This window comes from Diabrotica virgifera, chromosome 1 (assembly GCF_917563875.1).
Source record: "Diabrotica virgifera virgifera chromosome 1, PGI_DIABVI_V3a".
Taxonomy (NCBI): Eukaryota; Metazoa; Arthropoda; class Insecta; order Coleoptera; family Chrysomelidae; genus Diabrotica; species Diabrotica virgifera.
The window spans coordinates 20,916,488-21,026,413 of NC_065443.1; the positions used below are offsets into that span (position 1 = coordinate 20,916,488).

The 109,926-nt window shown below is 32.8% G+C and overlaps 4 protein-coding genes and 1 long non-coding RNA gene across 7 annotated transcripts; 2 read left to right on the forward strand and 3 right to left on the reverse strand.

Moving 5' to 3' along the window:
* Positions 1 to 451: 451 nt before the first annotated feature.
* LOC114324612 (palmitoyltransferase app) lies at positions 452 to 47,881 on the reverse strand. 3 transcript variants are annotated; one of them, XM_050655198.1, is made up of 10 exons: positions 47,651 to 47,881; positions 31,623 to 31,799; positions 28,310 to 28,470; positions 28,064 to 28,248; positions 23,813 to 23,924; positions 19,732 to 19,886; positions 17,325 to 17,446; positions 17,160 to 17,256; positions 15,320 to 15,392; positions 452 to 1,101 (listed from the first exon to the last, which is right to left on the reverse strand). In XM_050655198.1, exons 2-10 carry the CDS (start codon positions 31,775 to 31,777, stop codon positions 578 to 580), a joined length of 1,584 nt encoding a protein of 527 aa, XP_050511155.1. In that variant the 5' UTR covers positions 31,778 to 31,799; positions 47,651 to 47,881; the 3' UTR covers positions 452 to 577. The 3 variants fall into 3 exon arrangements, with proteins under 3 accessions (XP_050511155.1, XP_028128281.1, XP_028128280.1); XM_028272480.2 differs by lacking the exon at positions 47,651 to 47,881 and adding an exon at positions 41,976 to 42,248 and having other exon boundaries at positions 17,160 to 17,253; XM_028272479.2 differs by lacking the exon at positions 47,651 to 47,881 and adding an exon at positions 41,976 to 42,248.
* Positions 42,264 to 47,904, forward strand: LOC126887625 (uncharacterized). Its single transcript, XR_007699118.1, has 2 exons — positions 42,264 to 42,314; positions 47,836 to 47,904. It is a non-coding gene; the product is annotated as an uncharacterized LOC126887625 (long non-coding RNA).
* Positions 47,905 to 49,843: 1,939 nt separating this feature from the next.
* On the reverse strand, positions 49,844 to 59,052 carry LOC114324614 (transmembrane protein 242). The gene is made up of 3 exons (XM_028272482.2): positions 58,681 to 59,052; positions 58,350 to 58,588; positions 49,844 to 50,003 (listed from the first exon to the last, which is right to left on the reverse strand). The coding sequence occupies exons 1-3, from the start codon at positions 58,751 to 58,753 to the stop codon at positions 49,863 to 49,865; spliced, it is 453 nt and encodes a 150-aa protein (XP_028128283.1). The 5' UTR covers positions 58,754 to 59,052; the 3' UTR covers positions 49,844 to 49,862.
* Positions 59,053 to 59,095: 43 nt separating this feature from the next.
* Positions 59,096 to 77,084, forward strand: LOC114324613 (synaptobrevin homolog YKT6). Its single transcript, XM_028272481.2, has 3 exons — positions 59,096 to 59,536; positions 60,531 to 60,802; positions 69,529 to 77,084. Exons 1-3 carry the CDS (start codon positions 59,347 to 59,349, stop codon positions 69,664 to 69,666), a joined length of 600 nt encoding a protein of 199 aa, XP_028128282.1. The 5' UTR covers positions 59,096 to 59,346; the 3' UTR covers positions 69,667 to 77,084.
* A 10,464-nt stretch (positions 77,085 to 87,548) lies between these two features.
* LOC114324616 (tRNA-dihydrouridine(47) synthase [NAD(P)(+)]-like) lies at positions 87,549 to 107,581 on the reverse strand. The gene is made up of 6 exons (XM_028272483.2): positions 107,414 to 107,581; positions 106,798 to 107,356; positions 102,246 to 102,474; positions 100,005 to 100,321; positions 94,049 to 94,341; positions 87,549 to 87,899 (listed from the first exon to the last, which is right to left on the reverse strand). The coding sequence occupies exons 1-6, from the start codon at positions 107,446 to 107,448 to the stop codon at positions 87,584 to 87,586; spliced, it is 1,749 nt and encodes a 582-aa protein (XP_028128284.1). The 5' UTR covers positions 107,449 to 107,581; the 3' UTR covers positions 87,549 to 87,583.
* Positions 107,582 to 109,926: the final 2,345 nt, after the last annotated feature.

The following is a 109,926-nucleotide window of genomic DNA, read 5'->3' on the forward strand; positions in this document are numbered from 1 at the left end:
CTTTTACACATTTCTAGAACTTAACCAAAAGTTTTGTTTTATATTTTGTAAAGATCTGTAATAAATATAAAAGTGACTAAAAAATTAGTAGAAAAGTATATAAAACAGTAGATTTGAGGTATAGTATGCTCCATTTAGGAAGAATCTCGAAGATTATAGCTGAATCTTAAATTTTTTAATAATTAAAGGGTTTTTACCTTCGTATTTAATGGTTTTTTAAAATAAATATATCTTTTATAAAGGTCTTTTTCATTTAAAATTTAATTCTGAAATACTAAGATGCACTGCGTAAGTTTTCCCTAGCTGGAGATTACTATAAAAGTGTCTTGCATTGCTACAGATAAATCTGCTGATGATTTTTATACATTTTAAAGTGCAAATCAATTATTTAATCATATTTATTCTGTTATAAAAATATAAACAAAACTTTTGACCAATAAAATAAGTCGAAAACAAAGAAATCCCATTTTATTGCACTATCATGAGTTATTTTACGTTCTTCTGTATTCAATACTACTATATGTTGGCTGTTGCCAAACAAATGACAAACATTCTCTTCTAAAAGTTCTCGAATGAACTACACGTCTACTTTCATCAATCCCGCCTGACTATTCGTACCTAAACTAGACCCATCTAACGAATCCAAGTCTAAAGCACTCTCGATCATCGTCGTGTCTTGCAACAGTCGCAACCTACTAACACTCAACAAACTGTTCTCCTTGTCTTGCACTGTCATATCGTTGTCTAGCCTCAAATCGGCGAGCCGTCCTTTGTCGTTGATGTTGACCAGTACGTGGTTCTCCCTCAATATCACAGGATCCAAATGGAGGTCTTCCATGTTCAATGTAATGTCTTTCGCGCCGTTTTCTTTCGATGAAGACGTGGAATTTATATTGTCGATACAGCTTTGTGATTTGCTGAGTTGCGCGGGAGCGGCGTGCGTTGGGGTGATGTTGTTGTAGACCGGGGAGTGGTTCAGACTGGTCTGCGACTGGTACTGTTGCAAGTCCCCGTGGGTTCTCTGTAGATGCACTGCGGCGGGAACGACGGCTAGGGGCTGTTCGCTAGACACTAAGTGGGTTACGCTACCCGTGTTGCTTTCTGAAATAGAAAAGGCACGTATTTATTTTTGTTTATTAACAAACATACCATAAATTCATGCTTAGATCACATTTACATGATCGAACAACTACTAATAGAAAAAAGAATGACCAAAAATAGATCCGTCCATCTAGCATTTGTAGATCTTAAGAAGGCATATCATATAAACCATCAATGGCAAACACTAAAAAACTGCCTACTTGTTCCATGCAAAGAGATATTAAAAGAACCGATAAGAAAGAGAGACAACTGGATGACTGACGAGATACTCGGCATGATGGACCAACGAAGACAAGCCAAGAACAAAGACAATCACAATTACAAAATAATTAACAATGAAATCAGAAAAAAGATAAGAGAGACAAAACAAACTTACTATGAGGAAAAATGTAAAGAGATCTTCAGAACAAATATGATCTATTCAACCTGCATAAAAAGGTTAAAGAAATGGCAGGGCTGCAAAAAAGAAACCACAACACATTTTAGACAAAAATGGAAACACTATTATAACGACTGACGAAAAGCTAAAACGATGGAAAGAATATATGGAAGAGCTTTTCGACGACGAAAGAGGAAACCTACAAGACATATCTTTCGAAAACAGGGAAACAAGTGTAGAAATTACAAAGGAAGAAATATTGTATGCACTAAAAAACACCAGTAACGGAAAAAGCTCGGGGCCAGATCAACTGCCTATTGATATTCTTAAAATAATAGAAAATGAGTACATAGATGCCCTCTTAAAGCTATTTAATGAAATTTATCAGTCGGGTAACATACCCAATGAATGGTTGACCGCAACAGTTATTTGTCTCCCAAAAAAGAAAAATGCTAGAGAATGCACCGACCACCGTACCATAAGCCTAATGTCTCACACACTTAAAATGTTTTTAAAGATAATTCATAAACGCATTTACCAAACACTTGATATGGATATTGAAGAAACGCAATTTGGATTCCGTAGAGGCGTAGGTACCCGTGAAGCTCTCTTTGCATTCAACGTACTAATCCAGAGATGCTTGGACGTGAACCAGGATATGTACGTCTGTTTCATAGATTACAAGGCTTTCGATAAAGTCCGCCACAAACAGCTAATGGACGTCCTCAAAGCAAAACAAATACAATACAATGACCTTCGAATTATAACAAATCTATATTATAAACAGCAAGCACACATACGCATTAACGAACACACATCAGAAGAGTTCGAAATTAAAAGAGGAGTGCGACAAGGGTGTGTATTGTCACCACTACTATTCAATGCATACTCTGAAGAAATTATGAAAAGAGCTCTTGAAGGAGAAACAGCAGGACTAAAGGTAAATGGAACGTCAATTAACAACATTAGATATGCGGACGATACTATCATAATAGCAGACAACCTTAAAGACCTCCAAAAGCTAATGAACAATATAGCTAATGAACAATAAAGTAGTAGAGTATGGAGAAGAATATGGATTATCAATAAACCTCAAGAAAACTAAATTTATGAGGATATCAAAAACCCAAAATTATGATGAAAGCCTGACAATTAAAGGTAAAACTTTAGAACAAGTAGAAGACTATAACTATCTTGGCACAATAATTAATCACACAAACGATTACTCCAAAGAAATCAAAGTTCGAATAGAGAAAGCAAGAACAAACTTCAATAAAATGAGAAAGGTACTTTGTGCAAGAGAACTGAAATTAGACTTGAGAGTTAGGCTGGCAAGGTGTTACATTTTTTCGACTCTGCTTTACGGGATAGAAGCATGGACTCTTAACGCATCGACTACTAAAAAGTTGGAAGCATTTGAACTGTGGGTGTATAGAAGAATCCTGAAGATATCATGGACCGAGCATATAACCAACAACGAAGTCATGAGAAGAGTCAACAAAAGACTGGAAATATTGGAAACCATCAAGACACGAAAGCTGCAGTACCTGGGGCATGTTATGCGTAATGAGAGATACAACATACTTCAGTTGATTATACAGGGGGAAATCCAGGGCAAGAGAAGTGTAGGAAGGAGACGAATTTCGTGGTTGCGTAACTTGAGGGAATGGTACGGATGCACATCAACCGAACTGTTTAGAGCAGCAGCATCTAAGATCAGAATAGCCATGATGATTGCCAACCTCCGTCGCGGAGATGGCACGTGAAGAAGAAGAAGAAAGCATATGACTCGATACCTAGAACGAAGCCATGGAAAGCAATGGAAGACATCAAAGTTCCACGAATATTAATAAAAGCAGTAAAATCACTCTACAAGAATAACAAAGTAGCTGTCAAATGGGCTATAGAATATGCAGTCCATTTAAGACGACAAAGGGCCTACTACAGGGCTGCTCCAGATCTCCTACCCTGTTAAAAATATTCCTGGAAAAACCCTGAAACCATGGAAAACAAAGTGCGACGGAATGGGTATACCAGTAAGGGACGATATATACCCTACATATAGTCGATTCGTTAATCTGAGACACAACTGTCGACACTACAATCACAATAAAGATGCACTAGAAATAAACAAGAACGAGGAGCACTCCAAAATCATGATTTGGGAGTGCTCCTCGAACATTCAACGTATCTTGGTTTGTTTTATTTCTATACAGTGCATCTTTATTGTGATTGTAGTGTAGACAGTTGTGTCTCAGATTAGCGAATCGACTATACCTAAGTTTTTCTGACAACCAAATAGTGATCGCAGGAGACGAAGATGACCTAAGTTTTATGACAAGAAAACTGGAACAGGAATATACAAAGAATGGGATGGAAATAAACCTAAAGAAAACTGAATATCTAACAACTGAATATCTGAAACTAGGGCAGTCAATGAGAGCAAGAACAGGATATTACCTCCGAATTCTATCCTACTGAATGGATTTTAAGGAAATTTTAGGAATAGCCTGAAAATATATCCTTATTCAAAGTCTACCCTATGCCGATGTATGCTTTTGTCTTGGGGGCGGTTCCCACCCCTTCTCGGGGGTGGAAAATTTTTTGGTTAAACAACTACGGAAGTTGCTAGAGAACCCAATTCTAAGCAAAAATTGTTCTATATTTTTTTTTTGAAAACTCAATACTTTTTGAGTTATTCGTGGTTGAAAATTAGCCATTTTCATTAAAATATAACACCTTTTCAAACGGTTTTTTGCGAATACCTTAAAAACAATGCATCTAACTAAAAAAATTATATAAAACATTTTTGTAGCTCATAAAAAAACAAAGTGATTCGTTCCTTCTTCCATCTTCTAGTTATAACACAAAAAGAGATATGGTAGGTAAAAAGAGTTTGTTTTTTTGGTGCATGCTCAAAGCAGTGTATTCAACTTGAAATAACAGAGAAACGGTCGATTTTATGTATGTAATGCTACCAATACCTTTTATTGTGCTTGAAAAGTCCTTTCAAATAAGCAATATTAAATGTCGATTAAATTCAAACTAAGCGAGCTATGCTGCAAAAATTGATGACTAACGAATTTTAAGAAAAAAATTGAAAAGTATATTTAACCCCTCACCCACAAGAATTTAAATGTATCGTTTTCCTTCTACAATACATTTTACTACAGTGTCATTTTTATGTTCAAAAAGTTGAGCGGGTTTAAAATTAATGGTTTTTGAAAAAAATAAGATCAAATTATAGAGCGCATATTTAAATTTTCTTAAAAATCTTCTTTTTCTCCATGTAACTTGAAAATGATAAGAGATACTGTTATAAAAAATAAAATCAAAATGTTTATCTAGAAGAAACCTTCATTTTTGTATGGCATCTTTTTTTTTGGCATCTCTTATCATTTTCGAGTTACATGGAGAGAAAGGAAGATTTTTAACAAAATTTAAAAATGCGCTCAATAATTTGATCTTATTTTTTTCAAAAACCATTCATTTTAAACCTGCCCAACTTTTTGGACATAAAAAGAACACTATAGTAAAATGTATTGTAGAAGGAAAACGATGCATTTAAATTCTTGTGGATGAGGTGTTAAATATACTTCTCATATTTTTCTTAAAATACGTTAGTCATCAAATTTTTTACAGTTTATCTCGCATAGTTTGAATGTAATCGACATTTAATATTGCTTATTTTAAAGGTCTTTTCAAGCACAACAAAAGTTATTGGTAGCATTATACACCTAAAATCGACCATCCCTCTGTTATTTCAAGTGAAATACACTGATTTGAGCATGCACCAAGAAAACAAATTTTTTTCACTTACTATATCTCTTTTTGTGTTATAACTAGAAGATTCATAAAGGAAAGAATCTCTTTGTTATTTTATAAGCTACAAAAATGTTTTATATAGTTTTTTTAGTTAGATGCATAGTTTTAAGGTATTCGCAAAAAACCGTTTGAAATGGTGTTATGTTTCAATGAAAATGGTCAATTTTCAACCAGGAATAACTCAAAAAGTATTGAGTATTCGAAAAAAAAAATTATAGAACAGTTTTTGCTTAGTATTAGGTTCTCTAGCAACTTCCGTAGTTATTTAAAGAAAAAATTTTCCACCCCCGAGAAGGGATGGGAACCGCCCACGAGACAAAAGCACACACCGGCATAGGGTAGACTTTGTTTCTTGGGCTATTCCCTACTTACTGTGTCACGTAAATCGATATAGTAGGATAGAATTCGGAGCCACATACCCTCATTGACTGTCCTAAACAGGTAAATTACGATTTAACATTCAACGTGTCTTGGTTTGTTTATTTCTAGCTAGAGCAATCTTTATTGTGATTGTAGTATAGATTTCATAATATCACACAAAGCAACAACGGAAGAAGATATAAAAATAGACTAAGACACACAAGAGACTGCATACGAAAATTGAATCTGGTACTGTGGGATAATATCAGCAAAAAAAAACAAAAAGAAGAATATATAATACCATGACAACGAGTATTCTCACTTATGGGTGTGAAAATTGGACAATAAATAAGAAAACCAAAAACAAAGTAAGATCAACAGAGATGGAATTCCTAAGCAGAAGCTACAGAGTAACGAGAAGAGATAATAATACATAATATAGGAATTAAGGAAAAATGGGAGTGAACTCAGATATAATAGACTACAACGAACAGAAGAGATTAACCTGGTACGCACATGTCAGAAGAGTAGACTAAAATTGTTGGATAAATATAATAACAGAGTGGAGCCCGATAGGAAAAAGGAAGAGATGCAGACCCCGAACATTCTTCAGAGATGGAGTGGACGAAGCAATGGAGACAAGAAATCTACAGGAAGGGGACTAGCAAAACAGAAAAACTGGAGAAAACGGTTGAGTGAAGGAATGAAACAGTGAAATCTGTGGAAACCCTTATTGCCAAGGAGATAGTGTCAAATTTGACCGGAGCATTTTAGCATGGCTGCTTTCTTTTTATTTAGCTAGGTATTCCAAAGCTTATTAACAAATGATGTGTCAGCTGGCCCAAAACCGGGGATTTTAGACAAGAAAAGGTAAAATATGAAACTTGCTGGAAAAACGCTACAACTTATGTCAAATATTTATCTCCGTGACTTACAACTCTTAATAGCCTTGTTGACTTCTCTCCTAGCTTTCACTCAGGCAATCCGGGTTCAAATCCCGACGTTGAATTTTTTTTGTTTTTAAAATTGACATTTTATTTTGAAAAATAATTATTTTTATAATACCACGTTTGTATTATTTATACGAGACAATATAAAAAAATCTGTATCTCTTTTATAGAATTATGCATAGAACTTATGAAATAGAACGCATGCATTTGATCATAAATATTATGATTGACCTTAATAAGCAAAGTTGTTGTAAATGAACCCCTGAAGCTTCCTGAGTTAGTACGACCAATCTAAGTGAAAAAGGGGGTTGCCCTCCCCACCCCTCCCGACATTTTTTTATTTTTTGGACAAACTATTTTTTCTTAATGTAATATGATGTAGAACCAAAAGATACATACAACCCTAATTTTTCACGTTTCTATCAACAACCCCCATTTTTTAAAAGCAATCTAAATATTTCCCTGTTCTCTATAATAGGTATATAAAAATGGATGTTTGTCTGTAAATTAATACTAAATAGCTTTGTCATGAAATATATCCAGTGGTTACAGCCAATTCCTTCCAAAACGGAATATATTCAATAGAAAATAGCTATCGAAAGTGTGCAAATCAATCAAAACACAATAAATCCAGTATTCCGCTGAATAACGCCCTTATTATAAAAATAATAATTTTTCAAAATAAAATGTCAATTTTAAAAACAAAACAAAATTTCAACGCCAGGATTTGAACCCGGATTGCCTGAGTGAAAGCTAGGAGAGAAGTCAGCAAGGCTATTAAGAATTGTAAGTGACGTAGATAAATATTTGACATAAGTTGTAGCGTTTTTCCATCAAGTTTCATATTTTACCTTTTCTTGTCTAAAATCCCCGGTTTTGGGCCAACTGACACATCATTTGTTAATAAGCTTTGGAATACCTAACTAAATAAAAAGAAAGCAGCCATGCTAAAATGCTCCGGTCAAATTTGACACTACCTCCCTGGCTATTAGTACATAATATACCATAAATAAAAAAGGGAGTAAATAAGGAGTGTAGTGGTGCATGTTTAGAGTATATGCAACGTTTGAGGTACAATATTTACAGTATCTGCAGCGTTAGAGGTACATCCAAGCCAACAGAAGTTTTTTTAGACGTTAAAAATAGGATGATCAGTGATGTGGCAGGTATGTAAGATTATACGAAGAGCACTATTATTATATTTTGAGACTAACAATAAAAAACAGTAGTTTTTTTATTGAAAATGACTTTATAATTTAAAATATTTTCTCTTTCTCGTTCTGTTGAGGTGTCCCTACAAAATATAGTTTCGGAAAGCATGAACGGCTTTTTTTGCCGATTGAAAATTATTGTCCACGCAATATGTTCATTTTATCATGGTTTCACAGTAGAAAAAGATGAAAGGATGAGGAAAGGATGAGGAAAAGTCGAAGTATATTAATTGAACTAGAAAACTTTCATGAGTTAATTTTTGCTGAGATACAAAAAACGCGCTCAAATAATACAATGTTCTGAAGGATCAAAAATGTCATTTAGTAGTGTAAACGACAGATGACACAACACGAAGTGTTGCCAAAGCTCAAATAAGTAGTACTCGTCATATGTAACAATGTACAAATTATTTTTTCCCGATAAAAATGAGAAATTATAAAGAATAAATAAAAATCCATTGTTAAATCTATCGTTATCTTCCAGTAGCACTCTACTACTTCTTCTTTTCCACAACTTAGTCGGATGAGGAGTTTGATTCTTCTGTAGATGTTTCAGAAATATTTTTTTAGTTACTCATCTTTGAATTAGATTATGAAAGATGCGCTGAGAAGATCTTATATCTGCATATGATTCAATTTCCGGTTGGAGAGTCCACATATTCTTGGAAGCCGAAACTATCAATAAAACTACCTAAATGGTATATAAAATCAAAACTTACCGTTAACACGTGGTCAGAAAACTTCCGTCAAAGTAAGAAATGCACAAATAAAAAACCAAAACTTATTTTCAAAAATTATAGCATAAAAATAAATAGAATGAACCACACCGTAGAAGCGATGCATACTGGGATCAAACAAATAACTATATCAAGGCTTGTTTTGCACTAAGTTCATTTTTTGAAATCGATTGGCATATACAGTGTTACAAATTAGAGCAACGCATAAATTGTAAGTTTTTATTTAGAAAAATAAATAAACATTAAATAGGTATGTTTATAGACGGTTTTCTTCTTCTTCAGGTGCCCTTTTCTAGCAAAGGTTGGCGATGATATCTGCAAATTCTTCTCTAGGGCTCTTTTTCTTTATTAGTGGTTGGAGATCTAACTCATTTTATTCTTTGAGGCTTCTTAGCCATTTTTGTCGTCTACCAGTACCTCGCCTGCTCTCATTCTTGCCTTCTATTATCAGTAAGAAGAAGTTATATCTATTGTACCAAAGTACGTACCCAAATATGTATGTTGTTTTTCCCTTTTTCACTATGTCCAACAATTTTCGATCCTTGTTCTATGTATTAGAACTTCTTCGTTTGTGAAATGGTCTGTCCAATCAATCTTCAGCATGTGGCGAAATATCCACATCTCAAATTTCACTGATTTTCAATGTCCATGTTGTCATGCCATATACAGTAGAACCCCGATTATCCGTTCGCGGATTATTCGATCTAACCAGTGGTTGGTTACATTTATTTCAAAAACGGCATGGGATTCGTAAGCTTACCATTCAAGGCGAAAAGCTCAGTGCTGTCGGAGACACAGTGGTGGAATTTTGCTACATCCTGGAGACTATTACAGAAAATAATCTATAACTTTCCCAAATTTATAACGCTGACGAAACAGGGCTATACTGGCGAGCAATACCTACAAAAACCTTAGCTGCAGATGATGATATGAATGCACCGGGGTATAAAGAAAGAAAAGATCGAATGACAGTGCTTTTAAAAAAACATGCTGATTGGATAACTAGTGACATCTCCCAAAATCGGATCCACAAAAAGATCATTTGAAATTTAATAAACTCTTTTATATATTTGAGGAAAGAAAAGTTGCCACAAAATGCGTTTCTTCTTCTGCATAATGATGGTGTTCATCTTAATGAGGCAGCCCTAATATCTGACGATGGCAATTTCTGTTTTCCTTTCCAGCCAATCAATTGTTAAATTGTTTAATCAAACATACCGTTTAAGCAGTTCTTTCAAGGTCTCAAGTTCTTACAACGCCATCTCTTATTGAAGACTAATTTTTTTAACAACCATATATGATTATTTTATCTATATTAGTTGGTTTTTAAAGACTATTTAGTTGCAGTTTTCACTTATCTTGATATACCATGAGAAAAATCTCTAATATACTCATTTCTTTGTCCAGCATGCATTGTTTCGCTACATGTTGGTACACCCGGTACATAGTTTGTTCCATTAATAATTGTAGCTAAAGGAAATACTACTGCTCTAGACACAATTATTAGTGGACATTATACATTAAGTATATTGAAATTTCATGTGAGTAAATCCGGTAAAACACGAAAAATTTAAAGCACCCGAGATCACAAAACGTTTCATCATATTGCATGCGAAGTTACTCTGTACAGTTAGTAATTAACTCAATTAAGTAGATCTAATCCTAAAATAGACCTTACACTGGGCATAAACTAGCCCATACAAAAGAAATAATATTTAACAATGTTCCATTAACAAACCGATCAACCTACGTATAGAGTTAGTTTACTCGCCCTAAACAGATCTAATTTTATAAACTATTCTCCTCCCTTATTACAGAAAACCACACTCTTACCAAGGCTCACAAATTATTTATTTAAAATCTTCTAATGTTGAATGGATTGCATATGCTAGTTCATTTTGAATGAAATAAAAGAGAGACGTACTCGCAATAATTTATTGTATTACTCCGACGCGCGACGATCGGTTTCGCTGTCACTTGCACAGCATCATCAGGTCATGGTTACAAGTATACGGCATCATTTAGTATACTTGTAACCGTGACCTGATGATGATGTGCAAATTGTAGACAGTGAAACCGGTCATCGGAGTAATACAATAAATGATTGCGAGTAAGTTTCTCCTTTATTTCATTAAAATCTTCTCTTCGTATTGAAACTCTAAATGTAATCGATTCCCTAGAAGCCACAAACGACAATTTTGATCTCACTATAGATATTCTCGAAAAAAATGACAATCTCGCAATAATAAATTTTCACAAAACTCTATCAGATTTCCCAGCGCCCTCAAGGAGGAACTGCCACCCTCTAAATTAATTCATAAATGATTTAAAACGGCACATTGACGCCTTGATTCCCTTCATTCCACCTAGTTAATTTAATAACAAGAAAGCTCACCACCAAACGGTATTATGGGTGGTGATATTTTACTTTAATCTCTACTAACTGTTGACAAAAGGGTACTTGAATTCCTTTTCTCTGAGGGTACAGTACCAAATATTTAAGGACCATGGTACTGTGAAAAAGAGAGATTTTCTTTCGATATTAATACCGGACTTAAAACAGCGTGGTTCAGAATGTGTTTGGTTTTATAATGTTTTACTTAAGATGAGAATAAAAAATAATCGGTTAAGGGAGAACATTAAATAACAGAATAATTTAAAAACAAATAACTACAACGAAGATATTGCGATGATGTTCTTATTACAACCAACCAAGAAGAACTAGCCACAATGCTGACTCAAGTAGCACAAGCATCAGACTGAAATAAAAATCATGACAAATACAAATGAAAGAATAAATATAAATAACGTAAATATTGAGGTTGCTGACGAACATATATACCTGGGTCAAATAATCAAAGCAAATAAAGAGAACAAAACAATTGAAGTACAAAGAACAATCAGATTGGCGTGGACAGCGTTTGGAAAGTTGGATACTAAAAAGTACAAAGATACAACAGTATAGTATGTTCGCTAAACTCAGACACAACTGGCTAGTGATTTTAGTAGGTAATTTTTTTGTTTTTGGCCAATTTTGCCAAAATTGTCAAAATTACGAACTATTTAGTAATTGTTAACTATTTAGTAATTATTTTTTTTGGCAATTTTATCAAATTGGCAAAATTACTTAGTAAAATCACTAGCAAATTGTGTCTCGAGTTCAGCGAACCGACTATACCTAAAAACCCGTGTATTTGATCAGTGAATACCTCCTGTTCTGACGTATGGCTCAGAAACATGGACATTAACAAAGGCCAACATAAACAAAATAGAAATAACTTAAAGGAGAATGGAAAGATCCATGGTGGGAAAAAAGACAGAAAATCAAACAAATGGATAAGAGATAATACACAAGTAAAAAATGTAACAGAACACATAACAGGGTTAAAGTGGAGATTTGCGGGCCACAATGCGAGACAGGAAGTTAAAAGATGGAATGCATATTAGGGTGGTTCAAGATCTTATGTGAAAAACTCAAGTTGAATGTAAAAGCCAAGGGACCCCCCAATTCTTTTCGAATTGATTAAAGAAGTAAGGAGCAAAAATATGAAAGCCATAAGTCACTTGGAAGGCAGTGCTCAATACTGTTTAAATAATGAAAACGGGAATATTTTTATCGATTTTTGAAAAAATTACAAGACATGTTAGGAGACAAAAACTTAATAATTTATTTGTTTATTTTACATTGGAACCCATGTTTAAAATAAGTACATTTTATAGTCAAGACCATAATAAAAATGAACTCTTTAATTTTGTCTTTGAAAATGGATGGTTTCTGCAGGCTTTCTAGAACGACCTTCTTTGTTGGCTTAGTCGGGACTTGTTTTAGATTAGCCTCTACAATCTGCAGTAACAGCTGTTTTTCGTCCTCTTCATTTGTTATGAGTTTGTTAAAATCTTGAAATAGTTTTACATCTCTTTCTGCGATGACCACTTTGATTTTATTTACTGTATTTTTCTCTTTAATCTCTGGGTCATGTTCCCATTCACTTGGGTGCTTGTTTAAAAAGCTTTGCATAATGTTTAGCTTAGTAAACAACAACATTGTTATATTATTAGCAAAATATGCCAATTCACATTCATCACTTAGGAAATCAGCATTTCCTCTAATCATCCTTGGCGGTGCCAGGACAGACATCTTATTCACTATGCCCACTTTGTTTTCAAGGCTCACTTTATTGGAAAAAAGTGATAACCCGACAATTTCGTCAGATAGGTACCACAAATGTGGCTGCAAGGCTTTTTTGATAGTTTTAGCTATATCTTCATTAATGACGCTGTATTTCTCAGTCTCTTTCCAAAAAATTAGGTCGTTGAAAGCTGCATTGGCGCTGATTGGAGCCTCAACCCAGTTTTTCAGGTACAAAAGTGCACCGAAACGGATAAATCTGTCCAAGTCTTCTTGTTTGTGAGATGGTAAACTCCTTGACCTAGGAAAAGGTACAACTTATATGCATAAATAAGCTTAGCTATCCACCGAGCGTGGTGTATAGGCCCAGGTGCTCTCCAGTGAATTTTTTCTATTGGTTGTCCCAACACCAACAGCGTCAGTTCAATAAGTTCTAGGTAGTCATCTCGAGGCTGGTCTTTCTTACTAAGGTGATGTAGCAAGGACTCGATGGCATTGTTTTTTAACTCAGCTTCTCCAGGGGGAAAATTAATGGTGTGTAATCTGATCGATCAACTGCATTCTATGATTACTTCAACCTTTTAAATATGGGAATTTCAGGAGAGCTTGAAGTTTCCAAACACAATGCAAATACTTTGCACAAAATGATTTCCATTATGTGATGGCTACACGGCAACCATAGAAGTTCTTTATTCAGCTTATTTTCAAGGAAAGTGCATGCATCACTCTTAAGACCAGTATTGACGGCTGTTGTGTCAAAGCCCATACCAATGACTTTATCATTTATCATCGAGATCCCATGTTTTAAGAGTTTTAAGTACTGCATCTCCAGTGTTCAAACCTGTTCCACTAGCCAATTTTGGCACCCCCAGTAGTCTCTTATTTCCACCAGCATAGGAAACTAGCACTGGTAGTCTATCTAACTTTTGTGAACCTAAAATATCGGGCAGGATTTTGCTGTCCCAATAAACAACAATTGGTTCTTTGATGTCTAAGTTTGATTTAATCTCTGTTGAAAAATTCTGCCTTGCTGCTTATAGCTTCCTTTCTACAGAACTTCTTGAAAGCGGTAATTCCGCAGGATCATGTCCAAATATTATTCATGTCAAATACCCGAAAGTAACAAATATTTGATGTTTTATAACTCCTTTCCACTCCAGTACCCTTACGTTGAAACTGCTGAAAATGTTTAATATCAACTGTAATAAAGAGATCAGCAGCTTTGTCAACTTCTGAATCCTGAAAAACAAACAAACAAACATTTTCTAAACTTAAGTGTTTTACGGAAATTTATGAAAACTAAATGTTGTTGAGCACTGCCCTCCATATGTTCTGGAATGTTAAGATTTGGCATAGATTATTCTTTTATTAGATATAACAAAATGGGAGGGTGCCTAGGTTTCTTAAAAAAACTTCAGTTTTTTGGACCACCCTAATGCATATACACAAAACTTAATATCATGGACAAAAAGAAGAGGAAGAGCTCAGATGCGATGGAAGGACGATATTGTAAAAGCTGCAGGAACTCACTGGAAAAGCGCGGCCAAGGACAGACAGATATGGAAAGATTTGGGCAAGGCCTATGTCCAAAAATGGATAAAAATGGGCTAAAGAAGAAAAGAAGAATTAGAACGAAGGAAAAAGTGTCTATAAAAAGATTGTCAATTTTTCCGGGTTTAGATGGCGTGAAAGAGCCTTATCACCGTATCTTCGTTAGCGAGAGAGGAACATAGACTTGGTAGCGAACTTGAGGCGTACTGCCCTTAATTTTGTCTAGATGCATTTTTACACGCACCTATTATAATGAAATACATTTGTTTTTTATTTAACACAACACGTTCACACTTGAAATCGAAAATCCTCATCGTCAAAAGGTACAGTCTGTTCCAAAAGATTCGAAATACAATATTAATTTATTATATAATAATAAATTAAACTTGTTTTAACAACACTGGGGAAAAAGAAATAGAAATTGCACTCCCCACAAATACAGAAAAAATAAAAAGATTGGAACAGGGAAGCATTCTAATACTTAAAATAATCCTCTCCTGTTTCATTTTAAAGTTCTGTTTGTCAATGGAACATATTTTAACGTTACTCACAACACCAATACTACAATCGCTAGTTATATCTATCCTGTATATACATTTGATTAAACTCCGGCACGGGGAAGTTTTCTACTCTTAAATTATGAGTCAGGCTTCGCTCGCTGCTCATTCTAACCACGCAAAACTCGTCAGCCGCATGTACGCTCTCATAAACGCAGCTACTCTTAGGCCTAGGTCTTCGACCTGTCTTCTCAACCCTTCTCGCGAAATTCACGTTGTAGCCTCTATCGGGAGGAGTGTATTGACATTCTCTACCCACCATCGGTCCGTGATGAACCACCATACCGTACTTCATGAAATTATTATTGGACGAATAGGTATAATCAGGTCCTATGATGCTCTTGAGATGAGGTAAGGAGTAACTGTTTTTGAAAGATTCAACCTGCTCTTGGTGGTTGTTACTTTCGTAGTGTATAAAGTGATTTGCTTGCGAGGGTAGTATTTTTTGGTTGGCACAATTTTTGGACGGAATTATTTGTTGGGCACGATAGAGGTGCTTTTTCAATGGACTGTACATACCCGTGTTCTCGGTGGTTTGGCGGTAGATGCCTGGCATTTCCGCTGCGTCAGGTGTCACTTGTTGGGGACCATTCTGAAAAATAAATTCATAAATAGTAAAGTTGTATGTCACACCAACTATTGTAAATAATGATAATACAGCTAACAATGATAACGTTGTCATTCCGAAAGTAGTTTCATTCATCTATTTACCATTCATTAGAGAGATTACACCAAAGCTCACACGAATTGTAAAAAAACGAGTTAAACATCAAAATAGCTAGTAAACCAGTGTTTACTATTAACAGCCTATTTTCAAGGATGAAAGATAGATCTCCAAAGGAGCTATTGTCGGATGTAGTTCACAGTATACCATGTATTGATTGTGACAAACAATACATTGGCCGAACCACTAGACGAGTCAAACATCGCATTACCTCTCATAAAAGTGATTGTAGACTATATCCAGGCAGGTGCTCTGCACATGTTGTAAATGAAAGCAATAATATGGACTTTTGAGTCTGTAAAAATTTTAGCAAATGAAAAGAACTATCACAAAAGGACTTTTCTAGAAATGGTATTTATTTATCAGAATGAACAGACAATTAACTGAGAAATTCTGAAATTACTCTCTTGTGGCATTTCTATATTAATAGCCGAGGAAGTAAGTCATTACACCTCTAACTTTCTTAAAGTAAGACGGATCGTTATGAAAGCTTTTGTATTCGATTCAGGAAAGTTTCAGGAAAATTCCTGATCACTTTGACATGAGGAACAAATGAAAATTGTAGTTTTGTAGACGGAAAAAGCATTTTCCAAAGTGCATCTCAAAGTGTTCAAAAAATAAAAATTCCCAAATCGGAAAATAATTAGGGAAACTATTTCAATTTTTATACTCGGGGGTTTTTGAAGTTGCTGAACAGGAATATCGGGTCGGCGAAGCTGTAAGAGTTACCTGGCTTCCGGTTTCACGGTATCCACGTCATGTTCTGGAGTTTTATGAAAATTCATTATGAAAATAGTTGAAACTTGTTATCCCGAGCTTTTTGAGGTCGCTTAATACGAATATTGCTTCGGCGATGCTGTATGAAGTACCTGGTGCCGGGTATCTACGCCATCTCCTGGAGTTTTATGAACATTCGTTATGAAAATAGTTGAAATTTATTATCTCGGGGTTTTTGAGGTCGCTAAACACGAACATTGCATCGAAGATGCTGTACTCGAAGATGCTGACTATCTCCTGGAGTTTTATGAAAGTTCGTTATGAAAATAGTTTAAATTTATTATCTCGGGGTTTTTGAGATCGCTGAACACGAATATTCCATCTATGATGCTGTACGAGGTACCTAGTGTCCGGTATCTACATCGTCTCGTGGAGTTTTATGTAAATTCATAGAAGATACATAGAACTAAATAAAAAAAAATAGGAAAATAACTAAAATGTGACATAAAAACGGAATGAGAACTTAATAGAGTATGTCATAAAAAACAACAGAGACTCAAAATGTCCAATACAAAAAGGTGTTCAAAAATTCATCAAATTTAGAATTTTTCAAAATTCTCCTGTCACGGTGGCAGTTGCCAAACTCCTCCGATACGTCTAAAGGTGGGAAACTATCAATATAATGTAAATTTATAGGTTTCTATTGATAATTTTACACCTCTACTAGTTTCATCTCTTTTTATTCCACAACGTATTATATTTTCCGTCTTTTGCATTATTTTGCCGGTTATCAGCGCACTGATGACTGTATATCAGAACTATTAAATTTGTAAACGTTTATATAAATTATCTGGGTAAATAATTTGAACTGTGTATTTTAGTCACTGTTACAATATTTAATCAATATATAAATCATACCTGCAAGGGCAATCCATATTTCTTCAAAGGCAAAGTTGGTGCATTGGTAACAGGTCTACTGTTTTCGTATTGGTAGCTTTCTGTGACAACACCTCTTCTAGAATAAAGTTGATCAAGATCAATTAATATTAAATACGTACGTTAAAAGCAAATCTAAAAGAGTACCTGTCGATTAACGAAGGAGTAACCGGTCCACAGAGAATGTGAAAACAATTTAAGCAGACGTTGCCCTCCGAATAAGGGTTGACGTTTTCTTGGCCTCTTTTGCTTGTAAAAGATCCTTTTATCTAAAAAGAAAAGGTATTTTTTAACGAGGTAACAACATACACTTGAGTCCACGATTCTTTACCCGTGCGTCATTAATACCTGGCGAGATAAACACACACTTTTTATCTAGCATCATTCTCTTCCATGAAACTAAAGACAAACCAGCTACCGCATGTTATTAAGTAAAAACACATGTTATTTTTATGAACGCTCTAAACTCAATACATCGAAAAGAGATAGGTACAAAAAAGACGGTTGGAAATGTTTTCAGGATTTTAAGTACAATTCGTGATGTTTCTGGTTTGTTTACTTTTGTGGCTGTCAGTCAGTTGAATTTTTTGCTGTTTTTATGTCGAATTTTTGCATTTTGAAGTTTTTTATATTACACAAACAGTTGTTTCACAACTAATTTTAAATTGGAATTTGAAATTTTATGGTAAGTGTATGTTATATTACCCTTAATTTTTACAACATACAAAGCTAACCTCATTCACATAGTTAAGGAATGGTTGTTTAAGTTTCCGTCAAAGTGAATAAAATTACAAGAAAATATTTTATTATATTGGTTATAAACTGCTAATTAATCACTAATGATATTAAATTATATATTAAGCTACTTCAAATGTAGCTGTAATTTTGCACCAAAATTTTAAAGCAAAATTCACATTTGACATACTACATTTGATAACGTCAAATTTTATAATATAACCCGTGATCGGAAAAGTGGCCATTTCCTGGCCATGACGCACGGGTAAATAGCCCTGGACTGAACTGTACACAAAAACATCGTTTAAGAACATAGACAAAACAAGAGCGTGGCACAGTGCCGACAGAAGTGAATACTTCTTTGGATCCTATTCGAATGACTCAATTCGATTCGATTCGACTGGATTCGTTCGACTTTATTTAAATTAAGCGATAAGAAGTATTCTTACATACAGTACAGAAGTAAATGATTATTACCACCAATATGTTGCAAACTAATAGAAGAAATTTTCTATATTATAACTGTTCAGTTTTAATTTGTTTAAAATTTATTTATTTATTTATAGTAAATACAAATGACCTGTCCTCTTGAGACAAATCCAGGTCATTTCCTGATGGGATTACAGTAGTTGATACATATAATTTTTATTTTAACAATTTTCTAATTTAATTTAACTAATTAATAATGGCCCTAATCTATTACTAATTCTGAAAATTATAAATTATAAATAATTCTAATATAAAATTTTAATAAACAATTCTAAACAATTTTAATAAACAAAATATAATTTTTAATTTAATTTTTTTTATTTTAAATTTTATTTATTTTTTTTTGTGAAAATAATTTTTATAGTGCTTCCAGGTCTCAAGAAATGCCAGCACTATTAATCTAAAAATAGTCAGAAATAATTGTAAGTGTAGATCTATTTGACTTGTATAATATTCCCAATGGTATTTCGGTAAGCCTCAGACCCTTAGCCGAAAATATCCATTGAGTTTTAAAATTTCAAGTTTTTAGCTAACTTTTTTTTGTTTGATTAATAAATTTTTTATTTTTTATTTTATATTTAATATTAATTTTTAATTTTTTATTATATAAATATTTATTTAGTTAGGTTAAATATTTATTTTAATCCATATTTTTATGTATAATTTAAATGTTTTATTTTCTAATTTCTTATTCAATTTCAAATAGGTTAGATATTTACTTGATTTCTTCTTCGTCTGATATTATATAATTCTTCATTTTGTATTATGTTTTCTATATTTATGCCAACAAGGTCTCTTCTCATTCTTTGTAATTCATGTGTATTTGTTTGGCTTTCGCAATTAAATAATATATGTTCTGGTGTGCCTATTTCTCCCCATTCGCAGTATTCATCATCTTTTTAATTAAATCTATGCAGGTATGTAGGGACAGACCGAGCCCTGTAAGGAAATGTATTAATCCTTTTTTTTTTGGTTAAAATAATTTGGTATATTATTTAAATTTGGAATAAAATGATAGAGACGTCTTGCTTTAGGGGAATTATCCCATTCGTTTTGCCATTTTATATATAATATTTCTTCTAATTCTCTTTTTGTTCTTATTTCTATTCCCATTAATTGTATTATTTTTTCATAATTTTCTTTTCTTTGTCAATATCTACATGCACGTTATTGTGCTTCCAAGTACATGGGCATTACACCAGTCAAGACTGTTAAAGCTGTTGTTGCTGTAGTACTGAAGGTTCCTGTCATTCTAGCAAGGAAATAAATATAAATTTTTAAATTTGTTTACAATGTAATAAATACTAAAAATGTAAAAAAATATCCTTACATCTTCATTAGTGGTTTGGTTGCTAGCCGTAAGGTACGTATGGAATCCGGCCAAGCCCAAAATACTCCAAACACTAAAAAAACAAATGACTGCAACTAGCACGCTGGGAGGGGATTCCTTCACGGCATCTAGGAATTCTCGATCTTCCTTCGTCACTAAAACACAAAATTTAATTTAGCCTTTGTTGTTACCTAAAACTTAAATCGGTGAAACTAATGCCTGGTTGCTAGTGATGTTGATTATAGTTACTTTCGAGTATTCGTTACAAACCGTTACTTTTTTATAAAGTAATCATTTATAGTATTCGTTACTTTGATTACTTTTGTATTTGAGTACCGGTAATCATATATCGAGAATCGTATTTCTCAGTAGGTAGGTATTTTGTATACGTATTCCGATATGACAACGACCTTCACCGATCTATTTAAAGGATAAAAATGATTTGATTACTATGATTACTTTTGTATTTGAGTACCGGTAATCATATCGAGATTCGTATTTCTCAGTAGGTCCTCACACCCTTAAAACGCTTCATACTGATAACGATATTCGCTAACACTCGAAAAATACCGGTCCCGTTCATTACTCGCTGAGATACGATTGGTAGAAAGTAATCAAATGTACTGGTTGTAGATACAATAGTCGTTACTCGCTCTGCTACGATTGGTACGAGGTAATCAGAGTAATTAAAGTAGATATAATAGTCGTTACTCGCTCTGATACGATTGGTACGAAGTAATCAGAGTAATCAAAGTAATCAAAGTAGATACAATAGTCGTTACTCGCTCTGATACGATTGGTACGAATTAATCAGAGTAATCAAAGTAACGATTTGCCTCTCTGTACAGTAATCGTTACTTTCGGTATTCGTAAGTAACGAGTACTTTGTAACGAATATATACTCTTTCAACATATCTACTGGTTGCACCGACAGATTTTAAGCTTAATACGTGCCTTAAGCTCAGCTTACGAAACATACGTGTTGCATCATTTAGTCTTAGATCAATTTTCAGCCACGGGGTTTGCACAGATGAAAATCGAAAATTATGGTGCAACGCAGGTGAGACTTAAAGCCGCCCTAACTAGGTATAGGCTGAGCTGGGCTAAGCTGGAGATTAAGATTTGTTAGTGCAACCAGGCATAAGTTTGTTCAAATGTATTTTACTTAAAGGGAGTATCGATTTCCTTCATTATAATTATACTACAATTTCACTTTTATTGTGAATACCAATACATACGAGGCTTGCCTTTTTAAGCTTTTACAATAGAAAGCTTTAAAAGTTTTAAAAAAGCTTTAGTTAAGAAATCAATAGAATTCGACAAGCCCATGTTCACATGCTTTGTAAATCTGAAACAGGCATTCGACAGAGTACGATTGAAGGATGTGCTCACTATCCTTGAAAAAAAACATAGTAGGTCAGAGGTATAGAAACATAATCAAAGAGCTCAATAGATCCAACAAAAAACGAATAAAAACCACACACGGGCTCACGGAAGAAATCAAAATCAATGTCGGCATTAGACAAGGGGACAGCCTCAGTCCATGCCTATTTAATTTAATAATGGATGGAGTTATAGGTAGTGTTAACAAAATGAATCAGGGATACAAAATGGGTAACCGAACCATGAAAATACTTTGCTACGCAGATGATGCAATCTTAATAGCCGAAAACGAAGATGACTTACATCGCCTACTACAAAAATTTAAAATAACCGCCGCGCCGAAAAATATAACCTGAAAATATCCACAGAGAAAACCCAATCCATGGTAATATCCAATAATCCAATTAGATGTAAATTAGTAGTGGACGACCATATAATCGAACAGGTAATGGATTGTAGATACTTGGGTGTGGAAATATCTAGCGACAGGCATATGTGGCAAGAAACAAAACAGCTGGCAATGAAAGCAGCGAGAATATCTGGTTTCCTGAGGGATATAGTCTGGCGGAATAAATATATGAGCACCGAAAGCAAAGTCCACATTTATAAGACATGTATTAGACCCGTACTGACATACTCATCTGAGACAAGGGCCGAGACAACAAATACCAAACAAATAATGAGAACAACAAAGATGAAAACCCTAAGATCCATAAGAGGTATTACACTCAGATAGAATACGAAACGCAGACACATTGAGAGAACTAGGCGTTCAAGACGTAGTGAGATGGACAAGAGCACGACAACGCATGTGGAGAGACCACGTAGATCGGATGGACCCTGAACGTATGGCGCAATGGGCGAAGACACAGAAGCCCAACACCAAGCGACCCATAGGAAGACCCAAAAACGATGGTACGAGAGCTGGAGCTCAAGATCGCAACAGACACTGTAACAGAAGAAGCAGGACATAGTCCTATTACAAGAAGAAGAAAGAAGAAAAAAACTTTAATTCAATAACAATGCATAGAATCCTTTCACGAAACTTTTAGTACCATCATAATGAAGTACCATCAGAGAAAAATATTTACAATTAGTTTGTACAGACAAATCAAAACACTTTTACTAACTAACTCAGAATATTATGTTAAATTGTCATGAATGATCTAGTTCTAGTTCTAGCACATGAGTTAGCATTAATGAAATAAATCAATTCTTGGAAAATTTGGTAAAAAAAGTACAGTGGAACCCCGTTAACTCGGATTAATTGGGACCGCGGCCGATCCGGGTTATCGAAAATCCGGGTTAGCCGGAGAAAATGGTAAAAATTAATAAAATATGGTATGCTTACAGATAAACTCCGTTATAATTGTCACACAGACACTGGTAAACCACGTTCGCATTCCACACAAAACCACACATACAAAGCGTCGTCAAAAGTCTCATTCTTAGCTTTATTAGCTTTGCACCTATTAAACTGTCTTTTGTTATCATTTTGAAAAAAAAATTCTTCGATTTTAGTTCTATTTTTCTTCCAATCCGATACTGTAGATGTACCGACACCATAATATAATGCTGCAAGATTCACCTTTATCAATTCTACTTAATGCTTCTAGTTTCTTTTCCATTGTCACTACAACATTTTTACGTTTTGTTGCCCTTATAGACAAAAGACACGCAAACACAAAATCTGAATAAATTTACGAACGATTACAAAACGGAAGCGAACAATAATACGACTTTACTACACACAATACCGTCTCTGATGTTATGTTATTTAATAACAGTGATGACTAAGACCATTGTTAAAAAAAGAATTTTAATAGTCTTTTCTAAACAATGCTAACACAGACAGTTTCAAAAAAATAAAGGATAATACAGGTGCCTGTTGTTTTCGACAATGAATGTGGTGTACCATGAGTCATTTTTACTATAGTACATGTAGTTCAATCCGGTTCCATTATCTCTCAAATATTATATTACATAGAGTTGGTACAAAACCTCGTGAACCTTGAAAATGCGTATGTATAACCGAAATAAAATGAAGCCAAAAACATACGACTATTTTATTTGCTGCGAATTGCGCGACAGGGTCCCATCTGCACCCTGATATTTTCAGTAATGTCGGATTCATCAATCGTTTCGTTCTTATATTGACGTCACCAAATGAATGAATTAGGTTCACGAGATTTTGTAACAGCAATACATTTTTATTGTTGAAATGTTTGTCTGATAAAAATCGGTCCGGGTTAGCCGGAGTTCCGGGTTATCGGGGGCCGACTTATCGGGGTTCCACTGTATTAATATTGCTGCTCAGTACGTTATTGTTCGGGTCAGACATGCTCGCTAAAAGCGGTTCCAGACTCGTCGGCTGGAGAAAGAGGGGGTGGGTTTAGTCGGTAGGCGGCCCGTCAAGATAAAGTAGGACGGACTGAATCCGACACACCTGGGAAAGCTTCCCAGACGGTCTTGCGAAGATTCCCACCTCCCAAAAAAAAGTATGTTATTGTTATTTGTCAAGGTTTAACTACATCAATATCTACACTCTATTCACTGAACTTCACGTTTTGGTTATTACGATACATTCCCAAGCTTATATTTTGATGTAATTAAATATATTGCCCTACATATTAAAAAAAAAAACTCGTGTGGGATACTCCACAGTAAGTATTAAAAAGAATATAAAAATTTAACTTACTTAAAATAAGATGCGCAACTGCACAGGCAAATATAAATACTGCTAAAAACGCCAGTGATACTATAAACATGTAAAAAAACCTATAATTTCTTCTACCAACACAGTTCCCCACCTAAAACCATAATCAAACATTATTTCTGTGTATAAAAAAAGCCAATTCAGTCATAAACACTTAGAAAGTAGTTACAATATAAATATTATATTCTTATAGAAAGTTGGTTACCCAATGAGTCCACCCTGGTGTAGTATTTTCGAATTCAATCGAATTTGTTCGCATACGAGTTAACTCGAATGAAAAATTTCGTATACGAATCTGAATCTGTATTTTTGAACGTCCTTCGAAATGTTATACGTATACGAGAAGAATTTGCACCGGCAACACTGCAAATTCGAACATTGGGCTTAACCTTCATCTGAAGAGTCACAGTGTTGCAATACTTTTTTGTTTATTTCTTGTATAATTTCAATCAATGGTATAATCACATTATTAAAAAAAAAATGGCTAAAATATGCTAAAATATTAGCTGTAATCGAATATTAAGCTTGCGTAATATTAGTAATATCGGTTTGCAAAGTCCACTATTCTGTTTATTATTATTTTTGTATCCAGTATTTACACTGATATTTTACTAGTTTTTTGGCGTTTCAAAACGATTTTTTAAATGCACGTTTATGAAATGTGATAGTATGAAAAAATTGAGAATTTACACTGATATTTTACTATTTACCTTTCAAAACTTTACTTGTTTGGGTGTTTCAAAACTATTTTTAAATAACTTTATACAGGGTGTCCCGAAAAGATTGGTCATAAATTATACCACAGATTCTGGGGTCAAAAATAGGTTGATTGAACCTCACTTACCTATATACAATAGTGCACACAAAAAAAGTTACAGCCCTTTGAAGTTACAAAATGAAAATCGATTTTTTTTCATATATCGAAAACTCTCAGAGATTTTTTATTGAAAATTGACATGTGGCATTTTTACGACAGCAATATCTTAAAAAAAAATTAAGTAAAATTTGTGCACCCCATACAAATTTTATGGGGGTTTTGTTCCCTTAAACCCCCCAAAACTTTTGTGTACGTTCCAATTAAATTATTATTGTGGCACTATTAGTTAAACACATTATTTTTAAAACTTTTTTGCCTCTTAGTACTTTTTCGATAAGCCAGTGTTTATCGAGATATTTTGAATATTTGTCGAATCCACCACATATTTGTATATGGTTAAGTACGGTTATAGAGACCTGTTAATAATCTGAAAATTTATTTATAATTTACATTTTTAGGTATATTTTGAAAAAGAAGCTACATCTCGATAAAAGGTGACTTATGAACAAAAGACTAAGAGACAAAAGTTTTAAAAACACTGTGTTTAACTAATGGTACCACAATAATAGTTTAATTGGAACGTACACCAACATTAGGGGGGTTTAAAGGAACAAAACCCCCATAAAATTTTTACGTAAATATATTGAAAAAGAAGCCGCATCTCAATAAAAACTGGCTTATCGAAAAAATACTAAGAGGCAAAAAAGTTTTAAAAGCGTTGTGTTTAACTAATGGTACCACAATAATGAATTAATTGGAACGTACACAAAAGTTTGGGGGGGTTTAAGGGAACAAAATCCCCATAAATTTTTTATGGGGTGGACAAATTTCACTATAATTTTGTTTTAAGATGTTCATGACATAAGAATTATACATGTCCATTTTCAATAAAAAATCTCTAATAGTTTTCGATATATTGAAAAAAATCGATTTTCATTTTGTAACTTCAAAGGGCTGTAACTTTTTTTGTGAGCACATTTGTACTAAGGTAAGTTAGGTTCAATCGAACTATTTTTGACCCCAGAATGTGTGGTATAATTTATGACCATTCTTTTCGGGACACCCTGTATAATTGGATAGTATGAAAAAATTGAGGATATGGCAACGGTGTCATATGTCAAGCTTAGAGTTTAGATCCAATGCTAGAATACCTTTCATAAAGTTAGGTCAGGTTATACAGGGTGTCCCGAAAAGATTGGTCATAAATTATACCACAGATTCTGGGGTCAAAAATAGGTTGATTTAACCTCAGTTACCTATATACAATAGCGCACACACAAAAGTTACAGCCCTTTGAAGTTACAAAATGAAAATCGATTTTGTTTCATATATCGAAAACTCTTAAAGATTTTTTATTGAAAATGGACATGTGGAATTCTTATGGCAGCAACCTCTTTAAAAAAAAGTGCAGTGAAATTTGTGCACTCCATAAAAATTTTATGGGGGTTTTGTTCCCTTAAACCCCCCAAACTTTTGTATACGTTCCAAATAAATTATTATTGTGGCACCATTAGTTAAACACAATATTTTTAAAACTTTTTTGCCTCTTAGTACTTTTTCCATCAGCCAGTGTTTATCGAGATATTTTGAATATTTGTCGAATCCACCACATATTTTTGAATATGGTTAAGTACGATTATAGAGACCTGTTAATAATCTGAAAATTTCTTTATAATTTACATTTTTAGGTATATTTTGAAAAAGAAGCCACATCTCGATTAAAGGCGACTTATCAAAAAAAGACTAGGAGGCAAAAAAGTTTTAAAACTCTGTGTTCAACTAATGGTACCACAATAATAGTTAAATAATTGGAACGTACACAAACATTTGGGGGTAAAGGAACAAAACCCCTATAAAATTTATATGTAAATATATTAAAAAAGGAGCCGCATCTCGATAAAAACTGGCTTATGAAAAAAAAAATTAAAAGGCAAAAAAAAATTAAAAACGTTGTGTTTAACTAATGGTACCACAATAATGAATTAATTGGAACGTATACAAAAGTTTGGGAGCTTTAAGGGAACAAGACCCCCATAAAATTTTTATGGGGTGTACAAATTTCACTATAATTTTGTTTTAAGATGTTTCTGCCATAAGAATGATACATGTCCATTTTCAATAAAAAATCTCTATATAATAGTTTTCGATATATTAAAAAAAATCTATTTTCATTTTGTGACTTCAAAGGGCTGTAACTTTTTTTGTGAGCACATTTGTACTAAGGTAAGTTAGGTTATATCGAACTATTTTTGACCCCAGAATGTGTGGTATAATTTATGACCAATCTTTTCGGGCCACCCTGTATATTCAATGCATTATCGTACAGTATGTCTTTTCTTTCTATTAAAAAATTATTTTAAACCAGCCATTGAAAAGAAAGTTCAAAATAAAAATATTGTATACAACGATTAAAACTATCAATGACAACTGAAATGACCTTGAAATGACAACAACAAAACAATTCGTATACGAGCATCCAAATTCGAATGGTTCATACCCATTCGAGTCATCGTATACGAAAAAATTCGTATACGAAGTATTCGAAAATACAAGAAACTGGATTTCGAGCGAAATAGTAAACTTGCATAAAATTTTAAATTCGAAAAAAATGGTATAAATCACAACAGAACATAATTTAGAACCTGTATCAAAAATAAAAAAGTTTTGTTTGTCTTTCGTTTGGCCCCTAAAGACGACTAAAAATTCAACTTATACCAGCCACTCCAAAACGCGTCGTGACGTCACTGGGTTGTATGTTTACATTCTACACCAATTGTATATATACCTAATTTTGGATTAGACATTATAAACTGCAGTAGAAAATACAGTTATGTGACGTTACAAATGTTTTTGATCGTTTAAACTATTCATAGAAAATTTGTACTTTTACAAAATGGTTTTATTTTCAATAGTAAACCTTCTTTCCTTTCCTTCAAAAACTGTATCTCAACAAACTGGTATATTTTATTACAGTGACATACGATAAATGTCATTAGAATATAAACATTTTTCCTTTATTCCCCTACGACGATCTGGCTAAATACCCAAGTAGGTGGAGGCCAATAAACTAAAGAAAAAGAAGAAGAATATACGTAAATATAACCATAAACTGAACCACATAAAAAAACTCTGTGACGTCACGGGTCGTTTGAACTATTTTAAGATAAAGAAGACTTTAAATTTGTACTTCTAAGTTATTATGAGTTTTTGAAGCGTGAAATTTTGGAAATCTCATTTTTATACAAAACTGAACATTATTATGTAATAAAAAAATGTGCAAGTTCCCTATTCTTCTAATTTCGTATGCGAAATAATAGGAAGATTTCCTACTACTTTTATAATATTTTTAAAACATATTTAATTGCCAATCATCTTGGAAAGGCACTTTGGAAAGAAATTACTACAAATATACTCACCCATGGACAGTGATGATCAAACCTATCTACACAATTATCACATAAACTACAATGCGAAGCTCTAGGCGGCCTAAATATTTTACAAGTGAAGCAATACTTAAGTTTAATGGTTTGACCTTTAACCAAAACTTCTTTCGTCCTGGGTGGCGGTCTATATGTAGGACTGTTGGCAGAGTTTGTTACTTCTAAAACATATACAGTATTAAATTTAATTCTTGAAAAAGTAACTACACTTTTAATTCATACCTATTTGCTTTTCAACGTAGGCTGCCTCTTCTGACGACGCCCTAGGTATAATACCTGGGTCAGACAAGCTTGTACGCAAAAGGGAAGACACTGTAAATAAGAACAGCAAAGCTCCGATGATCGGAATGGCTATTGTCACATTTTCTGCTAAATATTTACAGCTAAAAAAATATGTCAGATAAAACACATTGTAAAAAGCATATATCAAAAAAGCTATACAGCACTTTGTACAATCTAACGCAAGTAATCTCAGTTACGATACAATACACTGGTCTCCCAAGCGAGCTACTAACATACTTCCTAAATTAGGAATATATCTGTTGTTTTAGCCATTGTACCTCATTTTTTTGGGTGTCTCTGCATTTGTGCAAGCTTATATGGTTCTACAGCAGTTATCATTGAATCTAACGCCTAGTTGGTATTATTATCTTTAAAAATTTGGTCCAATGATTTTACCAGCCCATAAAGCACACCAAACAGTCAGTTTTTCTAATGTAACAGCGTATCAACAATTGCTTAATATGTTCTTCTTTTGGCATCATAAGCCTGGATGTCTTTGCCTATCTGTCCTTCCCTTTTTTCGCCTTCCTATCGGCTTCCATTGTAATATTTTCTTTGTTGTTTTCGCGTCGTCCTGTCTCTGTATATGTCCCAGCCATGACAGTCTTTGACTTTTCACAAATCTTACAAAATTGCTTAGGTAATATATTTTCTCGAAATGTGGCTGTTTTGCTTGTTCTTCTTTAAGTAGATACCATCTTTATTCTCAAGGTTGACAATCATCAAGGCTATGCATACTTCTGAGCCTTCTTCTTATCTAAACAAAGTGTTTCAGCGATCAGCATTGTATCCTGCATATGTCATATTGTTAACTCAGTTTTTGTTAATTGTAGTGGCATATTCATGAGCAGTGAGTGCTTCATTCATATCTTTCAAATACATGTCAAAGGATTGGGGAAAGCACACAACCCTGAAAAACTCCTCTCTCTATTTACATGAAGCATTACACAGTGATGAGTGCACTAACAACCGGCAAAGTAACGCAAAAGATGGAAAACATATTAAGTTGTGAGATAAAAAGAGATGAAACTAGTAGAGGTGGGAAATTTACCGATAGAAACCTATAAAATTACATTATATTGATTGTTTCCAACCTTTAGACATATAGGACGAGTTTGGCAACTACCACTGTGACAGTGACAGTTTTAGTTGACATACTCCTCTGATATGTCTAAAAGTGGGAAATAAGCAATATAATGTAAATTTATAGGTTTCTATCGCTAAATTTCCCACCTCTACTAGTTTCATCTCTTTTTATCTCACAACTTAATGTGTAACTCCGTCTACATCACTCACTAGGTAGATCGAGTAGCTTGGTGAGTGATGTTGCCGGTCCCAAGCCCTGATAACGGAGGAGGGTCCTAGGGTTAGGTTAGCAGCGTGCCATATATTTATAAAAAAAAAAAGGTCAAAGCAGGCATTGAGCTTATTTATAAAGTAGCAAGAAGAAGAAGAAAGAACTTAATATGTTTTCCATCTTTTGTGTTATTTTGCTGATTATTAACGTGCTCATTAATGTATAAAAGAGATGTACATTGTAAATGGTATTACGTAAATATATTTTAAATCAAAATAAAATGTTTTACAGCATCAACATCACTACATATTTACTAGAAATAATGTCCATGAACCTAGCAGAGCAAGGTTAGCAGAATGGAATCAGACCAAGTGCATAATTAGGTGCTAATTAAGTACCCCAATCGCGAATTTAGTGCTCCTTTTTTTTTAAATTATGACGTGTTCTGCCAGGTACATATGAACTCAGCAGAGCACAACCATAAAAAACATCAAATCGAAAAGTAACCAAGCTTATAATTAAGTACTAATTAGGTGCTAATTTAGTACCCCAATCGCGAATTTAGTGCTCCTTTTTTTTTTAAATTATGACGTGTTCTGCCAGGTACATATGAACTCAGCAGAGCACAACCATAAAAAACATCAAATCGAAAAGTGACCAAGCTTATAATTAAGTACTAATTAGGTGCTAATTTAGCACCCCAATCGCGAATTTAGTGCTCCTTTTTTTTTAATTATGACGTGTTCTGCCAGGTACATATGAACTCAGCAGAGCACAACCATAAAAAACATCAAATCGAAAAGTGACCAAGCTTATAATTTAGCACTAATTAGGTGCTAATTTAGTACCCCAATCGCGAATTTAGTGCTTCTTTTTTTTTAATTATGACGCGTTCTGCCAGGTACATATGTACTCAGCAGAGTACAACTTTAATAAACGTCAAATCGAAAAATGACCAAGCTTATAATTAAGTACTAATTAGGTGCTAATTTAGTACCCCAATCGCGAATTAAATGCTCCATTTTTTCTTTCCTGTCGTGTTATGTAAAATTCTAAATTATAATCTACAGCCTAGAAGTGTACAAAATATAAAAATGAAATACATTATCAATAACAATTATCTAGTTATAGAACCTCAATAAACTGGACTAGTTCGACTGCTACAGAAAAAGTCTACATTATTTTGATTCTACTCAAAACGCATGCATAGAGGTGAATGATATTTTCTAGAAATCCAAGTGCTGGAAAAACACCTGCAATAAAAGCAATTATTAATAAGATCTAGAAAAGACATAATGTAGTGTATCTCGATAACCGCACTACAAAACTGTACATATGACGGTATAAAAGCAAGAAATAAAAGGAGCTCTAAATTCACGTTTGGGGTACTAAATTAGCACCTAATTAGTGCTTAATTATAAGCTTGGTCACTTTTCGATTTGATGTTTTTTATGGTTCTGCTCTGCTGAGTTCATATGTACCTGGCAGAACACGTCATAATTTAAAAAAAAAGGAGCACTAAATTCGCGATTGGGGTACTAAATTAGCACCTAATTAGTACTTAATTATAAGCTTGGTCACTTTTCGATTTGATGTTTTTTATGGTTGTGCTCTGCTGAGTTCATATGTACCTGGCAGAACACGTCATAATTTAAAAAAAAAAATGAGCACTAAATTCGCGATTGGGGTACTAAATTAGCACCTAATTAGTACCTAATTATAAGCTTGGTCACTTTTCGATTTGATGTTTTTTATGGTTGTGCTCTGCTGAGTTCATATGTACCTGGCAGAACACGTCATAATTTAAAAAAAAAGGAGCACTAAATTCGCGATTGGGGTACTTAATTAGCACCTAATTAGCACCTAATTATGCACTTGGTCTGATTCCATTCTGCTAACCTTGCTCTGCTAGGTTCATGGACATCTAGAAATAAATAAAGAATATGTTTTACTTACTCAAATACAAAAAATAACACACTCGTTACAGTAATTAAAAAAAGTGTCAACAAAAATACCCCAGAATGCGGTGCTGTCATTAGCCTTCCATTGCAGTAAAACCTATTTCTACCTTGAAATATTTCCCATTTTCTGGTTACCTGCTCCCTTGCCATGTCTGTACTGTTGTGTAACTACCTACAAAAAAAAGATACAAACTAGATATACAGCGTGTCTACTTAAGTTGGAAACATATGGGAAACTTTTTTGTTATTCATTTTACGAAAAAAAGTTATTCTTTATAAAAAGTTCTGCATGCTCTAAAACCTAAGATTCAATCATCAGATATAAAATTTTGTCAATATTATACAAGGTATGTCAAAAAATATGAAATTCGTTCAAGAGTAAAGTACCTTTATTTCTCTCAATATCGAAAATTCTTATTATGAAAAGTTGTTTGGAAATAAAAACTAAGATCAAATATACAGTTACATGCTTCTAATTGGAAAAAAATATTTTCCAAATTTTTCTCAAATTTATTGATACTAACTTCGTTTTTATTGATTACACATACGATAACTCTTTTATTATTACTTTTACGAAAAAAAGGTATTCTTTATAAAAAGCTCTGTATGTCCTAAGACCGAAGATGCAACCATCAGATATCATATTTTATTAATTTTATACGAGGTATGTCAAAAAAGTTGAATTTCACTCAAGAGTCATCATCATTCTCTTTGCCTTATCCCTATGCGGGGTCGGCTTCCCTAATTGCATTTCTCCACACAATTCTGTCTTGGGTCATATCAATGTTAATCCCCTTTACCAACATGTCCTGCCTTATCGCCTCCCCCCAGGTCTTCTTTGGTCTTCCTCTCCTACTCCTTCCAGGAATCTGCACTTCAGCTATTCTTCGTATTGGGTGATTAACGTCTCGACGTTGAACATGACCAAACCATCTTAACCTATGCTCTCTCATTTTGGCATCAATTGGTGCCACACCTAGACTTCCCCTAATATACTCATTTCTAATTTTATCCTTCTTTGTCACTCCACTCATCCATCTAAGCATTCTCATTTCCGCCACATGCATTCGTTGTTCCTCTTTCTTTTTCACTGCCCAACATTCAGTTCCGTACATCATAGCCGGTCTTATGGCTGTTTTATAGAATTTTCCCTTCAGCTTCATTGGAATTTTTCTGTCACACAACACACCACTCGCTTCTTTCCACTTCATCCATCCAGCCCTAATTCTACTGCATGCATCTCCATCTATTTCTCCATTACTCTGTAATACCGATCCTAGGTACTTAAAACTATTGCTTTTCACAATCATTTCACCATCCAAAGATACCATTTTATTTGTAGTAGCTCCATCTTTAAATGAACATTCCAAATACTCTGTTTTTGTCCTACTAAGTTTTAAACCTTTTTCCTCCAGAGCTTGTCTCCACTGTTCCAGTTTTTGTTCTAGGTCTCTTTCACTATTTCCTACTAACACGACATCATCAGCATACATTAAGCACCATGGAATGTTACCCTGTAGTTTCGTTGTTATCTGGTCCACAACTAATGAGAATAAATACGGACTAAGCACAGAACCTTGGTGCAATCCTACTTTCACATGAAATTTATCAGTCTCTCCCACACCTGTCCTAACACTAGTCGTTACTCCCTCATACATATCCCTCACAATCTTTACATATTCACCAGGGACTCCTTTCTTATTGAGTGCCCACCACAGAATCTCTCGAGGAACTCTATCATATGCTTTCTCAAGATCAATGAATACCATATGAGCGTTTGTTTCTTTACTCCTGTATTTTTCCATCAATTGCCTTATAATGAAAATTGCATCTGTTGTTGATCTACCCTGCATAAAGCCAAATTGATTCTCGGATATTTCGGTCTCCTCACGTATCCGTCTGTCAATTACTCTTTCCCATATTTTCATGGTGTGGCTAAGCAGTTTTATAGCCCTGTAGTTTGTACATTGTTGTATATCTCCCTTGTTTTTGTAAACAGGTACCAGTATACTGCTTCTCCATTCGTCTGGCATTTGTCCGACATCCATAATTCTATTAAATAGACCTGCTAGCCACCTTGTTCCTGTCTCTCCCAATGCTCTCCATACTTCCCCAGGAATATCATCTGGTCCTACCGCTTTTCCTTTCTTTATTTTTTGAAGCGCTTGAGCCACTTCCTCGTTGGTTATTTTGGTGACCATTGCTGCTACTGTCTCCGTTGACTCTACAGGCTGTCTGTCAAATTCTTCATTTAATAAGCTGTCAAAGTACTTTCTCCATCTCTTTTTGACTTCCCTTTCGTGAACTAGTATTTTATTATTTTCATCTCGGATACATCTAATCTGATTAAAATCTTTTGCTTTCTTTGCTCTCTGTTTGGCTATTTTATATATCTTCGTTTCGCCTTCCCTGGTATCAAGTTGATCGTATAGGTTTGAATACGCTTCTGCTTTGGCTTTTGCTACTGCTACTTTCGCTTCCTTTTTCGCCACCATATAGTTTTGAAGATCTATGTCGGATCTGGTTTCTTGCCACTTTTTATATAATATTCTCTTCTCTTTTATTTTTCCTTGTACTTCGTTTGACCACCACCAAGTCTCTTTATCCTCAAACTTTTTTCCTGACGTTTTCCCAAGTATTTCAATAGCAGTCTCTCTAATACTACTGGCCATTTTTCTCCAAATTGTATTAGGGCTTCCTTTCATGTTCCAACATATTTTTTACTACTATTCTTCTCCTGAATAGACCTTCTTTCTCATCTTCAGGAGAAGAATAGTAGTAAAAAATATGTTGGAACATGAAAGGAAGCCCTAATTTCACTCAAGAGTAAAGTACCTTTATTTTTCACAATATTGAAAACGGTTATTAAAAAAGTTGTTTAGAATTAAAAACTATGTTTCAATATGCAATTACATCCTTATAATTGAAATATTGTGAAATATAAAGGTACTAAAATCTTGAGCGAATTTCATATTTTTTGACACACCTCGTATAAAATTAATAAAAGTTAATATATCATGGTTGTGTCTTAGATTTTAGACCATGCAAAGCTTTTTATGAAGAATAACTTTTTTTCGTAAAATGAATAATAAACGAGTTATTCTATTTGTAATAATTAAAAACGATGTTGGGTCTCCATAAATTTGAGAATTTTTTTTTCAATTAGAAGCATGTAATTGCATATTTGATCTTAGTTTTTAATTCCAAACAACTTTTTATCACAAGAATTTTCGATATAGAGAGAAATAAAGGTACTTTACCCTTGACCGAAATTCATATTTTTTGACATACCTCGTATAATATTCATAAAATTTGATATCTTATGGTTGAATCTTAAGTTTTAGACCATGCAAAGTTTTTTATGATGAATAACTTTTTTTTCGTAAAATTAATAATAAAAAAGTTTCCCATATGTTTCCAACTTAAGTAGACACGCTGTATATAATTTTTTCCTTTAATTCTTGTACTAATAATTAAAAATTAAAATCTTGACTGGTTTTAAAAGAACACGCTTTTTGAAAAAAGTATCATATTTTCAGTAATATCTCTCCCAAACTTTACTTTTCTATCCATTAAGGGAGGGAGAGACTTTTCTTTTTAAACTATGGTAGAATTATTTTATTTTTAAATTAAATAATCATATTCACTACAATTCAAAGAATATTAAAAAAAAATTCATGTCAAAATATTGAAAAATAAGACAACAGTGGCAAATTCTTACATACAGCTAAAAAAACGAATTTTGTGGTGGACATCAAAACTAGTCATTGGATCATGTGAAAAAAAAAATTCAAAAAGATTATATTAGCTTATGAGTTTCCGAGGTAATGCTGTCGATTTTTTTAGTTTTAAAGATTTTTAAGTTTTTGATAACACTCAGAACTCAAAATAATGAAATTTCTTGTAAAACAATGGTGAAAATAAACCAACTTATTAATGTTTAACAAAAAAGAAGCATAAAACAAAAAATATTTCAACAGTGTTATCTCATGAAATGTCTTAAAGAAAATCTATGCATAATTTCAGGTGTATCAGTGAAGTAGTTTTTGAGTTACAATGTTGTGACATTGAAAAAAGCAGTTTTGAGAAAAACATGTTTAGAGTTTTGACAATGTTATTGTCATATTCTTTTTTGTCTGTCAAATCGTAAAGTGATGCACACCGGAATATGTTTTTGAATCGCGGAGTAATTTACAAAAGAAAACGGGAATAGCTATTGAATGTTTCTCTAAAGAAGGCAGGGATATTCAACATGCTGTATATCCGGTAATTTTGATCAGATTAATCTGAAATTTTCAGAAAGTATTCTTAAAGTTATGTACTTTCATTTAAAATAATAAAAAAATCGAAAATTTTATAATTTCTCCCCCCTTAATAACCCTAAAAATTAAATATTACAGAACTTCAAGAAAAAAAGTTCCTGCACTATCTGGGTTAATCATGGTTTTTTGGATACTTTTATCAGTAATATGATTTTTAATTTGTACTACACTACAGTCAAAATTATCAGTGTTGTTGCCATCAATGAATGACTAATCATCTATCACTGTAATGATCCATTTAATGACCTTGAATCTCAATCAAAATGTTAATGCTAATGAACAGCTGTTTTATAAAAAAGATTTTGTCAATATGTACATATTAATTAGAATCACAACATGTGATACTCTTATGTTGTTTCCGATTTTAACCATTTGGCATTTCAAAATAAATATCTCAAACAACAAACAATTGTGTAATACTAAATGCTAAATGTATGATTTCATTGACCCTAGAAATGAAAAGAAACTTTGTTTATTTAAAAATAAAGTTCAGAGGTTAAATATAAATTTATTTCCTTGAAATTGTTTCTAGGTGATTCATAGTTATCAGATAGGTCAAAAAATAAAACTAATGTGTTAGATCCATGGTTGAGAAGAAACACTAATTGAGATATTTCAATGATATTTAGCACAATCTAGTATTACAGCTAAGAGAGAAAATTACAGCTATAAAAAGTATAAATAATCAGGTAATTCTAGTTTTGCATATAAAGGATAATTTAAACAATTAAAAAAGTCTCACATTATCATTAACGAGTATCTACTAATTTAGGTCCAAAAATCATACCTTACTGAATCTATTCCTTAAGAATTAGTAAAAATAATGGTATAGAAATAGATGTTAAAATAAATCAGTTGTGAAAGGTGAATTACGACAAAAGTGCATGTAGTTCGTTTGTTTTGTAGAAACATTGAAAACTGTAGTTATGACCCATCATTTATTTGTAATTATCTATTTTCTGAAACAAAACCTAATGAACTTTGGAGAACCATTAAAGAAGCGGAGAAAAAAGAATAGAAAAGGTCAATACAAAAGATTAAAAATAATACCAGGCCAAAGAAATCATCTCTAACCCAAAAGATATGGCTAATATATTTGTTGAATATTTCTCTCTATTGAAAGAAATCTACCAAAGAAAATTGAAAAATCAAACTGAAGATTTCCACTAAAATTCATCACCTGGTTTTGATAAATTAACAGCTGAGAATTTAAAGAGGATAGTAAATGACATTGTAAGCCCACTAACATACATTATTAACAAATGTATTCAGATGGGGTTATCCCAATGCATTTAACTGTAATCTCCCTGGTATGCTTTTTCTCATGAGGATCTTTCAGTGTGTCACAGTTTTTCGATTTCTTTCTAACTCGTTAAATTGCATGAGACAGAAAAAAACGCACTTCAGTGATTACATTTCGTCAGTGACATTTATTCTAGTTGTCAGTAGATGGCGCTATAATCGAAATAAAAATTATTTTCGAATTATATAATATATCTACGAATATAATCTGTACAATTTATAAGACTATACAAATCAAAGAAAATACCATTTTATAAATGCAATAAACAGAATTGATTTGTTTTTATGCCAAATTGCAAATATAATTTGACAACTGTCAGATTTAACTAAAATGTCATGTCACTAAAATGTATATTATCACGGACTTACCTTTTTTTCTATAATTTGTGACTCACTGAAAAATGCTCATGAAAAGAAGCAAATTAAAAAGTGGTAATCAACTGGGAAATTACAGATCTATATTTTTGCTATCTAACTTATCTTGTCAGATAAACAATTTGGTTTCCTTAAAGCCAAATCAACACAAGATGCTATTGCGTTTCTAAAGGCAATTGATGAAAAGTCTGTTTTGTGTATATTTGTTGATTTTGCTGAAGCATTCGACAGAGTGAACCACCTGGACCTTCTTATAACACTGGAGAGAATTGGCTTTAGAGGAACTGCAGTAGAACTTATGCAGTATTATCTTCAAAACAGAACTTGAAGAAGCAGAACTTCAAAATAGATGCATTTGGTTACGTGAGCCACTCAGCATCTAAGAATACTTAAATAAGGGATAACTTTAATGTAATAAAAGTGTTTTGGTAAAATTGTGGGTTGTGGGTTAGGCCACTTTGCATCTCATAGCGTCATATAAAAGCCAATAGACTCAAATGTGCAGGGCATGTGATACTCAGTAAAGATAATTGCCTTATAAACAATGTGTTTTGGGAAAGACCAGATGGGAGAAGGTCTGTAGGACAGCATAGAAAAAGATGGAAAAATGCAGTCAGAGAAGATCTAGAGAAAATGGAAGTGAGATAATGAGTGGTATGAATAAAAACGGAGTATAAACTCACGAGTATGTTCTCATGAGTATTAGCATAAAGTACAGTAAGGTCTCTTTTTATGCGGATTTTTTTAATGCGATTTTGAAGTTATGCGGTTTGTATTTCATCCAAAAATTTCTATTTTTAATAACTAGTATAATTAATATTAACGATTCACATCCAGATCTCATTAATCTGAGGGTTTGCAATTCTAGTATTCCCCTCGTTCCATGATGTAGCATGTAGCTATTACATCAATCTGAGTTTCGCATTGAAAGGTATAACCTGTAATTGTTGTGAACTTACATTTAAATGTTTAAGTATTTACTTAAGTGTTCAAATGTTGCTGATTTCAAGTTGCAGTACAGGGTGTCCAGAAACTCTACCGACAAACGAAGACAGAAGATTCTTCAGATAAGTTTAAGATAATTTAACCTAATTCAGTTAGTCCAAAAATGCTTCCTACGGGAGCTAGAGCTCTTTGAAGATGGCGTCTTGTAATGAGTTTTTCTTAAATACCTCCAGAACGCTTCTGTTTAGAAAAACAAAAATTGGTAAGCGTATTTATCTTCCAGAGATAAATCTATTCCATCCATTGCGAATTTTTAGTATCGATCATAGGCGTCCGTTTTGGGTAGGGTAACGGTTATTTTATCGCATAACTTTTTTGTCACTTTAATTTTTAAGCGTTTTTGACTCTGAATTATTAAATTGTGAGGTATTCTAGTACTAAAAGGTATTCTTGCTTTAAGTCGATAGGATAAACCGTTTTCTAGAAAGATCGATTTGAAAATTTTTCGTTCTTTGAATTTCAAAAAAATTTTTCAAAAAAAACCTATTTAGAAAGACGAAAATTGGTACATTTATTTATATTCCTGAGATGAATCGATTTCATTAATTGCGAGTTTCAAGTACCAGTCATAGGCGTTCGTTTTGGGTAGGTCAACAGTTATTTTATAGCATAACTTTTTTGTCTTTAATTTTTAAGCATTTTTGACACTAGATTATTAAATTATGAGGTATTTGAGTACTAAAAGTGACTCTTGCTAAGTACATCATTTTTCTGAAAAAATTTTTCATTTTTTTTTCAAATTCCAAAAACGAAAAACTTTCAAATCGATTTTTCTAGAAAACGGTGTATCCTAACGACTTAAAGCAAGAGTACCTTTTAGTACTAGAATACCTCACAATTTAATAATCCAGTGTCAAAAATGCTTAAAAGTTAAAGACAAAAAAGTTATGCGATAAAATAACCGTTGCCCTACCCAAAACTGATGCCTATAATTAGGGTTACCATAATTTATTAAGGCCAAATCCGGACAGGGGTAGTCCAAGGGGTTGTAGAAAATGTAAAATATGAATTTGACTGTGTTGCTACCTCTACATTGTACCTACATATATGCGAAATGCTTAGTTTGTACTGGGCTCAGGGATAGGATGTTCTTCATCTGTTCTTCTTTCTTACTTTTCAGAAGACATAATTTTTCTCAAAAGTGGCTTGTCATTTTTTATTTTGTCATGGAATTTGGAACATGACATTACAGAATTTGCTTTAATATTGAGAAGCTCCTTTATAATAGGCAGAGATAATCTTCCTCTTTCAGCCGTCCATATAAAATTCATCATCGAAAAGATACGTTCAGTAGGAGCCGAAGTACCAGGCAGACAAAAGAATTTTCCTATTTTAAAAATATTCGTAAAGGAAACGTTTGCTTTTAGAAAATGCTTCAAATATTTCTTGTCAATTGTCATGAGTGTTTGGGGTTTCTTCTTTAGGTAGTAAAGTCCATTTAGGTTTCAGCTTTTTTCGAATTTGGAGAAGTCTAGCGCTTATCAAATAATTCATCCACATCGACAGAATTCTGTACAACACTGACTATAGTTAAAGCGCTCTAGTCCATCTCTTTCCAGGTAGGATCACCTTGTAGCCTTAACCATTTGATTTAGCGCAGAATGAAATTTCCCACCGTTGGGCCAAGTGTTTTCCATTTTTTTTAGTAAAGAAAAAAATCCGGACATTTCTCATATCTGGACGCCAATCCGGACATGTCTTTCAAATCCGGACTGTCCGGACGAAATCCGGACGTATGGTATCCCTACCTATAATCGACACTAGAAATTCACAATGGATAGAATCGATTTATTTCTGGAAAGTAAATATGCATACCAATTTTCGTTTTTCTAAATAGAAGCGTTCTGGAGGTATTTAAGAAAAACTAATTACATGACGCCATCTTCAAAGAGCTCTAGCTCCCTTAGGAAGCATTTTCGGACTAGGTGAATTGGGTTAAATTGTCTTAAAATTATCTGAGAAATGTCCTGTCTTCGTTTGTCGGTAGAGTTTCTGGACACCCTGTATAATAAACAGCACATTTTGATTTCTGGATTGAAACATTTAATTAAGTATCAAAAAGTTTTATGTTTTATTAGAAGAGGTTTTTGCAATTTCAATATCGTTAGTCTTCATTTTTAATTCCTTCTTTAAGATTTTATTTGGCCTAATGGAGAAAAATAACATCAAACACATACAATTTTTGGTGGAGAAACGTCCACCATTTTATGTGAATTTAGAAAACTACGGAATGTATCCCTACTTTTTCAATATAAATAAAATCTTTTTTATGCGATTTTTTTATATGCGCTTTTCTGTAGAACATATCCACAGCATAAAACGAGACCTTACTGTATAAGTTTATACTCTATTTCATATGTATAAAAATATTGTGATGAGTTTCTACTCACAGTACATGAGTAGATGGAGTATATACTTTTGGAGTATATTATATTATAGGTAACTACATTCTTACCTATTTTATTCATACGAGCCAATGTCTTTATATGTATAAAGACAACTTTTGGGCTACACGGCCGTCCTCAAATAAAACGCGGTATGTGTAGCCAACTTAAAACCGAGAAATTGGCTCTCAGTTTTTTCTCAGGACTCTAATACACACATACAGCCTATTCCAATTGGTTTTTTTTGGTAGTAAATAAAATGATATTGCTTTCAGACGTTGCAGAAGCATAAATAAGGTCACAAGGAAACCACATATAGCAAAAACTCGATTTTCAATTTTCTTGCAGATACTGCGTTTTAAATGATAAATGATTTTTGTCTCATTCAGATTTTATGATTAATTATTCTATGGATATGGATATTGTTATATTTATGTCCAATAACCATTATTATTAAATACTGTCATCCATTGTAGATGCTAACAAACATTAAAAAATATTTTGTTGTGTAACACAAAAAAGCAATCTCCCAGATAATAATTTCCTACATAAACAATAAATCTTGAGAATTACTTTGTTGTTTAATAAAATAAATGATGCATTTGTTTCACAATCAGATGTTTCAATGTACTCCACAACATACCCAGGCTCATTGTTACTTCAAAGATTAAATCTTGGAATAAGTGATTAAATTGATAAGCAATTATGACGAATTGGGTTAACTGTGACTCCGTTGATTAAAAGAAAACAACTTAATAACTAAATTAATAGATCTCAAATTGTGCTACTAAATTACATAAAAATGAAAAAGCAATAGGTAATACAAAGATATTTATATGTGACAGTATGTTTATCTTCCAATTATCGTTCCTACGACAGACCTACAAGTTCACGTTTTAAAGGTGATTTCCTAATGTCCTAATCTAGATTTAGACAACAATTAATAGAAAATACACTTACAAACTAAATACAAAGGAATCTTCAACCAATTTTAACTCATATTCTAAGTGTAGTCTTTTTCATATTTGTTACACTTCACAACACACATTATTGGACAGAATTTAATATATCATCTTGTTTAGAGATACGCATATTATCGTTTTTTACAAATAAACAAGAAACACTCCTAAAAAGTGAAGATTATCCGACATTCACGACTCAACAATTTTGACAGTTGACTTTGACAGATTGAAAATTGTGACAGGTGGTAACAGTTTTGACTTTTGAGTTGGGATTCTTTCGGTGGCAGTGAAAGGTGACGGATGTGATTCGCATCAGGAGGCAAATTTGAAACCTGTGGTGAGATCTACTAACCTTTCCTCTGTTAATAAACCTTTTCTTTTTTAATATTATTGGTATATTACATTTATATTCTTAAATTTCATTTGTATTTAACACGCTTAGATAAGAGTATAAAATATTTAAGGTAATTAATAATGACCGAGGATTCCGGGGGGAAAGTCCCTCCTGACCTTGAAGGTTTTGCTGGTTTTAATAGTCAAGATGTTGATATGAACTTAATGGATACGAATAAAAAAACCGAACAAAAAGATACAAATAATAAAACGGAGACTTTTTTAACTAATTTAAGTTATAATAATTCTGCTATAGGGCCATTTATTGTAATTATTGAAGGAATTGAAAAAGGGCATGCTGTAGGTCGCTATAATCATCTAAAAATTGCTAAAGATATTTTTCAATTAAAACTTAAAGATGTTTTAGAGGTTAAAGAAAAAGGTAAAAACAAATTAGGAATAATATTTCAATCTGCATCAGCAGCAAATAACTTTGTTAAAAATAATAAACTAAATGACAAATACAAAATATATATACCAAGAAACTCGGTAACTTGTAAAGCAATAGCTAGGAATATAAACCCAATATTTACAGAAGAAAACATCAAAAATATGGGCGAAAGCCCTTTTAAGATATTAGATGTAAAAAGATTTACCACGAAAAAAGCCAATGAAGACGGAACAATCGAGTACTCTCCAACGGGGACCATCTTAATAACATTTGAAGGGGTAATAATCCCTAGAAATATAAAATTATGTTACTTATCAATTCCGCTAATTCCCTACATACCACGAGTCACCCAATGTTTCAATTGCCTGGCTTTTGGACACACAAAAATGCAGTGTAAAAGCATAAAAAAATGTCACAACTGTGGCAACCCACATGAAACCGAAGAAAATGCACAACAGACATGTAGAATATCTTGTTACTTCTGCAAATCGACAGAACACCAGGCTACCAGCAGAAAATGTCCCGAGTATGAAAGGCAATGCAACATTAAAAAGACCATGGTATACGAAAATATAACACATTATGAGGCCAATTTTTTGCACCCTAAGTCATATGTACCTAATACATCCAATACAGCACAAACATTTAGATTCTTGCAAACAGAATTCCCCAGTCCACAAAACAAGGGGCAACAATCGGACAATCATATACAGATAAATCAAAGAAGATCTTATATCAATAGCAGTAATATTGTCAAGTCAAAAAGAACATACGCAAATGCATCAACGACAAACGCCTCTCCTCCAACAAAGAGAGTCAGTTTTGACAAAACAGCACATAACAGAGTATTATCATACCCCAATGGAAGACAGGAAAGGGCAGAACACAGGCCACAATTTCAAAATTTTCAATCTAGTCCATATAGAAACATAGATAGAGAAGAAGATCCTGCTGGGTCAGGTACACAGTCAATAGAGTCAAATAATCTGAACAGAGTTGAAGAATATTATAAAAAATTTTTAATTACACCAATAGAACATAAATGTCAAATTAGGGATCTAATTAATACATACTTTGAGTTGTCCAAATCTTCGGAAGATTCGGATAGGCCAGAAAAGTAATCAAAATAACAAGTTATATAATCAGATCAACAAAAAATGCAGTTCTCATCTGCAAGTAACTAACACATTAGTATAAAAATGGATAACACAAACCTTAACATTATTCAATGGAACATACGTAGTGTAAACTCTAATTTTAGTAATTTAATATCACTAATCAGAGATGAGGAACCAGATGTCATTTTACTCAATGAAACCTTTCTAAAACCGGTACATAAATTTAACATTAAAACCTATAATATAGTCAGAAATGATATGAATGAAGGTACTAGTATAGCAACACTAATTAAAAAAAATCTAAAGTACGAAATTTTAAAATGTGGAAATAACCTAGAAACCAACAAATTTAGAATAATAATAATTAAAATTCAAAATTATAATATAGTAAATATATACTCTCATCCCACCAATAAAATAACAAAAAACAAACTATCTAACCTAATTAAGGTGCTACAAGGACCGATCATCATTTTGGGAGATTTCAATGCCCATCATGTTGCTTGGGGATGTGAAATATCTGACACAAATGGTAACAATATAGAAGAATTTGTTGATGAATACAATTTTTTTATACATAACGATGGGACTCCAACAAGACTCACCAGACCAGGACAAAGGAGAAGTGCAGTAGACCTGACGATGACCTCCAGTAATCAAGCCCACAAATGTGATTGGACAGTAATAAACGACCTGGGCTTCAGTGACCACTACCCCACAAAACTAGTTATACAAAATTCCATAAACATTAATCCGGAAAACATCAATCGGGGAATGAAAAATTATAAAAGAGCCAACTGGGAAGAGTACCAGGACATATTAAACCGAACAGCAAATATAGAACAGCTGGAATATAGAGAGTTAATTCAAACAATGGAGAGAGCAGCCAATATGACTATTCCAATGAAAAATCGAACAAAGAGAAGAATAGGATGCATCTGGTGGGATCAGGAATGCTCACAAAAAATAAGAGACAGAAAAGAAGCAATTTTAAGGCTCAAGACACAATTCACAGTTGAAAACTATGTCCACGCCAAAAAAATGATAGCAGCAACAAAAAAGTTTCTAAGGGAGAAAAAAAGAGACAGTTTTAGAAAGTTCTGTGCAACGCTAAATAGAAACTCTGATATGAGCTACGTATGGAGTACAGTTAAAAAATTCTATAATTCACAACAGGGGTATAAAAAAAAACTACCCAACACACAAATCAGTGAAAGTATCTTAACAAATCTATCAGTATGCAACATAGATCCAGAATTTACGATAGTGGCAAACAACAGGATCCAGAATCCTTTCTCCATGAGTGAACTGAAACAAGGTATAAACAATAAAAAGGACACAGCAACGGGCATTGATGCAATCACTTATTCAATGATCAAATATTTACCAGAGGCAGCCTTAAAAAGCTTACTTCATATGTACAATAAGGCACTAGAGGGAAAAGAGATTCCTGAGAGCTGGAAAACACAAATAATACTCCCGTTTCTCAAACCTACCAGAAATCCGCAACTCGTAGATAGTTATAGAGCCATAGCCCTCTCATCATGTGTAGGCAAAATAATGGAACACTTTATTAAAAACAGACTGGAATGGATATTGGAAAATAACCATACATTCAACAGCTTCCAATCAGGGTTTAGAAAAGGTATGGGAATTCAGACTAATATTGCTTTTCTTACATCTTATATTCAGGCAGCATTTTCAGAGAATAAAAGTGTGTTGGGAATTTTCCTAGATATAAAAGCCGCCTATGATCATGTAAACATTTATATACTTTATAAAAAAATGTTAGATTTAAATCTCCCAATAGAACTAACTAACCTTACATTCAAGCTTCTTCATAACAGGAAAATATATGTCAAAAATGAGGAAGAAAATCTCATAGGTCCGACCTTTACAACACAAGGTTTAGCACAAGGATCACCACTCAGTCCGTTACTATTTAACATCTATATACATTCGATTTATGAAATAATACCAGAGGAATGCATTTTATTGTCATATGCAGATGATCTAGTACTGCTAAACAAACATCAAAACCCAATCCAAGCAGTAATAGGATCAAATTTAATTCTTGCAGACATAAGTGAATGGCTAGCGAAACACAGCTTCTCTATTTCAGTAAACAAGAGTGAAGTAGTATGGTTTGCAAAAACTAGTAATAGCTACATATATCCAGAAATCGTTATGGATCAGCAGATCATCCCTCGTAAAAAAGAAATTAAATATTTAGGAGTCACCCTCACAGAAAACCTTAACTGGAACCCCCACATAGAAAACATAAGAAGTAAGGCTATTAAAGGTATTAACGTAATGAGGGCAATAGGGAAAGTTTGGTGGGGTGGGGACCCTGCCACTTTACTACTGGTATATTATGGTCTGGTGAGATCCCATTTGGACTTCGGCAGCATATTCATAAAACCATCAAACAAAAACACCTTGCGTAAGCTAGATACAGTACAATTTCAAGCCCTAAGGGTTATCCTCGGATGCATGAAGTCAACTCCTACAACAGCATTGCTGGCAGAAACTGCAGAGATGGCACTAGAATTTCGAAGAAAATGGTTGGCAACGAAATTTATGACAAAAATGTACAGCATTCAAGATAATCCGATATTAAAGGTAATCAAAGATATTAAACAAGCGTGTACTTATAAGATAGGATATTGGAAACAAAGAGAGAGACCATACCTAGTGGAGGCACTTGACCAACTAGAACCATACAAAAGTATAATTCACACAGCAAATGTGATACCCTGCTTCTCGTTCAACATGGACATACAATACACACGACTTCCCACAGTGCAATTAAAAATCAGCAAGTCAGATCATCATCAAAATATGATATTCAAAGCAGCAACAGAGAAATTAAGTGAAAACTACCTATTTATCTATACTGATGCATCAAAAAGTGGGAATGCTAAGGAAGCAGAGACAGGCTACGGTGTATACATTCCCAATATCAACTATTCATACTCATCTAGATTACCATCAGCATTGAATATATGCACAGCAGAAATAGTGGCTATTGGCAAGGGGGTAAAGGAATGTCTGAATCGAGGTATTACTGATTGTATTGTCTTTACTGACTCCAGAAGTGCTATACAGAAACTAACAAAAGTTGGCATAAATGCAAATAATGATCATACCACATTAGAAACGAAACAGCTATTAGTAGAGGCAAACTCAGATAACAAAAAATATAAATTGTGCTGGATCCCCGGTCACTCAGGAATAGAGGGAAACGAATATGCTGATAAGTTGGCAAATATTGGGAGAGTACTTAATGTCCCACAAAGTATGAAAATAAACTACACAGATGTTTGGCCAATATTGAAAAGTAAAATAAGGAGGGAACATGACATATGCTGGAAATCACAGACACAGACTAAAGGGAGATGGTATTCTGGAATTCAACCCTCATTTCCAGATAAACCCTGGTTTAAAAAATTTCCCTATATAGACCGAAGACACCTGACTAATATAATAAGGATGAGGACAGGGCACTGTTGCACAGGATCACATCTATATCGACTAAAAATAAAAGATCATCCATTCTGTGAATGTGGAAGAGAGGAGAATATAGACCATATTCTTTTGCAATGTCCCATAAGAAAAGGTACACAGTTTGATCTTAGAGATGAACTAAAAAAACTAGGGGTCCCAGTTAGTTTTAATATACAAGATATTCTTTGCAATCTAACTTTTGATCAACTAAAATTAATTGTTACTCATTTAAATATTAACAAGGTCAATTTGTGAAATACAAACTCAATTGTCCCATATTTCTTTATCCTATCCTTTCCTGGGTTCTAGTCTAACCGAGGTAACATTTCGGGTTGTGAAAGCTCTGCCGTTACCCCGGAGCGAGAAGAGTTTTATCCCTATGTTGTTCTATTTGTCTAAACTAACATCTCTCATCACAGGGTATATTTCTATACGTATAAATTTGTTAGATATTATGAACGTCTAAAGAAATGATTTTAATATTTAAGAATAAAGAAACAGGAAATAAAATACTAAAATCCGTTAGCCGAAACATAACCTATCATATTAAGTAATTGTCAAAAAAAAGCGTAGAATCTTCTTGTTTGTCTTTAGAGTGCTGCAGTATTGCTAAGAGCAAGACAACTGCAACACGAAAGAAATGTGCTGGCAGATGCACTTGTATGCAAGCCAAAAAAAAGAAGTGGAAGTGGAAGTGGACTTTTGAGTGGTGACTTCACAGCTGACTGCTAGATTTGAAAATGCGGACACTAATGTTACGGACCAATAAGGAACGAAAAAGATAGGACTTATTTTATACCAGGGTAGAACAAAAAATAAGGTAAATTTTGAATGACAAATTTTGACGTTTTATTGATTCATTAAATAATAATTAAATTCTCTATACTGCTGAATAATTAGTAGACGATCATCTGAGAATAAAAATTTAAGGTTTAGGATATCTATAACTAATGATTTGTAGTAACATACCATTGTTGCATACCTACTCATTAGAGCCTTAAAATGTTTCAACCCTGCCTCATAATAAATGTAGGTAGGTACAATATCTTAGATAAAAACATTGTCATTAATTATACATGCTCAAATCTCAAACACCATAGGTTTGTCTAAAATTCTATTTTATTCATATGATTTTGGAAGAATGATAATAATTAATCTTGTACAGTGAGGTCGTGTACTTCCATCTCCAAAGATCTCTCTCTGGTCATGAATAGGGTATGGATCTTTTGCATATTCCTCGACTTTGATTGATGTATCTTGTTAGATATCTTCCTCTTGATTTCTAGCCTTCTACCTTTCCATGGATAATAAGTCTTTGCATGTTTTCTGTGTTTGCTCTCAAAACATATCCAAAGTATTTTAATTGTTGGAGATTGACTTTGCTGGAGAACCGTTTGCTGACTTTTAGCTCATTTAAAATTGAGTTATTTACCCTGTGGTCAATCCACAGAATTCGTAACATTTTTCTTCAACAGAACATTTTCAGTGGCATCAATCTTTCTTCTTTTCAGTTGATCTTAAAGGAATACTAACCAGAAAAATAATCTTGCATACAATTTTTGTAAGGAAATAAATATTTATTAACAATATTTACAAAGATTTAACATAATACAAATAAATAAAGAATTTAAAATGTTACTAATTTTTTAACATATGGCCACTTAATCTACCATACTTAAGGAACAACTTGAAAATGGAAATGAAATAAATATGAACACTAGAATCTGTAAGAGGTCACAGGTTATTTAATATTTAAAATAAACTGCAGTCTACTACTTTTGTTTTTATACATCTATATACGTCTGTCTGTCTCCCTAAGTTGCAACCATATGGAAAACTTTTTTATTATTTATTTTACTAAAAAAAGTTATTCTAAAAGTTACTAAAACCTAAGATGCAACCATCAGATATTAATTTTTATTAATCTTGCTGTGTTTAGTTTAGTGTAGTTTACTAATCTAAAAGATGTGTCAACAAATATAAACTTTGCTCAAGAGTAAAGTACCTTTATATTTCACAATATCGAAAATTGTTTATATTAAAAAGGTGTTTTGCATTAAAAAGTATGTTTTAATATTCAATTACATCCCATACCAAACCTCATTTTTATTTATTACAAATATAACTCTTCTACTATCATTATTGTTTGTTAATTTTAACTGTTAATGGGGTTTTCCCGTAATAAATAAAAAAAATATTAATTTTACGAAAAAAAGTCGTTCTTTATAATATACATTAAAATGCATAAAAAAAACTCTGCATGGTCCAAAACCTAAGATGCAACCATCAGATATCAAAGTTTAACAGTATTATAAGGCTTTTGTATTTTGTATATAAAGAATAACTTTTTTCATAAAATTACTAAGAAAAAAGTTTTCCACATGGTTCCAACTTACACATATATTATGTATAAATATCTCATAGTTATTATTCATAAAACTGAACAAACAACTAAAATTTCATAATCTCTAATAATTTATTTGTCGTTTACACCTTTTTGATGTTGCAAGTAGTCTAAGAGATCATTCAATCCACTAAATTCAGTCCTTCCTTGAGGTGGATTATTCCTAGGTATCACAGGAAGAGCAGAACCCATTTTATATCTGAATTCTTGTAACTAAAACAAAGAAACCACAAAATTAAACACAATACAAACACTAAAATGGTATAAGTAACATAATATACAACACAACAGTTTTTCCTGGCATTTCTGTGTTGTATTTTGTCTATAGATATATGTGTATACTATATTATATTTATTTATTTATTTATTATTAGACGGGAAACCCCCATTACAAAAAAAAAATAGTAGTACATTTTTGATTAAAGGCTATATCAAAACTAATCTAAATAGCATCCTATTAAAAAAAGCTTAAAAGATACATATAGGTACAAATATATCACATACAGAATGAACAAAAAGTTATTTAAATAATAAATCCATTAGGTACATAAGTTATCACTAATAAACTGGCACATATGTAATAGCAATATAACATTAACATATTTCCAAAAGAGTTCTCTTAAATGACTGAAAAGAGTTATTAAACACATCCAATCTATCTTCTCTATTCATAAACTCTAGGGATCGATTCATGAATGAGTGTCTACCATAATTTGTTGCATGAAAGCCAATAAAAAATAAGTTATTTTGTCGAAGCATTCTCTGTGGAACAGCAAATTTGATTTGTGAAAGAATTTCTGAACATGATATATTTCCATTCAATAGTTTGAAAACAAAGCAAATATCAAACATGGTTCTTCTCTTCTCTAATGTATCCAGTTTAAGATACCTTAAAATATGAGAATAGTTGTGGTCAGGAATCATATTCAGATTGAACATATAATTATAATATCGTAGGAATTTATGTTGCACACTCTCCAGTAACGACTTATAGACATTATACTGAGGAGACCAGATAATTGACCCATATTCAAGCTGTGATCTGACCAACCCAACATATACTGTCTTCACTGCCTCCAAAGATAACCCTTTACAATTTCTTAGTGTAAAACCTAACATCCTGTTCGCTTTTACTGCTAGTTTATCTATATGATCACTAAAATTCAGTTTGGAGTCAAATAGTATACCCAAGTCTTTAGCTACCTCATTTATTTTAAGATTTTGCCCATTTATAGAATAGAATGATGGTATTCTATTTTTTTTCCTATGAAATGAAATCTGAAGGCATTTATCAATATTAAGGTCTAAGAGATTATGTTCACACCACTGAGAAAGACTATCCAAATCTTTTTGTAGTAAACTAATGTCAAGATCATTACGTATAGTTAAAAATAATTTGAGATCATCAGCAAACATGAGAAAGTCACAATACTTCAAGACCTTTTTGAGGTCATTAACAAACAGGTTAAATAACAAAGGAGAGCAGTGTCCCCCCTGAGGAACCCCTGAACATACCTCAATCACTCTAGATATAAAGTTACCGATTTTAACTACTAGCCTTCTATCGCACAAAAAACTACGCAACCATTCCACCAATCTATCAGAGAAACCTATATTTCTCAGCTTCTCAACCAATAACAAGTGATTGACCTTATCAAATGCCTTGGAGAAGTCAGTATACACAGCATCAACTTGATACCCCCTCTCCAAGGCATCCAACAACCTACCATGGTATAGAAGCAAGTTGGTCATTGTGGAATGACCTCCTCTAAAACCATGCTGTTCATCAATAATGATGTGTTTGCAATGCCAGTTCAAATAACTATACATGAGACTATCAAATAATTTTGGGATAGATGATTGTATGGATACACTACGATAGTTTTTACATCATTTCTGGAGCCTGTTTTAAATATAGGCGAGATATAACTTTCTTTCCAGATATGGGGAAAAATTCCAGTAGATAGAGACAAATTAAACAGTTTACACAATGGCTGAGATAATGAATATTTGCACTGTTTTAAAACAAGATTTGGAATGCCATCAGCCCCAATCATTAGCTTATTAGGAAGAGTCCCTAACTTTTCGAAAACCTCAGATACACATATCACAGGACAATCTATGTTAATTTGGCTATTTAGATATTATTTGTACATAAAAAATTTTGTATTTAGATAACGACCTCCAAAGTGGAAATGTCAATAAGAATCATGTTCAAGTTAAATTGTGGCTTATTTTCAAAGTACAGTGGCACGATACACTCAACCAGAGATAGGATGGTGCACATTTGTGGGCGGATCCTCCTTGGCGCGAACTACGTCACTCACAGAGTTGTTTTAAAAGTTAGCGTGCAGTACACATACAGTTGACATACGTTTTCGCTTATAAATTCGTTTAATTGTGTTTTTTTGAGGTTTTTTGGCTTCTTTTTTATTAAAATGAGGTGTGCTGTGTGTACGTGTAATTCTAACAATCAGTCAAAGAAAAATCTGTGTGATAAAAGCGTCAAGTTTTACCGATTTCCCAAAGACTCTAGTTTGTGCAAGCAGTGGTTACATGCTACAAAAAGAAGAGACAAAGTGAACGTTAAAACCGCTGTTATTTGTTCCAAACATTTTCTGGAGAGTGATTATGAAACCAATTTAAGACACTTTGTTACACTCCCAAAAATTATCGTGGTTTGAAAGACTACCCAGAATTTACCCCTATCCCAAGTTTGTTTTGATAATCTAAACTGAATACGCCCTCAACCTCAAGAGAAACGTAAGTTACTAAAAATGTTACAAGGTGTCCCGTATTTAAAATGCATATACAGAAATCTCATAAATTGTACGTAGAGGTCCATTCCCGGGAAATCAGTAAAAAATGGAAATCCTGATACCCGGGTATTCTTACAGATTCCCAGGGATCATTTTAAATAGGACTTTTCCACACTTCTTATTTGTTGTGAGCTTCCGTTATATTTTATTATGTCGTATATTAATATTATACACGGATTATACGACATATGACAGAAGCTCGAAACAAATTCCACTTAAAATATTTCATTTTTTAGTTACATTTTTAAAGCATAAACATTCTATTGTTTATGCAAAAGATCTGATTCATTTTGAAGGGTCCAGGATTATATTGTAAATATTAATTTTTAATTAAATTTTCTATGAAGAATGCGATGAAAAATTATAAACGGTCATTAAAAAAGAGGTCACGTTGTACGACAATTCAAATCAGCTAACCGGACATTTACAAAATTACTCACTGCACTAAAAAACATCAGACCTTCTGACCTTTATCAACAGAAAGCGAACGTGTGTTTATAATTTCAGCAAATTTCTATACAAAAAAGGAATCAGCTGAAAAGATCAAACACTGAACAATTTGTTTTCCTAAAACTTATTTCAATAATAAAAACAACGAAAATTCAGATTAAACACAAATTTATAATTTTCCTGTTTTTAAAATTTTCTTTTAAATTTTTGAATGTTTCTAAATATGTTCAATATTTAATCAAATGTATACGTTTTAATAATACTAATTGCATTGAAAAATAATGAAGATAAAATAGAAAAATAAAAAAGAGAGTGAAAAATAATTAAAAACCAATTTCTTCTCTTCATTTTTAAATTTCCCGATTTCCGGGAAATCATAGGGGGCGGGAAAATGGAGCTCTAACTGTAAAAGATACAGAATCGATTACTTCAAAACCGGAACTAAAGATTCAAGCTCGACTCTTCAATACGATTTGATTGTTATGTCACAGGTACTATTTCTGCGATTATATTATATGGAACTTCCGGTTAGAACTTTTTAACCGAAAATGATATAAGAACCAAAAGTATCTCTACATTTATTCTCATCTTGCTAAGGTACGTCAAATAATATATCGCTTTGAAACGGTAGGTACTTCCGGTTGCAACTCTAAAACCGGAAGTCCGATGTCAAATGTCTGATCTTTGCCACCATCCCTGGGTTATAAGCTTTCATTCGAGACCTCATTTGTCATTCTATCTGTATTAGTAACGGAGGAGTTATATTCACGGATGGACGGACAGACAGTCATGAAACCGGAAGTATATATTTGTTCTCGTTTTGCTAAGGCGCATCGAATAATATATCCCTTGTACTATTCCGGTGACTTTAAAACAGTACTTCCGGTTGCAACTCTAAAACCGGAAGTCCTAGGTCAAATTTCTCACCTTTAGTACCATCCTTGGAATATAAGCTTTCATTCGACACCTCACTTGTCATTCTACCTGGTATAATGACGGAAGAGTTGTGTCTACTGACGGACGTACGGACAGACATACGTAAATAATTCAACGTTTTCACATTTTTTCAAAATTGGGTGAAAACAACATGCATCTTTTATTTAAACTACTGCATATGCGCATATTTCATACGTTTTTATTAGCATACTTGCCTAAGTTTAGTAATAAGTATAGGAATAAGGCTTTTATTTATACAAACGTTAATTCGAAAACAGCACTTATTTATTTCATGTTCTCTATTCAAACCTAACTAAATATTTAAAATAATGCTCGAATATATTTTTTAATTAATTGTTTAGTTTTTAATTACTTTTACAAATTTATTTGGTCTTCTAAATACCTTTTTTAATTTTAATTTGTGGGTAATTATTTTAAAATCTCTTTGACAAAAAGTTGTATTTACATATATAGTAACTTCTGTGTAAATTTCAGATTTTTACCTATTATAATTTGAATAAAATAAGAGAAGTTTGACGTTATTTATATTGGTTTCCTTATATCCCGCCAGCGATTACTCTGTGAGTGACGTCATGCGCTCGGCAGACGAAAACTCGTTTTTAGGAACATCCGGGCCTGGTACCGTGGTACCTCAACATACGAGGGTAATTCATTCCGTAACCTTGCTCGTATGTCAAATTGGTCGTATGTCAAAGCAATTTTCCCCATTGAAATTAACTGAAATGTCATTAATCCGTTCCAGTCCCAAAAAAATTACTTTAGTTGTTTTTGGTAAGTGTTTTTAAATAAGAAAAATGTTTTTACAAGAAGAATACATACATATTCTGTAAAACATAAGAAAAAGTGAGGTGCTTACGGAAGCGCTTAATTTTCATCAGTGGTCTTCGCTTTTTTCGTTACACTTTGCTCATTTTCATCTGCAGCTCGTTTAAAAAAACTGTCCAAAGAGGTTTGTTTCTTCCTCCTTTTCATAAATCGCTCATGCCTTCCCACATATGATGCTTTGTGTTAAGGTTCCTCCTTGAAGCTGCTTCTCTGTCACCCACACCAACATTAGTTTTTCCATCTTTTCATGGAGAGAGGTCCGGAGCTTGGAAATTATTGTAACGCCCTTAGCTGGCATTATACCCTTTATCACATCCTTCATGTTAGAAGTAGGTAGTCAAAAAGAGACATGAATTTTAATAAAAAGCGGTTGCTCGTATCTCAAATTTTGCTCTCATCTCAAAGCAAAACATCGCTTGCTCGGCAGCTCATATCTCAAAACACTCGTATATTAGGGCGCTCGTATATCGAGGTACCACTGTACTATACAATCAAACCACAACAAAAATAAAGCATGGATGTTGCCTGTCCTCCACTTTATTTAAAATAGACCTCGACAGTACTTTAAAAAGATGGACACAAAAATGTAGAACAATGGGGATACCACTCACCAACACTATGGTATATATGCTCAACTTTGCAGACGATCAAGTAATAATGTCTTAAGCTTATGACCAGTTAAACTATATGGCTCAGACATTAATTGAAGAGTGTGAAATATGGAGTCTAGAAGTCAATAAAAAGAAAACTGAATACTTGTGCATTGGAGGACAACAAAAAGAACTCATATTAGATGACATGACCATGATAAAGCACTGCTAAAACTACAAATATCTAGGTATCAATATTTTGCATGATGGAGCATTAAGTAAAGCCATAAAAGAAAGAAATATGGCAGGTAGAAAAGCCATCACAATGTTAAACAATTTTATGGGGCCAACATATCAGCAGAAAAATAAAAAGAGGATATATGAGACTATAGTGAAAAGTATCACTCTATACAGCTGTAAGGTATGGCCACTGAAACACTGGCAACACTGATAGCAATGGAAATGGGTTATTCGAGAATAGCAGCAGGAAGATCTAGAAGGGAAAGGATTATTAACAAAAATGCACTATAGACCAGGACAGATCTGTTTTGAGGTGGATGTGAGAGATGGCATTCGGATTTTTGCAGATAAAGTTAGGTGACAACTTCAATAATTATAATTGACTTATGCTCCTTCTCAAATATGCCCGGAACATTAATACAAAAAAATTAAAATATTTAAAAATTTCAATAAACATCAAATTTTTTCTACTTTCTTTGCTTATAACTTTAAAACGATTCATTTTGGAACAAAGTTGTAGGGAAATAAAATAAAGTTAATTAAATTTTGTATGATATACGACTGGTTAAAAGTCTTAAATTATTACCCTTTCTGCAAAATAGCAATAAATACAAAATAAGGGGGCAAAATAGGCCTATTTTTGTTCAATGTTTTTCAACCGCTTTGGTTGCACTTAGAACCTTTGTAATTCGCTTATAACATACTTAAACCGTCCACCAAATTTCATTAAAATCGACTTAATAGATTCTGCATAATAATTTTGCAATCTAAATGTTTTTAAAAAAGTTCAAATTTTTTAAAAAATTTCTGAACAAAAAGTAGACCATTTAAAAGTTGGTTAATTTTTTTACATATAAACAGGCACTCTACCTATCTAATACACCCTACAGAATTAAAATCGGATTATTTAGGCAGATTGAGCAATGTTTTAACATGATAAACAATTTTTTGGCTTATAAACAAATTAGTGCTGTCGTTAGGAGGGGATGCAACAGCCTCCTGTATATAGATGGACTTACCCAAGTGTTTTTATGTATTTTGACCCGTAGAACACGAATTTTTTGGGTAACAGTTGATTCGGATGTCGATAAGATTGATATAAATAAAGAGCTCGAGGAATTACATAACAGCGATTTATCGCAAAATAAAACATTTTTTTGTATTTCTTGGACAATTCTAAGCAAAAAAGTTCTTACAAGTTTTTTCGTAGGATGCATAGTTTTCGAGATAAACGCGGTTGAACTTTCAAAAAATCGAAAAATTGCAATTTTTGAACCCGAATAACTTTTTATTAAAAAATAAAAAAGCAATTCTGCTGACAGAATTTAAAAGTTTAAGTCAAATTATACCGGTTTTGATTGTTTGCATTGCTAAAAATTAATTTTTTTATTTTTAAAGAAAGCTATTTGTTTATAAGCCAAAAAATTGTGTATAATTCTAAAACATTGCTGAGGCCTCTTAAATAATCCGATTATAATTCTGTAAAGTGTATTAGATAGGTAGAGCGCCTCTTTATATGTAAAAAAATTAGCCAATTTCTAAATGGTCTACTTTTTGTTCAGAAAGTTTTTAAAAATTTGAACTTTTTTTAAAAAAATTTAGATTGGAAATTTATTATGCAAAATCTATTAGGTCGATTTTAATGAAATTTGGTAGACTGTTTAAGTATGTTATAAGAATTTTCTAAGCGAATTACTAAGGTTCTAAGTACCATTAAAGTGGTTAAAAACATTGAATAACAACAGGCTTATTTTGCCCCCTTATTTTGTATTTATTGCTAAATTGCAGAAAGGATAATACTTTAAGACATTTTTAACCAGTCGTATATCATACAAAATTCAATTATCTTTATTTTATTTGTTTATGACTTTGTTCCAAAACGAATCATTTTAAAGTTATAAGCAAAGAAAGTAGAAAAAAATCGACATTTTTCGAAATTTTTAAATATTTTATTTTTTTTATTAATGTTCCAGGCATATTTGAGAAGGAGCATAAGCCAATTATTACTATTGAAGGTGTCACCTAACTTTATCTGCAAGAATCCGAATGCCACCTCTCACATCCAAAAATAGATGTTTTTTCACAGATCAGCCCTGGTCTACTAAAGAATTAATGGGAATCAAGTGAACAATCACAGATGACTTATCTGGTTCGGACATATACACAGAATGGATGAACAATGACAATGAGTATCAAAGGAAATACTAAAATGGCAACCAGAAAGAATGAGAAAATGAGGTAGACTGAGAAAAGTTGGAGCTAGGGAATAGACAAAGTGCTGAGAGAAAGAAACAGAAGAGGATCTATGGAATAACTGGACAAAGTGGTGATTGGAAGTCAGAAACCAGCAGAGAATGTTATAAACTGACATGTAGCACTTAGTAGTAGTAAAAATGATATTTAGAGACTTTATATTTGTTGACCACAGGTAAGAATGAGTGAACCAGAATGAAAGAAAAATCGAGGTGGGCTGAGAAAAAGTTAGAGCAAAGTTAGTAATAGTCAAAGAGCTGGTAGAAAGAAACGTAGATGGGAACCTATGGAACAACTGGATGGGGTGGCAATTGGAAGTTGGAAATCAGCTGAGAATGTTATAAATAACATGTAGTATTTAGTAGTAGTAAAAATAATATTTAGAGAGTTAATTAATACTATCACTCAATATATTGCCAGCTTACATTCTTAGCTCCTGACAGTTTCCAAATACCATAAAACAGCACTCCACATCCTGCAAATGCGTATAAAGTTCCCCATCCTAGAGCTCGTAATGCTAAAGACGCCCCTGTCTCGGACAATTCTCTTGTTGGTGTCATTCCAATTCCAAAATGTTTTGGGTCTTGCCTTTTTGCAGATGCTAATGTTGCTCCAAATCCTATGAGGGCTGATATACCAGATACTCCAGAGAGGAAGATTGCAGCTACAAATAGTATGTTATAATAAGTAGTTTTTAAATACATATTTGAAGAAATGCACATAAATAAGAGCTCCGTTTTGAAAAACTGTTGTTACCTTTAACTTTAAATTGTCTATCTTCATCAGATATCTTTTTAATATCTGATACACCAACATTTTCAGCTGCCATAAATATTTTCTGTATAAAATAATAAATTCTAGAAATTTCAAAGAAAAATAAAACTTTTCCAATTTTAGAAGTTAGATCTAAGGTTAGAGGTTAGAACTTACACTAAAGTCTTCTTTTTAAATTTCGTTTTATTGGTCAAATAAGTTGTTGGCTGTGTTAACTATAGAAGTAGTCAAGGAACTTTTTGTGTCACAGTCTATTTATGTTACTAATCAAGTAGTATTGTTTTATTATAAAAAATTGAATGTTTTATTACGCATAATTTAAATGTTTTTCCTTATATTATAGACGTAAAACGTTTGTTTCTAATCTTGAAAAAAAGAAGAAGTGATGACGTGCGAGGTGGGGCAAGTGGGGAGAATTGAAGTTGAAAGTTCGAAGATTAAATTATTTGTCAGTGCCAGTTTTGACATAATTTTTAATGTATTAGATTTTAGTGAAAGTGGTTCCTAATTATTTTACAATATTGAATACATTTGTTAATTATACATGTTAAGTTTTTGAGAAAGTGTAGTTTAGGTGTGTACCATATTGAAAGGTTATGTTATGATCTGATAGTATTTTGGTATTAGTCAAAAAAACATTAATAAACAATGGTGAAAATATATTGTCTCAGTGTTTTATACAAAGGACCAACAACTGCAACCTGGTTGAAATCAGCCTTCGAACTTCAAAGCTTCAGCTTTTTCCAAAGAGGGTCAATTCAGGAGTTCATGTCATTCTTTTGCAAAACCATAGTGGAAAGAACAATACCAGCCTCAAGGCAGAGTGTTAAAGAAGGAGGTTCGATTTCACTGTATATTCATTAGTCTAGACTAGGGTGACCAAATCATAAACTTGAGAAAACAAGACACATCCAAAGAGGGTTTGGGGATACTCTTCAGGGGCCTCATAGAGACGTAATCATTTAAACATGCCATTTTTAGCTAATTTGAGACATAAATCTTTTTCAATTTACCTATGAACATGTAATTTAATTTAAAATGTGGGGCATGTAATAAATACCTAATAACAAAGACTTTGCAGTTTAAAAGTCGGGACAATCCCGTTTTTATTGAAAGTTTGGTCACCCCAGTCTAGGTGGGGTCTGTTTTGAATTTGACAATTTCATAGGAGTGTATTCTTTTGCTGGAATCATTTCAGGATCTACCTTATATCAATAATCATGATATGAGCCAGCCACAAACCTTGTGCTCAATTTTTAACACATTCACGGACACACTTCACATGTAGCCACATCTTATGGACTAAGTGACTTCATATGCAGTCGTGTCTGTGAATGTGCTAACCAAGTCTTGCTTTGCAATTTTAAACAGTATTTGACTTGCTATAAATTGAAAATTTAATGTTTATTGTTTAAAAATAGTAATTGGGAAAAAGTGCGAAAAATGGAGTTTTACCAACACCAAATTGTTCTATATGGTCCACATATTATTCAGTAAAAAGTTACACCATTTTGAGCATCCGGTTTGGGGAGGGGGAGATGGGGGAGAAGTCGGTAAATTAGTAGTTTGTTTATGTTTTTCACATACCATTGGCCACTGAAATAGCAAATCCTGTTGAAGAAAATTTCTTTCAATCAGTAAATATATTATAAATTGCCCAAAAAATATAAAAAGTATCAAAAACCTCCACTATATATAATTTTTATATAATTTTGCTTTTATTTCAGCAAAAAAGTAGACTCCTATGGGAAATGTCGATTCTGGTCTGCTTTTCGACTGATCCCCCGTGACTATTTGTAATAAAATTATTATTAATTCGTACTTTCTTTTAGAATATTTGTGTCATGTATATGTACGAGCTGATAACTTAGCTGGTGTTATCATAACTGATCATGAATACCCATCAAGGGTTTCTCACACACTAATAACAAAAATACTAGACGAATTTGGTGCCAAAATTCCTGCAGCTAACTGGCCCAGCCTTGAGGAGAGAGATGTACCATTTCCACAATTAAATACCTACTTAGCGAAATATCAAAATCCTAGAGAAGCAGATGCTATTACAAAAATTCAAGAAGATCTTGATGAAACGAAGATTATTTTGGTAAGAATTATTGATTTACTTATAGAACATTTCACATTAAGAACGAAACGTTGCTTAGATAGGCCAATGAATTTCTTATGGACGATAGAAGCGAGCGAATGCCATGCCATACTGATTAGAATGAATCATATATCAGCAGTCGAGTAGCCACCTGTGCCCGAGAGGTTTGGCAACACTGATCTCACATAAGTGCAATGTTCCGTTCTTAATGTGAAACAAAGTACAGTAGAGCGTCGATAATCCGAACTAATTGGTACAGGGGTAGTTCAGATTACCAAATTGTTCGGATTATCGAACATATTATTATGTTCAAAATACAAAGCTCATAAACATAGTACATATGTACATATGTACATACGTTTTAGTTACAAGGAATAAAACACCTGCATAATAAACAAATATATTGTATGTATTTCTGCATAAACAAAACAAAAATCCGCGGTCATATTTTGCCTATATTGTCATATTAAATCCAAAAATTCGGTCCACGATCATATTTTTTAATTTTATAATTTTTTTTTGCGTTCGGATTAGCGACGCTCTACTGTATAGATGAAATATTAGGAGCTAATATTCCAGAATATATTGTTTAGTTAAAAAAAGTATTATCTTTTGCAATATGCGCTATATTGATTACTAAATGGGTATATGCAGAACTGAAGCATGATAACAAAATATTTAATTTGTCTCAAATTTATCTATACTTTATTATTGTTTATTGATTATTTGTGGTATTTAATTACAACTATATAATTTGGTACAGACATAATATTGAATAATGTTGAAATGTATTACAACTACCATAAAATTTTTTATCAGGTATCAATATTGGTATTATTAAATTATATAATTATGTCACAGACATATTAAGAACAACGATAAGTGTAGTTTGGCAAATGGGTTTAGTTCCTGCAGTCATCATAAAGGAAGGAAAAAAAATAATGGATATTGCAAAAATTTTTCTCTTTTAAAAAGTTTGTTTTTCTAGCTTTCTTCAATGGTATCCTCCCTGTCTCAAACATGGCATATTGAAAAAAAAGAAGGCTCATATGAACTTCAAAAATTTTCATTCCCAAAACAACTATGTACTTACATTGTTTTTTCTAATTTACTGTCTCAATGTAAAAAAACTTGACTAGAAAGTGTTATAAAGCTTATGTTGCTCGTTTGGACCAAAATATTAATTACAGTGCTGTGGTACTGGATCTGGAATAGCTAACTTTTTGCATCTCAGTTTTCTTTTGTTTACACTAATGAAGATTTGAATATTGGTAATCTTTCTGATTCTGTTCATTTAGCTGCTGTTAACATTCCTGTCTATAACATAACTCTTGCAGATGTACTCTCAGGTATTTAAAGTTTAAAGGATAAGATCCCTTCTCATAAGGTGTATTTATAATTTGAGTAAACCCATTTTTATGTTGTTTAATCAGTCACCTGTAACTGAAATTTTTCCAAACACATGCAAAAACAGTTTTGTCACACTGTTGGGAGTGTTGGGAACCACACTAAGTGTGGTTCCCAACTTGTTTGAACTACTTGTGACAAAATTTCTTTCTTGGCATTGTAAGGATATTCAGCCCTATTCTGTAACTTTTAACATATCGAATAGAATGACCCTATGACCCTAAATGATCTTAATTACCGGAAATCGGAATTTTGGATATCTGTCGCGTCGTTTTCGTGTTTGGATTGGTATTCCGTAACTCACATCGTAATCAGTGTAAATCGAAAATGCCAACTTCTATTTGACGCACTCAGGAGGAAGTGGCAACACCGCACTGCAAAGTGAAATAAGTGTTCTATGTGAAGAATTTATCAAAAAAAGAAGAAATTTTGGTTTGTTTTGGATGGTTTTGGTTCAGTTTGACAAATTCAGCACAACAAGAATAAAAAATGGCAAGTGGAACACCGATTGGGAACATAAACATCTAAGAAAAAAACCTCTGCTGATCATTTAAATTACATAGTAGACTTTATCTCAGAACATACAATATTATTGCACATTAAAAGTAAGTTTTTCCCTAAGAAAAGTTTTGATTTTTCGTTTGAAACACACTAGATACGTGCAGATCTACATATTCTACTAGTAAATTAATTAGAGTAGCAATTCTTAAAATGTTTAATGATTTCTATTAACCTTGATGCCGAATATTTATTGATAAGTATTGTTATATAATTTTTATGGGAAGAATGTAGAAAATTAATTTTATTTCAAATTTTCAGGAGTAATCTACGAGATCGTAGATTTTCATCGCTCTGTATATGGCCAAAATTTGTAAATAATAATATATTTTAGTCGTAAGCAGTGTTTCGTGGAAAGTGAAAAACGTTAGTGGTTAAGATTCTACGAACGGACTTAACAATTCAAGAACAATAGAACTAAATTACGATCGGTTTTAGAAAGTGGATGTATTTGCGGTTGACGTGAACAATAGAACGTTTTTAAATGCTTCCCAGGAAATAACGTTGGTAAACAAAATTGTTTAGTTTAGAATATAGGGTTTTTCTAGCATGCAAGAAAAAAATTAATTTTGGTATCTCCTGGAATTTGACAAGACGGGAAATTTATATACAACACTATTTGTTTTTAAGAAAGGAAAGTAGGGATGTAATGTGTAGAGAGAATGCTTGTGATTGGCTAGGAGACTGATGGAGGGGAGTAGAGTGTTTGAGTCTCAGATGGATGAAGGAAAAAGATTTACTGTGTAATTAAGATCTGAAGAGAGCAGTTCAGTTCGGAAAGAAGTAGTGATTTTGTGTGAAGTGGTTAATTTGGTGGCCGTGTAAGCAGATTCGTGTCCGAATAGATTCCAGTTTCTATCTGAAACGAGTAGCCGGTTTGTATCAATTTTGCACAAGATAACGAGCTGAGAAAAAATCTTGTAATTATAAAGATTGATATTGTTTGTACCGAGTCAGAGACTAAATTGAGGAGAGATTTCGAACGAGTGCTGTTTGTTGGTGAAGCAGATGGAAGAGAAGAACCGTCGCAGCATCCGAAGGAGCACGTGTGGGGGGATCGAGGACAACACGATAAGACATGATATCATGTTGTCGAGGACAACATGATAAGAAGTATAGAAGATTCAGATTATGTATGAAAAGGAGAGAGTTGTTTTATATTACATACCATATTTGTTTTAATTTAACAGTTACAGCATAATTCATTCATTTATAAATTCATAGAAGATATAAGTAATCTATTTAGAAGGTGAAAATTAAATTTTGTTTTTTTTTTTATAATAAATTCTACAGAATCTTTTAAATGAAAATTTTTTAAAAAAAGGAGATAGTAGAATTAAAGATTAATTTTATTAGATAAGAAATTTTTACAACAAAATTGAGTTTTAGCGTACATTTTAAATCGTATATTTAAATAAATAATACTTATAGAATTTCTATGATTTTGAGTACATTTATTTTCCTTTTGAAAGTTTTGTCCTGGATGAAGTGAGTAACGAGAAATACTAGAAGCCACAGACTAAAGGTAATACATTAAAATCAATTAGCCCTGAGAATAAATTTTATTGGAAAGTTTTATTAAAATTTTGTATTTTGAGTAGTAATTAAAATAATTCATTAATTATTCGAATTAATAAAAAGCTGATCAATCTCATAACAGAGAAAACATAGAGCATAATAGTATATAAAATTAAATATACAATGATGTACATAAATAACAACACAGGCTAAAATCGCTAATTAATTTAACAATTAAACGTCAAAACAACAATAATGCCACTGCGCAAGCGTCAAGACCAATTACGATGTCAAAATATGATCTCGACAGGGCTTGTGTTGTAGAAATCAATTTCTACCCAACGTTCGGATAGTAGAGGCCGAGATGAATTACAAAATACCAATTCCTACAAATTTCGATCCGACTTGCTGACCTCTATTCGATTTAACTCATTTCTATTCGATTTGTAGTTACAGAATAGGCCTGAGTATCATTGGTGAGCAGCGTGGTTTTGTCACTGGGAGGTCCACAGTAGCTAATCTCTTGTTATTCCAAAATGATAAAATTAATTCAGTAGAGAGTGGCAGTCAAATAATGGATGTTGTTTATCCTGATTTCACTTATGCCTTTGGTAGGGATAGGATATAATGCCATGCCGCTATTATCAGAAAATTAGAGTGAATTTTCCAATATAGCTTAACTCATAATTATCAAGTTGCCTTAGTAACAGAAGTCAGATAGTTAAAATTAAGAACCACTTATCTAATCCCATTTTTGCTCATTCTGGTGTTCCTGAGGGACCTCACCTTGGACCTTTGATGTTAAATCGTATTTCATCATCATTCTCTTTGCCTTATCCCTATGCGGGGTCGGCTTCCCTAATTGCATTTCTCCACACAATTCTATCCTGGGTCATATTATCAATATTAATCCCATTTACCAACATGTCCTGCCTAATCGTCTCCCCCCACGTCTTCTTTGGCCTTCCTCTCCTACTCCTTCCAGGAATCTGCACTTCAGCTACTCTTCGTATTGGATGATTAACGTCTCGACGTTGAACATGACCAAACCATCTCAACCTATGCTCTCTCATTTTGGCATCAATTGGTGCCACACCTAGACTGCCCCCAATATACTCATTTTTAATTTTATCCTTTCTTGTCACTCCACTCATCCATCTAAGCATTCTCATCTCCGCCACATGCATTCGTTGTTCCTCTTTCTTTTTCACTGCCCAACATTCAGTTCCGTACATCATAGCCGGTCTTATGGCTGTTTTATAGAATTTTCCTTTTAGCTTCATTGGAACTTTTCAGGCTGGCTTCCGCAAAGGATATAGTACATCAGACCATCTGCTGACAATGAGAACATTGATAGAGAAGGCAAATGAATACCAACTACCCGTATTTCTTGCCTTCGTAGACTATGAAAAGGCGTTTGATAGTATCGAGATGTGGGCGATAGAACAAGCTATTAATAATTGTAGAATAGATTCGAGATATAGACAACTAATACATAATATATATGAAAATGCAACTATGATAGTACAACTAGACGAAAATACAAATCCCATCCCTATTAAGAGAGGCGTGAGACAAGGAGACGTAATATCGCCAAAGCTTTTCAACCTAGCACTAGAAGACGTCTTCAAAACGACAAATTGGTCAACCTATGGCATTAACGTTAATGGCAAGAAGCTAAACCACCTCAGATTCGCTGACGACATTGTGATTATAGCGAGCTCATTCGAGGAACTGCAAATTATGATGGAGGAACTCGCAGGCAGCTCCCAATACGTCGGCCTGAAAATGAACATGAAGAAAACAAAAATAATGACAAACACAGATGACCCCAGACGCATAACTATAAATGGCAGTGAGATAGAAAAAATCCAGGAATATATCTACCTAGGCCAAATCCTGAAACTAGACAAAGAAAACCAAAGTGCGGAAATTAATAGAAGAGCAAGACTAGCATGGGCAGGATTTGTAAAACTTGGTTGGATACTTAAGAACCGCAAAATACCTCAATATTTGAGAACCAAAGTGTTCAACCAGTGCATCCTTCCTATCATGACATATGGGTGTCAAACCTGGACCCTAACCAAGGCAAATATGAATAAACTAGCCACAACACAAAGAGCTATGGAAAGAGCAATGTTAGGTATACGACTGTCAGATAAAAAGAGGAACGACTGGGTAAGATCAAAAACAAAAGTCGAGGACATAACAACAAAAGTTGCCAAACTTAAATGGAGCTTCGCAGGCCACACTGTTAGACAAAAAGACCAACGTTGGAATGCAACGATACAACATTGGAGACCTTACCAAAGTAAACGACCGAGAGGAAGACCACAGATGAGATGGGTTGATGATATTAAAAGAGTAGCCGGAACGAATTGGAAATATGTTGCTCAGGATAGAGACCGATGGAAGGAGTTGGGAGAGGCCTATGTCCAAACGTGGACGATAGAAGGCTAAGAAGAAGAAGAAGGAACTTTTCTGTCACACAACACACCACTTGCTTTATTCCACTTCATCCATCCAGCCCTAATTCTACTGCATGCATCTCCATCTATTTCCCCATTACTCTGTAATACCGATCCCAGGTACTTAAAACTATTGCTTTTTACAATCAGTTCACCTTCCAAAGATACCCAGAGCTCGTGACCACTGTTCCAGTTTTTGTTCTAAGTCTCTTTCACTATTTCCTATTAACACGACATCATCAGCATACATTAAGCACCATGGAATGTTACCCTGTAGTTTCGCTGTTATCTGGTCCAAAACTAATGAGAATAAATACGGACTAAGCACCGAGCCTTGGTGCAATCCTACTTTCACATGAAATTTTTCTCCTGTATTTTTCCATCAACTGCCTTATAATGAAAATTGGGTCTGTTGTTGATCTGCCCTGCATAAAGCCAAATTGATTCTCGGATATGTCGGTCTCTTCACGTATCCGTCTATCAATTACTCTCTCCCATATTTTCATCGTGTGGCTAAGCAGTTTTATAGCCCTGTAGTTTGTACACTGCTGTATATCTCCCTTGTTTTGGTAGACAGGTACTAGTATACTGCTTCTCCATTCGTCTGGCATTTATACAACTTCCATAATTCTATTAAATAAACCTGCCAGCCACCTTGTTCCTGTCTCTCCCAATGCTTTCCATACTTCCCCAGGAATATCATCTGGTCCTACCGCTTTTCCTTTCTTTATTTTTTGAAGCGCTTGAGCCACTTCCTCGTTTGTTATTTTGGTGACCATTGCTGCTACTGTCTCCGTTTACTCCACAGGCTGTCTGTCAAATTCTTCATTTAATAAGCTGTCAAAGTACTTTCTCCATCTCTTTTTGACATCCTTTTCGTGAACTAGTATTTTATTATTTTCATCTCGGATACATCTAATCTAATTAAAATCTTTTGCTTTCTTTGCTCTCTTTCGCCTTCCCTGGTATCAAGTTGATCGTATAAGTTTGAATACGCTTCTGCTTTAGCTTTTGCTACTGCTACTTTCGCTTCTTTTTTCGCGACCATATAGTTTTGAAGATCCGTGTTGGATCTGGTTTCTTGCCACTTTTTATATAATTTTCCCTTCTCTTTTATTTTTCCTTGAACTTCGGTTGACCACCACCAAGTCTCTTTATCCTCAAACTTTTTTCCTGACGTTTTCCCCAGTATTTCAATAGTAGTCTCCTAGGGCTTCCTTTCATGTTCCAACATATTTTCTCTACTATTCTTTCCCTGAATAAGCCTTCTTTCTCATCTTTTAGCATCCACCACTTGATTTTTTGTGGTCCTCTCCGATATTTTGGTTTAGTTTCACTTTTTACTTCGATGTCCAAAACAAGCAACTTATGTTGTTGGCTTACTGTCTCACTAACTATTACCTTGCAGTCCTTGCATTCACGTATGTCTTCTTTCCTTATCATGAAATAGTCTACTTGGGTCTTAGTCTAATGTTGTCCACTTTTGTACGTAATAAGTTGTGTTTCTCTTTTTTTAAAGAATGTGTTAACAATCGCCATATCTAGTGCTGTTGCTAATTCAAGCATATCATCTCCAGCTTCATTTGTAGTTCCAAAGCCTAATCCCCCATGTATTGCTTCGTATCCTGCCTTGGCTTGGCCCACATGTGCATTGAAATCACCTCCTATTATAACTTTCTCCTCTGACGGAATATCACTCAGGACGTCTCCTAATTGGTCATAGAAAGCTCTTCTTTCATTCTCACCCAGGCCTGTTTGAGGAGCATACAGACACACACACAACATTCAATACCTCTTTATCAATTACAAATTTCACTGACATCATTCTATCACTCGTTCTTACAACTTCCACTACGTTATCTTTCATTTCACTATCAGCAATTATACCAACTCCATTTCTAGTGTTACTACTCCCTGTATACCACAATTTGTATCCTTCACCTAGTTCTTTTGCCCTTTGTCCTTTCCACCTACTTTCTTGAATGCAAGCAATTTGAACTCTCCTTCGTTTGAGCGCATCCACTAACTCCAGACTCTTACCTGTAAGACTACCAAGATTCCACGACCCTATCCTGATTTTTCTAACCTGCAATGGTGTTCCCCCTGAGATAGTCCTCACCCGGAAATCCGAACGGAGGCTCATTTTACTTCCGGCACATTTTACCTCAGGAGATGCCATCATTTCAATATAAGTTTTTTATATAATTGGAGAAGGTCTTTTCATTATTATGGCCTGAAAAGATTTTGTTTGGATATTTGATGCCTGAATGCCTTTTCTATCAGCACCATACCCTGCCCTGCACGTTTAACCAATACACCACCAATGCAGCCAAAGTGCAGTATTACCCCACACCCGCCTGCATTTTTCTGTATAGGCCAGGATCCCTACTGTAAGGACTACCCTATAAGCCAATGGGTCTATTGAATAAAAAGAAGTATTTGCTTTTACTTACAATTATTTAAGTATTTACTTAATACTACTTGAATAAAGTCATTTCTTTAATGCTTTGTTCAATTACTAATGAGTAAATACTTAAATGCGAGGAAGTAAAAGCAAATACTTCTTTTTATTCAATAGACCCATTATATTGTTGCCCGTATCCCGCCGCTAGGAGGCACGTACTTTATTCGGGATACTGATGTTAAATCGTTTTTATAAACTATATTGGTTTGGATGAAATCCAAACTTTGTGCTGATGTAATCTGTTAGAATCTCTACGTTCTATAGAAATTGACCTGTGCTTTTCACATATCTCTTTACTCTCTCTTTTGCAGCATAATACCATACAAGCAGTTTTGGAACGAGGCGAGAAACTAGACGACTTAGTGAGCAAGTCGGAAGGTTTAAGCATACAGTCCAAGGCATTCTACAAGACAGCGAGAAAAACGAATAGTTGTTGTAGTTTTACATAGATAGGCGTATATACTCATTCCAAATAATTAAATGTAACGTTTGTATTTATTTTTAAAAGTGATATATTGTTATGGTGTAATATCTGCAAAAGAGCTTATAGTTGTGGAAATATATGTTTATGGAATGATCTAGAACAGGGTGAAATATATCTGTTTTTTATCTCGTTAAGGATTGTTCGTGTGTAGTAAGTATCAGATTCAGTAATATGATGTGTACCTACTTATTTTTCATTCTCTTTCACGTAATTAAAACTGCCAAAATATTAAGATTTTATAGTTTTACGTATCCCACCTACGAGAGTTTATCCCTTTGCTCCGCCCCTGACCCAGTTTTAAATAAAAAATATTATCTTATTTATCTTTACGTCGCATAGTAACCTATTTTTGTAGACTCAGACTAGAAAATTTCTTGCCTGTATAATCTTTGGTAAAGAGTGAGCTATTTTATGACAATCAGTCGTGTGATGGATGACCGAAGTTAAGTTTAACGTTTGAGTTAAAGTTAAGATAACTCTCAGGAATAACGTGCCCATAACTATATAGGTAAAATTTGGTGTGATGTATCGCTCGCAGTTATGAGATAGTTATATCATCAACGTTATATCAGAAAGAAGTTTTGAGGAACAAATTTTGAAGTAACAAAGAGAAACCTTATGTACAAATAGTACAAGTTGGAGTGAGCGCGAGAGATTGTTCCGAACATACCCGTCGTCGGCTACTGCCGATGACCGAACAGCAATCAGCTGTTTGGGTTCCTTGGTGTTTCCAAAGAATACTCCATCCAACAAGAAGCGAAAGCACCTGTCGGCTCCTTTGATGTTCAGGGGACAGAAATATCGGTCGGAGAATGGTAGGGGTAATACTTCACACTACACTAAGAAAAGTAATGAGGAATTCGTTCAAAACTGTAGGAAATTTGAGTTACACTGAGAAACAAAGTAATAATTAAAACTATAGTGTTTTTAAGTTGATCTATTAATATGAATTGTATTTTTTTCTGTAAAATTTAATATAACCCATATATAAATTTTGCACTGATAAGTAAAAAGGTTTTAAGTTAAAAATATCGATTTTGACTAAGTTTTGTAAACTTATGTAAACGTGATGGATTTCTGATGCTTAGTTTAATTTAATAGTTAATTTCAAAATAGAGATTAAAATTTCTATCGATTTCTATTACTTTTTTTCGTACTAAAAACTTGAAAAATAGATATTTTTGACCCAAGACCTTTTTACTTAGGACAGAATTATACTTTCAAATTTTCTATTAACTTTGTCTTAGATTGATCATTTTTTTTTGTTTCCTTTTGAGAAATTTCTTTGAATGTCTATTGACCTCCAACACCACCATATTCTCGCTGCACGAGGAAACTCTGCGGCGGAGGCTAGAATGACTTTATTCACCTTCGATTTCTTTCTGTACATCTGAGGTTTCTGGAAACTCTGGTTGTACTGTACCAAATTCAACTCGCCTGGATATATCTCATCACATCTAGCATCTAATACTTGGGAATTAATCTATCAGCTGAAAACAATATCGAAGAAGAGGTAAAAGAACAAATAATTAAAGCCAGTAGAACGGCCGATGCCTAAACGGCACAATTTGGAAAAACAAACACGTAAGAGTGCAAAACAAAGGCCCAAATATATGTCAGTTATTAGGCCAGTTATGACTTATAAGGCTGAAACAAGACCAGATACAAGCAAAACACAAAAACATCTGGAGACCAACCAAATGAAGATCTTAAGAAGGATTGCTGGAAAAGTACTACAGGACAGGGTAAAAAGTGAGGAAATCAGCCGCATATGTGAGGTGGACAATATAAATACCTGGGTAAAGAAGAGTGGATTAAACATATAAGCAGGATGTTTGAATCAAGGATAGTAAGGGACAAGTCACCGTTAGGCAGAAGAAGTATAGGACGCCCAAGGAAAAGCTGTAATGACAATTTAGGGACAGAATGAAATGCACCGTTGAAGAAAAACAGGCAGAACTGCCTATATAAAAGGAAGAAGACATCAGATCTAGCATCTAGCCACCTTAACCTGTTTCTTATTTTGTTTCCAATAGGATCCACACCCAATTTTTTCGTATATACTGATTCCTAACATTATCTTTTCTAGTTATTCGCTAGTCCTAGTTATTAATAACTGCGGATTCAATACGGAACTTAACCTAACCCTAATGAAGCTCTGCTTTCACACAAAATTTTCCAGTTTCAGCTGCATTTGCTCTCTCTAATTGTTACCTTCTGATACATTTTTTATACCACTCTCACATATTCAGCCGGCACTCCTTTCCTACTTAGTACCATTAGGTTTCTGGTAACTTTGCTATATGCCTTCCCAACATTAATAAACACTATGTGCAAGTCTTTCTCTTCCACTCATAAGTTTTTCCCTCGGCTGTCATAAAATAAAAATTGATGTTGTGGACCTGCCTTGCATAAATTCAAAATGACCTTTATTTCTAGAACCGTACACTAAATTTATACTGTTGCAAATTAAATTAAACACTAAATAGCTATGTTTAAATTGTTTTTTTTTAAAAGCTTAATTAAAAATCTGGGAATAAATAATTTTAATAGATAGGTACGTATATGGAATCACATAAATGTTTAAAAAGAACTTTCTCTCATTGCCCTACCCCTACGATCGTTTACCTGCTACGATTTCTCGGTACTGAAAAGAGAATTATTTGTTCACGATCTAGTGGGGCGTCCCAGTACGAACCACACAAGAAAATCCACCTTTGCGTGGAGCCATCACAATGAGAGTTTATTTTAACAATAGATATGTTTAATAGTATTATCCTTTTTTCTACAATTAGAAAAGATTAAACAACACAATAATTTTACAACAAACAGCTGTAGGGGTTAGGTTGAGATATAAGAAATAATACATGAAACATGCCGGATCGTACATGCGCAAAGAAATTTGGATCGTGAAATAGTCGATGCTTTCGCTTCTTGTTGGATGGAGTATTCTTTGGTGTTTCTAAGTTGCTTTCAAACGGTAGATAGAAACAGGGTTGCCGGATTGGTGTGTTTTCCCAAAATTTTGGGTTAATTTGAAAGCGTCTATTGAAATTTTTCTAAGCAGAAATTGTAGTGGGATTTTTTGGGGGCGGAAAATTATGGATGATTTTAAGGGGTCATGGTAAATTAAATTTGCGAATGTACATAGAACTGTATATTATACTCCCATATAATCGAAGACGATAGGAACTATGAATTATTTCCATGGCCCTCGTTGATATTGTAGTATGAATTTTGCTTTACTGTTCTTCATTTGACTAGTAATTTATTAAAATGCGGCAACAATTTAAATTTGGGGACTTTGGGGTATTTGAGCTTCAATTTCAGGGAATTTCAGTTTCTAAGTGGGGGATTTATAAAATATCATCTGGCAACTCGGGATAGAAAGCTCAGTAGGTACTTAAAATAAAATTTCAACTTATATCGCTCGATTTGATTTTGTATAATTTTTAAAATTGTATTACCCTTCTATTCTTAATTATTAAATTACTAGCTTCTAAATTCACTTGATTTCTGTCTAAAAATAAGTCAAAAGATGAACCTAACCTTGCATAACTACAGAGTTATCTCATAACTTGAGGTTTAACGTCGCGTTATAAAGTGACCAGATAACTCAAGAACTGTCATGAAATAACGCAAAAAGTTAAGTTAAGTATGATAGATCACACCAATTCGATGGTTATAACATAACTACAGGATAACTTTACGTTAACGATAACTTCGGTCATCCATCACAGGGCAGAATGTTGAGAAAAGTTAAACCTCTTTCACAATATGTATACAATGCAGCTTTTGTTTCTAATAACGTCCACCACAGGGTGTTGTAAAATACGATGAAAAAACACAAATTTATTTTTACACCCTGTATAAATATGGGAGGTAAAACGTTGATATTTCTCAGAAATTATTGGTACAATAATTCCTTAGAAATATACCTATACCCGTACTTAATATCAAATAAAAATCATCAAAGTTCAATCAATGTTTCAGGAGAAAAATAGCTCCAAACTTATGGTACCTCATTTAAGGTGGTGTGTTAATTTTGAAGCGTAGTGAATATACACTCACCGGCACAAAATTCCGCCACCCAAAATGTTTGATTAAGTTTGACTATTTGTAACTTTATTATTTGTGCTCCGATTTTTAAGATTCTTGCACCAGTTTGTAGGTACATGTATTGAAATCGTTTCCGGTAAAACAAAAATTTTGCTTGCATGGCATTATACAAGGGTGAATGGAAGCGTTGTATTTTCTCCTAACTTTAAAAAATTCTGTGGAAAAATGGAAGAGCTGATTTTGTTTCATGTCATAGTATCCCGGAGACATCGCTGAAATTTTGTTTTTTGAATTATCCGAATATCTCTTTTCTTGTAAGAGCTGTACGATTTTTTGTAAATAAAACACTGATGTACTCATAAAATAGAGGTTGGATTGATAAGATTAGAATGGCCCGCATGCAGCCCAGATCTCAATCCTATTGAGCATTTATGGGATGAATTAAAAAAGCTATTCGCCGTCATCCTAGGCCTCCAGAAAATTTGGTACAGTTATGGCCCTGGTAGAGGAATATCGGGCTATTCCTCAGGTAAGGATAACACATCTTTATTCGATGCCAAACATATTGCGAGCAGTCGTTGCTGCAAGAGATGGACATACCCGCTATTGAACTGTTTTGTTTTGTTGTTCGTTTTGTTTTGTTAATTTTAGTGCGTTTGATATTTCTAATTAAAAAAATCATCAAAGCAGTGTTTTTATTTACAGCTCTTAGAAGAAAAGAGATATTTGGATAATTCAAAAAACAAAACCTTAGCGATACCTCCAGGATAATACAAATGGAGTATGAAACAAAATCAACTCTCCAATTTTTCCAGAGAATTTTTTAAAGTTAGGAGAAAATACAACGTTTCGATTCACCCCCGTATAATGCCATCTAAGCAAAAAATTTTTGTTACCGGAATAATAACAAACGACATCAATACATGTACCTAAAAACTGATGAAAGAATCTTGAAAATCGGAGTACAAATAAGAAAGTTATAGACTGTCAAACTTAATCAAAAATTTTATTTTATAGACAGTCGTATAAAACTACTATTAGAAAAATAATTGAAGTAATTGGTATCTTCATTTGAAATTGAACTTAAAAAAATTATCAGCAAGATGGATAACATGAATAAAAGCCAAACCAACCGAAAAGACATGTACATTTATTTTTTAATGCGTTTTAGATAAGTCAAAGAAAATTTTCGTGCAATATTAGTAACAATGAAGAAGTTTACCACACCCGAAAGAATTCAAGACGCAATCTTGAGCGGGAAATATTAGGCTAGCTGTATTTTGGAATTCAAACGCTATAATTTTAGTAGTTCCTGCCAAAAAAGGGTGCCATAATTACAGGTGAATTATTAGTTTATACGAGGGAAGCTGTGTACTCTGAAAACTAGGTCTAACAGATTAGGAAGAAGTAATGTTAGGGTGTTAATCTTCAATCAGGATAACGCATACAGTCCTAGTTCTTCCATTGCAATAACTATAATAATTCAAGTAGGCTTCGAATTAGTTGAGCATCCGCCATTTTCTCCATATTTGGCTCCCATAGGCAAACGACTGTTTCTAAAACCTGCAAATTGCATATTAAAATAATTTGTTCAAATAATTGTGTCCATTAAATCAGTGATTTGCAGAGGTCCAGCTATCGTACACATCTTAGAACATAGATGGGAAAATAAAAGTGAAGTATTTGCCAATATTTTATTAAGTGGGCCAGGTGTGGAACAAGGGATCACGCCCCGTATTTGGTATATTTTTGCATTTTTTGTTAGTTTTTAGCTTGTATCGTTGAGTAGCTAGGTCACTTTTATACCATTTGTTTTATTTAGTATTTTGTAAAATGCAGTAAATTAACAGGCTATTGATAAATCGACACTTGCGGGGAAATGCTGAGATGTGCTGTGGCTACTTATAAAAATATAAACAAAAGGCACGTGACTAAAGATACTTACGGAAATTACTTCAGGATTTCAGAAAACGAAGAATATTATATTAAATAGTTGTCGCTGTAAAAATGCCCTAAAAATAATTATAAAACAAAATTCTTCCTATGTTTAGCATTGATCCCCAAGAATTGAGGTTCTCATCTGACGTCATGCGACAGCGGATGTCGAACTTCCTAGTTCCGTATAATTATAGTTGGCCCAAGTGTATGCTTTTCTATTTCTATTCATTTAGTAGTTTCATTCATTATACCTAGGTAGAGCATACCTAGTTCCGTATAATTATAGTTGGCCCAAGTGTATGCTTTTCTATTTCTATTCATTTAATAGTTGTCGCTGTAAAACTGCCCTAAAAATAATTATAAAACAAAATTCTTCCTATGTTTAGCATTGATCCCCAAGAATTGAGGTTCTCATCTGACGTCATGCGACAGCGGATGCATGCGCAAGAGCATACCTAGTTCCGTATAATTATAGTTGGCCCAAGTGTATGCTTTTTTATTTCTATTCATTTAGGTGTGTCGTATTACTCGTATTTATACAAAAAATATCATTATAGCGGGCATTAGTCGAACATATAAAAAAAATGAAGAACATGGGGACTCTTATAACAATGTGAACGCATTTCGGCATTGAGATAATTAAATTTTATATCAAATTAGTCGAATTCGTCCAATATTGACTGGAGATTCGTCCTTCCTAGAACTGTACGTTATAGAGAAATAATGTTTGAAGAAAGGGCTGGTTAACTCGGGCGGTAGGATGTCTGACTTCAACGCAGAAGTCCGGGGATCGAATCCCAGCACTGGCGAGGAGATGTATACATTTTTAAAAATATCTATAGGCCCTAGGTCGACTCAATCTGAATAAAATGAGTACCTTCGGTAAAACCAGGGGTAATAATAGGCGGTTTAAGCGTAGCCCCAGAGATAGCAGACTACCCTACTATAATCCCAAATATAAAAGGGAGGCTATTATTATTATGTTTAAAGCAAATGCATTATTTGAGGGTAGGTGCAGGTTCTTTTGTGTTAAGTAGTTATAAGGGAGAATAGCGACACACCTTCACTTGACGAAGTCACGCAACATAAGCGTGGCCTTAATAATCATGACACTTTGCATTTAGAAATATGAAACAATATAAACAATAGTCCTACATCTTTGTGTGATGCTCAATCTTGTTATTAACGCATTGTCTAGGAAAACTTAAGTCGATGTATTGAATCTGATACAAAAAACTATTAAAACTATTATTAAGTAATAAATGTGAACTGTAAAGAGATTTTTCTACTTGCGTTGATTTGATTGCTGCTCAGATGGTTATCTATGTATTATATTATTTTTTAAAATGTATAAGGAATTGTGTAAAATAAATATTGTTTGAAGTAGATTTTGTTAAATATCGAATCCAAAAGCACAACCAAATTTTTTGTTCCTACAGGTGCACAAAGAGACATAGTGACTGTTTGAGCCCAATCCTCTTCAATTTAATCATGGATGAAATCATCTAAACTGTCAACAAAGGAAGAGAATACAGAATGGGAAACAAAGTAAAAGTAGGTATGTATATCTAACAGAGTAAAAATACTCTGTTACGCAGACGACGCAATATTGATAGCCCAAAATGCAAAGCAAAACAATTTAATATGACAATCTCACTCAGAAAATTAAAACAATCATAATCGGCAAAGAACCGGAGACCTGGACAAAAAATGAGAGATGAAATACAAAAAGCAAATAACACTACATGGCGAAGCCCAGGCACGGATCTAGAAATTCATAATAGGGGGGGCCAGACTTACCTCAAATACAAATATTATATTTTCCAGATTTAGCCATACGACTCACACTTACTCTAAGGATAAAATACACTATACAGGGTGTAACAAAAATACAGGTCATAAATTAAATCACCTATTCTAGGACCAAAAATAGTTCGATTGGACCTAACTTACCTCAGTACAAATGTGCACATAAAAAAAGTTACAGCCCTTTGAAGTTAAAAAATAAAAATCGATTTTTTTCAATATATCGAAAACTATTTTTGAGATTTTTTATTGAAAAGGGACATGTGGCATTATTATGGCAGGAAAATCTTAGAAAAAAATTATAGTGAAATTTGTGCACCCTATAAAAAATTTATGGGGGTTTTGTTCCATTAAACCCCCCCAAACTTTTGTGTACGTTCCTATTTAATTATTATTGTAGTACTATTAGTTAAACACAATGTTTTAAAAACTTTTTTGCCTCTTAGTACTTTTTCGTAAAGTCAGTTTTTATCGAGTTATTTTGAATATTTGTTAAATCCACCACATATTTGTATATGGTTAAGTACGATTATGGAGACTTGGTAATAATATGAAAATTTATTTATGATGTACATTTTTAGGTATATTTTGAACCACATTAAAAAAGAAGCCACATCTCGATAAAAGGTGCCTTATCGAAAAAATATAAAGAGGCAAAAAAGTTTTAAAAACACTGTGTTAAACTAATGATACTGCAGTAATAGTTTAATTCGAACGTACACAACCATTTGGGGGGTTTAAAGGAACAAAACCCCCATAAAATTTTTATGTAAACATATTAAAAAAGAAGCCACAACTCGATAAAAACTGTTTTATCTCAAAAATACTAAGAGGCAAGAAAGTTTTAAAAATAGTGAATTTAACTAATGGTACCACAATAATAATTTAATTGGAACGTACACAAAAGTTTGGGGGGTTTAAGGTATCAAAACCCCCATAAAATTTTTATGGGGTGCACAAATTTTACTATAATTTTTCTTCAAGATGATGCTGCCATAAGAAGGTCCATTTTCAATAAAAAATCTCTAATAGTTTTTGATATATTCGAAAAAATCGATTTGCATTTTGTAACTTCAAGGGGCTGTAACTTTTTTATGTGCATATTTGTACTAAGGTAAGTTAGGTTCATTCGAACTATTTTTGATCCCAGAATATATGATTTAATTTATGACCTGTATTTTTGTTACACCCTGTATAATCCCAGATACCTACGGTATCAAAAGGATTGATAGACAATTCACGACTATTAATCTCACTGGTTGTTCTTTACCATAAAGATTCACCTTTCTACCATCAATGGGTAGGTACGCATGGGTTATGGATTAGCTAGTAAAATACAAATTTTTATATCTTTATTGTATCACAAATTTGAAACGTGACTTTTCATGAGATAAGGTTTATACCCAGTGTAATGTATTTGCATTTTAAAATATAATTTTTATTATTCTGTGAATCGAGAAAAATATTTCCGTTGTTTATGGTTCCACCGGTACCCAAACAAATGCGCCTGCAGATTATTTTTTAGATAAGGGTGTTTTATTAGATTTTATGGATTCTTTCAATTCTTTAGAAGCGGTTGTCGTGTAATTTAGTGTTGTACTGATGGTTTAAAGTTTAGAGTTAACAGAAAAAAATAATAAATACTTAGACTAAATACAATAGGGGAGTCCATGGACCCGTTGACCTCCACCTGTTTCCGCGCTTGGTGAAGCCGACATATTAACACTGAGGTGAAGTCAAGAATTTATAAAGCCAGTGTAAGACCAATAATGACATATGCATCAGAAACAAGACCCGAAACAGCCACAACACAAAGAGTACTAGTACTGGAAACGGCAGAGATTGAGAGTTCTGAGAATAATTACAGAAAATAAGCTGAGAGATCGAAAAAGGAATGGGCATTAGAAGAAAATGCAACGTACAGTCTTTTTGTCTTTTGATGTTTTCCGTCTTTTACGCTATTTTGCCGGTTTTTAGCGCACTCATCACTGTATACCTAGGTCACACTATCAAACTAGGCAAACAAAACCAAATGGCACAGATCACTAGAAGAATTAGAATGACTTTGGCAGCAGTAGAAAGACTCAGTGATGTGTAGAAAAACAAAGATATACCAATAAATCTTAAGAATAGGGTATTCAACAGTTGTATTGTAGGTACCAGTTATTACCTATGAAATGGAGACCGTGACACTTACAGAGTTATCAGCCAATAGATTAAGAACGACACATAGGGCCATCGAACGAGCTATGTTAGGAATATCTCTGAGGGAACATATACGAAATGAGGACGTGCGAAGCAGGACGAATGTGGAAGATGTAATTAAAAGAATTGCGCAAATGAAATGGAACTGGGTAGGACACTTGGCAAGGCAAAACAACGAAAGGTGAACGAAAAACCAACGGGAAGACCAGAAATGATGGCTAGATGAGATCAAAGCAAAAGTGAGGAGAAACTGGCACCAAATAGCACAATGCAGAGAAGGGTGAAGAACTCATGGGGAGGCCTTTGTCCAGGAGTGGATCCAACAGGCCGAAGAAGAAAACATTTTGTTAAAAATGTTAGTTTACTTCTGCTTGCGGGCTCTCCGGCTGGAAGCCTGTGGTATTTTGCTATTCCTTCCAACTGTAATTACGCACTGTTTCCTGCTTATGGAGGAAAAAATGCCGTCCATAACAAACAACAACACCAATCTACAAAATTTTGTTTTCGCTTAAAAATGTCATTAGTTTATCTTCCACATCAGCCAAATTGCCTGTAAAATTTTCCAGTCTTATTTGACGATTGTTGAGAATATTTTGCAAGTGACATCAAGTATAATATTAAATTTACGTAATGTAAACTATCAAGTAACGTAAAAATTATCTGTCAAATCTGAATTTTAAAAGGTCAAGTCAACATGTATAATTAATTAAGCTTCCTGTATTTGCGTAACTTCAAGATAAGAGTATGTGAGCGTGGGCTTTGTTTTTAATTACCAGATTAGATAATACAGTTGTTAGTCATTTTCTGTGTATGTCCTAGATAATTGATGAACGGAATATAACAAGTGTTTATTAAGACAGAAACGCATTAGAGAATCGCGGACGCTACTCGTCGCGAACAAGACGGTAAACGACTTGAGATTCTCATTAAAGATTGAATCAAGTCCTCGTCCCGTCCGCGACTTCCAAATGTGTTCATGAACAGGACCCCCGCTACCATATGTGCAAACTGTGCAATGCACACGGGCGCCAAAACACAGGGTCAAAAATTACAAAAATAAACAAACAAAACTTATTTTAAAATAAAAGTTGAGACAGTTGAGTACAAAAGTTGAATACAAAATGTTCAATTTATTTGTGGAATTATTATTTGGCATGACGTTTTATTTCATATAAATATTGTCACCAAACAAATGCAAAGTGCTACAATAGGGCTTTTTATCGATTGTCATTTGTTTCGAGCTTCTGTCATATGTTTTATAATCTGTGTATAGTATTAATATACACGAATTATACGACATATGACAGAAGCTCGAAACAAATGACTGTGAATGAAAAGCCCTATTAATATTAAAGTTTGCCAAATCTACCTAAAAAATTTAGTTGATCACTTCCAGCAATATAGATCTGACAATCATTTCAAGAAATTCTTGTAAAAGCGAAGGAAGTGGTCTCTCTTGAAATTGAAGAAGACTTTTCACCGTTACCAACGTTTAAAAGGAAATTTAAATCAAAACTGTTTGGATATGAATATCGAGTTGAGACCCGTCATGATACAAAAACCGCCTTTAAAATTAGTTTTTTTTTTAAATTTTAGATCAAACTTTAAGCTCTCTAAAAATGATAATATTTTCGGATAGAGACATATTCAAACTAAGGGACAGCGATCTTTTAAAATATTGTTCTTTCCTTGAAGAACGACCGACAGATCAGAATAATAAGGATATAGACCCCAATGATTTGTTTAATGAAATTAAAGCGTTAAAGTTGTTTTCATTGCATGATGTTACTAACTGACCTATTACGTATTTTACAATATAAAGGAAAGTCGCCAATTATGGAATACCATTTTGTTTTGGGGATATAAAATAATACCTTTATAGAAATGAAAACAATTTAATGTTATGACACATCAGTCATATATTTCTATGTAGTAATTAAAAGCCTTCTATTAAATATCTTGATTAACAAAAAAAAATCGAACAAAAAAACAAAATCCCAAATGAGTAACCAAATATGGAATAGGTACCCATATATGGAATATAGGCATAAACCAACATATCAATAACAAAATAGACATAAACATCTGAGATCAAATAAATTTAAATAAGAAAATTGTGAAAAAATGAAAGAAGTGGCTTAATTCACTTGCAGACATCACAGATCCATGTATGAAACTCTGGACCAGCACAATCATAATGAGCCCACGCATTATACACTTAATCCACTATTCCATAATTAGGCACCAACAACTGTCCATATTTGGATTTGTACATGAGTTCAAACTAGTATCAACATTTTTTCAAGTCGTAATGTTTGAATTACAGGTCATAAAATATCAAAATAAAGGTACTATTGATATACGCCATATATCTGTATCCATGCATAATAACCAATAATACTCGTTGAATATATTTACCTTTGAAATTTTCTGCAAGACGATAAAACAAAACGCGCCTGTCATCCACGTATCGTTCGCGCATCTGACACAGAGGTGTGAATACGATAATAAAGAGAGCGACTGAAATAGAGGATGGTCTTGTAGTGCTGTTCCAACTTATATTTTCGGAGAAATCAAGGAATTCCATATTAGGGCACTATTTCATATTTGGTTACTTTCCTCTATAATTGAAATCAATTTAATCTCCACCCTTCGAAACGTACGAATTTCACCAAGAATTCTTTTGACATTACCTGTATCTGTAGCTTCTGGCGAGCGATCTTTTTCAAAGTTAAAAATCATCAAAAATTATTTAAAATCGACAATGCTTAAGCAAGCTTTTCTGGGTTGGCAATAATAGTAATTGAATAAGGAATTTTTGATGTTATATATTTTAGCGATGTACTTAATAAATTTGCAACAGCAAAGTCTAGAAAAATATCGCTATTACAATAGCTATTTTTTATTTTTCTCTTGTACCTAGCTATTATTTTTGATTTTATAACGAAGGTACCTAGGTATTTTTGATCAGAAATATCTGCATTTTTGTAAACTATTTAAGAGTGTAGGAGCAAAATTTCGGGCCAATGCTTCTTACATGCATTCATTTTTTTTCGTATACTGATAAAACTAATAAGTATATTTGAAAAATTTAAACGCAGAATGAAAGATTGCATTATTACCGAGGGCTGAAAATACCTGAAAACTTCTACATATAATGTTTATTTTAATAAGTTACAGTAAAGAAAAAGAAGAGAAAATAGAGTGTGATTTTTAATTTCAAATGTCTCCCTTAAAAGAAACTGTATGTTTATTCTAAGGGACTTTCGGCCCTCGGCAATAATGCAATCTTTCATTCTGCGTTTAAATTTTTCAAAAATATTTAGGTATTATTTTTCTCAGGATTCGAAAAAATTATTGCATTTAAAAAAATGGTCTGAAATTTGGGTTGAAATTTTGCGCCTACGGTCTTAAGTATAAGTAGAAAGTAGTACTTATGTATATGTAGACATGAGGCAATATATTTCTATTTATTTCTAAAAAAGATGTGATTTTTACTTTTGGGTTATTTTCTAGTACCTATTTTATAAACAACGTGTCTGATGAAGATTAAAAACAATGTAAAGAATCTGAGCTAGACTAGTCCGCGACTTTCTAATGTCTTTCTGCCTTTATTGTTGAATTAAGAATGAAGTTTTGTATTACGTGATTAACAACGTTATGTTGTTTAAAAATGCATAATACCTAGGTACCTATATCACTTTGATCAATAACATTCATTATCAATGGAAATGATTCCAAAAGATTAGTGAAACATTTGTATGATGAGTTGTAACTTTTTTGGGAAAGTACTATGCAAATAAACTAAAGGAATTTTAATTAAGGGGGCCAGACGTAAAAGGGTTTAAGTGCAGTTTTGATAGTTCTTAGATAATCAGCTTCAAAGTTGTTTGAGTTTTATAACTTATAGGAGTCATTAAACTAAAATATGTCTGGTGTACATTGTACTAAAAAAGTGATGAAAATTTAAGGGTATATTATTATCTACTCTTACTATATCCTTCCTTTTTTTTGAATTATTAAAAAATGTACTTGAATCGGTACATGGTGTTAATAAATGTTACTGGTAAAACGTTCAAGTGCAGATATTAACTGCATATTACTAATCATTTTTGCCCCAGCTGTTATCCACAGTGTAACTATTGTCCTTTTCATGAGCATTTTTCAGTGCGTAACAAATGATAGGAAAAAGGGTAAGTCCGTGATAATACACATTTATGACATTTATTCTAACATGACATTTTAGTTAAATCTGACAGTTGTCACATTTTACTTTCAATTTGGAATAAAAACAAATCAAATGTGTTTCTTGCATTTATAAAATGGTATTTTCTTTGATTTATCTAGTCTTATAAATTATACAGATTATATTTGTAATATTATCTAATTAAAAAAATATATTTTTTTATTATGGCGCCATCTATAGACAACCAGAATAACTAGAATAAATGTTGTAAATGTCTGTAATCTCGGACGTGCCTTTTTTTCTGTCACATACAATTTAATGCGTTAGAAAGAAATCAAAAAACTGACGCACTGAAAGATGATCATGAGAAAAAGAATACAACCGGCACGTTGCATAATACTTAATTAGTCTTCAAAATTGGTCACAAATCTATTATTTATTTACTTGAAATTAATCCTGTATTAACATGTGTTTACACTACACATTATAGAATACTAAAAATAGTTTTGTGGTAAAATGGTTCAAGCGCACTTAAACCCGTCATTACTATTTGTTTTTACAGAGTACTAAAAATAGTTTTGTGGTAAAACGGTTCAAGCGCATGGTTAAACCTGTTTAGTACCAAAGCAAACTGCAATTGTTTTCAGTGAACTAAATGTAATGGCGATAGATGGCGTCTGTAAGGCGAAATATGCTTAAATCGTTTTACCACCAATATCTAATACCATGTAAGTATAATCTGTACTTAAGAGTAAAATTTTAAAAAAGTGCACTTGAACCCTTTTACTTCTAACCCCCTCAATTATTAAGGAGGGAGGGTATGGTTTGAAAATTTAGATTTTTTTATCATTTTAAATGAAAGTGCATAATTTTAAGAATACTATCCGAAAATTTCAGATTTATCGGAACAATATTACCGAAAATATGGCATATTGAATATTCCTATTTTCGACTCACTTTGCAGCAGTTTCGTGCCAGTGCGCTTAAGCGTAGTGAGAAACGTTCAACTGCTGTTCCCATTCTCTTTTGTAAACTACTCCGCGATTCGAAAACATATTCCGGGTGCATCACTTTACGATTTGATAGACAAAAGACATTGAAAAGAAAAATTGTCTAAACTTAAACATGTTTTTCTCTAAACTACTTTTTTCAAAGGCGGTGGACATTGCAACTCAAAAACTACTTGACCCATCCACCTGCATTTTTGCATAGATTTTCTTTAGACATTTAGGAGATGGATATAAAGGGGGAGTCTTATCTTCACTCTTATGAATCGGCTAGATTCTGCAAAGAAAGACATTATGGGGATGACCGGATTATCTCAGCCTATTTTATATATAGGGCAGTTAGAGATATAATGCCACAGACTCTGACTGCAGTTACAGAATACAAAATCATGAAAATTACCAGAAGAAAGAATTTAGAAGGATTGGGGCCTCTAACCCTAAATGGTACACATCTAAATCCAGTGAGTCAATTAAAGTACCCTGGGGCAAGGTTTACTTGGAATCAACATACAAAATGAATAAGCAAGGGAGCAGTGACTATGTTAATGGTAACAAGATGCACTTACGGAAAAATGTAGGGTTTAAAACTGGTCATGTTATATAAATTTATAACATAGTAGTAAAATCAACAATTACATATAATTGTTGATAATTAAGAAGCAACATTAATGTGTCATCAATATTTTTATTTTTTGAAAGTTCTGCGAACTTTCAACAGTGCGTCAGCAGTACGACAGTGACATTATACTATCTTCTTTTTCAAGTGCCATCTCCGCGACGGAGGTCGGCAATCATCATAGCTATTCGGACCTTGGAGACGGCTGCTCTGAAAAGTTCGTTTGATGTATAGCTGGTTCCAAAAAAAACTGATACGACTCTTAAAGCGTATTTTGTAGAAAATTGAGCAGTGTATTTTGAAGGATAAATACTTATTATTTACATACTGTCACTGTCAAATCTTAAAATTTGTTACATAACTTATTCTGTTCAACCACAAAAAATGGCTCCACATGCTGGCAAAGAAGTAAAATCAAGAATTGTAACGAAATTAGATGATGGTTGGTCACTATCTGCCGTGGCGAACCATTTTAACGTAAGCAGAACAACCGTTTTTAATATTAATAAAATATGGAGAGAACAAGAAACTCTCGAAAGAAAGCAAGGTTTGGGAAAAGACAATTTCATTGTTCCTTTCACGCAGATGGACCGAAGACTACAAGCTGTTATCACTGCTGATGGAGATAATACAAAATATTAATTTTATTTTTACATACATAAATTTAGTAGGGTTTTGGTCTTCCAGACATTCGCTTTCTTTCGAGAGTTTCTTGTTCCCTCCATTTCTTATTAATAGAAAAACTGTGGTTCTGCTTATGTTAAATGTTTTGCTGCCTCTGATAGTGACCAGTTATCTTTTAATTTGGTTGCAATTCTTGTTTTAATATACATATTGTTGAGTTAAGTCGTTTGTTTTATTCCTTAATAATAATAAAAATGATAACAACAACCCTATTTTATGTAAAAACTATCATTTATATACTCTCTATAAAATGCAGAAATTCAAAATAATATAAAAATTTAGACCTTAATAATTATTACAAAAATTTATATATTTATGTAATCAGTTGTTTGTTTATTTTAACTGACTTTGACATTCTGTCATAATAAATATATAATGTCAGACCAACCAAATACACTTCTCAAAATAATCAAATCTTAGTAAGAGTCGTATCAGTTTTTTTAGGAACCAGCTGTACATCCGTACTATTTTCTCAGGTTGCGCAGCTCAGATTATACTATAAAAAACAGTAATTATCATAGACATATTAAGGATAGACAAGGAATACTGAGAAAAAAAGCGTAACGCGCGGGCAGTCGATCGGTGGTTTATCTCTTTTAACCAAACGATCCCGCGCATGTGACAAAGATGGCTAGACCACTCAAAGTGAATATTGACCAATGGCGTCCTTGATATTCGCGTTACACCTCGATGCACAGAGTGGCCCATGTCTTGCCCAATCTATTTAGTATTATATCTATGATTACTATACTCATAGGCGCGCTAAATGTTGCTAAGTCAGTAAAGTTCGATTTGTTGTTATAGATAATCGATTTTTCGTAGTTCCAATGTGACACAAACCCTAGGCATGGGATAAAAAAGTTTATTTGAAGAAGGTGTCTTTTTGTTCTTCTTGATGGCGGTACGGGCTCGTTTTTGCAATATTTTATTTAATTATAGAGTAATTTCCACATATGTACTAACATATTTCTCAAGTTGGGCTCTGTACCGCCATTCTTTACTATATTACGAATATGTGTGCCAAATATCTCGACAAAATATTCAAAATTAAATCTTGGAACGCGTTTTTCGCGCGCTAATGTTGCCTGTTACACTTTTGATAATTTAATGTTAAACTGACGAATTTTCTTTGTTAAAGCGAGATTAACTTGTCAATTTGTTCGAAGAGTAAATATTTATTTGATAAATAAATAACAAGTCTTATTTGACGTTGGTGAAAATTAGATGTCAGTTTTATTGATCGAATAACTTTATTCATTGAATAAACTACTATTCGTCATTGGTGAAACTGGCCATAAATAGTATCAACTAGGATATAATTATTTAATGGTAAAAATAAAAGAAACTTTTAATAAACAAACAAACTTATATTACAGAACATTTATCCATAAGAATTTGCCTTATGTTTAGGTAAAAATTGAAAGTTTTCTGGGACTTTACCCAACAGCATTTCACTAATTTTGATCCAATCTGCAGCAGCAGGGGACGCCATTAAAGTCTCTAGTTCGTCCCTCCCTTTAAAATGGGGAGGCCTTTCATTTATCTTCTGAGGGGGTGTTTCCAACAGCCCTACTGGTATGTATCTATACAAAAACGACAGCCATTCCAACAAGAATCTTCTAGTATTTTCTACTCCTGTGTTATCAGATCCCCAATGCTCAAGTCCATAGTTGGCATATTTCTTTATAATATCAAACCTTAAAAAATAAATAAATTTTTTAATTTATTAATGTTTTGTATTTTGGTAACGGCATAAATGACATTTATTGACTTCGAAAAAGCATTTGATAGTGTGGAATACTGGGCAATAAAGAATTCTCTACAAAACAGCTGAATGGACTACAGATATACTGACTTAATTACAAATATATATAATAAGGCAACAAACAACTATTACGCTAATGAATCAAACGGAGCTTATTGAAATAAACAGAGGAGTAAGACAAGGAGATACCATCTCCCCCAAGCTATTCAACCAAGCGCTAGAAGATGTGATCAAAGAACTACACTGGGATGGCGTGGGTATAAACATAAACGGGCAATATCTGAATCACTTACGATATACAGTATGTCCCTGTAAGTTGTATCCATATGGAAAACTTTTTTATTATTAATTTTACGAAAAAAAGTTATTCTTTATAAAAAGCTCTGCATGGTCCAAAACCTAAGATTTAACCATCAAGTATCAAATTTTTTGAATATTATACGAGGTATGTCAAAAAGTTTGAATTTCACTCAAGAGTAAAGTAGCTTTATTTTTCGTAATATTGGAAATTGCTATAATGAAAAGTTGTTTGGGATTAAAAACTATATTCTAATATGCAATTACATCCTTCTAATTGAAAAAAAAAAATTTGAGAAATTATGGATAACTATCATTATTTTTACAGTTATTTCAATTCTGATAACTCTTTTATTATTAATTTTACGAAAAAAAGTGATTCTTAATGGTAGGGGAGCCCAAGCGGGGATTTTTGCAGTTACTCGAGCGCGTCAGATTAGCATATGGGGGAAACCTGGTACCCTGCAGATGTACCTCTACCATATATTGGCTCTTAACACAGGGGAGTTCGTTAAGGGGGGCCCGAAAAAAAAATCTCTCCTTAAAAAAACTCGAAATTGTCAGATTAAGGTAAGGTAAGTTAAGTACATGCAAAAGAGTGTATATTTAAAAAATCTGACGATTTGAGCCGGGCGTAAGGAAATGGGTGAGTCCCAAAATTTCACAAGAAAAAAGCGAATATTTCGCGAAATGAATGACAGATCCAAAAACTAAAAAATATGTGCCCAATATTTTTTAAAAATCTATCGAATGATACCAAACACGACTTCCCACGGAGAGGGGTGGGGGGTAAATTTAATATTTTAAATACGAATCCCGCGATATTTCGCGAAATGAACATCAGATCGAAAAACTGTAAAATACACTTATTCCGTATTTTTGAAAAATCTATCGAATGGTACTAAACACGACCCCCCATGGATGTGGGGTTACTTTAAAATCTTAAATAGGAGCCCTCATTTTTATTGCAGATTTGGATTCATTACGTAAAAATAAGTAACTTTTATTCGAAACATTTTTTCGAATAATGGATAGATGGCGTTATAATCGGAAAAAACGATTGTTGGAAATGGAAAATTAAATTAAAAAATGTCAAGCGCCCACTAAAATGGAAAACTTTACTTAACTTTTTTTGGTTTTAGGACCTACTCTTCACAACTCAATATGTCCCCAAAGCGCTCGAGTGACTGCACATTTAGCATACTTTGCTCCCCTACCATAATAAAAAGTTCTGAATGGTCTAAAACTTAAAATACAACCATCTTATATCAAATTTTATCAATTTTATACGAGGTATTTCAAAAAAGATAAATTTAGATCAAAAGTAAAGTACCTTTATAGTTTAGAATGTTTCAATTAGAAGGATGTAATTACATACTGAAACATAGTTTTTAATTCTAAATAACTTTTCATTATAACAATTTTCAATATTGTGAAAAATAAACGTATTTTACTCTTGAGCGAAATCCATATTTTTTGACATACCTCGTATAAAATTGATAAAATTTGACAAAAGATGGTTGTATTTTAGATTTTAGACCATGCAGAACTTTTTATTAAGAATCACTTTTTTTCGTAAAATTAATAATAAAAGAGTTATCTGAGTTAAAATTACTGAAAATAATGTAGGTTACCCATAATTTTCCAAAAAAAAAAATTTCAATTAGAAGGATATAATTGCATACTAGAATACAGATTTTAATTCCAAACACCTTTTCATAATAGCAATTTTCAATATTGTGAAAAATAAAGCTACTTTACTCTTGAGTGAAATTCAAACTTTTCGAAATACCTCGTATAATATTAAAAAAATTTGATATTTGATGGTTAAATCTTAGGTTTTGGACCATGCAGAGCTTTTTATAAAGAATAACTTTTTTTCGTAAAGTTAATAATAAAAAAGTTTACCATATGGATACAACTTACAGGGACATACTGTATATGATGATATTGTATTAATAACAGAAAAAAGTGAAGAATTACAAATAATGATGGAAGAACTAGATAGAGAATCGACAAAGATAGAACTGAAGATGAATTACAGTAAAACAAAAACCATGACTAACCAACAAGAACTAATAATTACAGTGGAACAAACAAGAATAGAACAAGTAAAAGAGTATGTATATATATTGTTATATAATTTATGGGAAAAATTTAGAAAATTAATTTATGTCAAAGACCACGAGATCATAGATTTTCATCGCCCTGTATATGGCGAAAAATGGTAAATAGTATAATTTAGTTAGTAAACAGTGTTTCGTGGAAAGAGGAAAAGTTCTGTATTAATAATTCTATGAACGGACTTATACAATTAATACGGTCGGATTAGAAAGTGCATGTCTTCGCTTTGGAATGGACAATGGAACGCTTGTAAATGCTTCTTAGAAGGAAAGACGGTAAACACAATTGTTGAGTTTTAGAATATAAGGTTTTTTGTTTAGCATGTAGAAAAACAAAAGTAATTTTGGTATCTCCTGGAATTTGACAAGACGGGAAAGTTATATACAAAAATAATTTGTTCTTAAGAAATGAAAGTAGGGATGTAATGTGTAGAGAGGATGTTTTGTGATTGGCGAGAGAGACGGATGGAGGGAGAATAGAGTGTTTGAGTCTGAGTTTGAGGAGAAAAAAAAGTTTCACTGTGTAATTGAGATCTGGAGAGAGCAGTCCAGTTTTTTTTAAGTAAGAAGTATGTGTAAAGTGGTGAAGTTGGTGGCCGTATAAGCAGAATCGTGTTGAAACGAAATCGTTGAGAGTTGAGAAGTTCAATCTCCTCGTGTCCGAAGAGATTCCTGTTTCTGTCTGGAACGAGTAGCCGGTTGGTATCAATTTGCACAAGATATCGAGCAGAGAGAAAACTGAGGAGAGATTTCGAACGACTGCTGTTGTTTGTTTGTAAAGCAGTTTGGACGAGAAGGATCGTTCGCAGCATCCGAGGAGCACGTGTGGGAGAATCGAGGACTACACAATCCATGAGAAGAAGTAAAGAAGAGAAAAAAGGTTAGTCAGATTATTTGTGAAACGGAGAGAGTTGTTTTATATCACATATACCATATTTGTTTATTTTTTATTGAACAGTTCTACAGCATAATTTAGTCATTCATAAATCCAAAGAAGAAATAAGTAATCTATTCAGAAAGTGAAAAGTGAATTTCGTTTTTTTTTTATATAATAGTAAGAACAGTCTAACGAATTATTTAAATGAAAATTTTGTTAAAAAAGGAGATGGCAGAATTAAAGATTAATTTATCAGATAAGAAATAGTTGTAACAAAATTGAGTTTTAGCATACATTTAAATCTTATATTTATGGTATATTGGATAAATAAATAATATTTATAGAGTTTATATGACATTGAGTACCTATATATATTTTCCCTGTTTTGTCCTGAATCAAGTAAGCAACTAGAGATACTAGAAGCCACAAACCAAAGGTAATACATTAAAATAAATTAGTCCTGAGAATAAATTTTATTGGAAAGTTTTATTTAATTTTGATTGTGTTTTCCATAAGTAGTAATTAAAATAATTAATTAATTAATCAAAATAAGAATATGCTGATCAATCTCATAACAGAGAGAAAATTCAGAGCATAACAATATCTAGGACAAATCACTAGAATAAATAAAGAAAATCAGATCGATGAAATAAAGAGAAGAATAAGATTGGCCTGGGCATCACTCGGAAAACTGTCTTACATGCTAAAGAACAGAAAATACCCACAATACCTAAAAACAAGAGTCTTCACAATTATTGAATTGGTAGTGTACAAACAGTTAATTGAATATTTAGACCACAATAAAATAATTACTCAATCCCGACATGGTTTTCGCCAGAACTATTCAATCGAAACTGCTTCAATTGAGCTTGTACAATATGTCCATGAAAATATTGATCAGAACAACTACTTAGTGGGCATATTTTTCGACCTAACCCGTGCATTTGACACGATTAACCATAACTACTTATCAATAAAACTTGAAGCAATGGGTATTCGAGGTCCAATTCAATCTTGGATTAACTCATATATGTCTGGCAGAACACTCAACATGCAGGTTGATGATGAGTTGTCTGATGAGTTTAGTACTCCTATTGGAACTCCGCAAGGTGGAGTATTAGGACCACTTTTATTTCTCCTCTACATAAATGACCTACCTTTAAGTATAACAAATGGACGTGTTTTTATATGTGCAGACGACACAACAATTGTAATTGTAGCTGATGGTTTAGATGAGTTGCATAAGAAAATACAAATAACCATGAATGAATTCATTCATTGGTGTCAAATAAACTACCTTCTTATCAATGAAAATAAGACCATTTTTATCCAATTCACATCTCCACTTAAGGAAGGTGACAATATAACCTTAACATTAAATAATTGCAAATTTGAGACTGTCGAACACACTAAATTCCTTGGAATGGAATTAGATTCCAAATTAAATTTTAATCATCAAATTGACTCTCTCTGTAAAAAACTAAGTAAACTCTACTTTGCTTTCAATAGTTTGAAATCAAATTTTTATCAATCTTACCTACTTAACTTGTACTATGCATTTGTATACTCCGCCATCAGCTGCAATATAATTGTGTGGGGCAGAGCTACGGAAATTGGGCGAATATTCGTCCTCCAAAAGCGATTCATTCGCCTAATTTTTAACTTAGATTACAACGAATCTTGTAGAGATACGTTTAAAAAGAATAATATTATGACCTGCACATGCATCTATCTTTTCAAACTATTAACCTACACTTTTCTTAATAAGAATAAGTTTCAAATAAATAGTGATGTCCATAATTACCACACGAGAAATAAAAGTGATATCCACCTAAACAAATTCAACCGATTTCAACTAAAAAAGTCTCCAATGTATGCCGGAGGACAATTTTTTAATTTGCTACCAAATTCAATAAAAGAAATATTGCATTTTAACAAGTTCAAAACCAGGTTAAAGTTGTTTTTAACTGAACATTGTTTTTACTCTCTAGGCGAATTCATTGGCTGGAACAATAGCTAGCAACTGATTCCGATATTTTTATACTTTTAACAATATTTTATCAGTCTCGTAATCTTGTTCTCTACTAAATGTTTATTACCATTAATGTTTTTAATAAGATAACTTTAGTTTACTTTAGTGTAGTATTTTTTAATAACCTACTTATTGTACTATAAGTATACCATGTTTGTGACTTGTCTTATGTCATGTAAATGATACAAAAAGATCAATAAATTTATCTACCTATCTATCTTCAATCAATGTATACTCCCTGTCCTCATATATGGCTCTCAGACATAGACGTTTACAAAGGAAAACATAGAAAAAATAGCAAAGACAAAGATCCATGGAAAGACAAATGCTGAACATTAAACTATCAGACAGGAAAAGAAACGGATGGATCCTTAACAAAACAAAAGTGAAAGATGTCTCAACCCAAGTAGCAAAGCTTAAATGGAAGTTCGCCGGACATATAGCCACCTAAGGCAGAAGGATGAAAGATGGACTAAGACTATTATGCCTTGGAGACCGTGGAACCACAAAAAAAAAGGGAAAGGCCACAGATGCAATGGTCAGATGACCTGAAGAAACACACTGGGTCAAAATGGATGCAAATTCACAAAGAAGGAAAATTAGGCCTATATCCAAGGATGGATGTATAGGGCTGATAAGATAGATAGATATTTTGATAACTATTTTCGAAGTGGAAATCAAAACGTCAAATACATTTAATTTCTAATTAATATTGTGCTTTATTCTTAATTATGTAAAATAGTAAATCAAACCTTTCTGAACTGGATATGTCCCAGAGCTTCTGCTCCTTTATTTCAGTGAATATCCAAGGTTTTATCAATGCTCCTCTTCCTATCATTACTCCTGCGACATGGGGAGCTGTTTCTTTTGCTTTGATATAATCTTCGTAACTAAGAACATCTCCATTGCCTAATACAGGTAATGGATCAGCTGCTTTTGCTACAGCATCTATATATTCCCAATTGGCCAATCTTGTGTACCTCTGCTCTCTCGATCTTCCATGAATTGTTAGGAGACTTGCTCCACAATCTCTCAACTTTGGTGCCTAAAAAATATAAAAAGTTTTTAACTTTGTGTCTGGACTATGATTTCAACTAGATAACCAATACACACAATATCCCACATTGGTATAAACTTCAGCCTCTTTTTCTGTTGTTTCCAGGGGTTGTATTTCCGAATTCAATTGAATTCTTTCATAGAGGAGTTAACTTGAATGAAAAATTTCATATACGAATCTGAATGTATATTTTTGAATGTCCTTTGAAATGTTATACAAATGTTATGCAAATTCTTCTCATATACATATGTATATGAGTAGAATTTGCACTGGCAACACTGCAAATTCGAACAAACAAAGCTTAAACCAAAAAAAAAGGAAGAATAATTGACAGTCTTACGTTTTACTTAACCAAATTTATGGTGAATTTGTCATCTAAAACAATTCGTTTCTTGTAAATTATCTGAAAGAAGTAAAAAAGGGAAAGAAATATGATTGTTCAGTATAGGCTGAACAAAAGAAGAGCTGACCGGATTTATTTAGACACATCAATGTAAAAATATTGTATACAACAACGATTAATAACTATCAGCTAAAATCTTATCTGACGTACATAGGCCTATAGTCCAGAAAGCCACTGCGCATCCGCTAGGGAAAATATTCTAATTCGGATTTTTTGCACAATCTTACTCAAAAAGGACTCCTTTTAACAAATTTGCATGTTGCCAGGACCAAAAGGTAGTCAAAAAATTTTTAAACGTTTTTTTTGTTTTTTCCGTAAAATTATTTTTTTTGCATGGAAAAAAGTTTTTTTAGGTTTTTTGGATCATTCCAAACAGAAAGGTCTTTAGTGACTTTTCTCTAAAATTGATAGTTTTTGACATATAAGCGATTAAAAATTGAAAAATTGCCAAATCGGTCATTTTTAACCCTCAAAAACTATGTGAAAAACGGAAAATTTGAATGTTGCCAAGGTTAGTAGATATTCTTTAAACATAGATTAATGAAATACCGAAGAGTTTTTTGCAATACAATATTCAAAACTCCTTTGTTTTTTAATTGCTAATCAAGCGTGCGCGACACTATTTTCCACCGACAGTATGGTGCAAATGAAAGGAATAAATTCGTTATTTCGTAAACCGGCGACTTTAAGGAAAAATCCCGAAAAAAGTCGATTTTTATTTTTAATTTATGATATTGTGGCGTATATGGTATAGTAGTGACGTCATCCGTCTGGACGTGATGACGTAATCGATTATTTTTTTAAATGAGAATAGGGGTCGTGTGGTAGCTCATTTGAAAGGTTCTTCAATTCTCTATTCAGTAATGTAAACATTTACATACTTATTTATACAGGGTGTCCTTCTAATTCGTTTTTTGTCAAATAATTTAATTTAATCAAAACTTTTTGGACACCCTGTACAAATAATTATATAAATGTTTATATTACTGAATAGAGAATTGAAGAACCTTTCAAATGAGCTGGCACACGACCCCTATTCTCATTTAAAAAAATCATCGAATACGTCATCACGTCCAGATGGATGACGTCACTAGTATACCATATATGCCACAATATCATAACTTTAAAATAAAAATCGACCTGTTTCGGGATTTTTCCTTAAAGTAGCCGGTTTACGAAATAACGAATTTATTCCTTTCATTTGCACCATACTGTCGGTGGAAAATAGTGTCGCGCATGCTTGATTAGCAATTAAAAAACAAAGGAGTTTTGAATATTGTATTGCAAAAAACTCTTCGGGATTTCATCAATATATGTTTAAAGAATATCTACCTACCTTGGCAACATTCAAATTTTCAGTTTTTCACATAGTTTTTGAGGGTTAAAAATGGCCGATTTCGCAATTTTTCAATTTTTAATCGCTTATATGTCAAAAACTATCATTTTTAGAGAAAAGTCACTAAATACCTTTTCTGTTTGGAATGATCCAAAAAACCTAAAAAAACTTTTTTCCATGCAAAAAAAATAATATTAGGGAAAAAACAAAAAAAAAAACGTTTATAAAATTTTTGACCACCTTTTGGTCCTGGCAACATGCAAATTTGTTAAAAGGAGTCCTTTTTGAGTAAGATTGTGCAAAAAATCCGAATTAGAATATTTTCCCTAGCGGATGCGCAGTGGCTTTCTGGACTACTAGTGACAACTGAAATGGCAATTATTACTTTAATTGTATATGAGCATCGAAATTCGAATGGTTCAGAGTTCAGACCCATTCGAGTCGCCATATACAGGGTGTCATAGTTTGTTTTTAAACCAAGAGGAGTGATTCAAATTTACCGCGCTGCAATGCTTGTTTGTAATTGGTCTAACCGCAGGCAAGTTTACTCCACTGTTTTAAAATTTTGACACTAATTTCATTTATCAAATTTTTACACAATTGGCATTTCATAGGTTAATTAAGTTATATCGGCGATTTTTGTATTTTCTGCGTTATTCCCTTAATTTTTAGATCTTCAGCCCGCTTTTATATAAAAAGCAGTTGTTTTTAAAACTCTTTAGCGACGTATTAATATAATATGTCAACTATTTTATAATTTATTGTATTACTTTTTTTTAACAATGGCGAAACCGTTAATTTAAATAACCGTCGATTTTTATTTTTAAATTCTAAATTTTTGTTATATATATCATACTAGTGATGTCATCCATCTGGGCGTGATGACGTAATCGATGATTTTTTAAATGAGAATAGGTGCCGTGTGATAAGTCAATCGAAAGGCTATTCAATTTTGTATTCACTAATATAAACATTAACATAATTATTTATACAGGGTTTGAATTAAACAATTTTTTTTTGAATTAAACTAATTACAATATTTAGATTACGATATCACACCCAAATGGATGACGTCACTAGTATGATATTTATGCCAAAAAATTATAATTTAAAAATAAAAATCGATATGTTTCGGGATTTATCTCCAGAGTCGCCCATTCTCAAGAAAATGAATTTATTCCAACTCAAACGTCCTCACTGTATTTGTTTATAAGCCAAAACATTGTTTATAACTTTAAAACAGTGCTGAGGCCGCTTAAATAATCCGATTTTAATTCTGTAAATTGTATTAGATAGGTAGAGAACCTTTTTATATGTAAAAAAATTAGCAAACTTCTAAACGGTCTACTTTCTGTTCAGAATGTTTTTAAAAAATTTGAACTTTTTTAAAAAAAATTAGATTGTAAAATGATTATGCAAAATCTATTAGGTCGATTTTAATGAAATTTGGTGGACGGGTTAAGTATGTTGTAAGAATTTTCTAAGCGAATTATGAAGGTTCTAAGTGCAACCAAAGTGGTTGAAAAACATTGAATAAAAACAGTCTTTTTTGCCCCCTTATTTTCCATTTATTGCTATTTTGCAGAAAGGGTAATATTTTAAGACATATTAAACCAGTCGTATATTATACATTCAATTATCTTTATTTTCTTTCTTTCCGACTTTGTTCCAAAATGAATCGTTTTAAAGTAATAAGTAATGAAAGTAAAAAAAATCAATATTTTTCGAAATTTTTAAATATTTAAATTTTTTTATTAATGTTTCGGGCATATTTGAGAAGGAGCATAAGTTAATTATAATTATTGAAGTTGTCACCTAACTTTATGTGCAAAAATCCTAATGCCACCTCTCACATCCACCTCAAAACAGATCCGCCCTGGTCTAAATATAATAATGCCAAACTAGAACAATAACAAAATATTTCTAAAAAGATTTTAGCTATGTGCAAGGCTACAACAAATGTTCAAAATTACCCCCTTTAAAGGCGACAGAGTAATTTTATATTCACCATTGGCGCGCGTACGGGTGATGGCCCGAATTTTTTAAAGAAAAAAATAGTATGCCACTGAGATATGTTAAATTAAAAATCATTTTTGAATTCCTCGAAAAATCGTATTTGTCTTTTTTTCAAGAGGCGCCGTTTTTATGCAAAAAAAAATAAAATATCCTAATGTTTACAAAGTATTTGAAATAAATTTCTATGCATATGGAATCTACCTCGAATAATTTGTTAGCGTTAAGATGTTTTATTTTTTTTTTGTATAAAAACGGCGCCGCATATGAAAAAAGACAAGAATAATTTTTTGTCGTAAATTGAACGAGGAATTCAAAAATGATTTTTAATTTGACCTTTCCCAGTGGAGTACTTTTTTTTTCTTTAAAAAATTCAGATCATTACCTGTACTGGCGCCAATGGTGAATATAAAATTATTCTGCCACCTTTAAAGGAGTTAATTTTGAACATTTGCTGTATAGGTCTGGATCCCGCGTATGAAAAAAAAGTTGATTAATAGCAAGCTGAAAATTTGTTAATAGCTTAAGGGTGTCCAGTAGGACAAACTTTCATATATGGGAACACTGGAACAGGGGAAGTTTTAATTGTGGAACAGGTTAAAAATTTGGAACGGTCAGACCACGAAAACGGCACATGTATTTTGTCCGACAGAACAGACTTAAACTCTCCGAACAGAGATTAAACTCTCATGCAAAAATCAGACTGCTATTTATCACCAAATGGGCGTTTTAATGAGTGAAACATGTAGAATATGTCATATGACAGGAATTATGACAGGTGATAAATAGCAGTTTGATTTTTGCATGAGAGTTTAATCTCTGTTCGAAGAGTTTAAGTCTATTCTGTCGGACAAAATAAATGTGCCGTTTTCGTGTTCTGACCGTTCCAAATTTTCAACCTGTTCCACAATAAAAACTGCCCCTGTTCCAGTGTTCCCATATATCAAAGTTTATCCTACTAGACACCCTTAAGCTATTAACAAATTTTCAGCTTGCTATTAATCAACTTTTTTTTCATACGCGGGATCCAGACCTAGTAGCTTTGTACCTAGTTAAAATATTTTTAGTAATATTTTCTGTTATTGTTCTACTTTGGTATTATTATATTGGAGAGTTCTTGATACCTAAGAAATGAAAAATATGCTTGAAGATGTTTTATTTTTTCGCATAAAAACGGTGCACCATAGAAAAAAATACAAGAAAGGTTCTTTTTCATAAATTAAATGTGGAATACAATAATAATTTTTAATTTGAAATATCTCAGTGGCGTACCATTTTTTTTAAATTCGGACCATTACCCGTAGGCGCGCCAATGATGAATATAAAATTGTTATTTGTTTGCCAAAAAATACGCAATAACTACCTCTTGAAACCCACCAAATGTAATTTTCATATCTCAACCGGTGTCAGCGCAATAAAAAATTGGCAGTTTGAAATAAAAACTTCAACACCCTGTATCTCGGAAACAAATAATTTGCGGACATACGTTTATAGAGCAAACTGCCATTCTTTTTTCATGTAGAATTATCCCTTAAAATTTTTCATACTTATTTACTAACACCCTGTATGAAAGAATTCGTACATAAAGTATTAAGTGCAACCTTTATTGTTTGACTTGTCCTATAATAGAAAATTATATTATTAGTAATGTAGAATGTAGTTGATAAAGAAGTGCTGCAGCATAAAATAGGCAAAGAAAGAAATAAGAAACATCCGACAATGGACAGGACTAAATTTTGAACAGCGAATAAGAGCTGAAGACAGATAAGAATTTGCAATAATTGCAGTAGGCAACCTCCATTGAGGAGAGGGCACTTTAGAATAAGAAGAAGAATGTAGTGACTACATTTATATAGGATTAACTGTAATGATGAACATAGAGACTAATAAATAACTTACCAAAATATGTGCTATATTATCATTGTTGTAAACACCCATTCTCATCTTTACAGTGAATGGAATATCTAAAATAGTGCTCATACTTTTGACACAACTTTCTAATACTCTAGCTCTTCTCATCAATCCACAGCCAGCTCCAGTTTTATATACCAGTTCAATTGGACATCCCATATTCAAATCAACAAAATCAATATCTGTCTCTTTTTGTAAAAGCTGCCCGCACTTTGCCAATAAGTAGGGATTATTGGCACATAGTTGTACTCCGAAAATGTCTTCAGATTCGTGTCTTCTTAATAGAGCCCATTCTTGTCTCATGCCTATAATATTATAATAATCTTTAGTCAATAAAGCATCCCAAAAAGAAAAAGTGCGTATGAGGCTATGTGTGCAAGAAGGGTAAACTCAAAAATCCCCATTTCGAGAAAAACGCAATTTTAAAATTGAGTGAGGACAAAATTCAATAATTATTGAAGAAAATAATAATAATTAATAATAATTTATAATTCATAATTACGATTATGAACCACTGTGTCATGTGAAGTGACGAACGTAGAAAATAATGGTAAAAGAAAAAAATACTGCCGCCCCAGAAGAACAATTTTGTGATCATAAAACTTTCGAGTTTTGCAGCTAAGCATTCGAATCAGTCAGAAAACAGTCATGGGTTGTCCCCATGAACAAAACTAATAATACTAATCTCTAACATAAATATGTTGCACATCTGGAAGAAAAGTGACACAACTTAAAAAATGCATAAATCAAGGTATATTGTTAAATTAACTCCAAAAATATCCTATACTTTTTTATTTATTTATTTATTATTCATTTACGGACCGAAGTCCATTAGTACATGATACAATTAAAATTTTTTACAATTAAAATGTCACACAAATTAGAAAAATAAGATGTAGTAGATACAAAATTGGTAAATACATAACAAACAATAATAAAGAATAAACTTACTTGCTCTCATTCAACAATTGAGAGCTAGAACATTTTATCAGGAGAATTGTTACATATATGTTTACTTGCAACTTAGAAAGATGGCGGTAGTGTAATTATTCCTTTGGCAGTAAAATGAATACTTTTATTCAGGAACAATGACACTTTTCAAGCATGCTCTGACATTCGACACAAACTTATCGTTATTTATCACAAAAACCATTATATTTCGAGAAGTGCTCTAGGCATTTTTCCTCAATTTTAAAAAAAGTGACCATTATTTAAAAAAAAAGGTGACATAACTCAAAATTTTTAAATTTTTTCTTTGTTATATCAGATATAGTTTTTTGGTTTTGCCTCTTGCACAATAATTAGAAACATTCACTATCTTCATATTTAATTTATAAATTTTAGCAGTTGCCATTTCAAACTTAAAATTAAGATCTAAAAAATCTATTTTGTCTCTCCTGAAAAAAGTTGTTTTTTGAGGTGGGACACTTTTTTTCCAGATGAGTGATGTATACATATCTGGACCTCGGAGGTAAACTACACTATGTCGACATGGTGTTGTTATGAATAAGTTCCATTAATCCATTTATTTTATTAGTTGGATTATACAAATTGGTTATATAATATTATCATTAAAATATGGACATATTGTCTATCAAACAATTATGGGATATATCAAATTTTTATAACATTCTAAGTACAGTAATCCCTCTTCAACCGCAGGGGTTACGTTCCGAAGGGAAAGGTGCGGTTGGTCAAACCGTGGTTGGCGAGGGATCCACGATCCAAAGAAGAATGTGACATATAATCCCAATTTGGATAGGTACGTATATTAGTATGTACATAGCAAAAATATGATGAAATTGCATATCTGTGAAATATATCTGTGTATTATCATGTTGATATTATCAACAAAAATAAAGACGCTGAGATCAGCGTCTACATTTATTTTGCTGGTATTTTAAACCTTCCGAACTATAAACTAATTACCATAGTCTTATTACTAAGAACAAGCGCCAGTGGAGTATCATGAGTAATTTAACGCGACTAGTCAAATTATAAAAAATATATAAAAATAATAAAATATTCTCATTAAAGATTCAACAGATATCACAACCGCGGTTGATGAGTCCGCGGATAACAAGGGATTACTGTACTTTAAACTTTGTTTCAAACTGACACTAAACACAGTGGCTCGAAATGACATTGTGCAGTTTACCTGAGGTCCAGATATATATTTAATGATAAAAGAAAAAAGATAATCACTTGTCTGCACAAGAATATACAGACCCTGTAATAATGAAGAGCACATAGCCATTTCTCCACAAGTAACATCAGCTCCAAATTGTTTACAAATTCGTCTAAATGGAAGATTGCCTACAGTTGTCAATGGACTTAACACCAATTTGTCTTTCCAATCAATCTTTTTCTTCTCCCTTTGTAAAACTGATATCAAATCTTCATCTGTAACACATCCAATACTGTTCTGATCTTCTTTTTCGCCCCCATCTTTATTGTTCTAAAAATATTCAGATAAATAGTATATATATTTACACTGCAACTACATAGTGCTGTCACCAGGGGTGTATACAATGGCCTCCTTTATTTAGATTTAGATGGACTTTCCCAAGTTTTTTTATGTTGTTGTGAAGCTATTTCCTTGTGGCCATTTTGATAATTAACTATTTTCATTGGGAAATAAGCCAAAATTAAATTGAAAAAATAATTTTATTAATGTTACGACACCCAAATCGGATGTCGTCAAAATACAAAACATTACTACATTAACCCGGGAGCAGTCATGCCGTTAAAAAAAATCCAACATTTATCCTTTTGCGTGATAACTTGATGAACAATTTTACATCATAACTTTCCACTCCTAGGTACCTCGAGGAGGGGTGTAGTAAGGCAAAGGTTCATTTGTTTTCTTTTTTTTTTTCTTCTTCTATTTGTGGAATTTATGGCCTTCGTGAGAACCAATTAACTTTAATAATTGTTAAAAATACTATTTCTAACATAACAAGTAAATAAAAATACTATAAAATAAAAATTTGTTGTAAATTCGTATTTAACGAACTTTCAAAAAATAAAAAAATTGCAATTTTTGAACCTGAATAACTTTTCGATTAAAAAATAAAATAGCAATTCTGCTCGCAGCGTTTGAAAGTTCAAGTCAAATTATAACGATTTTGATTATTTGCATTGCTAAAAATTAATTTTTTTATTGTTAATATATCGTCGGCTTACTGCCAAAACCAACCTACTCCATTTTTAAAAGTTTTGAGAAACCTACCTTTAAACTTTAATTTGAAATGAAAAATCGTCTGAATTTAAATAATGATTTAATAATTAAAAAGTATGACAAAAATATTTTTCAGTTATTAAATATTTTTTTTAAATTCAGTCGATTTTCAATTTCAAATTAAAGTTTAAAAGGTAGATTTCCCAAAACTTTTAAAATGGAGTTAGTTGGTTTTGGCAGTAAGCCGACGAATAATCTTTAGACCTTCTACCCTCTCAGGTATAGGTATAATCTCTGGCTTCCCTTCAGAGCGAATAAATTTTTCGCCTTTTTTATTGTTAAACAAAGCTATAAACACATAGTGCTTGAGTGATGTTTTCAATGCATCTCATTTAAAATCGAATGAGTAAGTATGAGTGCAAGCGCCTGCAAACAGATCATTTCTATGTAGCATGCATTAAAAACGCATGCATTGGGCACATGTCAAAACGCTCAAACACTATTTGTTTATAGCTTTGTTTAACAATAAAATAAAATAAATTTGAGCAATGCAAATAATCAAAACAGGTGTAATTTGACTTGGAACTTTCAAATGCTGTCATTTTGTTCACATTTATCTCGAAAACTATGCATCCTACGAAACAACTTGTAAGGACATTTTTGAAGTTATACTTCTTTACAATCGAGGGTGAAATTTTATAATTTCCTGGCCAATGCGCAGACAGTATGTAGCTTGTTGCTAATCTTTCAAATTATGTATGTATCAGCGCAAATAAGTCATTAAACAAACAAGTCATTAACCGTACAAACTATGGTTCAAGTTCCTATATCTGTAAAACTATTAAATTAGCACACACATTATCTCCACATATTGATTTCTTTATTAACGACTTTACTGCGTTTTCCACACAATTACATTTATATTTAACTTAATGTTCTAATTTCAAGACTGATTTGTCAATTACTGTTATTGTCTTTGTTCTAAGATAAGTTGTATTTGTCAATTGCAAAATGTTCTAGCTCTCAATTGTTAAATGAGAGCAAGTAATTTTATTCTTATTATTGTTTATGTATTTACCAATTTTGTACCTACTAGATCTTATTTTTTCTAATTTGTGTGACATTTTAATTGTATCATGTACTAATGGACTTCGGTCCGTCAATAAATAATAAATAAAAGAATATATTTGTGTTCTTAGTAAATGTATTATTTATTATAATTTTTGTCTTTAGATTTGTCTTCCTCCAGCGTAAGATAATAAAATATTTCTTTTTATTCTTCACTTTGATCTATTTGTCACTGTGATGTCTAATTATATCCGACATGTCAATAGCATGGGGCTTGATAGCTCGGTTGGTATAGCATTGGACCAGATATCGAGAGATCTCGGGTTCAAATCTCGGACGATTCATATTCATTTTTTTTTATTTTTGGTATTGTTCAGTTTTGGTAATTATTGTTAATTTTTGGTATTGTAAATGTTAAGTATATTTATTTCGTTGAAATTATATAATAGAAGTATAACTTCTTAGGTATGTACAAAGTACACAAATTCTTTTTTTTTTAGAATGGCCCAAAAAATGTAAAAAAGGTTTTGTAATTTAATTTTGCAAGTTTTTTGTTTATAACAATTCAATCCGACATCTGGACCAATTGTTACCCAAAAGTTAAAATCCAAAAATAAATTAGGTTCATCTAAATAAAGGAGGACGTTGTAGCCCCCCCCCCCCTGGCGACAGTACTAACAGAATTAGGACAACATAGAGTTTAGGGCAACGACTCGAGTCTAGATCCTGAGCCGAGGATTAGCGGCGTGTAATTTGTGTTGCCTATATAAACTTGAATCGCGAATGTTTATTATTCAAAAAATTACAACTGTAAAAATCAATGACATTTGTGTGCATTTTTTTGGCATGAAAGTTTAAACTTGGCTTATGTCTAAATTTATAGAAGTTGCCTTTAAGCACTTTTAAAGGGGCAATTGCATCCAATTTGTCGGGATGCGAACTTTTTACATGTCTTTTTAAATCATGTTTACGTTTATACACGTTTCCGCATTCCAAGCACTTATTAATTATTTCCACACCGAACATTTTCGTTGTCAAGAAAATGAAATACCTACTCAAAAGCAAACACAAACACAGAACTGTGAACAGTAGAAATGATTGAATCGGAAAATTGATCTAACAGCTTCACTGTTCAATTGATAATTATACAAAGAGTCTACATTCTACCACATCCAATACTATTTTAATATTAAATATCATGCAACCGCAGTAAATATCGGTTTTTGCCTGAAAGGAGGAAGACCTAATAACCCTTCGGTCCAAACCTAACTTACGGGTATTAGAGTGAGAGAACCGCAGGGCAGGAGGTATTTGACCGCTGCGCGCAATCACAATCCACCCTTTTTATTATCACTAAACGGTCTTTTCAGCCTTTTAAATAACACTCAAGGCCCATTTCGTTGATTCAAGTTTATATAGGCAACCCAAATTACACGCCGCTAATCCTCGACTCGGGATTTAGACAGAATAAGGGCAAGGGCCATGCAACAGCATGAATTTTGTGAACAGTGTTGCCATATCTGTTTATAATTTAGACATATGAATTTAACCTTGTTTAAAATGTTTTTTTTTTTATAATTTAGATGTTTATTTCATAGGTTAGTTAATTCATTTAAGTTAGTTTCTTTTTATTACTATTTAGTATTTTAGATATTTTATTAGTTAGAGTTTACAGTCTACAGTTTAAGTTAGTTTCTTTTTATTACTATTTAGTATTTTAGATATTTTATTAGTTACAGTTTAGAAATCTTCACATTGTTTAGTGTTTCTATTAACTATTGCCACTATTGATTTTTATATAATTTTAATGCTTTTAATATATTTTCTGATTTATATCTAATGTCCACTTTACATCAACAATAAATTGAACAAGAAATTGACAAAGTTATTCAAGGCCAAATTTAACGTGTACAAAATGTATGGTTTGTAAAAGAAAATAAAGGAATTTGATGAAATAGAACAATTGGATATGTTTTATTTTGTCAAATTTCTTTATTTTCTTTTTATTCACGGCAAAATTGGGTGTTTTGTATAAGTCAAATTTGACCTTGAATAACTTTGTCAATTTCTTGTTCAATTTATTGTTGATGTAAAGTGCACTTTACATTTTTGTTTTCGATTTTTAAATTATATATTGTGTTCTATTCAATTTTGAATTTTAGATGTTACAGTAAGAAATATTTTACAACATGGCAACACTGTCAGTGTTTTTAGATTACCTCAAATGTCAACTACAAATTGGTTATGTTTGGTTGCCCTAAACTTGATGTTGTCCCAGAATTATAATAAAATAATTTATTGTTGACAGGGGGTAAGTGCCATTCTCTACTTTTCGAATTATAGTAAAAAACCCTTCTCTCTTTCTATATCTGCTTCATTTGGTATTAAATGCAGTTTAGCAGTATAACCTATATCCATGCAATTCATCAGTGTTTGCTTCCCTAGAAAAGTAGAAAATGGCACTTACCCCCTTTTTTAACAATAAACGATTCAATTATTTGTAAAAGTGTTTTTAACAAAATTATAAAATACCTTTCTTAAAGAATCAACATACTTTACACACTTCTCAGCCAAAGTAAAATCATATGTTCTCTTTCGAAGTGCTGCTTGGATATCCTGCTGAAGAATATTTTTAGTATGTGGACCCTTAGCTTCATAGTCTGAATATTTCTGCTGATCAACTTTATTCCTACCATCACTGATATGATCATTGCCAAACCTACAAGATAGTCCTCTGTTGCACTTTCCTGAAGTTTGGTAGTTATAGCAAGAGTCATCTATATCCTTTGGTTTGATTTCAAGATACTTCTCAACATCATGTAAAAATTGACAGTTGTTTTTGTCACATTTTGGAATTTCATCTCCTTCGGATATATTAATCAAGCTATTACATAGTTCTTTACTTCTGTCCAGTCTAAACGTTGGACCTCTTGCTTTATTCTGACCCTTTAACTTATTCTTTGAAAACTTTTGTCGTTTAGAAGGTGGTTCCAGCGCTTCTTCTCCATTTGTAGAATTGTCAATAGAGTTCTTGTCTTTTTCAGAGACATGCTCTAAATTTAATTCTCGTTTCTGTTCGGGGATTATGTACCTGAAATATTGACATTTTATATAAAAGGAAAATTAAGAGATATTATGAATTTATTACTCTGGTTTTATTTTACAAATACCTTCACTTGACATGCTCAATTGTTATAGAAATAAGGTAATTACAACAAGATTTCTTTAATCGAACTCAAGTTTTTAAATTTGTAACAAACTCAAAAACACCATGAGGTAAAGCAAGTGTCAACTGTCAAGTCATCTCTCAAGTCAATGCTTCCGTCTTCTTCTCTTTTCATAATGTGTCTGTCTGTTCATTCAAGTAAATAACCACTACGGAAACGGCAACGCTGTCGAGCTGTCAAATAAAGGGCTTAGTTATAGATATAGCGGGCAGATTACAATTTTAAACTTTACATTATTTCATTATTTGATTATTATCAAACAATAATATTTCTTTATTTTACTTAGATACCGTCACTAATAAGAAAAACACATTTATTATAAATATGATGTAATAAAAATATTTTAAAAGAAAAGGTAGGTCATCTTTAGATATTTTTCTTTTTTGTGCACTTTCTGTTTTATCGCTTTTGTCAGATTGAATTTTATCTTGATTTTTTTTTATTTAGCTAATGCCTCGACAGCTAATGGCCATTGGCATGGTAGGTACTGTAAATTTTTACAGTTAGGTACCATAGTGTCATGGGTAGTGTGTGTGTGTTGAGTAAGTGTCTTGTTACTTTGCAAAGTCGACGTCATTGACTTTGCAAAGAGTCGCTAATTGTATCCGAACGTCTGCTGTCCCTCCGGTGAGTACCGATCCCACAAGGACAGAAACTATTTTCATTTATTAATTTATAATAAACGAAAAATTCCTGACCCTGGTGAGATTCGAACTCACGACCTTTCGGATTTTTCGATCCAAAAGTTGGCGCTCTTACCACTGAGCTATGGAGGGGATTTATCTTGAATTAATGTAGTGTAATTATTAATCAAAATATTAGCTAAAACACTGGCGGATCTAGAAATTTTTTTTGGGGGGGAGTCATGGATCTTGATGGTGATTACTGCTTTTCTCTGATGCAAGGTCACTTTTATAGTCTTACCACCAATAGGATAAATGGGTTTTCAAATATTTTGGGGGGGGGGGTCATGACCCCGTGACCCCCCTCTGGATACGCCAGTGAGCTAAAATAGGTAACATTAAAACAATAAGAACTTCAGTTTGAGGTTGCGGATTATAAATATGAACATAATTCAGAATGAGTTTTCAATTATCTCGGAAACGGCTTGCACAATTTTTATAGATTTTGGTTGGTAAGGGTATCCTAATACGGCCGAGATTATAGTGGTATTTACATTGTTAGATCTTCCGTTCTCTGGAAATCTAATATTAATGAACTTTGTTATTTCAAATACAACACAGTTATTGTTACATTTATTTTTAAAATAAAAAGAATGTGTTTGTATGAGTTGTTCATGATTCTTTTTGATTTAATAGACAGCGTTAAATTAAGGCATTAAGTATGCTGGATAGTTTGTTAATAAATTATTTATTAGTTTATATACCTATATGTTGTTTCAGTTTTGACACAGTAAGTATAGGTAGGTATACTTATATAAATAGTGAAAATTCTATCATGCGAGGGCTGGTACATTCATGCAGAATCAATTAAATTGCTTATTCTAATGCACAAGCGATATTAAACAAATGGTAGTATAATAGTATAATATCTTCGACTTCGTTACCTATTTTTTATACTACCTATTTTGAAACATCTGAAAGAGGTCACTTTTTGAAAGTATTAAAGAAGTGATTTTACCGACGTATAAAAGTCGTCACCTTTTTGACGTCAAATCGATGCGACAAATACAGGTGATTTTCAACGTCGGTACTACGTCATAAAAACACGTCAATTGGTCATATTTATGACGTGTTATCTACGTTATAAAAACGTCGTTTGGTTGGTTGGGGAGCGCATGCGCGCACTATTATGAAATTTTTCTCTCAATCGCGTCTAAAGAAAAATAACTTTAAAAATAAAAGAATAAAACACACGTAAACACATACAAAAATTCAAAAATGAAACAAAAATATGATTTCTGAACAATAATTTTTGGCAAAACTTTTGACTATATACGTATTTCCTGAAATAAAAATATAATAAATATATTTATAATCATAAAATGTATAAAAAAAGAAAAAAAATAAAAACTTGCATCGGGAATTGAACCTGCTTCTATCAGGTTGTTGGATTTTGAAATCCCAGCACGCAGAATTTAGTTACCGAGACATATGAATAATGTGGGAAGATACACCCAAATGCATGAAAGTTTTAAACTTTTTTTGACAGTAGTTGTCTATTCTCTTAGTTTAATCAAATTAGTTTGATTTTTGAGGAATTAAAATATTAAAATACAACAAAACATAGACTAAAAAAAACAATATATTAGATGAAGATTGGTAGAAATTTTGTTGGTAATCAAATTATGTAAATCAAAGCATTAGGTAGGTATATACCTACTCTAGGTACATTTTCCAAATAGGCATGTAATTTTTTATTACAATACTGAAACATTTGCAATTATTACGTACCTACCTGCTGCTTTTAAAAA

What these genes read in the sequence shown, in the direction of transcription:
- LOC114324612 (XM_050655198.1), bottom strand. Translation starts at nt 31,777, where the DNA reads ATGGCAAGGGAGCAGGTAACCAGAAAATGGGAAATATTTCAAGGTAGA. An exon ending in CTACGTTGAAAAGCAAATAG is followed by an intron (nt 28,249 to 28,309) that starts GTATGAATTAAA and finishes TATATGTTTTAG; the next exon opens with AAGTAACAAACTCTGCCAAC. An exon ending in CCAAACCACCGAGAACACGG is followed by an intron (nt 1,102 to 15,319) that starts GTATGTACAGTC and finishes TTTCTATTTCAG; the next exon opens with AAAGCAACACGGGTAGCGTA.
- LOC114324614 (XM_028272482.2), bottom strand. Translation starts at nt 58,753, where the DNA reads ATGGCAGCTGAAAATGTTGGTGTATCAGATATTAAAAAGATATCTGAT. An exon ending in TAGACAATTTAAAGTTAAAG is followed by an intron (nt 58,589 to 58,680) that starts GTAACAACAGTT and finishes TACTATTTGTAG; the next exon opens with CTGCAATCTTCCTCTCTGGA. An exon ending in AACTGTCAGGAGCTAAGAAT is followed by an intron (nt 50,004 to 58,349) that starts GTAAGCTGGCAA and finishes TCTTTGTTTTAG; the next exon opens with TTACAAGAATTCAGATATAA.
- LOC114324613 (XM_028272481.2), top strand. Translation starts at nt 59,347, where the DNA reads ATGGTGAAAATATATTGTCTCAGTGTTTTATACAAAGGACCAACAACT. An exon ending in GCAGAGTGTTAAAGAAGGAG is followed by an intron (nt 59,537 to 60,530) that starts GTTCGATTTCAC and finishes ACTTTCTTTTAG; the next exon opens with AATATTTGTGTCATGTATAT. An exon ending in ATGAAACGAAGATTATTTTG is followed by an intron (nt 60,803 to 69,528) that starts GTAAGAATTATT and finishes TCTCTTTTGCAG; the next exon opens with CATAATACCATACAAGCAGT.
- LOC114324616 (XM_028272483.2), bottom strand. Translation starts at nt 107,448, where the DNA reads ATGTCAAGTGAAGGTATTTGTAAAATAAAACCAGA. An exon ending in ATTTGTAAAATAAAACCAGA is followed by an intron (nt 107,357 to 107,413) that starts GTAATAAATTCA and finishes TCAATATTTCAG; the next exon opens with GTACATAATCCCCGAACAGA. An exon ending in ATAATATAGCACATATTTTG is followed by an intron (nt 94,342 to 100,004) that starts GTAAGTTATTTA and finishes TATATTTTTTAG; the next exon opens with GCACCAAAGTTGAGAGATTG.